The 127283-nt window shown below is 32.6% G+C and overlaps 8 protein-coding genes and 1 pseudogene across 11 annotated transcripts; 7 read left to right on the top strand and 2 right to left on the bottom strand.

Annotated features, from left to right (window-relative positions):
• The first annotated feature begins 2770 nt into the window (after positions 1-2770).
• Positions 2771-7264, top strand: LOC124835212 (uncharacterized). The gene is made up of 3 exons (XM_088091854.1): positions 2771-3106; positions 3733-3792; positions 6679-7264. Exons 1-3 carry the CDS (start codon positions 2861-2863, stop codon positions 6988-6990), a joined length of 618 nt encoding a protein of 205 aa, XP_087947980.1. The 5' UTR covers positions 2771-2860; the 3' UTR covers positions 6991-7264.
• An 8992-nt stretch (positions 7265-16256) lies between these two features.
• LOC148198606 (serine acetyltransferase 1, chloroplastic-like) lies at positions 16257-17805 on the top strand. Its single transcript, XM_088092004.1, has one exon. It carries the CDS (start codon positions 16386-16388, stop codon positions 17565-17567), a length of 1182 nt encoding a protein of 393 aa, XP_087948130.1. The 5' UTR covers positions 16257-16385; the 3' UTR covers positions 17568-17805.
• A 22384-nt stretch (positions 17806-40189) lies between these two features.
• On the top strand, positions 40190-42141 carry LOC148198605 (cytochrome P450 71D11-like). The gene is made up of 2 exons (XM_088116697.1): positions 40190-41092; positions 41302-42141. Exons 1-2 carry the CDS (start codon positions 40190-40192, stop codon positions 41923-41925), a joined length of 1527 nt encoding a protein of 508 aa, XP_087972823.1. The 3' UTR covers positions 41926-42141.
• Positions 42142-43043: 902 nt separating this feature from the next.
• Positions 43044-45315, top strand: LOC148198604 (cytochrome P450 71D9-like). The gene is made up of 2 exons (XM_088114882.1): positions 43044-44035; positions 44560-45315. The coding sequence occupies exons 1-2, from the start codon at positions 43163-43165 to the stop codon at positions 45169-45171; spliced, it is 1485 nt and encodes a 494-aa protein (XP_087971008.1). The 5' UTR covers positions 43044-43162; the 3' UTR covers positions 45172-45315.
• A 4100-nt stretch (positions 45316-49415) lies between these two features.
• Positions 49416-51730, top strand: LOC124835211 (cytochrome P450 71D9-like). The gene is made up of 2 exons (XM_088092011.1): positions 49416-50393; positions 51029-51730. Exons 1-2 carry the CDS (start codon positions 49494-49496, stop codon positions 51656-51658), a joined length of 1530 nt encoding a protein of 509 aa, XP_087948137.1. The 5' UTR covers positions 49416-49493; the 3' UTR covers positions 51659-51730.
• Positions 51731-53307: 1577 nt separating this feature from the next.
• Positions 53308-57821, top strand: LOC124835210 (uncharacterized). 2 transcript variants are annotated; one of them, XM_088115448.1, is made up of 2 exons: positions 53308-53942; positions 54351-55628. In XM_088115448.1, the coding sequence occupies exons 1-2, from the start codon at positions 53429-53431 to the stop codon at positions 54569-54571; spliced, it is 735 nt and encodes a 244-aa protein (XP_087971574.1). In that variant the 5' UTR covers positions 53308-53428; the 3' UTR covers positions 54572-55628. The 2 variants fall into 2 exon arrangements, with proteins under 2 accessions (XP_087971574.1, XP_047166069.1); XM_047310113.2 differs by lacking the exon at positions 54351-55628 and adding an exon at positions 57297-57821 and having other exon boundaries at positions 53320-53942.
• A 9382-nt stretch (positions 57822-67203) lies between these two features.
• LOC124835208 (uncharacterized) lies at positions 67204-69300 on the top strand. 2 transcript variants are annotated; one of them, XM_088115451.1, is made up of 2 exons: positions 67204-67782; positions 68789-69300. In XM_088115451.1, exons 1-2 carry the CDS (start codon positions 67281-67283, stop codon positions 69124-69126), a joined length of 840 nt encoding a protein of 279 aa, XP_087971577.1. In that variant the 5' UTR covers positions 67204-67280; the 3' UTR covers positions 69127-69300. The 2 variants fall into 2 exon arrangements, with proteins under 2 accessions (XP_087971577.1, XP_047166068.2); XM_047310112.2 differs by having other exon boundaries at positions 67218-67782; positions 68786-69300.
• A 15019-nt stretch (positions 69301-84319) lies between these two features.
• Positions 84320-95128, bottom strand: LOC148198603 (ABC transporter C family member 3-like; annotated as a pseudogene). The gene is made up of 9 exons (XR_015786899.1): positions 93325-95128; positions 92929-93015; positions 92174-92824; positions 91835-91999; positions 91012-91624; positions 90582-90887; positions 90433-90496; positions 84686-84925; positions 84320-84515 (listed from the first exon to the last, which is right to left on the bottom strand). The product of XR_015786899.1 is annotated as an ABC transporter C family member 3-like (transcript).
• Positions 95129-97052: 1924 nt separating this feature from the next.
• On the bottom strand, positions 97053-101328 carry LOC124845430 (uncharacterized). The gene is made up of 7 exons (XM_047322530.2): positions 101149-101328; positions 100986-101066; positions 99212-99630; positions 99015-99141; positions 98654-98929; positions 98158-98259; positions 97053-98059 (listed from the first exon to the last, which is right to left on the bottom strand). The coding sequence occupies exons 2-7, from the start codon at positions 101031-101033 to the stop codon at positions 97340-97342; spliced, it is 1692 nt and encodes a 563-aa protein (XP_047178486.2). The 5' UTR covers positions 101034-101066; positions 101149-101328; the 3' UTR covers positions 97053-97339.
• Between the last annotated feature and the right edge of the window lie 25955 nt (positions 101329-127283).

The raw sequence follows: 127283 nt of genomic DNA, 5'->3' as shown, positions 1-127283 counted from the left end.
ATATGTTTTGTACTTGAGATTTGGATATACGCTTAGTTTCCTAATTGGTGTTTAATCTTCGCTTATTTGATTGGGTTGTATGGTACAAAATTGATTGGATTTGTGCATTGCATTCGCTTAGTTTGCAATTTTGAAGACCAGAATACCCTTCGCTTAGTTGGGTAATTTATGTTGGATTTGGGTTAGAGTAATGGGTAATCGTTGTTAATCTGTGATTGGAAGCATGTAATTGAGCTAGTGACCAACCACTTTAAATCTGTGTTGCACTCCATTCTAGTTTTAATTTAGTTCATCTACATTCACAAACTCTTCACCAAACACCCTCACCAAGTGTTCGACCTATTGACTGAACCACATTTGGTCCTTGAGAGGCGACCTAAGAGTCACTTCCTAGTATTATATTGCACTTAGTTGAGCATTAAATTTGATTCAGGTACAGCCTCGATCAGGAAGACAAAGCTTCGATGAAGTCCACTATAATGATAACTTACAAATTGATCGACCTTATACTCAGTACAAGAAGAAACTTAAGCAAAAAAGTGTGACGTATGAGTGATATTCTCGAGTAGATTGTCTGTGTCATGGCTAAGAATGTGAAATCATTTTTAGAATTTCTATGAGAAAATTTGTAAAAAGGGTCTAAAGAAAACTCTGGCTATGAACGAAAAGGTTATTAAACTTTCAATAATATTTTCCTCTAGAAAACTTTCATGCACCATGCAGTTTGCAATTTTGGTGGTCTCAGTATCCACTTATACCATCCTTCATTAGAAGCACAAAGCTTTACCAAAATCAACCTCACAGAAAAAGAGAATTATTTGTTACTAACATTTGGCAAGACAACACTTTGACACAACAAGAATGATCACTAACTTGATCCAAACTTCATACATGAAATATAAGAAGAGGTAGCAAAGCAAAAATTTGCATGACAGTACATGTGAGTACATGAACGAGCTTGAGCTTGGAGAAGTGAGAAGAGATAAGCTTGAAGATAGCCCCTTATTCCATTATATTATTCCATCAAGGACTTTGCAACTCCTGCCATCAATTAAAGACAATGAGCAATACCTTTGAGTAGAGATAACAATATCACACATAAAGAACTTAGAAGAGATCATTTTTAACATTGTAAGTATATAACTCATAGTTAAGTTTTATACATAGTAATTACAAAAGGAAACAAAAATCTCTAATTAAAAAAGAAAGCATAACCAATATTTTTTTATGATATACACATGATTAACTATTGATAAATTGAGAAGTAATTCTTTAATTATGGAATATATAATTGTATGTATTCTATTACAATAATATTAATACAATGACATTAATCTCTTTGGTCTGTTTAAGAATTTTTCTTGTTCATTCAATTTAAAAAAGCATTTTAGGTTATATAATGTGTCATATTAATTGAATTATGTATTTTTTTTTCTTATTTGTATTATTTTGTTCACTTATTTTTACTCTTATCATTATCTTTGTTTTTTTTTACTTGCTTGAATAATGTCCTCCTATTTTCCTTCTTTCCTAATTAGAAATACTTTTTTTCTATCAATTTGAATAATTTCTTATATGTATGTCAAATTTAAAATTGAAATTATATATGTACTTAACTAGTATTGGTTGTGAATATAATACTATAATTAGTATGTGAAATGTAAGGCGTTGAATTGAAATTAAATATGTATTTAATTAATATTGGTCTTAACAAATATAAATATGTAAGTACATGTTATTTATGTGATGAATTGGTTTTCACTAATTTAGGATCAATTTTAAATTATAAGAAGATATTGGAGCTAACTTTAATTTTAAATCGTATATCTGGTAGTCTACATTTTTCTTTCTCGTTAAAAAGCTGTATTTTTTTTACGAGCGTTGGGTAACAAAATTTCAAGGTTAAATAAAAAATATACTTCACAATCCAAATATTCAAAGACATTTATTGAGCTTGATTATCAATAAAATCCCTTAGAAATCCATAAAAGAAAGAAAATCTTAATTACCTAATCCAAGATTCTAAAAAATTCAAAAGTATTTTCAGATTTTCCATATTTATTATTCTTTTTAAGATCTCAAACAAAACCAATGATAATTTTTGGTTAACTTCTCTCCAAATGTTGTGTTGTTCACAATATTTATGTTAGTAGTGTTTAAAACAACATCTTTTACTAAAAACTTAATTAAAATTCTTTTACTTTATAAAAACTCAAAATTTAATTATATCATTCTTTTATTATTATTTTTCATATCAAGGTACATAAACAATGTGATAATGCAACTGAGAAAATCAAACAACAAATACTTGATTAAAAAATATAAAATTCTGAGTATTTAATATAAATTTTTAATAAAAGCTTAAACTAAAATTATCTTAATTTATAAGAAATTTAAATCTTATTTAAGCCTTTGTTTAATGCTAGTAAGTAGATTTTGTACACTAGTTTGTTTTTTTAACTTCTACTCAACATTTAGCATCTATAAAATTCTTTAGTCAAACTCACATTTTAAAATAAGCATTCCAAAATAGAAGTTAAATAAATAAATAGAACTGGTTTGACGAAAATCATGCATTCATATATGTTCCAAATGATTAATAGTGTTTTTCCTTCTTCAATTAAATATTTCTTTCACATTTAAAACTTGGAAATGAAAAATATAATTGGGCCATATTCGTAAAAGGTTGTATTGAAAGCCCATTATTTAATGGGCTTTCGGGCTGTCATCCATAATAAAAACAATCAGAAAAGAAAATAAATTGTGGATAATTCTATGGGATGTGTCCGAATACAACCTTCAACAGAGCTTGACACGAGTTCGTTCATTCAGAGTGAGATAGAATTGTTGAAGAGCTTCAATGGCGGTTTCTTCTCTCTCTGTTACACCTCTTTCTCTCTCCAATTCTTCTCCCTCTCTATCTTACAAGCTAAAGTCTCCATCTTTGTGCCTTTTCTCGGGTAACTCCTTGAGGGTCACATGCCCCAAGCCTCTGCAGTCATCAACTGTGGTTCATGTTGCTCCGGAAGTGTTGGATTCTTCCCCTGATCCCTTGGACCCACCTCCAGAAACCCTTGATGATGACTCTGAACCCACCACTTATCAGGTTTGTGGGTGTGTGGTTTGGTATTTCTTCATTGGGTGATTTATTACTAGGAGTTTTTCAATTGCTTGATTAATTGTGTTTCTAGAATGCACTAATTCAGCTTTTGTTATTTATCTGTAAAGCAATGTTCATTGTGTTTATTGATAATTTAAGATTTGGGGAGATAAGATGAAATGAATAATGAACTTTACGACAACGTTATTGTTTTTGTCTTATGCAATGTCATAACTTGTTTGCTTGGAGATTTAGGAAGTACAATGGCACTGGGTTTAATGTTATTATGGTTTAGCTTGTGTAGTAGTTTTCCTTACACATGTTGAGTAGTGCGGAAGGAAAACGAGGGAGGAAAGTTTGTTTAAATTTAAGAGAAAATGGGTGGGGAAAAATTTGAATATTTGTTTGTTCAAGTTGATTATTGTTCTCCCCTTGATTTCCACTTTCCCTTTAACTGAACAAAGGAAACTACATTGTTATCTGTTTCATTTCTGCTGTAATGTCTTTTCTCCCATTCAAACAACATATCATTAATGTTTTGAGCTCATTAGTGAAGTGGGGGGTGGGCGGTTAGATGTTAGGTGGCATGGTGCAGTTGATATCCTTGTTAATGCAATATTTTGGTGTTTTAGGTTGGTGACTTGGGGACTCCGAGCACTTCGGCAATTAGCATTGGCGCTGATGCAGATGCAGTATGTTGTTCAATTCCTCAATTCCAGTTGCTATTTAATATTTGTTTCATTTCGGGGGTTTTCTTTATCTTGAACATGTAAGGCTCAAATTTCAAGTGAACTATATCCAGTAAAAATCGTTGAAGAATCATAATAAGAAATGATTGGACATTTTAATTTGTGAATAGTGTTTGGTAAATCAGGTAAGAGGTTAAATGAGTTGTATTTGATGGTAGCCAATAAGTCAGGAGTGAATATTTGACTCCTCATAGTCATATGGCATAGTTCCCTGACGATGTGACATGACTCTCAATATTATTGTTGACCAGTTATGCTTGTACTAGACAATTTTTACGTTATAATTTTGGCTGAAATATGTTTCATGAATATATTTGAAAGGTTATTAAAATCACATGATTGCACTTTCCGTAATTTGAATTGCATAATTTGATTCAATTCAGCAACGTAGCAATTTATATCATGTGATGAATCACTTATTGCTTTGAATCGTGTGATAATACATAAATTGGTGGGGTTCTGTATCCCAGGATGAATCATGTCTTAGCATCTTTTGATATTTTTAACTTTGTTGCTTTTTATTTTTTACCAATTCTCATCAGAGAAACTGAAACCTATAAAGATATAAATTATTACATAAAAGTGAAACAAAGGAGTTTTTCTTAATACACTCTTTTTTACTATTACATTCTTCTTCTGATATAGTGGCTTCATAAGGTCATTCACTTGCTCTAAACTCCTATTTGGCTTTCAAGTTCTGTTTTCATCACCTAGAAACAGAGACTTCATACAGCCATTGTCATACTCCATTCAATTTATTTAGCTATATCATTGCCTCTTCTTTTTTCTTTCAAAACATAGTCTTCGTGCAATCACTTACTTTGCCCTAAGGCTAGAAGAAAAGAAAAAATGGTGTTTCCTGAGAGCATATTATGTTCTTTAAATAAATTGCACAAATTATAATTATCATTTTATAGAAAGTGGATTTTGAGTTTAACTTAACTTCACAAAATCAGCTTATTAGATGAGATTTGCACTCCCTTATATATCATGATTTAGTCATAATATTAGTCAATATGAGATTTCCAACACATTCAATATCCACAAACAATGTGGAGTAGTTCATGTAGGATGAACTATGAGTTTGCAGGAACTCATAAAGAATCAACACTGGAGTTTCAATTATGAATTTTTGGCTTGTGTGCTCTAGTACCATTACAATTTACTTGTCCATTGTGATGTATGCAGTTTTTTAACGTTTTAAGTGTCGATGAATCACGTGTACATTCTAAATTGAGAAAAAAGTTACTATTTACGTTTCATAAACCAAGTATCTCTGTATAGTTCATGGTTTGACAGCTATGACGATGAATATATGAATCCATTTCGTATTCCATGATGCTTGATGGCCTATTAGTGCTGTATCCCTCACCCCTAATTTATCAAAATGGGCCTTGCTCTGCATGATATAGAGGCCCCGACAACTTTAGCTCGAAAAAATGGCAATCAAGTTCATAGAGGGCCTGGTAACTATTGGGAAGTTCCATTTTGCCTATCTCAGTGGGTTGTAACTAGTATATATGTTAGACAACTTCCTTTAATGTCTGCTGGTTTTAAGATTTAATCTTACAGTAGTGTCCTTAGACTACAGTCCTAGGAAGTTGTCCAACTGGTGCAAATGTTTCTTTCTTGAAGAATGTGGCTAAACGTGGTCTCTGATATCTTGTTTGTCAAATACTGGATTTTCTCTTCAAATTTGTTTTACTTTGTTTGGTTGGACAGTTGGTTGTTGAATGTAGAGAAAGGTAAAGGCAATATTAGAACCTGTTAGGCACTCCTATATGGATATGGAAAAAGAGGGTTTTACAATGGCTATTAAAAATTTGTATTGGTAGCAGCTAATGTAGAAAGAATTGTGTTAGAGGCTCTGTGGAATATATATACAGAAAGAAGTAAATGAGTGAGGTTGGCAATCATTTGGGGTAATCTTGGGATGGCTGTTGCCAATGTTCAAAAATTGCCTCTCTGATTGGTTGTTTCATTCTTAATTCCTATACTTTGTACCTGTTGTTCTAATATGAGCGCTGTTCCCTGAGTAAATTCTCTATTTGTGTCCACAGTAGATTCAGTTACCATCAAAATCACTCTTATCAACTATCTGTTTTGAACTGTTTTAGTTGTCAAAATGAGGTATTATGATTTCTTATTTCATGATATTGTAATCATGAATTTTTATAATAAAAAAAAAATTAAGCTCTCACTCAGCATGTTGTTCTACTGCATTTTAACATCATGAAACATACTTTGTGATTCTTTACTGTGTACTTTGTGATTCTTTACTGTGATCACTTTGATAACATTTATAGTTGAGTATTATGGAAATAGATGGTCGCTGCATTGGAAACTAATATTCTCGAATCACTGTTCTTGAGGATGTGTTAAGAAATCTTCTAAAGTTTATAAATAGTTTAATTCTGTACTACACATTTCATGTAGTAAAAACCTAAACTTTTTTACTTTTCGAGATAAGTAATGTAGCATAGGCTGCTAATAACAGTTAGATTATTAATATTTGCTATGATATTTTCTTGTTCTTCATGGATGAGAGGGGTTTTATATGGCAATTCTATTATTTTGGGCTTTCAATTAATGTTGAACTAAGCATGCTGTTAGCTTATTTTTCATTAGTTCCTTTGTGAAATTATCTGTAAGTTCTGTTGAAAGGTGCAAAAGCAACTCAATGGTATGAGATTTTGAGTATTAAACCATTGATTTGTTTTTCTTTACTCTAACCAGAAATTAGAATAAACATTTCATCAGATGCCTTTCTTTTTTTATGTACTCATAAAATTAAATCCTCTTATAATATTGTTTTGTTACTATTCTTAGATGGCACCAAAGCAGAAGATTAGAATCAAGCTTAGATCTTACTGGGTGCCCTTGATTGAGGATTCCTGCAAGCAGATATTAGATGCAGCAAGGACTACCAATGCAAAAACGATGGGACCTGTGCCATTGCCAACCAAGAGGCGAGTCTACTGTGTTCTTAAATCCCCTCACGTACACAAGGATGCTCGGTTTCATTTCGAGATCAGAACTCACCAGCGTCTCATTGATATACTGTATCCTACTGCTCAAACAATAGATTCACTTATGCAACTAGATCTTCCTGCTGGTGTTGATGTTGAGGTCAAGCTCTAGAGAGATTTTCTTCTTAGGTTGTTAACTATCTTGAATTTGAGGGAAGGTCAACTTGTTATCAATAGCCAAATACATTAGTCGATATCATGTATTTCGCTGCCTGAACTTTACTTGTGTGGACGATGCAAAATATTCTTTTGTTTGCTTCACCTTCTGTCTTCAACAAGGTTTTCATTTAGTCTATCCCTGAGTTCCTGTTATTGCACAGATATGTGTATATCATATTCAATGTTATGTAATTCTGATATGTCACAATGTTTTATTTTTCCCGTTATGTTATGCTTAAGAATTTCTTTTGATTGATTTCAAAATTGAATAAGATGCCGTCCTTGTAGTTTTAATTAAGGGAAGGAATTGTCGAGGGTGTGTTTGATTCGAGAGACCCTTTTCTTGTTAACTATTTTCACAAATAATTAAGCAAATGTTTTTCTGTTTTCATTTTATTTCATGTTTACTAATAGTTCACAATAAATGGTAAAAAATAACAAAAGGGTGTTAGTGCTTACTTTTCAAATGTTTGAAAATGGAAACAAAGTAAAGTTAAGTGGGAGCTTCTATTTGTTGGGTTTATTTGACTTCCCTTTGTTCCTCTCCTCTTTTACATATTGCCAAACATGTTTAAAACTAGTGAAGATTATTCTATCACATTAAATTGAAGAAATAAGAATTATACACTGAAAATAATGTCAGATATGAAGGTGCAGCTCTATCTGACATTTTTTTTAGTTTATATCCATTGCAGTGTCAGAAGTGTTTTAAAATTTTATGCTGATCGAGAATATGCACTGAAAATATGTCAATTCTGAACATATTTCAACTCAGTAGCATCTGTTTTTTTTGTTCATCGTGGAGGGATTCTTTTGTTCATTGTGGAGTGAACTCGGAGATTGTTGTTATGGAAGTCTTCAAATGAGGAAGTTGGCATATATGTCTCAACCATCTTTATATGTTGAATATGAATCCTTAGTTAATTTATGTGGAATTGGCCCTCGTCCACTTGAAAATCTAGTTGCTAACGAAAGTGCTTTTGGATATTTGTTTACAATACAATATGAAAAGTGCTTTTGTTGATATTTATTATTTTATTTATTTAATTTGCTTTATCTTTTAGTTTCTTACCTTTTTTTTATACATTCTCAAATATTCTTTCGTTGCTTGTGGAGGTGTGAAACCAATGTCAACCATAACAATCATACATCTCTTAGTTTTGTTCTTTTTGTTGAATGGAACAGGGATATTGATTTCAAAAACACTTTGAACACTTCAAGCTTTCGATTTTAAAAGTATTCGTCCTTTTTCGGGATACTCCAATGCTAAGTCAGCCAAGTGCATTAGTTAACAACAAATATGATCATTAATAAACATCATTAATATTTCTCATAAAATGTATTATTTATAGTATTGTTCATTGGCTCTTATGTGCATTAGTCTAGGTCATGTGGCTTAATTACATGTTAATATCGAATTATTATAGTTGATTGTGGATAATACAATTAGTACAATATCATTTTAATCGAACAGATAGAAATTAAATACATGTCAACTTAGTAGACTGACATATATTCTGTTAAAACAATTCTAGTTGAGTATGAGAATAACTTAATCATATGCAATATAATATCATTTTTCAAAAGAACTTCATGACTGATCAAGTCAAACATCCCATTCATAATTTTGTTTTTATTATTTTTACCAACATTCACAAAAATTTAGTTTTTTCTTTTATATCTTTATTATATGTTGTCTTACTACTTCTCTTACAATAGGAGAAATTTATGATATGACCATGTTGCTAAATGTCGTTGAATCTAAATTACTATCTTAATATAGATTGATACATTACAATACTTGCAAGAGGAAAAAAAATAAAAAATAACTAATTTAGCTTGAATTAGTCATGGATTTGATCTAGTTTGACATTGACTTGACTTGATTTATATTGATCTTTGTCATTCATAAAATTTTGACTCAACTTGAATCAGAGTTGATTAAAAATGACTTAAGTATGGTCTAATCTAGTTTGACTTGGTATGATCCAACTTAAGACTAAACTTATATTGAAATAACTTTTTTTTACCTAACCTGACTTGTGTCTAACTTTTTCTAGCCTGACTTTAGTGTTGGTCAATTGGACTTGTTTTTTTGTACAACTTAATATTAAAAAACTTGAATCTAACTTTACTTAACCATACTTAAATCTGACTTCATGCACATTATTTAAACTTATCCAACCAAAATTGAAATGATCTAGACATATTTTAATTTTAAATTTTTAAAATCTAAAATATTATGTATTCTATATTGAATTCAAATCTACTTAATTGAAGTTTACTCAATATTCAAAAATATAAATTTGGATTTGTGGTAAAATTATTTAAATAAACTTAAAATAATATAAATTTAAACAATTTTATTCTGAATTTAAGAATTTATATTTTTTTTATCACCCTTAAAAAAATATAATTAGAAGGATTTGTTTTTTTAAAAAAAAAGACTTTTTTTCTATGCCATTTACTATTAGAAGAAGGTCCGGTAAGGACCATTGCCTACTATGAATGGTCAATCTAGTGTGACATCTAGTAATTATTCTAAGATAAATATTTCTAGTAACAAAAGAATAAGAACTCATAATCTGATTGAACATTGTTCGAATCAGCTGAATGTAGTAATCGTTCTAATGGGTATTGAGCAGATAAGTTCACTCCCCTATTCCATACTTCGTAAAACTGCAATTTAGTTTCTGAATAAATTAAACAGTCACTCTCAAAAACATTTTGAGGAACAATGATGAAGTATGAATCATTTGATTGGTGAATACATTATTACACGTATCCCTATGCTTATCTACGTCATTTCTAGTTCTACGGAACCGCTTCATGAATTAGAAGCAAAAACACCATATTAGGTATTCTTATAGGGAATTTAAGTAGATCAAGTTGATGAAGTGGTATTCAAATCACAGTTATAAGAATTTTGACAAGAGAATGCTTGTCTGGGATCACATCTATGTGACATATTTAGTAAAACATTTTAAGGGTAGCCGGAGATTTATTCCAGAATAGGGAGTGAACCAAATCCTTAAAGTTCGATTGTGTGGCTACCAAATTGCTATGTTCTCTTGAGTGTGCAACTTGCTAGATTAGCATCTTCAATAATTCAGACTGACTTTCATGGCTAGATATGAGATATGGTGATAAAGAAGTCTCAATTTGTCTTATCTATTGCTAGGCCTGTCTCATAAAAGCCCTCTGTCCTTGTGCCTAACCTTACCACTTAAATGGCTAAATTGAATTTGTCCCTTAAAAAAAAGAGATTTATGTCTCCAACCTATTATTGCATATGATGTATGCTCCGTTTTACAACAATTTTATCACAATATTTTCTTTAAATTTGTCTTTAATTTCAATTTTTTATCCATGTTTATTAAAAAGAAGACTTTAAATTTTATTTTATTTTACAAAACTGATTTGTAAGATGAAATTTATATCTAGGTATTATAAACTCGTTTTATTTTTATTTTACTTTTATTTGATGTGAAATCTTTAACACATCTTCACGTAGAAACATATATACCTCTAACATCTTTAATTAATGTGGAATTTTAACACACTCTCTTCATGTCAAGACATATACATATTGAACGTGAGACTATATATTAACGAATGATCAAATAGTAAGTGGAAGAATAAATCTAACAAACATCAAATCATGACTCTTATACCATGTTAAGAAGTGATCTATAAGTCTAATTCAAACCTTACAAAACTGGTTTATGAGATAAGGTTTGCATTTACATACATACTATCAGCTTGTTTTATCTCTAGTCGATATAAGATTTTCAATAATATGAAATTATTAAAGTAAAAAAGTTGAATACTCTCGTAAATTTATTGTTTTAAATTTTTTAGTTAGAGGTAATGTTAATTCTTTATTTACAAGTTAGGTTTTTATTTTATTGATGTTGTTTCTGTCTTATTTAGAGATTTTTCCCAAAAGAACTATCAGATTCAAATTTTGCAATTTATATATTTAGGGTTAAATCCCTTTAGTTGTGCCTATTTATGTAGGTAATTTGAATACTAAATAGTGGTAATTTGAATCAAGTGGGCCCCTGTCGTTAAATTAGGTTAACGGGTAACGGGGTTAAGTTTTTGATGACCTGACACCTTCACAGAGGTTTATACGTGGAATTTCATAACATTAAACATTTTAAAATTATGGTTTGGTGGTTGAATTTCTGAGTTTTGCTATGTGCAGGTTTCTTGGAGGTGGTTCTTGAGGAAGATGATTCGAACAGCGGCGAATTGTTATGGCTGCTGACGGCAGCGATTTGCGAAAAAGTCGCTATTGGAGGTTTGTTGCGTTTTGCGATTCTTGCGAGAGAACAGAATTTGCTCGCGATTTGACCTTGCCTCTCTAGTCTACGGTTAGGCTTCGAAAATGGTAGAGGAGGAGACGTTGATGGCGGCCTGAAGGAGATTCGCCGGGGTGAAGAAGGGGTTGGTCGCAGTGGCCACGGCGTCGCGATGAGATGCCCCGAGAAACACTAAGACGAACTTGGGACAGTTGGGGAGAAGGATCATGATGACCTTGCCCTGTCATGCCCAATCTGTGGAGGCGTGGTCTGGCAAATTTTGGAAGCAGTAGGCGTGGAGGGGAAGGTGTTTGGGGATGTATATATAAGGAAGCTTGGACTTGAAAATGAAGTCCTTCCCCTGTTTTGTTTCAATGGCCATTCCCTGAATTACACCAACCTAGGAAAAACAAGACACAAAATTTGTGTTTGGCTAAGATAAGAGGAACTCGGAGTTTGATTGGTTCTATGTGATCTGAGGTGTTTGTCTATTGTTTTTCTAGAGGGGAATTTTTGTGAAGAGTTGTGACATTTGGCAATGTCCTCTATTGATAATGATCACAGGTCTTCTCCACAAATTTCTTCCTTTGTCTGCTCTATATATCGTCTCAGGCAGGAACATGTTCATTCTTTGGAAGAGAATCACATATCCAGTACCAGGGATTCAGAGCTTGGATCATTCCAAAAACAGGTTACTGATTGTTTTGAGGACCTGTTTAGGGCCGGTGATGATGAATTGCTCTCAATTGATTGGATACAAAAGCTCTTGAATGCTTTTATCTGTTGCCATGAGGAATTCAGGGCTATTATGTTGAACAATAAAGAGCAACTCTCGAATTCCCCTCTAGACCGATCAATATCTGAAAATTCTTTGAGAGGTTGGTAAAGGATGAGTTTTTATGGTGGTGATAGTTTATGTATTTCTTCTCTTTCACCTATCTTATTATAGAAGATAGCTTTACTGGAAAAAAAAATTATTCTGAACCAAACGAACCATTACTTATTTCATAGGTGTCGGAGGACAGGGAAATGTTTACAGGGTTGACTTCCTTTCAGGTGAGGTCTATGAGATGAGAGATGTCCTGTTCTTGTTCAGATTTTAGAAACTCTATTTTTCAAATTTTTTTTAAATGCCACTTATAAAGGTCTCAGAATGTCACGTTTAAAAAACAACTTCCAATCTCAGCAAAAATTTAACTTCGTTAAGCCATTTAACGGCAGGGGTCTAATTGATTCAAATTAACATTATTTAGGACTCAATTGAAGATTTTAGAAAAACGGAAATCAAATTGAAAAAAACCTACATAAATAATAAATATGGACAACTAAAGGGTTTAATCTATATTTAGCCAAAAAGTAAAAAAAAAAAATCATTTTTGGATATAATGTGCAAGCTTTCTCAATTAAAGAAGTACTTTAACATAATATGAAACATAAATTTGGTTAAAACAAAAGCATCTGATTTGGATGTTTTCTTACGAGTAAGAAAAAATTACATCTATAAATACTTTTGCTTGCAAAGATATTCTTACACTGCTCAATTGCAATGTGCTGAAAGCATTGTATTCAGATTCTTTTTATGCTGAAAAATACTACTTAATCTAATTGGAGATTATAAAATTTTGTTCTAAAAAATTATTTTGGTCCTCCACTTCTGTTAAAGTTTCACCAATGATCTTATGTGAAATCACTGTAGAGTGTATTGTGGTTCAGGTTTTATTATCATAATATAACTGTTTGAGATAATGTTTTGTTTCATTCTTGTTAGAAAAGTTGATATGTGCCTGTCCTTTAAAAATTATGCGCTCTTTTTAGTTTTCTTTTGTAGTTGAAATATTTCAAACTTGGCATATTTCAGAAGCATATACCTCTGCAGTGGTCCACTTTAAGCATAAAACAAAAGACAGAGAATCTAAGAAAAATGTTTTGTTTCTTTATTATAGGTAATTCCAAAGCTTTAACAGAAAACACAGGGATGCTCACTGTTTTCGAATATTTTCAGTAATTCTCTGTTACAAATTTCACTCAAAGTATAAATACACACAAATTACTATTGCATTACAAGTTCTGTATTATAAAGATAGAAGAAAATAGTTTCAATTTAAATATATAGGACAGAATAATATAAATCAATTTATTAAACTCAAGAAAGCAAAATACTATAAGTTTTCAAAAGCTATAGAATAAGACATAACTTAAATACACTTGACTATGTTGTGCAATTTAGCAATTTAATTAATTAAAATTAATTGTGTTAAGTTTTTTTATTAATAAAATTTGATTCCATCCTTTACAACTCATAGCTATTGAATAAGAGAGAATCTCATGAGACCAAAATGATTAAATGATAACAATATAACTATTATTTTATTTTTTTATCAACTAAATATTTATTTTTTAAATATTAAATCATTTAGATACTAAATAGTACAATCTTTCTTTCAAAAATGGTATTTTAAAAAAAATTATTTTTTTAAATTATAAATATTTACAAGAGTAATTCAAAAGTCATGATTCAATTGAGCAAATTTTAATCTACCTGATCAAGAATACAAAGTGTTACATTGAATTTAATAAAAAATACATAAATTTAACTTAATTCAACTTAAAGTTATATTATTCAATTGAGTGATGAATGATTGAGATTACTAATTTGTTAAAATAATTTAAAAAAAGAAAAGATTTGAAAAGAGAGGTGGATAAAGTAGAATACTTGTGACGTAATGGATTACATAAGAAAGTCAAAGGATCTTTGAACTTCGACGGCGGCTGTTATTTACAACTCACTTTTCATTCCATTTGTTAATTATTATATTTTTTATTTTATGTGATGCCAAAAGTCATTTTCAATGTTATTTTCAAATGTTTTAGTCACTTATTTAGTTAAAAATATTGAAAGTATCAAAGTTTTTTTACATTTGCTATTCAATTATAAAATCTAAAGTATGTAGAAATTTTTTATTTGTTTTTAAAAAAATTAAATTGTATAGAAATTGATTTTACTTTATAAAATAATAAAATGTTTATTTTCTATTTATTTATATAAGTATTTCTGAAGAAATTTTATTTGAATAGGTGAAGAATTTTTATTATATACCGATTTTAGATAGGCAGCTAGAATAATTTGGCTCTAGTTAAGTGTGCAAAACTTTTATCTCACAATATTTTAAAATTAAAGTATTTTAATTAGAAATAGTTTAAAATGTATTTACATGATATTGTATGCTAATTCAAATTAATATAAAGTAAATATCTCGATCTCTTAAAATATAGTTAATCATTTTTAAAATAGTTATTTTATTACTTATGTTAAAAAAAATTATTAAAAACGAATAGAAATTAAACTCTTTTTGATATATTAGTTCTTTTTTTCTTTTTATTCATCCATTTCAAAATTTAAGACATAAATTAAGAGTTATAATTAAAATCTTCATTTACATATTATACTTAACATATTCCTTTTCAAATTGAAAAAGTGGATAGATATTCAATAATTAAATAAAAACAATGACTAAAAAGCTCAATTATCTTGTTCTATAGTATATGATTACAGTTAACAAATAAAATTAAAAACCACATATTATAATATATATATATATATATATATATATATATATATATATATATATAATATAAAATATATTAATTAAGTTCATAATCAACTAAACTAAAAGTTGAACAGTTAGCACATTAGGATATAACGTTCACTTCATATAGTGAATTATAATAAATTTTACTATAGCTCACATTTTATTAAACTGCACAGTTTATATAAATTTTGAAATGGTTTAGAACTTTTATTTTCTTTATTCTTTATCAACATCTTAATTCATTAAAAATGATTACATAGATATAAATTTAGGTAAAAATGTAATAAGCTTCTCCACAATTTTTTTTGTCTCTTTTCTGTATATAAATGATATTATATTAAATACTTTTAATTATTTAAGATAAAAAATAGTTTAAAAAAGTTAGAAATATTTTTTAAAATAAAACTAAAAAGTGATAATATACGAGAAAAATTAAGAAAAAACTATTTTGAAATAAAAATATTAATTTTGACTATAAAATGTTATTACTAGAATGTGTACAAAACTTGATTGGATTCACAATATCCAAAGAGATATGAATACAGTAGAGTGTCCTATGAAAAAACATTCATGATTTCGATATCGTTATACTATTCGGTGCGAAGCTGCACATCGAACACGTAAACGCAATCCTTCACGAGATGGCATCGAAACAAGGATCATGCATCCACTTTACACTTTTTTTTATTTTATTTTTTTCTTTTTAAATTGCTAAAGTCTCAATTTGCATCATGTTTGTCTCCATGAATAAGGAAATGATAGTAGTTTCTTTTAATCTTTTGATGAATTTTTAAATTTTGGTATTATGTTATTTTATTAAATTTGGTATGAACATAGTATCTCATGGTATGTAGTAATCATATTATTATCAATTTTGACTAAAGAAGTTATATTTGAAGAAAAATAAATTAGAAGCATTTAAAGTATTATTAATATTTTTCTGACTAAAATATTAACATTATTATCAATTTTTATTTGTTATTTACTTTAGAGTTTTCTTAAGACCAGAGTCAAGAGTCAAGAGTCAAGAATCTAAACTTTATATGAAAATTAGATATTAAAATATATTTAAAATTATCTTATAATTTCATCCATGTTTTTCTCTATAAAAGTTAATTACAGTAGAATAGGAAAGAAAGAGAGATTAAATATAAAAAATAAAATAAAACTAGATTAAAAAACAATAGCTGGTAGGAGCACGAAAACAAATATAAAATACAAATTTAAAAATGCAATGGAGTGTAAAAGTATATAACTTTATATTTTTGTGAGATGTGGCCTCCTTAAGACCAGGACCAGCCCTGCCTTTCCCAACACGAATCACAGTCATTCACTCATCAATCTTTCATATTTTCATCAACAAACCCACCACTCAAACAAAGAAGAAAATTTTATTTTCCCTATCTACTATTTTTAATTATTATCTTTTCCTGTAAATTTTCCTATTTTCCATGAATGTTCTGGTTCTAGGGCGCTTTTACACTTCTCCATTATATAAGACTTCCCCTCTCACTCCCTCCCAAATCCAATTCTCACCCATTTTCCTTCATCCCTTAAAGCTTCAACCTTTGCAGGCAATTCACCTCTTCTCTCTCCACATGGCCACTTGCGTGGACGCCCCAACCCCTCTTTCTCGCAAGCCAAACGCCCCCAATCCCGATGACCATTCTTTCAATTACGTCAAATTCTGCCGACCCACTTTATCCGATCGTGTCCCCTGCTTACCCATTTGCAAGAATCGGGAGATGACCTTCTCACGTGTGGAGGACTTGGACACACGTGTGGAGGGTGGTGTTGGTGTTCTTGAGTTCGAGGTTCTTGATCTTTGGTTGAAGATTCAGGAGGAGGCGAGGTCCGATGTGGATCAAGAACCTATTTTGTCTAGTTACTATTTCAGTTCCATTTTGTCTCACAAATCATTAGAGAGTGCCTTGGCCAACCAACTCTCTACCAATTTGAGCAGTTTGAGCCTTCCAAGCAGCACCCTCTTTGATCTTTTCTTGGGTGTTCTGATTGATGATGGTGGAGATGACATCATAGGTGCTGTGAAAGATGATTTAGTTGCTGTTAAAGAGAGAGACCCTGCATGCATTAGTTATGTGCATTGTTTGTTAAATTTCAAAGGGTTTCTTGCATGCCAGGCTCACAGGATTGGTCACAAATTGTGGCTTCAAGGGAGGAAGGTTCTGGCCCTGTTGATTCAGAATAGGGTGTCTGAGGTTTTTGCTGTGGATATTCACCCTGGTGCACAAATTGGACGTGGAATTTTGTTGGATCATGCTACTGGGCTTGTGGTGGGGGAGACTGCAACTATTGGTAATAACGTCTCAATTTTGCATAATGTGACTTTGGGAGGAACTGGTAAGTCAAGTGGCGATAGACACCCTAAGATTGGCGATGGAGTGTTGATAGGTGCAGGGACTTGTATTTTGGGAAATATTAAGATTGGTGATGGGGCTAAGATTGGTGCTGGTTCTGTGGTGTTGAAGGATGTTCCAGCAAGGACTACTGCTGTTGGAAACCCTGCTAGGTTGATTGGAGGGAAGGACAACCCTATTAAATTGGATAAGATGCCTAGTTTTACCATGGATCATACTTCATACATCTCTGAGTGGTCTGATTATGTTATTTAGGGTCGTAATTAATTGTCTGACACGATCTAGAGTTATGCTTAGGTTTAATTGCCATGGCTGAGGGGACTTGGTTGTTGCGCGTGAGAGAATCCAAGTTCTCCAGCTGACAACAGGTGTCCTTTTAATCCTTGTGTTAGGTTCTAAAAATAGTTAAATGTAGGGCTTTGTTGTTGTAAGTTTCCATCATCACCAATCCTCTGTGTAAAATTTATGAATATGGATTTCGCATGTTTTTACATTTCTGTTCTGTCATTGCCTTCTGTTTAGCTTTGGTGAGGATTACATTGATTAGAAATGTCAGATATCAAATTGTTGCAGTGAATACTGATACCAGACAAAAAGCAACACGGAACTTTGTTCTTTGAAAAGTTTTCGAATGGTACCTTAATACCCTGCCCTGCATAATACAATGAGTTTTTTCGGATTTCCCTTTAGTTCAGCAAATGATAACTGATTGTTGAATTATCTATATTTTAAACTAAATTAGGATGACTTTTGCAAGAGTTTATTTGGGTTTCTATCATTATCCAAGCTAGTGTTTCAGAGAACATATGAAACAAAGTGGGTTTATGATATGATGATAAACTATTTTCAGTTTATTCTAACACTGTTTAAGGTAAAAGAGTTCAATCTTGCTTTTTCTTTAGACATGAGAAGAACTTTTAAACAAATTTTTATGGGAAAAACTACTTGTTCAATGAGTACATAATAACTCAGGTTACAGTTTCATAGAATCAATAGTGTTGTTCTGTTTTTCGTTTTGAAAAGTGTAAACGGTATGGTACCTTTGAAATCTCGTTCAAACACAGACCAAGTTGTTTATCTGGACTTGTACCAAGCTGTCTCAATTTCTACTTTTCTTCCTTAACTGTTTCTGTTGGGTTGATAACTATATTAAAGAAGAAACACTAAAGTTCTATGGACTTTGCATACAGAAAACCAATCACTCCTGGAATCAGCAATAAAGAAAGTCCAACTTGGCCGCAATTTTTTTAAGTTATGAGATTCCAATAGCCAACAAAATGAATAATGAAAAGGAGAATAAGATCATAATTGAATTATTAGCAGAAGTTGGATTGCACTTTTAACACTGTAGGTCTTTTACAGTTTAATTATGACCTTTCTTTTTAGTTGTGGTTACATGAATTTAGAAAAGATTCTATGATACTTTGGATTTAGAAAAGTTTAGAGAGTAGTGACTGTGCTTAACAGCTTGATAAACAAGAAACATGTAGTGGCATCTTTAGATTAGTCTATTCTAAAAATAACTCCTAAATTTTGTCCTCTTTTGTTTTCTAAATGAGTATTTCTTTTAGGTGAAGATAGTATTTTTATTTTAACATTTAATTTAGATTTGATCATTTAACTCAATATTCTTTTTCGGTTTCACTTTGGTCTTCTCAATCAAAAACGTCTCAAACACTTTATATTTATTAATGTATTAGCATATTTCAATTACAAGTGTATAAATATTTTCAGAAGTATTAGTATTATATTATACATAGATACTTCAATCTAAGTTATGTATTTGTGTCTGACATATTATGTATGACACTTGATCCATACTTATTGATAAAATATTTAATTTAATTTTGATAATGTTTAATAAATATACTTTTAATTTAGATTTATATATATATATATATATATATATATATATATATATATATATATATATATATATATATACATACATGATATTTGTTCATCATAGACAGAGTGGTATTTAAGATCTGACGTATTCTGAAAGACTAAATATGATTCTTTTAAGACTTTCAGATTATTGAAATCCATTAACATTAAACAGTTTAAGGTTGAAAATATGATACACTAATAAAGACTATTTTCAACTACTTGTTAAACAATAACTTATGGACTACAAAAGCTCTCTTATTTTGGATAATACAATAAATAGTTGTAGAATACAAAGTATCCTACTTACAGTAATAAAGACTTTTCAATGACCCATTGACAATAACATTTAAATCAAGAAAAAGTCTTCAAATATATTTTATTTTAAATAATATAATTTTGCACCATATATTTTAAAATATAAAATTCATAAATATGGTCAAATAAAAAAACTAATACAAGAGTTTCAAGTACTCAATAAGGAAATCATTAAAATGTATTATATCATGTACCATATTTTTTTGGAAAAAGTATTATATAAAATATAAAAGATAAATGACCTTTACTTGCCCTCATACTTGCATCATTATTTATTGATTTATTTATTTAATGTTTTTCTTGTTAAATAGAAAAAAGTGTTTTTGTTTTCTTCTTTTTCTCCATTATGTTCCTTATTCCATTGTTACATCCAATCTTCATTGTGGCCAAGCAGGAAGAGCAAAAAGAAAGGTTTTCCCTTTTCCTTAGAAAGTCCGAGATTTTATTTGTTTCTATCAGTGGGGGATGTGTTCATTCTTTTTTTTATACCATAAGAGAAAATAATAAAATTATAATTATAAAAGTAAACATAAATAACTTTTTACTATAGATAGGGTTTCATTTATATTTTAGGTTTTTATCCTAGATACTTATTTTTGCTTATAAAATAATCAAGTTAAAAAAAGTCAAATAAAAAAGTTAAAATTAAAAACAAAAAGATAGTTAAATGTTAAAATTAGTAAAATCATTATTTAGTTTTTTTTACTTATTAAAGAGTAAAATTAAAAAATATATATGTATATAAAAAGGGTGAATAGCTTTATATGATGATACAAATTTAGTTTAAAAAATAAAAGAACAAATACATTTAAAAGAAAATAATACTTAAAAATTGACAAAATAATTATGTTAATTTTAAAAAATAGTTATTTATCAAAAGGTAAAAAATAATTTACATCAAAAGAATGAATTTCTTCCGATAATAATATAAATAACACACTCTTAATAAAATGGATTTAATAAAATAAGATTTATATTAACTTGTACTTAGAATTTAATGATATCACTTCTTGCAAATATTTAACTAAACTTGTGTTTTCAAAAGTTCTTATAAATAACAAGTATTTTGAAAAGATTTTAAGATTAAAATATGAAAAATAAGTGTTTTAAAATATAATACTATGATTAATAATATAAATGACTGAGAATTATTATTTGAACAAATAAGGAGATGGTAGATGAGTTAACGTAGTGAAGAGAAAGCGTGTATTGAAAAGTCCAAAGTAAAGGCAACCTGCCCTCAGGTAAACGTGTTGAGTCGTACACATTTAGCCATTCATTTCCGTGTGAGAGAATGGGAAAACCAAATCAAAACATGCCTTAGATATTATTGGCTAAGTACAATTTGAAGTCAAAAAATTGCTAATGTGGTGTTCAAAATTGTTAAGGCTGTTGGTCACTATCCACACTTGGTGGATCAGATTAACTTAATGAATCAGAGCCATCTCTTTAAGGCGTTTAAGAAACATAGACTCCTAATAGTATAAAATATGTTGTATTTTAAAGCAGAAAGATGTGTTTAATAGACTTATATGTTGAAAATACTAACATAATTTCAAGCAAACTATCTTTTGAGAATGTGTTTCTCGGCCTCTAGCATTTAAAATAATATTTAATATTTAAAGATAAAGTGTTTCAATCTAGACTCTTTATATTTCTTTCTTTTAAAATTTGTATCATATATTATTTAGTTCGATAAATTTCTATATTTTTTTTCTACTAACATTATATAGAATATTGTGATATAAATTCTCAAAGTGATTAACTTATGGAAGGATCTGGGTTAAGTGAGTATGTTATATGATAGAAATGCAGAAGAATACTAAAAGGAATGCAGAAGAATTTGTAAGGCACAGAGAAAGTAAAAACTGTATATGTATTGATAGGTTGCACCAGAGGCAATGTATCTATACAGGGTGACAACAAAAGTATTTAAAAAGACAGACTTAATTGAATGATACAACTGAATCTATTAACAGCTTGAGTTATACATTTAACACACCTCCTTAATTCAAGCTGTTAGGAAATAACATTCAAATCTTCTTTATAAGAAACTCAAATCTGTGAAACTTGAGTGCTTTTGTGAAAAGATCTGTCACAAAAAGATCTGTCAGCTAAAAATCAGTCTTGCAATAGACCAGTTCAATCCTTCCTTTGTTCATTATGTTCCTCAAAAAATAGTATTTTACCTCAATGTGTTTGCTTTTTCCATGGCTCACAAGATTTTTCACCAAATTTATGGCAGACGTGTTATTCATCATCAGCTACACAGGACTCTCCTTGAGTATTTTTAACTCTTTCAACAAGTCACCCAACCATATTCCTTGGTACACTGCATAGCACCCAACTATGTATTCTACTTCACAACTTGATAAAGCAACAACATATTGTTTCTTAGAGCACCATGTAACAGGTGTTTCGTTTAGAAAATAAATGTTTCCTGACCTGCTTTTCCTTTCAACTTGATCCCCACCATAATCTAAGTCAGCATAGCCCACAAATGTAACATCCCGATTTTTGGGATGTCTCGGTTACGAGGAAAAAAAATTTAAAAATTTAAAATCATAATACCATCGCGGAAATCAACTTATATAATACCGAAATTAATAAAAGCAAGACGAAGTAAAGCAAACCCTATTAATTGTTTCTAAAATTTATAGCACAACAGCTTTAATTAACCCAAGTCGTCTTCCCACTCTCGCCTCTCTATCATGCATCTGGAGCATCTGTAACATCCCCTGCTCCAGTATAACCAAATGTCATACGATCATCGCAAAACACACATACAACCACAACACAAACAAATATGGGTAAGCTATCCATAACACAACCAATGACAATAAAATTTGTACATAGCAAACAAGCATAACTTAATAATAAATCAATCATCTACAACGTTATCCTACTAACATAATCATTTTTACACTCTTACCATCATCATTATCCTCATTAACCTTATTACGATTATACCATCAATGTTATCCTATAACATCGTCTCCAAACACATCGTCACTATGAATCATCATCACATGTACCTCCATCAGAACTAACCTCATATGAATAACACCATGAGCCTCCACAATACCATAACTCCATAGTGAAAAGAATTAGTCACACCCTTGTACCATACCTCAAACCTGTGGCCTCCCCACAGATCCCCTGTAGCCCCTCCTACAGGTCTGCTCGAGTAGTCCTGCCTACCTGGCTAAGGAACATGTTTCACTGTCACAACAAGGCAAACACCATCACCCTCATACATAGAAGGCTCAATACTTGAGCACCCCCTTTTCGCACACAAGGCCAAAGGGAGTCGCTATCTCAACCAGTCGATAGTCTCAAGCTTTACTAAGTACAGTAAGCGGACCTATCCCCCACTCTTATGCTCATCGATCAACCACACGCTCAGGTACAATTCCAACATTCAACCATTCCAACTCTAACGCTCATTCTTTCCAATTATCAGTCAAAGTTTATCATACACGTAAATACAACCACTATTCTCGTTCAAAAATATAATATGCTTAAAGGGTTTCACTCAAACCATAGATAACAAACAATACATAAATATAATTCAATATCAATTTAAAATAATAGATTATTTATTACTTTAGTTAATCATTAAAATCAAATTCCCAATTTAATCGACATAAACACCTCATGAGTTCTACTCCAACAATAGATCAAAATAAATAAATAAATAACAAACCAAAAATAATAAAACATTTCTTGATCTAATTAAAGATTATAATCACGTTATTTTTTTTTTATCAAACTAAAATTAGTAAGTAATTTAATATTATAATTAATGATTATAACCTCATTATTTTCATCTTTAAAACCAATTAATATTTATTTCTTATTTCCAATTCCGTAAACTATTAATTAATTGATTTTAATTCCCTTTATTTTAATTTCAGAGACATAATTTTAACTTATTATTATTTTTAGATCCATGCATTTTCGATTTCCAATTATTATATTATAACTTTTCAATTATTATAAGATTAGAGACAATTAGAGACAAGCTTTATTTTAATTTTTCCTTATCTTATTCTCATTATTGTTTTGTTAATTCAGTCCAACTCAATTCCAAGTCTAATCCAAACCACAGGCCCAACAAGGCCACCACTGTCTGCCAACCCAACCCACATCCAGGGACTCCACGGCCCAACAATTCTAACTCAACACCCCGGCAGCTCCACTTGCGCTACCACCAAAAGCCACCACGCCCCAACGAAACAGACACGAGATTAAACCCCAAAATCGCAAATTCATAGATTTAATTAAACCTAACAGTTTCAAGATCAGAAACGCGCAAACAGAAATGAAATTCCTAATTCAACTCCAACCTCCAAATTTTGATCAAAAACCTGCAGGGAAAATCCAACGAACCATCCCAAAAATCCCAAATTGCAAGACCACAATTAGCAACAGGAAAACCCCAACAGAACCCAATCAAAAATCAGAGAAAGAAGGAGGAGAAAGGAAGCTTGTGCCGCGAATCAAAACGAATGAAAGTAGAACCAGAACTGCAAACGCACCCTTGCGCCATTGCCGCATCTCCGCCGCGCTTTCGTCACGCTCCTCCGCGCCTTTGCCGCGCCTCATCGCCTTTGCCGCGCCTCATCGCCGTTAAAAGAAATAACCCAAAACATAAAAACAAAGAAGGAGGAGATGAAGAACGGTCCTAATCTCCATCGCGCAGTCGCCGCGACCTCGCTGCTCCATCGCTCTGTCGTCACCGCGCCTCCTCCGCGCCAGTAAGCCACGCACCGAAAACCCTCTTCTCCAAGATTGGATGGTCCGCGAGTGAGGCACAGAGACATGAGGAACGAAATTGATGGGGATTGGTTTGCTCCAGTAATAGAATGAAGATCGGTAAGGGAAAAGAAATTAGGGAAGAGTGTTCGTGTGCAACCCTAAAGCTGGGTTGGATGCACGAGAAGGAGAGAAGCTCTCCCTAAGGGACGACAAAATGACCCACCCAGGTCTGTCCAAGAAGAAGAAGAAAAATCCCCAAATCAATTTGGGGAAAAAAAATGAAACTAGGGTTTATCAGAAACAATAAATCTGATTTAGTAAATTAATTAGGGTTTAGAATAAAAAGTCTGATTTTGAAATTTAATTAGGATCCAATTAATTATAATTTGATATTTAATAAAAATAAATCATAATCCTAATCAATTCAATTCTTAATTACAATTAAGAAGAAAACTTTAACTCTTAATAAATTCAAAAGGAATCTTAACCCTAATTTGTTCATCACTTTAATTAAACATCAACCTTGCTACTGATATCTCTTCTTACAATTTTCTCTTTCCAAAAATTGTTTAGGAAGACAAAGAAACATCATGAATTATTCAATAGAACACCAACATCACATTATCTTTCAAAACATTTAAAACTAATAATTGCAAAGATCAATCGTTTAAACAATATAGCTCACCATACTCCCAGATAAAATCAAAGATATTCCAAAATTAATCATACAATAAAACAAGAAATTAAAGATAAGTTTCCCATGCCTTAGTCAATTATGAAGCTGTAAGAGTGAAGATCAATCAACCACATACTATCTTCTAAAAAATATTTTCTCCTCTTCAATATTTGTGTCTCACAGTGTTTTATTTTTTCTTTTTCTCAAATATGTTACGTACCTCTCTTTCTACGTTTTCCTTCTTTTTAAATCTTTATTTTATTTTTCCTTTAAATGAAACTTAAAAAGTGCTTCCTAAAATCTTTCAATCAGCTTTATAACTGCTAAACTCTAAATTTAATTTCTGCACCTTAATATACAAAAGGGAAAAGATATTATTGTCCTTAGACAAAATATAATTAAAATAAGATAAAGGTTTTTCATAAACCTATCTCTCTAATATTTAAACACATGTTCATTCAATCTTAGACACACATCTCTACCAACAAACCAACACATCACATTGAAAATATAGAACATCATAAATTTAACAACCATACAATAACATGCACTAGTACAAAAATCGCGTACAATGTCGAATATTTTGGGCTTTTAATGGCGAATTCGCAAACAACGTCATATCACGAGACGTTAAATTAACGTCGAATTTTGTTAATATACGATGTTAACTTAACGTCGAATTTTGGCAATATTCGACGTTAATCGATTTTTTTGTTTTTTTAAATTAATTCTGATCTTTTTTTACAACTCTACGAGACTTGAAAAGCAAAAAAATCAACAAATTTCAGTGTTTGGTATTTTATAAAGCATGAACTATGAACGTGTAGTGTAGTATCAACATCAAACAATAATAACAAACAAGTTCAATAAAACAACAACAAGAAACAAGTTCAACTAAACAACAACAAACAGGTTCAACAAAAAAAACAACAAACAAGTTCAACAAATAAGTTCTTCAAAACGAAAACTAACCTTCAAAAGGTGTGTTCGTCGGAATAAAGTGTGAGAGAGAAAGCAGAATGCGACTATGAAGGACAAGAGCACAAAAATAATCGGTTAAAACAAACAAAAATCATACATAAAGTAATTAATTAACATGCATTTGTATCAAATGAAAGAAAGATTACATGTGATGCTTGTCAAACTTCATTCGAGACAAGTTTGAGAAGAGAAGAGGGTATCGCGCGCTAAGATAAAGTGAATGAATTTTCAATCTCCCGCTCAAATTTTTATTAAATTCACTAACCTTTTAACGTCGAATTTAAAAGTCATTCGACGTTTTATATCCTTTTACATCGAATTGCAGTTCTAAACAACATTTAATAATTTCATTTACTTACAAAAATGCCACCTCTCATTTTTAACGTTGGTTATTCAGTGGTTGGACGTTGAACGCGTGATGTTATATGCTGTTTTTGTACTAGTGATGGGTTACACTTATATCCACAAAATAAATAAACAACATAGAATTTTATATTTTATTCAAGACTTGCACACCAACTAAGCTACACAACACCTTGTGAACTCATGCAGATTTTAATAAAACATACTCAAATCTTATTTATAAACAACATAAAATTTTATATTTATTCAAGACTTGCACACCAACTAAGCTACACAACACCTTGTGAACTCATGCAAATTTTAATAAAACATACTCAAATCTTATTTATAAACTCTACATTTTCTCGAGTCTTACAAGCTTCAACTCATCCTTCTGCATATACCATATGGAAACAAAATTCCATAATTTGCAGTCCCTTTAATGTATCTTGATATGCGTTTGACAGCAAGCATATGGCTCTTCTTTGGGTTGCCCATGAAATGAATTATCATACCAACACTAAACATCAAGTATGTCTGTTGCTGCATAGAAAACGCAAAGACCCAACGATCTGTTTATAAGTTGTTTCATTCACCCCTTCTTCAGTTTCATCTATCCTTAATTTGACATTCACTTCTAGAGGACTTCTAACATCATTGCATAGAGTCATCTTGTATCTTTCCAGTAATTCTTTCACATACTTCTGCTGATGCATCAATAATCTTGTAGTTGTATGAGTAAATTCCATACCTAGGAAGTAACTAAGCTTTCCAAGATTAGTCATCTCGAACTTAACTTCCATCATCTGTTTAAACTCATCTATCTCCTTCAAAGCTTGAACTCATCAGTTGTATGATCATAAACAAAGAACAAAAGGAAAAAGAGATAGAAACTTACTTGCTCTAAACGAAGAACTGATCGGTTAGATAAAGATTACTCAGTTGTGACCTCATAGGAATTTCTTGATCATCAAACAGATGATCGAGAAGTTAGATTTTTTAGAGAGAAGGTAGAGAACTCTAGAGAAGTGATTTCTATAGAGATGATACGTTTTAAAATAATGAAACTCATTTATAACAAAACTATTTATAAATAAACTATTTAATATTAAAATAACCGATTCTCACTATTTTTAAACTACTACCACTTCTAAAATATTATTTTCTAGAGTTTTACCTCATCAATAAAAAAAAGTAATTTTATCTGAAAATATTCAGATTACATGATCTAGAATTAATTTTTAATAATTTTTAAAAAATTACATTATGGAAAAAGTATTTAAAGATTGCAAAATATCTTTCAAAATGTATATTCTATAATATATATGTATTCAAGATTATATAATTCAAAAAACTCTTTTTTGAAATACGTTAATTCAAAAATGCATAATCTAAAATATATTTTTGAATTCAAAAATATTCTTTTTAATTATTTAATCCAAAATACATTCAAAACATATTCCGGATTACATAACTCAGAATACAGGTTTTAAAATAGATATATTTTTTAGTTCAAATTTGGAAAAAAAGTTTTAAGATCTCAAAATATCTTCTGAATTTTATTCTGTAATCCAAAATACGTAAAAAAAATGGAGATGCATAGATAAATTTTATTATATTTTAATAAAATATAATTTGGAGTGTATGTGTTTTATGAAAGTGGAAGAAGAATAAAAGAAGGGTACAAAAAGAAACAACCAGTAATTAGTTCTACAATTGGGTTCTTTAATTGGGTTCTTTGAGTGATATGGATAACAATGTGATGAAATACGTATAATACAAAAGTTAATTCTTTTATACAATGATACATAAATATGGAGTTATTTTTTCTAAACGGTTAACTTGTTTAATTTAAAAAATTGCAATTGCATAATTTATTGCATGGCTACATGCATCATCTTTCCCCGTGCTTGTTCATAGTCATACTATGATTTTCCTAGTTCTTGATCACTGCAACCAAAAACTAAAATCAATATCACACTAAGTAATTTTTAGACTTTCAAGGCAAGTAAAAGATTAGCTAGGTAATAACGTTTGAAAGAGATTATTACATATCATATATATAATAAAAAAACGCTTTTAAAATTAGTACTTTATTTATAATTTGTTTTTATAAAACAAATAAAAATTAATATTTGGTTGTACTTATAAAACTTGTTTTTTATTTAAAATATTAACTTTTTATGTGACATCACAATTTCTTTTTAGTTAAAAGTGATTATTATATTCTTACCTTTTAAATATATATATATATATATATATATATATATATATATATATATATATATATATTAACTTTAAACATTAACTCAATTAAAAAATCTTGTATTAAAAATAGTTATTATGTCTTTTTCAAACAAATACGTTTATTAAAATAAATGTACATATTGGTTAAAACTTATATATCTATAAATATGTTGAATAAATTCTCTCGTCTACTAAAATAACATATCGAAATATTTATTTCTCATCATAATTACTTATGGAAGCAAACCAAATAAATTAAAATGTCAAAGCTATTTCAAATGTAAATACTCAGGAAGTTCTAATATTAGTCTCATATTGACAATTAATTATTTTCTACTTTTTCTTTACAGAGTAACATATATGTTTGAAATGGTTTTTGTCATTCTTTATGATACGATGAGGTGTCACAATATTTTTTATTTTACTTTCTAACACTACAATTTCTTTAACACTTCTCAGTATAGAATGAGGAAAATGAAACGTTGAAGATAGGGTTGATTATGAACTGTATTCTTTAAAATCTAGTATGGATTCAATTAATATTCAAGAAAATAGAATAGATTTATAATTTAAATATATTTTAACTAAATCAATTCAGTTTGAAAATTTTCAGTTCAATTTATATTTGATTAAATATAGATTAAATTTACTTTGTCAATCAAATTAAATTTAATCTGAGATTGACTTAATAGACATAACATGAGATCAACCCTATTTAGTTTGATATAGTTTCAATCTTATATATCAATCGAATATGAGTTTAATTTTACTTCAAATTGTCTTGATTCCATATGAGTTTAATTAAACTTTAACTTTGAGTAAATTCAACTTAATTTGTCTGATCCAACCTTATCTTTATTGGATTTGACATGACCTAGGTTTAGGGTGACTCGACCTGAGTTTGGACCAATTTTGCTTGACTTAGGCTTAAGTCGACTCAGCTCGACATGTAGACTATGTTCCACCATGTAGTCATGACCAATTCAGTTTGACTTGAGTTTGACTCACTTGCCTCTATTAGGATCTAGGTCGACTTACTTTGACTTGGACACATGTTACTCGACTCGACCATGGCCTGAAATGACTCAATTCAACTTTAGTTTGACCTTAGACTGATTTTATTCAATTTTACCTAAACTCGAGATAGACTTGTCTCAATCTAGGCCAAAATTAACTCATTTAGACCTAAGCTTAAATTAACTCAATTAGACCTAAGCTTAAATTAACTCATCTCAACCTAAGTTGATTCAACTTGAACTTTGACCTGTGTCGATTTAACTCAACATTTGACATAAATGTCTTAAAACTACTTAAATTTAATTGGCTTGTCTCAACTAGATCAAAATACATTATTTAAAGATAACATCTCACATTTTTATAAAATCCAGAATATTTGAATGATAAATATCATGAGTAAACAAAATAGTATTTATATATATGAATTACTAAGTGTGAAATAAATTGTAATATATACTCATGACTTAAATTTAAAATGACTAAAGATATATATAAAGATTAGCTTTAGGAAGACAAATAAATCTTAGTTTTAGCTTCCAAAGGTATAAGGAAAGTTCTAACTTCACCAACAATCTTTTCCAACCTTACAACGTGAAGGTAAAAGAGATGTTAAAATCACTTATAACTATTACATATTTGTTTGTATATCCTTTCGTATAAAATAATGGCAACCACTTATATGCAAGAACATGTATAATAATATGAGTTCTATTTATAACCTTCATATATAGTAACCTCAATAACCTTCATCAACTTTTATAGGATTCCAAATAATGACGATTGATTCACGCATATCAAATTTTCTACACTCAATTCACAGCTATTTTTATTACTTTCTGTCAGACCTCATTAAAAACGCACTCAAAACCCCTCTGAACGGACGCCAGGTATCAAGCAACGAGGATCCGAAAATCAGATAGTGGAATGCAGGTGTCCGCAGATGAGCGGACGTCCATTTTAAACAAAACTGATTTTTTGAAATTTCGCGTCACACTCTCTGCATGCACCTTCTTCTCCAGAACCCTGATCTTTCAAATTCTCCTTCTTCTCTCTAAAAAGCCTCCCTTCTCTCTATCGAAACTCACCATTTCTCTACTCCGATCTCCGTTCAGGCAGCGTAGGAATACTCCCGGCGTCCCAAGCTTCAAATTGAACCGAACAGTTTCGAGTTCTGAAACTGGTAAGTCTCTTTGTCCTTAGCCGTTCCTTCTCTGGTACATGTAAACCAAGTACCGGTTGCATGCTGTTATCTTGTCTGAACCACTTTTGGTTTTTGGCTGTTTGGTTAGTTTAAAGAGTTGTGGAACGTAAGGGTAGAAGGAAATCTAGTCAGGCGAAACGTATTCTGTCTTTAGGACGTTCGTTCAAGCTCAGAGGTAAGGGAAGCTTATCTAATTTAATTGTATGTTCGTTGATCGTTCGTTAATAATGAATGTATGTTGCTGAGTGGTTAAATGTATATAAAGTATGAATGCTGATATGAGTATTTATGTGGAATATGATTTATTAGTATGATATGGATTGTACGAAGTATGCAAATTAATTATAATATGAATTTATAAAGTTATGAAATTATGTATTGAAAAATGAGTTGAAGATAAATGAGTTCTGAATATGAAATTTCCCTATGATAATGTATGTTCGTCATTGAACGGTCCTTGACCGTTCGGTGTTTCTAGTAAACTTGTTTGAAATGGAATTCTTTCATTTGGAAAGAATCCTAATTGAGGACGAGCGTCTTCATGTGGTAATACTATGCTTGAGCGTTCGGCCAAGCGTAGTTGCATCTGAGTATTCGGTGATAAACCTAAATGTTATAAATATATGTATTTGTATATTTTAGTTATTTTAAACACAATTCCAATAGTATCTATTATATTTAATAATCTTTCTATTATAAGTTTAGTAGTGCTCGGTCTCACACCAAGCTCTCGAATTGAGTAGTGCTCGGTCTTAGACCAAGCGCTCGTACTCGTTTCTTGTATAATATATCTTGATGAAAAATAGCGTTCGCCTAACTTTAATAAAATTTTCTTCTCTACCGTGCTCGGTCATTGACTGACATTCAGACTTCTTGATGTAAATTCAAATAAGCTAAATATTCATAAGCGTTCGGTTTCTTCAGGTGAATCCTTCTAAGTATTTTTCTCCGAAAGTCTTGAAATGTATATGTCCATTTGGTTCCGGCCTAGAGCCTTAGTATTTGGCCTAGTTCTTTCTGTGTTCGGTTAGAACTCTCAAGGGTCAGTTCATCTAATTGACTCACTTTGTAAGTGACGGTCGTTCTAGTCATTCTTGCGATATACAGTTGACTTCGGTTTCTTTCGTAATCCGATAGTAACCCTCTCGGTATTTTTCTATTCTGGAACTGGAGACCTCTCTGTCTCGTTCTAAGTGTTCGTCCTCGTTCTGAGTGAGGATTGAACGTTCGATATCTGGTGTCTTTATAAATTTTTGAACAAAGAGGAAATTGAAATGATTGAGAATGAAAGATGGAACTAAGATGATGAAAAATGAAAGATGAAGAAAATATGATATGAATGAAATGTTGTGAAATATGAACGAGCGTTCCGGGGAGGAACGACTCATGAGTGAATATTGGAATTGGTAAAGTATGAATGTGGTATTGCTAAGCTGACGGTTCATCCTGATTTTCCGTGAGTACTCGTCCTCACGTAGAGGAGGGTAGGTCATGTGTGGGAACGGTAGGAGGTCCTAGTCCTTAGGGGTACTTTGGACAGATAGGATTAACCTCGGGTGGCAGCTGATGAGAGTATTCCAGTTACTACATCACCCGGGTGCACGAACGTCGTAGCTACACAGATTTCATACAGTCCGGACAGTCAGTCTAGTAGTAGGCCTTGCTTGAAACGTATGTTGAAATGTATCTTATGCGTTTAAATATGAGAAATGTATGTTTATACTTGAATTAAATTGCATAAGCTTACCCTGTTTTTCCTGTATTGTCTTGTTTTGTACGTCCGTCTTGTCGTTGCAATGATCATCCGTTGTGGATGTGAGCAGAAGGGGTCGAGCTGTTGGAAGATGCGCTGGAAGAAGAAAATTTGGTTGAAGTTGAAGTTAAGGCCGAATCGTAGGACGTTCGGTCAGTAGTCTAGTTTTGTGGTGAGGTGGTCGTTCGATCACCTCCCCTTTTTGATTGTTAGTTGATCATTCGGTATAGGTTTTGTAAACCGTTCGGTTAAACTTCCTTAAACTGTTTTGGTAAATTTTGTAACTCTTTTATGTAAGGCCGTTCGGCCATGAGCGTTCGCTCTACTCTAGTGTAAGACTGAACTGAAATATTATTAAATGTAATTATTCTATTATATAGTTTATTGCTGTATTTTTGGAATGTTACACTTTTTACAAGTAGAATGTTAAATCTAGAAACTTCTATTGTGAAATAATTTTTAATTGTAACAAGTAAAGCTATATTCGAATTATAATAGTAATTTGAATTATAATAATAATATAAAAAACATTTAAATTATAATTAAAAATATTTAAATTATAATTATACTATTAAAAAAAACATATACAATTTTTATAACAAATTTATCTAAGTTAAAATATTAATTGAAAGAACAGGATAAATGAATAAGAGTATGGTTATAGGGAAAAATCTGAACAACTTATTATTGTATCTAATATTAAAAACAAATATGATATTTGGTGTTAAAATAATTACTCCACTTAGCTGACTTCATTAGCTCAAATTAAGAATCGTGACAACTCGAAAATAAGAGTGTTATTCTCAATATTAATATTTAGTTGTATAGGGACACAAATTGTGATTTATCTTTGAATACATCGGAAAAAATCTAAATTAAATTATACTTTCAAAAAATTAGATTAAGATCTCAAAAGAACTAACAACCCCAATTATCACGCAATAACAAATTAAGAGTTTCATTCATAAAAGAAAAAACACAAAGAAAGTGATAAAAAATATATATAAAGGGTATAAAGGTATAAAACTATTCCTAGAACTGGAACGAAATCAACATAGATTACAGAAATACGAAGAAAAAAACACTTATCTCATGCCACAAATTTAGTCTATTGTGAAGATATTTTACTAAATTAGATTCTGATTTTTTTTTTCTCCTTTTCAAATTACAAGTATGCTTTGAGTGATTTTCTTTTATTATCTAAAGCTACTCATATGTAGTTGTACAAGTTATCCCATTGATTTTTTTTTACCAAAAATTAAGTTTTAATTTATGTACAAGCTAGTTTGATATTTTAAAGAAATTTATTTAATTTTTTATCGTAAAAAATGTTTATAGAAATTTTTTTCGAGACAAATGTAAAAGAAGTTTTCTGTCTGCATCTTTTCATATTTTTACTACGTCTACTTTGAGTTCTTAAGCAAAGGGATTTATTGGGTTTGTTCCCAACAGATTTTTCGTGTTCATATAAAAGCCAATAAAATTAAATGATTCCAAGAACCACAAGTTGAACTCATGTTTGTTACTACAAGTTCATGAAAAGGACTCTTCTGTTCAAAGATAATGACTTCATTGAACTAAACGAAACCAATTCCAATTGTACCAAACAGAGGTTAAATCCTTTCTTTGTAGAGTTCAAAAATCCCAATATAGGAGAAACCAAGATGATGACTAGGTAACAACAAACATAGTTAAGAATGCCGACTAAGGTCTATATAAACAGCACCGCTAGAATAAGACCAACATTAGAAATTTGTTTCTTTTCCATGGCTCGGTTTGTCCTTTACTTTTAAGCTATCATCTTCTTTATCTTCTTAACCTTAGGGTGTGTTTGGAAATATATGCAATATGCTAGCTATTATCTCAATATGTTATTTGTCTTTTTCATTATTTCCACAATTTTTTTCTTTTGAATAAAAAATAATTAGGGAATTTAATTCACTTATGAAATTATTGTATTTCTTCATATACTTTTTTTTACTTGTACGTTATAAATCCTAAGATTTTTTTTAAGAGTACTCGGTTACATGTATAAAGATTGACATGAATATTACTAAATAGTTTTAATAGACTTTCAATATACATTCAATTTCCATTCAACTTTGTAGCAAGAGGTTATTCAACATAACATAGATGTGTCTTAATACTTTATACTTTTTATATTCATACTTTTTCCTCTCTCTTTTTTTTACTTCTTGTTCATTCTAACTAAAATCATAAAATTAGTAGCATATTACAAGAAAACTATATATTAGCTTTCAAATGATAGTATATTCGAAAGTGCAATGTTATTAGGTTGATTAAGTCACTCTAATGCAATGCAAAAGAATAGTTTTCTAAAATATACAAAAGCGTAAAGTTATTTTTAAATTTAATTTTATATCATATAAATCATATGAATTGGTTAAGTTGACACTAACTAGAGTCTATTTAACTTGCGCTGAGTCGATCATAATAAAATCTACTTAATGTTAACACTAATATTGTCGACTTTAAATAAATGTTAACTATTTTTAATAAATATTGTCATATTAGTGTTAGATTAGGCAACTCTAACGGTCATGAATATTAAAAATTAATAATGTTAAGATCAATTAGTTTACATTAATTTTATTTATTTATTTTTAATTTATATTTATTTAATTTAGTATTGACTAGACTAATTTTATTTTATTTATTTTAGTATTTATTTAAATTATTGTTAACTATGCCAACTTTAATATAATATATCTTTAATATTTTATAAATCCACGTGTGTTGTGACATAATATGAACTTTAAATTATTTCCAAAGGTTCATATTCAAAGATAACAAATTCTTTTACAATTTTTTTTGGTGCATAGGTTCTATAGAAGGGGCTGAGTTTGTCTTAAACTATTTTCACACAATACAAACTAAGACACTTTAAGGCAAACAAATCAAGCATTAATAGTTAAAACTTTTTTGTTTCAAGAGACATTATTTGTTTACAAAATCTTTTTTGATTTATATTTGATTATCTAGAAATATTTAGATGATTGTAACTTGATTAATTTTTAGAAAAATCGTAAAGAATCAAACTAATTAAAACAATTAACACACTTTTTTTTGGAAAATGCATAAAAACAATTGATGAATTGTATGATACATAGAATTCTCTAATCATTTTACATGTTGAGTTGTCTTATGAGGACATGTTGAATCTACATGTCATGTATTTGTCTAGTTCTTTGTTAACACTTGATAAATAAAAGTTCCTCTACATGTCATGTATTTGTCTAGTTCTTTCTTAACACTTGATAAACAAAAGTTCCTCAACTTGAGTGTCTTCTTCTAAAATACTTAACATGTTAGATGAATAATCACATATATCTTCATTAGTATATAATGTTTGTTATTTTTAAGAAGTGAACTTTAAGTATAACTCAACTTCACAAAATTGACTTGTAAGGTGAGGTTTGCATCCACTTATATACTCTAAATTAGCCTTATCTCTAGTCGATATGAGACTTTCTACACACTCCTTCACGCGGTATATACATCTCGTGTGTGAGACTAGACATTAATGATACGATAACAGTTCAATAGCAGGTGGAATGGTATGCCCAACAAACATAAATCTAGTTAGGATAAGCTCTAACTCTAATATCATGTTAAGAAGTGGACTTTAAGCCTAATTCAATCCAATAAGACAAACTGGTTTGTAAAGCAAGGTTTACACCCACCCACACACACACACACACACACACACACACACACACACACACACACACACACACACACACACACATATATATATATATATATATATATATATATATATATATTCTAAATTGACTTTATATCTAGTTGATACGAGACTTTCAACAATATCATCAAGAGAGTAAAAGTCATCCTTGAAGATGATGTCAACTCTATCTTGTGGGAAACCTTTGGAGCCATCATGGAGCATGAATTGAAGAGTAATGTAGGATATCTAGGTCATTATATTCAACCATGTAGAGTATGTTTGTTTAAAGCTTGTATTAAGGCCTAAGTAGCATATGATTTTCCTTAAGTTAGACATCCAAATCAAGTGGAAAGTGTGTGCCATGTGTCATGCTTCCATTGGAGAGAATTTGTTTTTTAGAAGTGGCCACATGACACTCAAGGAATGGATAGGATTGTGTTTTGTGAGTGGTCACATGTCCTCCCATCATTGGAGAGGATTTATGAACACTTGTCTACTCCTTAGAAGGCCTCATTTTTTTGCCAATGAGAGCAAAGGAGGAAGATCATGATTTTAGGATTAGAAGGAGACACCCTTGGCCTATAAATAGAGGTGCCTCTGCCCTTGTATTTCATCTTGGAATTAAGTAATGTTATGCTGCTAAATTGTAGCATAAACTTCCTTGATCAAGAATAAAACAACCCTAGAGGCCCTTCTAGTCACCTATCTCATGGAGTTTGTCTAACCTTTTATTGAACCATTAAACTACACACCACAAAGTAGTGAGCTATCTCCCTAACCACCACCATTTGCGCAACATATCACATTTTTCCACCCAATTTTCGCAACCATATCCACCATAGGGACCATCTCCTTACATTCTTCTAAGTTTTGAACCAACCTAACTCAAGGAGGTTGTTATTACCACTAGATTGAACATTCTTAAAGTTTAGACTGTTTTTAATTGATTTATATATATATATATATATATATATATATATAAAATTTATTTTACAATGTTACTAAATTAGGAATTAGTTAACATATAATTAAAATTTTCACCTGTGTATACTTTTACAAGTTTAACGAAATTTATTTTTAATTATTTAATACCGAAAAAAATCTTATATTTATAGTATATCAAAATCTTATATTTATAGTAGATCAAAATAAACCATAGTGAAGTTGATTGACCAGTGCATCAATATATCTTGATTGCGAGTTGTATGATAAGCAGTTGTGGGTGATTACTTGTCTTGAAAGAAAGTGTTTTGAGATATGTTGAACCATTGAATTGTTGTTTAGGCTGAGTTACATTTTGTTTTGCTTGAGAACAAGCAAAGTTTCAAGTTTGGGGTTGTGATTACAGTTGATTTCACCGTTATTTAAGAGTAAATTTTGATATCAAATGAACCCTTTTTGACTTAGAAACTTGTTTGTTCTCTTGATTTTGGTTTATTTTGGGAAATAAGAGAGTTAAGGTTACACTTGAAGATTTTATTAATAAATCCCCTTGGTTTTGTAGGAAATTAGGATGAATTGGAAGAGGAGTTAAGTTGTCAAGAAGTTGGAACTCATAAAGGATAGAAAGAGCACCAGAAGAGAAGGTTACAGAAGGTCGCACTCACGCTTGGGCGCCCCTTTCATGACCCTCGGCGCTTGAGCTTCGCAGTCACGCCTGGGTGCCCTTTTTGGGGTGCTGAGCGCCATCTTTCCTGCAACGTTTCACGCCTGAGCGCCCTCCATTGGACGTTGAGCGTCATTCTCTGGCAAGCACGCCTGAGCGCCCTAAGTAGGGGCGTTGAGCGGTGGCAACGTTGGCCCATGGCCTAATTCACCCTATTTAAGGATTAGCTCGACCTAGAGAGGGCATCTCTTGACAGAATTGACACAAATCCAGATTTTGTCCTACTCTATGAAGGCAGAAGTGGGTGCGGAAGCTCTCCTCTTCAGTTTTTAGGGTTTTTTCTATCTTTTTCATTCCATTGTTCATCTTCTCCATGACGATGGGGAACTAAACATTCTTTGTTGTTTGGGGATGATGTAACCTTGTGAACTCTCATGTATTTGAATTGATTCTTATTTATTTATGTTTCTTTCATTAATTGTGAGGGTTATTCTTCTTTGCTCAATGCTTGTTATGTTTAACTCATTCATGGCATGATTATTGGTTTTCGTGATATGGACACATACGGGGAAACCTAGATCTAGATAATTGCTTCCAAAAGCAGTATTGCCTAGACATAGGGATATGAGTTTTGGTTATCTTAAGCTTTTGTGCGTATGTAATGCAGAATTAATTGCTAGGGAGACAAGACATTGTAAACTAGTAATTAAGGATAGACTTTCTTCGCCGAGACATCGGGTTTTTAGTAATTTAGAAAGTGATATTAACATTAATGAAGAAGATGAATTCATATATGCATGAGAGGAAACTTGGTGAAATCTAAACCCAACAACATATTCATCTCATATTTTCAAAATCATCCATTCACCTTTGTGTTTTTCTTTCAATTGGTCAAAATTGCATTCATGTTTATTTCTATAGCATTTGCATTCAAAACCACTGAATTGTTCTTCAAAAGTCTTAATTAGTTGGGTAATCACATAATTGTTTAGTGTCATCAGTCCTTTCGAAAATGATACTTCGTCTTACCATTTTATTATTACTTGATACGATTCGGTACACTTGTCGATATTTTAACACTAACATAAGATATTTTACACAATATGGCAGATACTTCCCAAGTAGGGATGACAACGGGTCGGGTCGGATACAGATAGTGCCTACTCGCAACCCGACCCGACAGAAAAAAAACCTACCCGTTACCCGCACGGATACCCGCTTAAAAAATACCCGCTTAAAAAATACCTGCGGATATCCGTGGATACCCTCGGATACCTGCAAATATTTAAAAAAATTTATTTTTATAAAATATTATAAGAAAACTTAAATAAAATTACAAAAAATATATAAAATATAATATATATTAAATTAAATATAAATTAAAATTTAATTTTAATTATATTTAACCTTATAAAATATAAATTAATGTTAATTTTAATTAAATTTAACTTAATAAAATATAAATTAATTTTTTATTTTATTTTTTACGGGTAACGAATATCCGCGAGTATATATAGTATAATACCCGCACCCGACCCATTTATAAACGGGTATTAAAATATCCGTTACCTACAACCCGCGGATAATAAATATTCACAGTACCAACTATCCGTCGCGAATTTTATTTGCGAATATTCGCGGACACAGATTTTTTTGCTATCCCTGTTTCCAAGAAAACAAATCTATCACGAAACAAAACATACCAAATACATAACACAACAATAAGCATAATCCGTGATGGGATTGAGACTTGCACACAGAAAACTAAGAGATTTGGCCATCGCTTAGAAGATGGGGGCACCAACCAAATAAAAAAAATCCGATTTGGCCATCGCTTAGAAGATGGGGGCACCAACCAAATAAAAAAAATCCGTTGTATGTAAAAATTCATTAAAATTAAAAAAGTTTGATACGGAAAACAATATATTTAACCAATATTAAATCTCGTTTATGTAAATTTTAAGTTGAATTCAATTTCATAAAATCAATTTATTAATATTTATCTTTAGTTATATATTATAAATTAATTTTGTTATACAGAATTTTTAACAGAAATAATTTAATTTTTTTATATCTTCTAAATCTTTTAAAAATAAAATCACAATAGAATTGTAATCTTTAAGATCGATTTGGAATCCAAACATTTATAATATTCTTTTATTCTTCTTTACACTATTAATATGTAACTGTTTAAATAGCTTCAAAATTTGATGAAAGTATAAATGAAATCATATAAAAAATTCCCAATACAGGAGAAACCTAAGATCACTCCAGAACAAAAGGAAAATTTAACATCAATCGATGGTAAAATGCTGAATAATGTGTATATAAACAGACACTAGGACGATCAGATTGACATTAGAAATCTGTATCTCTTCCATGGCTGAACTTGTCCTCTATTTTTCAACTCTTATCTTCTTTCTCTTCTTAGTCTTCATAGTGAGAAAAATAGGAAACACAAAGAAAAAAGTTGAGGACACACCTTGTAACATACCCCATGGACCTAGAAAACTACCTATTATAGGAAATATACATTTTCTGTTATTCTCTCAACCCCATAGAAAATTAAGAGACCTGGCCTTAAAATATGGACCCTTGATGCATCTTCAACTGGGAGAAGTTTCTACTATTGTCATTTCATCCGCTGAGTGTGCTAAGGAAGTGATGAAAACCCATGATATTAACTTTGCCACAAGGCCTAAAGTCCTAGCTATTGATGTAATCTGTTACAACTGCACAGACATAGCTTTTGCTCCTTATGGACATTATTGGAGGCAGTTAAGAAAAATTTGCTTGTTGGAGCTTTTAAGCCTAAAACGTGTTAACTCATACCAGCCAATCAGAGAAGAGGAGCTCTTCAATCTTATCAAATGGATAGATGCACAGAAAGGATCACTGATCAACCTCACTGAAGCTGTTCTTTCATCAATTTATACAATTGCTTCAAGGTCTGCCTTTGGCAAGAAAAGCAAAGACCAAGAAAACTTTATATCAGTGGCTACAAAAATAATCAAAGTTACTGGAGGTTTTGACATTGGAGATTTCTTTCCTTCTGCTGTTTGGCTGCAACATGTCACTGGCATGAGGCACAAGCTTGAGAGGTTGCATCAACAAGCTGATCAGATAATGGAAAACATCATCAATGAGCATAAAGAGGCAAAGTCTAAGGCCAAAGATCACCAAAGTGAAACAACAGATCTTGTGGATGTTCTCATGCAGTATGAGGGTGATAGCAAGCAGGATTTTTCTTTAACAAGGAACAACATCAAGGCAATAATTCTGGTAATGATTATAATCTCTTTCAAATACATTTTATGCTCATAATAATATTGCTCAGACTTTCTAAATGTCGGACACTTTTTCCCTCGATATCTTATTTTTTCCACTTGTAAGAGCTCTTAAGTAGTGAAACATTTGCCTAATAACTCTAGAAGCATGCAGTCTGTTTATTATTTAGTTTTAACCTCTTTGGTTGATAAACTATTTTTAAGGACATTTTTGGTGCTGGCGGTGAGACATCATCAACAACCATAGATTGGGCGATGGCTGAAATGATGAAGAATTCAAGAGTAATGAAAAAAGCACAAGCTGAAGTTAGAGAGGTATTCAAATTGAAAGGAAGGGTTGATGAAAATTGCATCAATGAACTCAAATATTTGAAACTAGTTGTGAAAGAGACCTTGAGATTACACCCTCCAGCTCCTCTTTTGCTTCCAAGAGAATGTGGTCAAACATGTGAGATACATGGCTATAACATACCTGCCAAAAGCAAGGTCATAGTCAATGCTTGGGCAATTGGAAGAGATTCAAACTATTGGACTGAACCAGAGAGGTTTCATCCCGAGAGATTCATTGACAGCAGTATTGACTACAAAGGGAATAATTTTGAGTACATTCCTTTTGGAGCTGGAAGAAGGATATGCCCTGGAATCACATTTGCATCCAGAGTTATGGAACTGGCCCTTGCAATGTTGCTGTATCACTTTGATTGGAGGCTTCCATGTGGAATGATAAGTGAAGAATTGGACATGAGTGAAGACTTTGGAGTCACAGTTAGAAGAAAGCATGATCTGCTCTTGTTTGCTTTTCCTTATCTTCCTTTGCCTGTCTCATGAATTTCACATTAAGAAACAAACCCTTGGTGATGTTGAGATCGTGCACTTTGATGCCATTTTAGAAGTTTTAATCTTTGAGTAACTGAAGATAAAAATCTGTCATTTTTGGTTCAGTAGATGCTTTTAAGATTTTATATTATTTTCATGATCAGTAGTAGTTCCTAGAGTCATGAAGCATTGTATTTTATTATTATGTTACTTAAGTGTGTTTGAATATGTTTAGATTGCATAAAAATAAAAATATCTGCCTGTTTTTTTTTTTCCAACTAGCGATTGATTCAATGAAAAAAAGTTCCATAGAAACAAAAACTCCAAAAACCATAGAGACGGAGTTAGATTCATAGCATATCATAGAAACATAAACTCCGAAAAGATCATAATGAATGAAAAACGTTTCATAAATACATCTTTTCACACTATATCTCAATTACGAGTCCTTTCATAATTAAAAGTTTTGTTCTTAGTGATAGGTACTGACGATTAACAAACACAGTGCCTTGAAACTGAAGAGGTTGATTTAGTTATTGTCTTGTCCTCTATCAACCTTCTAATACTTTTACTTTCTCTTTTATCATAAAACAAACAAATGGATGAGTTAATAGCCACTAGGGTTGAGCTGGTGAAGCTGATCTTCATGAATTTTTGGTTGGAGGCAATATGCTGAGAGATAACATCATGTGTGCAACAGGATCTATTAATGGAAAGTTCAGACATAGATGTCTCATAATACTTCATACTTTTCATATTCATGCTCTTTGTTTTCTTAGTTCTGAGGGACATAGGATGCAATGTGTATCAGTCAGGTAAGGGGTATTGAGTGTAATTAGGAATTCAGTGTAATTTTCTTAATTATTTGTTGTCAAATCCAAGTTTCATAAAATATATGAGAATGATTGCACTAAAATACAATAGTTATCCAAGGTTCTGCAATTTTTTAAGCCATATGATTTTGCTGAGGAGTTTTCAAAAACAAATGTATGTCACTTGATGTACTATTGCAACCACTATTTTGTATATAAAAATATATATCTGTTTCTAGTTGTTGGCTGTGATAACATTCTTGTCTATTTTGAATGGTGTTTCATTAATTAAATACATCAGAAAAATGCACAGTATACTGCAATCAAGAGATTACTAATACCCAATAATGGACGAAGAAGGTTCCACAATCTGTATACGAATTGCAAAAAAACTTCTTTGGTAGAACTAAAAACCTTGATCTGAGTTTTATTTCCACATGGATCTTCAAACCTTCTACTTCATATCCATTCTCATTTTTATGTTTATTGCACACAAAATAATAACAAAGAAATCTGCCTCAACTCCAAATTTGCCACCAGGGCCGTGGAAGCTACCAATCATAGGGAACATACACAACCTCGTTGGCTCACTTCCCCATCGTAGACTGAGAGATTTATCAGCAAAATATGGACCCTTGATGCATCTGAAGCTTGGAGAGGTTTGTACCATTGTGGTTTCATCTGCAGAGTGTGCTAAAGAAGTGTTAAAAACCCATGATCTTATCTTTGCATCAAGGCCTCCAATACTAGCTTCAAAGATAATGTCTTATGATTCTATGGGCATTGCTTTTTCTCCTTATGGTGATTATTGGAGACAGCTAAGGAAGATTTGTGCGTTGGAGTTATTAAGCTCGAAACGTGTCCAATCTTTCCAGCCAATCAGAGAGGAAGAGCTCACTAAATTCATCAAAAGAATTGCTTCAAGAGAAGGGTCACCCATCAATCTCACCAAAGAAATCCTTAAAACAATATCTACAATTGTTGCAAGGACAGCCCTTGGAAGCAAGTATAGGGACCATCAAAAGTTCATATCAGCTGTAAGGAAAGCCACAGAGGTTGCTGGAGGTTTTGACTTGGGAGATTTGTACCCTTCTGCCGGATGGCTTCAGAACATCTCAGGGTTGAAGTCTAAGATTGAACAGTGTCATCAACAAACTGATCAGATAATGCAGAGGATCGTGGATGATCACAGAGAGGCTAAGTTAAGTGTTGCACAAGGCCAGGGTGAACAAGTGGAGGATGATCTTGTAGATGTGCTCATGAAGGATGAGTTTGGCTTAAGTGACAACGGTATCAAGGCGGTGATTTTGGTAAGAGTATTTACATCTCCCATCAATGTTATTTTCATAGTAGACAATGATGAACAATTCTGATCTTTTCCCTATGTGCTTAGTTTTATTAAATTGCTGCTGTGTGCTAGTTAACTTCCAAACTGTGATTAGAAAATTTATCTACACAAACAACAACCAAAACTAAGTTTCTACTTCACACTAACAATTCCAAATAAGAATAGGTCAAGGTTGTATATAGATAAATTTATCTATAATAAGTACTTACAAGAAATAAAAATGATAAAAAAACTGAGAGGCTTCTCCTTGTTAGCAGAAATTAGTTTGCATATCGAAAGCAAAGAGTTTAGTACAATGAAGTTTAAGTTTACACCACTCCAATTTACAGCAAGTCCTAAGCTATCCAGTTGTACTGAACTAATTCATTATAACTTGGGCTAATTTCATTTAATTTTCTTGCTTCTTCTTCCATTGCAAAGAATAATATTATTCCTGCAAGTGTTTCCTATAAAATTCAGATGAATAATATGATGAATTTGAATTAGGATATCTATGGAGGGGGGAGTGAGACATCATCTACTACCATAACATGGGCAATGGCAGAGATAATAAAAGATGCAAGAGTAATGAAGAAGGTACAAGCTGAGGTAAGAGAGGTATTTGGTAAAGAAGGACAGCCTAATGAAAGTGACATGGAGAATCTAAAATATTTGAAATGTGTTGTGAAAGAGACATTGAGACTGCACCCTCCTGGTCCCCTTCTACTTCCAAGAGAGTGTGGAGAAGCTTGTGAGATAAAAGGGTATGAGATACCAACGAAAAGCAAGATCATTATCAATGCTTGGGCCATTGGAAGAGACCCAAATCATTGGACCGAGGCAGAGAGGTTTTATCCAGACAGGTTCATTGAAAGTGGTGTTGACTACAAAGGCAATAATTTTGAGTATATTCCATTTGGAGCTGGAAGAAGAATGTGCCCAGGCCTTACATTTGGCTTGACCACTGTTGAGTTTCCTCTTGCATTGTTAATGTACCATTTTGATTGGAAAGCTCCCAATGGAATTAAGAATGAAGATTTGGATATGACTGAGGCTTTTGGAATATCCGTTGGTAGAAAACATGATTTGCAACTAATTCCTGTCACTTTCCGTCCTTGAAAGAGCTCAGATTAAACAAATTTTATATCAACGGTTTGTCATCTTTTTCTTAGCCTTTCCATTCTACTGAATAAATATGTATATATGTATTTGGACACCAAGACTGGCTTGTTGGAAGATCACTAATGATATTTATAGTTTAAACATGAAATTTGTTTTGGTTTCGAGCAAAACTGTGTCCAATAACTATATATTATACATTCTTCTATCGAGTGACAAAACCTCGTAAACTCAGCACTTTTAAGTCGTATTTGTTTGGGAATAAGCATAATTCAAAGGATGTACATCTGTTGATGTCTTTCTCTAATATAAGACAATGAAAACTTGGTTGAGTTGACAATTTTGAGTTCTAAAAGTTTAGTCTTTAAATAATTATTTGAATCTGGCAGTAATGTTTTTTTATATTTTAAGAAATTGTTTTGGTTAATAATGTTTTAAAGTAAGGTGGTTGCATAACCAACACGTAACTTATTTTCTTAACGTGATAATGTTGAGTTAAGCATTTGAATGAAACTCAAATAGAATTATATTTATTATATTAAAAAAATATTAATTATATTAAAATATATAATAAAATAACTTATTAATATTTTTCTTGGGACAATGCTCGTATGATTAATTTGATCAAATTGTAGCTATTTTACTGTAAATTAATAATATCTTATGATTCAGTCACATATCAATACATTACAAAATAATTATGTGTTTGCATTGGTTTCGGTTAAGGACCAAATCAAAGTTTATGAAACTGCAAGAAACAAATTATAATGAAAACAACGGCTACGGTACAAAGCTACAAACACCCATCTGCCCACGTAATCCCTTACGTTCCTTTTGGAGTGAAATTTTCATAATGTCCACATGTCATGATTTTGTAGAAATTTCATAATTATATGGTTTAAACAATAAATAAAAAATTAATAATATTTTCATTCATTATTATATTTGTATTGTACACTACTGAGTATTATCCAATTTTAAATCAACCTCACCGACCTCTTTCAATATCACAAGCTACTATTTTTTAAGTTAGCGAAATTTGCATCAGTCTAAGTAAATGATTTAGTGGCTCACTTAAGTCAGTATATAGGTGGAATTTCATACACTAATAATTAGCTTAAAAATAGTATATTTATTGAGATAAATAATTTAATCCATTCGTTATCTAATATAACATCCCAAGAATACAGTGTAAAACCACATAATAGAATGATTACATATAATAATATTACAGCTATCATCGCAATGACAAAGACGAACAAACGAGAATACATGACAAGACAGAAAATAGGGTAACCTTATGTAATTTAATTCATGTATAAACATACATTTCACACGATCAAATACGCAAGATATATTTCATCATACGATTCATTCAAAGCCTAATACTAGACTGATTGCCCGGACGGTATGAAATCTATGTAGCTACGACGTTCGTGCACCCGGGTGATGTAGGAACTGGAATACTCTCATCAGCTGCCACCCGAGGTTAGTCCTATCTGTCCAAAGTAACCCTAAGGACTAGGACCTCCTGTCGTTCCCACACATGACCTACCCTCCTCTACGTGAGGACGAGTACTCACAGAACATCAGGATGAACTGCCAGCTTAGTATGACCACATTCATACTTTACCAATTCCAATATTCAACCATGAGTCATTCCTTCCCGGAACGCTCGTCCATAACTCAACACATTTCATCCGTATCATACTCTCTTCATCTTTCATTATCAATCATCTCAATTTCATCTTTTATTATCAATCATCTCAATTTCATCTTTCATTATCAATCATCTCAATTTCATCTTTCATCTTTGTACGAAAATTATTAAGGACAACAGATACTGAACGTTCCATTCTATCTCAGAACGAGAACAAACACTTGGAATGAGACAGAGAGGTCTCCAATTCCAGAATAGATTAAGACTGACAGGGTTACTATCGGTTTAAGAAAGAAACCGAGTACAACTATATATATCACAAGAACGAACGTTACTTACAAAGTGAGCCAATTAGATGAACTGACTCTTGAGAGCCCCAACCGAATGCTGAAAAGACCATGCCAAGTACTAAGACTCTAGGCCTGAACCAATCGATACAGACACTTCAAGACATTCCAATAATAATACTTAGAAAAATTCACATGAAGAAACCGAATGCTGATAAATACTTAGTTTATTTGAATTTACATCAAGAAATCCGAATGTCAGTCAATGACTGAACACGGTAGAGAGAGAACTCTATTGAAGTTGGACAAACGTTATTTTCCTCAAGATAGATTATAACAGAAACGAGTACGAGCGCTTGGTGTAAGACCGAGCGCTACTTAGTATGAGCACTTGGTGTGAGACCCAGCAATATTCAGTACGAGCGCTTGGTTTAAGACCGAGCACTACTCAGTACGGGCGCTTGGTGTAAGACCGAGCACTACTAAACTTTAGAAGGCTTGATAAATATAATAAGATACCATTTGGAGTAGTGTTTAAGAATAAAAGAAAATATACAAATACATATATGTACAATTAAGTTTGTAATGAGTACCAAGAGCCAACTATGCTTGGCCGAACGCTCATGCACAGTATTTCGAAATGAAGACGCTCGTCCTCAACTAGGATTCTTCCCAAATGAAAGAATCCAATTCTAACCAAGTTCACTAGAAAAAAACTGAACGGTCAAGAACCGTTCAATGACAAACGTGTACTTTCATAGGAAATTTCATACTTTGAAATCATTTATCTCAATTAAATTTCTCAACATATATCTTCATAATTTCATATATTCATATCATAGTCAATTTTCATACTTCATACAACCCATATCATAGAAATTTCATATATTTCATACATCAGAACATAACACAATCATATTTCATTTCCAATCATCAAATCAACGAACGTTCATGCAACACAGAAACATACAAATTAAATTAGATAAGCTTCCCTTACCTCTAAGCGTGAACGAACGCCATAGAGATAGAACGTGGTTTGCCTGAATACAATTCCTTCAATCCTCACACTCAACAATTCTACAAACTAAACCAATAATAGACTAAAATGAATTTAGAACGAGACTATGAACTCATGCAACCAGAACTTGGTTTGCATGTGCTAGAGAACGAACGGCTAAAGACCATAAGAACTTACCAGTTCAGAACCCGAAACCGTTCGGTTCAAGCTGAAGCTCTGGACGCCGGAAAAGCTTCTACGGTGCCTGAATGGTGATCGGAGAAGAGAAAAGGTGAGATTTGGTAGAGAGAAGGGAGAGATTTTTAGAGAGAAGAAGGAGAAATGAAAATTTTCAGAGTTTGAGGAAGAAGGTTGCATGCAGAGAGTGTGACGTGAATTTTCAGAAAAATCAATTTTGCTTCACACTTAAGAACGACCGTCCGCTCATCTGCCGACACTTGCCTTCCACTATCTGATTTTCAGATCCTCGTCGCTTGACACCTAACATCCGTTTATTGAGTGTCGAGTCTCCTTCTTGACACGTGAAATCCACTAAAACGACACGTGCGTGTGTTTTAGTAGTTCTGACATCTAACATATCTTATTAACTTAAGTGTCGACAGATGTCTACATAATACGATCCGAAGAAAAAAATCATAAAATTTGGGAAGTAAGTATGATTTTTGTTTTATTATTCTTAATAACCGTACTATTATTATGTTTATCAAAATAGAAAAAATGGTAAGTAAAAAAAGTGAAAATAAAAATGGATTTTAAAATAAGAAAAATGATGCATATGCATATCTTAGATACCTTAATTGATTATAGAGAAATTCATATTATAAGCGTTGTTTTTTAATTTTTTTGTTTATATATTATAATAATAATGATAAATAATAAGAACATAACATTAAATACATTAAATAATAAGTTATTGATATTAAATACAATTAAAATAAAACATTAATGAAAAAAATAATTAATTTAGATTTCATATTCTATTACTATTATTCTATAAAGTAGTTTATTTTAATATATTATTATTTTAAAATATTTTTTATTTATTTATTAGGGCTTAATATTTAACTCTAATTTATACTTCCATATTATTTTATATAAAATGATTTTAAAAAAAATTATTTTACAAATTATTTTTTAAAATTTATAAAAAATATTTTACTACATCAATCACATTATTACAAATTTTTAACTTATTTTTTCTTAAATTCAAACATTTTTACTCTTTTTTTTTATTTATTCGTCTTCTTTTCCACTCTCCATTCTTATCCAAATAAAGGAGGATATCTGTGTCCACAAATTCTCAGATGAAAATTCTCTAATCAGTTACTGAGTTGGTAGTTTGTTTTCATTCGGAACCATGGAAATTGGTGTCGAAAACATTCCCTCACTTGCAATCTTACCTTTGTTCATCTTCTTGTTCACAGTGTTTGCCATATTCTGGAGAACAAAACCTAAGTCTTCAAACTCCAAGTTACCACCAGGACCACCAAAACTAGCCCTTATAGGAAACTTGCACCAGCTTGGAGCAATGCCTCATCATGGCCTGGCAAAACTTTCACACCACTATGGCCCTCTCATGCACATAAAACTTGGTGCACTTTCCACCGTAGTGGTGTCTTCCCCTGAAATGGCCAAGGAAGTGATGAAGACACATGACATCATTTTTTCAAATAGGCCTTATCTTCTTGCAGCAGATGTTATATCATATGGCTCCAAGGGAATCAGTTTTTCCCCTTATGGCAGTTACTGGAGGCAGATGAGAAAGATCTGCACCTTTGAGCTACTAACTCCAAAGCGTGTTGAATCATTCAAAGCAATTAGAGAAGAGGAAGCATCAAAGCTTGTTAAAGAGGTAGGTTTGAGAGAAGGGTCATCTACGAATGTCAGTAAGATGATCAATTCCTTCTCCTATGGATTGACATCAACTGTAGCTTTTGGAGGTAAATCCAAAGATGAAGAAGCTTTCATAGCTGTTATGAAAGATGTCTTAAAAGTTGTTGCTGGTTTCTCCCTGGCTGACTTGTATCCTATTAAAGTGCTTCCAGTTTTGACTGGATTAAGGTCTAGAGTTGAGAAGTTACATCAAGAAGTCGATAGGATCCTGGAGAAAATTGTGAGAGATCACAGGGTCCCTGGTTCTGAAACAAAGGAAACCAATGAAAAAGGAGAGGATCTTGTTGATGTCCTGCTAAAGCTTCAGAAGCAGAACAACCTTGAGCATCCTCTATCCGACAACGTTATCAAAGCAACCATTTTGGTTAGTATTTGCTGTTACAAATCACATAATTTTCCAAAATAGTGTTGGAAGTCCACGTCCACTAGATAGGATCAAATTATAATATACAAGTAGGGTGAAAATCTCACCTTATAAGTCGGTTTTGTGGGATTGAGTTAGATTTAAAGTCCACTTCTAACATGGTATCAGAGTTATGGTTAGAGCTTATCCTAGCGAGATCTATGTGAACATTCTTGTGCAAATCTTACCTTACAAAACAAGTCGGTTTTGTGAGGTTGAGTTAAGCTTAAAGTCCACTTCTAACGTGCTATCAGAGTCATGGTTGGAGCTTATCCTAGCGAGATATATGTTTGCATTAATCGGTTTTATGAGTTGAATTAGGCTTAAAGTCCACTTCTAAAAGATTCAAATATACATCTTCAAAGGGTAAATATCTCCTCCTGTTGACAGAGCATAAGCAAGATTCATAGCATACTTAGATTTTGATTACAGAGAAAGTTTAAGTAAAATCTACCTATGTTGTTATAACACAAACAAAAATTCAATTCATTTTGCCTTATTATCTTTTCCTGTAAGTTTATCTGAATATAATGTACTAGTTCAGTAGCTTTGCAACAAATAGTAGGAAAATATGCTCAATTTAGCGTTTGTTTCAGGATATCTTCAGTGCTGGAAGTGGTACTTCAGCTAAAACCACAGATTGGGCCATGTCAGAACTTGTGAAAAACCCAAGGGTGATGGAGAAAGCACAATCTGAGATAAGAAGGGTGTTTGGTGAAAAGGGGCATGTAGATGAAGCCAACCTCCATGAACTGAAGTACTTGAAGTCAATAATCAAAGAAACACTGCGACTACACCCTCCTGTTCCATTATTACTTCCAAGAGAGTGCAGTGAGAGATGTGAAATCAATGGGTATGAAATACCAGCTAAAAGCAAGGTTATTGTTAATGCTTGGGCTATTGGAAGGGATCCAAACTATTGGAATGATGGTGAGAATTTTTGTCCAGAAAGGTTCCTCGATTGTTCAGTTGATTACAAAGGTGCAGATTTTCAGTTTATTCCATTTGGTGCTGGAAAGAGGATGTGCCCTGGAAGCACTTTTGGCATTGCTAATGTTGAACTGTTGCTAGCAAATTTACTTTTTCATTTTGATTGGAAGATGCCTGATGGGAATACGCCTGAAGAGCTCGACATGACTGAATCATTTGGCTTGTCTGTTAGAAGAAAACATGATTTGTGTTTGATTCCTTACATGTGCCACTCATTTGCTAATTACAACCATTGAGTGAGGAACAACTTGTCTGTTTCGTAGATCAACCCACCTTTTTAAATAAACAAATTATTAGATATTGATAAATTTCTTTTTTTATCAATTATTCCAAATATTAAGTTTGAAATACTTCTAACTGGAGTTTAAATATATTCAATTGAAGAAAAAAAAAATACAACTCGTCATTTACAGTATATTTATGAAGTTTTTAAGTGTATATTTAAATTTTAGTTGAAACATTTAAGTTAATTTTTGTTAGATATTATATCAACTTGTTTGATATATATTTTTTCAATTAATTAAAAATATAATTCATTTAAAAGTTCTAACTAATTTAAAGTTATATTGAATTTTCTTTCGAAGTCCAGTGTAAATTTAACTTAATTTCTTATAGAAATTCAAACCTACTATAAATCAATTCATTGGAATAAATGATAATTTCATCCTTTTCAGGCCTGTGGCAAATATATCTGGGGTTTTATTATTTTAGTTAAACGACTCTTTTTTGTTTATATTATTTATTTTAATTTAATATTTTATTTTTTATATAAACTTACATGTGTTATTCAAAATGATTATCAAATTTAAAGGGATACTATTTAAATAAAGAAATCAATTTTTGACCATACTCCTTGAAGGTTGAAACTCTTGCTGTTAAGCCTTAGTGAATAATTTGAGTATAGTATTTTTTTTTTTCACTTTAAAGAATAACACTTCTAATGAAACAATTGATTCATATGATAAAAATTGTATAACCTAATTTATTTATGTACAAGTTAATTTGTTTAAAGTTCTATCATTTTCCTTAAAAAATTTGTTATTAAGTTACGTAGAAATGAATTTAATTTATGAATGTTTTTACTGATTTCAAGATATACTCATATTTTTCACATGTTTATATTAGATATTTTATTTTAAAGTCAATGTGTTTTCTTGTATAGTGACCCAAACACTCTTCACCAACTTGATCATGGAAGTCTTTGCTAGAGGAGTTTGTCAAGTAACTTTGAATACTCGATGCTCAAAACTCTCATAGTCATGGTCCTAGCATCACAATGACTCAAATATTTTTCATGCAGCTCTTTCATAATTGGTCAAGATTAACGCATTTGGGGAAGGGAGGGACGTTGAATACCCTTTTTTTTTTTTTTTAAATATTATTTATTAATTATAAATCATTTTAATTAATAAAGAAATTAAAAATTAAAAAAGGTAAAGGTGTGTTGGGGTGCACGACTTCTCGTATTAAAGTCGTCAACCCCTTTACAACTTTAATAATTTTGTTATTTTTTAATAAAAAGAAGACGTTGTAATCAATTACAGTTTTTGGAATACACGATTTAAACATTGATTAAATGAACCGTGTGAAGTCGTAAAAAAAAAACACGACTTCTTCGTTAATATTCAACGACTTTCCTTTGATTCAAAATTTGTCCATTTCCATAATATCCTAAGGCAAATTTATCTGATGTACAAAAAGAAATTATAAATTGATTTATAAACTTCATATTTTAATATTAAATTAAATATTTGTTATTACATTTAATCCAAAGTAATAATCATCACAGTTTTATGCATTGGTAAAATGATTTTATTGGCAAACTAAACTTTTTCTGGATATTTTTCATCATTTATGGAGAAAGTAGATTGCATAATACGACTTAAACCTGTTCGTTTACCTTCAAATTTAATACCATTCCTTTTCTTCTAACTCTTTCAAAAAGTTTTCTCTGTCAGACCTACGTTCCATTTCTTCCAAAAAGTTTGCACCTTTCGCACATCGTCATGGCCCCAAACCCGGAATCCGAAACCGGGTCGGGTCTGAGTAAGCGAAACGGAACGAGCATCTCCGAGTTGATTTCCGAGTTGCGCGACTCGTTCCTGACTAGCGACTTTGACCGAGTCGAGAAGGTGTTATTGGCGCGGGAAGAGAGGCTGGAGGCAGAGCTCGACGAGAAGGAGAGAGAAATTGGGTCCCTCAGAGAAAAAATGGCTATTGAGAGGTTGGGGAGGATAAATGCGGAGTTGGAACTGGAGAAGCTGAGGCAGAAGAAGGTGGTGAGGAGTGATAATGGATTTGGTTTGGATTGTGAGATTGTTGTGAAGAGGGAAAAATGCAATGTTGATGGTGGTGGTGAAGTGGAAGGTGGAAAGGTTGGAGCTTTGGGAAAAAAGGAGAAAAGGGTTGCTGCCTTGGAGAGTGAGAAGGAGAGGAATGTTTGTGAGCAGAAGAAGGAAGTGGTTGGAATCAGTGGCTCTTTGTCTTTGAAGACAAACGAAGGTGGTTTAGGTGCTTCAGGTATGAATATTTTTTTTGTGCCTTTTTTTTCTTCCTAATTTGCCTATGTGATTGCTAGCATTGAATACAGTGAAAATTATAGTTGAATACAGTGAAAGGGTTGAATATAGTCAAAATGTTGAATAGTTAGAAATTTATATATGAGATTTATCTTCTTGAATACAATGAATATAGAATATGTGTTTAACATGGTGTTATATTTATAAAAATAGAAACAGAGACTAGATTCAAAATATAAATAAAAAATAATAATAAATTAATTAAAAATAGAAGATAATATATTTAATATTCTTTCTCAGTGTATATAAATGGTATGTACTAAATTTATTACTAATATAATTCATAAAGACTTAATGAAAATATTTGTTTTTACATTCAAGTGATACCAAATTACTAATGATTTGTAAGACGACAAGAAGATGAAATATCAATTCAAAAGATTCTCCATGAGCAACAAACCATTGAGGAGAGATTATTTGGACGGGTCAAACACAATGGTCACTAAAAGGAAGTCAGAAGAGACGATAGTAGAAGAAGCCATGGATGAACAGGAGAGAGAAACCATAAAAATCCAAGATTCTTCAATCAAGGCACTTGAAAAAGGAATAAGAGCAACATCGATGCTATGAATAGCTGCGTGAGAGGAGACGGGACGTGCGACAATGTACAATGAACCTGAAAGAGGAAAACAAGCAACCTCGACGCACTGAATTGTTATTGGACATGCCACCATGCACGATGGAAAATGGAGCAAATCCACAACAAATCCACAACTTCAAAAGGCGTTGAGAACGTGTAGGAGTTCCGATGAAGGCGTCATTGGTTACATGGTGATAGCCTGGCCGAGACGATCAAAACCATGTGATCGTCGGCCGAAACTAAAACTCCTGTAGTGGCAGATGATGGCGTCTCGGGCATCAGTAGATAGTGTTGTTGTCGACAGCGAAGGGTGTAGTGGCAGAGGCAACAAAATGTTTTTCCTCAAAAGAACCTTAGACTCTAGATATCATGTTAAATATAGTGAAAACTTTATGTGAGATTTATCTCCCTTATGTTGAATATAGTGAAAACTATACGTGAGATTTATCTCCCTTGTGTTGAATATACACATAGGATCCTTTATTTATAATAGAAGATGTTGGAAGTCCCACATCGACTAGAGATAAGGTCAATTCATAGTTTATAAGCGGATGCAAACCTCACCCTACAAGCCGGTTTTGTGGGGTTGAGTTAGGCTTAAAGTCCACTTTTAACATGGTATCAGAGTCATGGTTAGAGTTTGGTAATAATTTTAGGGGTTTATTAATAATTTTGTTTGAATTTTATTTTATTAGTTTGAGTTTGGTAACATTTAGTTTGATTTTGATAGAGATAAAATAGGGATAGGTAGTTTTGATTTTCCATTTATTTAGGTGTAGTGTTATTTTATTTTGTTGATATAAGATAGAGATATATTAAGTAATTGTTTTTATTGTGAGACAGTTAATTTAGTTTTTAGTTTTTATTAGGTTTAAACCCTCGGATCGTTCTCATATTAGTTTGGAAAATATTAGTTTGGGAATCCCAAGTGGGTCATCGTTTTTTCAACTGTCTCAATTGGGTTCATATATTTGCAAATTGTCTCAATTTGTTCCAAATATTTGAAAAATTAAGCCATGTCCGTTAAGTTTTCATATACGGCGTTAAAATGAGATGACGTGGTCCACGCTGATGTAAAAATGTTTTATTATGTGGATTTTTTTTTAAATTAAGAGTTTTTGACATGACGAAATTTATTATGAGAATAAGGTTTGCTCCTTCTCCTTCACGCCTACTGTCTAGGCGAGCTTTGTGATGATGACGAATCTTGTTAATGACAAAGAGTGTGGAATCTTTTTAATGGCAAAGAGCTCAGATGTAGAGAGTGTGAACATGGAGAGCTCAGTCCCAACAATAGATGAAGTGATATCGGTAAAAATGATGCAACAAATATGGAGAAGGCAAAGCTGGAGAATAAATTCGGACGAAAAGATGAAGAGATTCAACGAATAGGGATGCTTCTGGATGATGCTAATGAGATTATGAATAAATAGAGGGTTGAGCTTGAGGAGCTGAAGAAGGCTGTTATTGACAAGGAGGAGGAAACATTCGGTGTTCTTGAACCAGATGAAAACGGTAAAGAGGAAGATAAAGATGTTGAGAAGAACCAGGGTACGAAAAGCTCAGATACTAAGATAGCAAAAAATATGATGAGTAAAATTTCAGACAAAATGAAGAAGTCGGCCGAGATTGTTGAGAAATTATCTAAGGTCATAAGCAAGAAGGTCGAGGTTATTGAGAAGATAGGCAAAACAAAGAACAAATCGTCCAAAGCATTAAAAAAGTCAACCAAGGTAAAAAACAAGAGGGTCATAAGGAAAAAGAAGAATCCAAATCTAGTTGAAAGAAGCAAGCTTGATGCGAGGTGATGCACATGGTTAGCCAAATAAAGGATGCAAAATTTAAGTTTGAGGGAGTTTTGTTGGGATATACTTAAATTTTAGGGATTTTTTAATAATTTTGTTTGAATCCTATTTTATTAGATTGAGTTTGGTAATATTTAGTTTGATTTTGATAGAAATAAAATAGGTATAGGTAGTTTTGATTTTACATTTATTTAGCTGCAATATTATTTTATTTTGTTAATATAAGATAGAGATAAATTAAGTAGTTGTTTTTATTGTGAGTAAGTTATATTTTGTTTTTAGTTTTTATTATTTGTCCTTGGCTCAATATCCTATTTGTAACAAAGGTTGTTAAGGTTTAATGAAAATAACTACAGTGAAGTGAACAGTATTACGTGGGTCACGTTTTTGTAACAGTGATTGTGGTTATTAGAATGTTTGATGAGATAAAAGAGGAAAATAGTTTCAATTTGGTTTTTGAAGTAACGGGGGCATTAAATTCTCTTTGTAACTCTTCTATGGCCATTTGCCATCATCCCTTACTTTACCTAGCTTGGTCAATACTCCAGCTATTGACTGGTTTATCTTCAGTTTATATCTTTAGTGAATTCCGGTCCTACTTGGTGGTCATTTTCGTAATCACCTTATTAGTAGTTCATTCCTCTTGTTCATGGTCATCCTTCCATGGATATGGCCATATGAAATGAGTGTGGAAAAACAAAGATTCATTATTATGTCAGAGGATTGTGCATATTTTATCTTTCAGATGTTCTGCTCGTGGTTTGATTACTGAAGTTGTGTAAAATAAGTTGATCTTCAATTACTCATGGATCCAAATGCTGAACTTTCTATAAATTCTGTAAAATAAGGTGTTTTTTTTGTTGATTAATATACTATTGTGTAGAACTAACATATCTCTCTGTTATGCCAGAATTGGGGAAAATTGAGGATGCTATTATTATAGGAAATGATGAAGATGAAGCAACATTGGACAAGAAGGAGACTGGTAGTGACCATCAAAGTTCAGCAGCAGCAGCATTCCAGAAAAAGACAGGATTGACTTCAAGCATTGGGAATCTGAAAAGGAAATTTGTTTCTTCGCCCAAATTGGATGCGAATGTCTTGAAGGGCTTAGATAGTGATGATTCCTCTTCTAGTTCAAGTTCCAGTTCTAGTTCTTCTAGTCCATTTGATATGGATAGTCTACCTCTTCCAAAGAATAAGAAAACTATAACAGATGCAACAAGTTTTAGATTGAATTCATTACAAAGGTAAAGAGGTAGAACATAGATGTAGGGCAATATAGATCACATAATTGAGGGTGGGAAAAGGGAGAAGTGCGTGCTGATGTTAGGGTTTTTCTTGTGGTATATGTGGGAAATGTTTTAGTAGATAAAGTTCTCATTGGAGTAGTTTGTTTAAAGTTATAAAATTGAATGTTTTGCATGGTGTTGAATGGTGGTAATATAGCAGTATACGGAATAACATGTTCCAGATAATGAATAAGAGGGCGAAAAGTGCTTCGAACAAAAGCAGAATGAATCCCCAATTATACCTACACTGGAAAACCTAACACCACAGTTGGTACAAATTTGGAAAAATGAATTCAATAACAAAATTAACAATGCAAACATGATTCAAATATAGAAATGACAATGCAATGCTTAGAGCATGAATTAAAATGTAGAAACTCAAAATCTTGGTTATTAACTTCACAGCACAAACTTCTCCCAAAACCTAGAAAAACTAAGAACTAAAAATTGTAAGGTTTAATCTTTTTCGACATCCCTATTTGTGTACGAATGTCTCAGATAGGTCCTCGTATTTATTTTTATCTCAATTAGGTCCCTATTTTTGTAAAACTGAGTCAATTGGAACCTTGCCGTTAATTTTAATAGACGGCGTTAAATTTATTAAGTCGTGGCACGCTGACGAAGCAAATTTTAATGACGTGGCACGTGGTCCAGTCCAGTCATGCAATTTTTTAGGTTTTTTTTTTTTTTTTTACTTTTTTGCTTTTGGTTTCTCTCATCTGTTCCATTCTTTGCTCTTCAATTTCTGATTCTCCGACTCCCACATACCTTTCGTATCATCAGTTTCAATCAAATGTTTTCCCTCTCATAACCCAACGGTTCAGCTTTCACGTCCCCAGGACCCTGGTGGTGCAGACGCAGCACAGTATCTTTCTTCTCCACCGCTTCCTCCTCCCTCGCGCGCTTCGCTCCAATCACCACACCGAACAGCTTCGGATTCAACTCCGCCGCTTCCTCACCGGAGATCCGCGAGCGATCTCATCTCCGCCGACTGAGTCCTTACTCATACTTAACTTCAACTGATGGTGGCTGGGTGACAGGATTCAATTGGAGCTGATTAGGTTTTCATCTGGGCGAGTGCTTTTTGGTTGTTTTCACTGCAGCTGTGTTTCAGTGCTTTTGTTGTATTTGGAAGGTTAAAGATGATTCAGAAATTTAATAAAGACACGACAAGGAAAGTAACAGACAAGGATTAGGTATTTTATTAGAGTACAAAAACTCCAAAAAAAAAGCAGATGATGAAGGCAATAGGAAAGAATGCAAAGGGCCGCCAAATACCTATACAAGACAATACATAACAGAGAATGACAATCACTTCATGAGAAAAACCCAAATGATAAACCAAAAACTAAATCTTATGTGCAAGCAAACATTGGGGGCACAGAAAACCCCATTTGTATACAGTCAAGTGTCATTTCTTCATATTTGGTTCACCATGGTATTCTACTTTTCCTACTTCTTTTATCACTCTATTCCATTGAACCAACATCTTGTGCCTCCAGAGTGAAGTTCCTTCCAGGAAAACATTTGGTTGAAACTGATGATACGAAAGGTATGTGGGAGTGGGAGAATCAGAAATTGAAGAGCAGAGAATGGAACAGAGCGCTGAGAGAAACCAAAAGCAAAAAAGTAAAAAAAAAAAAAACCTAAAAAATTGCCTGACTGGACTGGACCACGTGCCACGTCATTAAAATTTGCTTCATCAGCGTGCCACGACTTAATAAATTTAACGCCGTCTATTAAAATTAACGGCAAGGTTCCAATTGACTCAGTTTTACAAAAATAGGGACCTAATTGAGATAAAAATAAATACGATGACCTATCTGAGACATTCGTACACAAATAGGGATGTCGAAAAGGATTAAACCAAATTGTAAAAAGTAAACGAATGGTGTGTTCCAGGTTTTTATAAGCTCCTAGGTAAAACAAGTCTTCAGCTCTTCTAATTCCATGCTGCAACAGGTCATTCCTCTTAAGCAAAAGGTTTAATTGCTTCCTTTGTCCCCAGTTTGGTTGAATTGTGTCAAATTCATCCTCATTTTTAAAAAAGTTTCATTGTCATCCTCACGTGGTGTAAAAGTTTCATTGTCGTCCTCACGTGGTGTAAAAGTGTCAATTGAATCCAAACATAGAAAAAATTTGTGTCAAAGTAGTCATTTTTCCTATATCTCTGTGTCTTCCTTTCATATGTCACTTCTGTGGAGCTATGAAAAGCCTTAAATTGGATAAGGTAAAATGAATATCTGTACTTGATTGTATGAAAGGAAGACACAGATATATAGGAAAAATGACTACTTTGACACAAATTTTTTCTATGTTTGGATTCAATTGACACTTTTACACCACGTGAGGACGACAATGAAACTTTTACACCACGTGAGGATGACAATGAAACTTTTTTAAAAATGAGGATGAATTTGACACAATTTAACCAAACTGGGGACAAAGGAAGCAATTAAACCTAAGCAAAACTATCCAGCCAACTTCCAACCTGTTATAGCAGGTCACCTCCTCTGCCACGTAGATTAACAACTTCCAAGGTCACTTATGCCAAGTGTAACAGCCAGTTGTGAGTCATAATTGACTGGTTGAGCTTCCTTTCTTCATTGGCAACCTACTATCACAGGTTCAGTCAACCTTGTGCAAGCTTCTAGCTCTTCAAACTCTCTCAAGTTCACTGCATCACAATTCATAGCACAAAAATTAGTCAAACTGAAAATTTTGAATTACCATTTAAAACCAAAATAATACTATGCTAGACTACAACTGATGACTCCAGATATATTAGACCAAAAATTACTCTAAAAGTACCTTTTTAACACATTTACAAAAACTAAGAGTTTTACAAGAGAATCTGAAAATAAACTAAAGACAAAGAATAAGAACAAAGAAATACTTTAAAGAAGTCCTCTTAACTATTAAAAATATGCTGAAATCAACCCTTAACAGTTGTAAAAGAATGGAATGTTCATTTTAAAACTATTTAATTATCACTATTCATATTATTTCGGATAATAAATTATGGAAAAAATAATCAGAAATGTATAACTTGAAATGACAAAGATAAAGGACAAAATTGAAACTTTAAAAAAATATGGAGGTGACATGGTGGAGAAAGTAGAAGTCACAGACAAAATTTCATATACTTAACTGATATTTTTTCAATTGTTTATCTACTCAGCTTTATACTTGCAATTACCGATATTAATCACGGATTAATATCTTTGAAGTAAGATATTAATTGTAATTAACACTTATTACTATCCATCTTAATCACGTCCCTTAATTACTTAATTACAATTAACATGGTTTTGATGTTAACAACACAAATATAGTCTTGATTTACAATAATTTTTTAGACTGCACAACTCAATTTAAGAATTCTTTTTTGGGTTAAATATGTTTTTAGTCCCTAAACTATTGGCCGTTTCTGGTTTTCGTCCCTCTTTCAAAGTAAGGTACAATTTGGTCCTCATATTTTTTTCGAGGACTAAAACGAACGTTTCGAAAAGAATGAGGACCAAATTGTACCTTACTTTGAAAGAGGGACGAAAACCAGAAACGACCAATAGTTTAGGGACTAAAAACATATTTAACCCTTCTTTTTTTTATGAAAAATTGACTTTTTAATTGTGCAATGCAAAAACCTTTTTTTTCATGCAAAAAATAATTTTTGAATTATAAAATTTGAAAGCTTTTTTTTTTCATACAACAAATTTAAATTATATACTTCAAAAATAAAAATAAAAAACTTTGAATTGAACAATTCAAGAATCAAAATTGATTTGTAAATGGAAACTTAGAAATGATTTTTGAATTACATAATTTAAAAAGTAGAAAATGGCTTTTAAATTGTACAATGTAAAAATGATTATTTTATAAGAGAAAATTTTCATATTTATAGTAATGCAAAAGAAAAATATAGTGTGCAAAGAAATGTACATTTATCTATTTATTAATTAACTCGTTGGTAAAAAGTTACGAAAAATTTAAAAGTTGCACACAACCATTAAAAAAATATTTAACATTTTGAATTCTTTTAAGAAAATAATAAAAATAGCTTAGCAAATAATATTATATTTAAGAATGACCATATAAATCTTTAGAATACCAACATAATGACTGAAGTTGTGTCAGTGTGACAATAGACAAGGAAGCATAGGGAAAATTATGATCTCCCTTGCAAAGTTTCAATCGAGAAGAATGAAAAGTAGATGAATTCTTACTTCTCATAGGAACACAAGTTTATATACAACATGTGTGCTTAATCACAGGAAGGGTCTAAATATCAAATGCTAAATTTTTTATTCTTCCTTAATAGGATCTAATGAAGGTCGGGAAAACACTGGATAAAGAGAAAAGGAAGGAATGATTTGCAAGATTATTTCTATTTCTTTGGTTTTGATTTGCGAATATGCGTTGATTTACAAAGATATCTTGATTTTATCTATCTCGTTATGTTGTTCGGATTTACAGTGAATTACAACGAAATGTCATATGTGTCTTCAACTATTTATAAAATACCACGATAATATTAATGGTATTCGAGTGTTTGAAGCTGAAGAAGATGAAGAAAAATGATATTTGACTCACGCATATTCGGTTCCAAGAATACCTATATTCGGTTCTAAGCTTGTGAACAAAAACAAAGGAACTCATATTTGGTTCCAATGTTCCTCTATTCAATTCCCCATTATATAGGAAACTCGTATTTGATTCCCAAGTCATGTATTCGATTCCAAGATGTGAATCTCATGCATTAGACTTTTGTTTTTGTATGTTTTTTTAATATATTCATTTCTATCCTTTCAACTCGTAGATACTTTGCCTAGTTTTATCATTTTAAGCATTTTACTTGGTTGAGATGACTTTAATGTTAGTGTAATTAGTTACTCAATTAATGTTCTTTTTTTATCTTGTAGAGCAAGCATATGCTTACTCCTATGCTCATCAATTTTGTTTTCTTATTTCATTTTACTAAATTATAAATTTTTAATATTAATTTTAATAATTAATTTTAAGTTTTTTTCTTTATAGACATTTTTTCAATTAAATATATTATTAACAATTATCATTTTATATTACTTTAATAACTAGGGGTCTTTTAGTAATTTTCAATTTCTACTAATTAAACAATTTTTTTTATCTGTTACATCAATCAAATCTTACACTAAGTTTTACAAACTTTACCTTCAAATCCACTCTCACTGACCTCCAAATTCACTCAAATAAACAACAAAAAATTTACCCTCAAATCCATCTACCTACTCTCCCTCAAATCATCTCCTCCAAGTGAACAAAGCCTAAAAGTTTTATAAGAGAGGTGTTGCTATAGAGACATACCCTTTTACAAACGTCCTATAATATCTTAAAAGTCCTAAAAACCTCTCAACTAACCTTAAGGTTAGTAGAAATAGGCCATTGTGTAACTGCTTGTACCTTACCTTGCTTCATGGACACTCTACTACCCGAGACAATTTGACCCAGGTAGTTAACCTCTTGCACTCCAGGAAAAATATTTTGATAACTTAACAAACATTTGATGTTGTTGAAGTAGTTGCACAACTCCTTGTAAATGATCCATATGTATTGCAAGAAGTAGTGCTTTTAAAATGGATTGGAACAGTGAGTCAACTTAGATCACCACATATTCAAATTGAATTGGATTGGAAAAAAAATTGAAATTTTGATAGGGGTCAATTTTGAGCACGACCCACTAAAAACTCAATTCATTCGAATTGAACTCGTGGTGAGTGGGTTGGTTCACAAACCTACCCAATTTTTCTTTTTTTATGCTGCTTTAAGATTATATTTGTAGTTTATATTGATTTTGAATTGTATTGTATTTTTTCGAATTGCTTCAGACTTCAACATCATTTTGGACTAAAATTTATTAGAAAAAAATTGTTATTTTTTGGAATTAAAAAAAAACTTATAATTAAGTGAATCAACCCGATTAATTCACTAACTCTTGATAAACTGGGTCAAATTCAATTATTTTTTGTTGGTCAATAAGTGAGTCTAATTAGATTGACTCAACTTGTGACGGATGGAACCGAATGACCAATTTTAACTCACTACTAAAAAGAACTACAAACAAGAATATCATTGGAAAAAACAAGGACAAATTTCTTTAAGAGTCCTTTGAACACTTCATTCGTTAAACTTTGAAATGTTGTAGGGGTATTTGTAAGGCCAAATGACATAAAAGTCACTCATAATGACCTTGATGTGTTTTGAAGGCGGTTTTTTACCAATACACTAGTTTCATCAATATTTGACGATTACCCGATCTTAAGTCCACCTTTGAGAGGAATTGAGGTCTAAATAGTTCATCTAAGTTCATCAATTATGGGATTAGAAAATTATGTCCTTAACTGTTATAACATTAAGGGCTTGGTAATCAGCACAAAATCTATGTGCTCCATCTTTCTTGTTGACAAGAATGATCTAAGAAGAGAAATGCCTTGTGTTAGGGATGACAATCCCCTCATCTAACATGTTTTGGACCATTGTCTCAATTGTTTTTTACTGTGTTGATACTTGTAAGGTCTGACAATTTGTTTCTTTTGACTATGTTGATACTTGTAAGGTCTGACTTTGACAAGTCTAGTACTAGTCAACAAAGGAATAGAGTGATCTTGTGATTGTGTAGGTGTAACCCATCAAGGATGGAAAAAACACCCTTAGTGTCCAACAAAATAGCCAACTTCAGTTCCATAGTAGTGAACAACTCTAACAAATGATTCTCAAGTATATCTTGATGTTGAATTAGAATCTCCTATTCTCTCCATATCACAATAACTATATATTAGATCCTGCTCACACATAATCCTTCATATGTGGATTGAATGTTTTAATTTTCCCAATTACTATATTTTTTAGTTTTGGTAATCTATTTCTACCTAGTAATTAACTATTATATTTTCTGATTCTTCTATGTGTTTTTCATCATTTTTCCTTTTCCTAATTTTACTTGTAACATGTAACAAAATACACATGATATACTTTATGGATTTTATTTTATCCATATATTCACTGAATGACATGTTTATAATTTCTACTAACTCTTCTATGACAATGTAACACTGCTCAAATAACCTCTCAATATTTGTAACTATATTTTGAGGCTTATCTCCATCATTTCTAAATTATTTCATTTTTTTCTCAATTTTTTCAAATTTTCCGCTTCTGTCTTTTTACCCATTGCATGGATTTCTTCTATCATTCACGTATTAAATGCATCTAGTCTTAATGGACAAATTTTTTCAGTCATTAGCAAAATAATACCAATTTCTTTAAGAAAATGATATACATTGAAACAAAAAGTCCAACCTAAGTTTAAAAGATAAAAAAAAAACTATACATTTTATGTAATATGAAACCATTTTATATAATAAAAAAATGAATATATATCTCTTTAATTTCTATAGTAATTATAAGTTTAGTGCATTTAGAAATTAAGTTTTTGTAACAAGTCTTGTTATGAATAAATTGTGCGTAGGACTTAGTTTATAGAGTCACAAAGTAGCCTTACACAATGTCACTCAAGAAAGTTTTAAATGATTAAAAAATGTTATGTGATTATCCAAATAGATTCATAATTTTTGGAATAGTTTATGTGATAATCGACTGTCATTTATGGTAACTAATTATCACATAGATAAAACAATTTTTAGGAAAGTCTATGTGATAATCGATTATCATCTTCTAGTAATCGATTATCACATTGAGAAAAAGTTATGTAATAATTTATTATCTCTTAAAATAATTAATTATTATTTACAATTGTGGCTTGACTTTTAAGTTTATTGACCTAATTTTCAGAAGAGAGAGTCTATATATTTTGGCTAAGCCTAGTTTCTAAAACAAATTTTCATTCAAAGGTTTAGAGTTGTGATTGCCAAAGAAACTCTCTATGTTTCTTAAAAGAGGCTTTGTAAGACCTAGTGTGGGTAGAGCAATAACTTTTACTGTGTTCTTGAGTGATGTTCTTGCTAGGAAAAATTGTTCATCCTTTGTGTAACTCAAATGAGGTGTTTCATTCCTTGTGTGATTAAAGGAAAGTGTTGTTCATCTCTTATGTCTTCTAGAGAGGTGTTTTATAAACTTAAACTATCTTGTATATGATTTGTGATTGTAAGTTGTGGTTTATTTTAGTGATTGGTTAATCTTTCTTTAAAGAGATTAGTAACTAGACGTATGATCTTTTTAATCTGAATCAGTATAAAATTACTTGTGCAAATGTTTCTTTCCCTATACTCTTTATTTTTATTGTTATTATTTAAAAATAAATCAATTTTAATTGTAAAGTCAGATTTTAAAAAGGGAAAATTTTTTAAAAGCACAATTTTGTTTAAGAAACCAATTCACCCCTTATTGATTTTGTCAAAACATGATTATTCTGTTGTTCGGTTCTAACAAATGACATTATAGTTTGCTTTGATAGTCATTCAAAAGTTTCAAAACTAGTTGCATAAAATCAAACCTTTGTAGAAGGTGTGTCTCTATTAATCGACCTCCTTTCTTTACTAGTGAAAATTATCCTTTCTGGAAAGTCATGATGCAAATCTTTTCAGAGTATGTTGATAGAGGTGTTTAAAATGTAATGTTAAAGAGTCCATTTCTGCCTACTGTAACTATAAATGATATTTGCAGGAATCAAAGCCCTTCTCACAATGGATTGTGGAGGAAATTAAAAGGGCTTTCATCTACTTTAACCCTTGATGAGTTTTACAACATATTTGTATGCAAAAGTGCTTAAGAAATGTGGAAGATTTTACAAGTAACTCATGAAGGCATAGATAAGTTAAACATGTTCGAAAAAAACTCGTTAATCTAAGAATACGAGATGTTCTAAATACAATAAGGCGAAACTATCTATGGCATGTAGAACCATTTCACACATATTGTCAATAAACTCTCTAGGTTAAGTAAAAATTTTGATATTCACAAAATTAATATAAAATTTTTGAAATCTTTGAATAGGTCTAAACAACCAAAGGTCACCATAATAACTTAATAACTTTTGTAAAGAGCATGTTATTACTCATAACTTTTATGCATTTAGAATTCTTCAACAAAATGAAGTCGTAGAAAAAAAAGAATAGATGAACTTACTACAACTTTATTATATAATGTTCCTAAATATTTTTATAATATTGTGATTACTATTTATTATGTTTTGAATAGGATGTTTATTAGATCAATTTTAAAAATTATTTCTAGTGAACTTTTTAAAGGAAGAAAATTCAATATTTCTCCTTTTAGAATATTTGAATGTAAATGTTTTTGTTTTAAAAACAAATTTAAGAAAAATTGATTCTAAAAGGTGATGATTCTAAATGCAATGTGATGATGAAGAATATCTAAGCATTTCATGAGATGTATCTTAACGAGAATACTCTTTTGTCAACCTGAAGAACTTGAAAAAAAGTTAACCATCATTGTAAAGATTTTTATTAGACAACATAAAATACATCTCAAAGTAAGTAACCACTTGCAAATATTTTAAATTTTTTTTGTATAAATGTAGATTTTGTTTCGCGGATAGAGTCGAAAAACATTTCTTCCAAAAAAGTTTGCACCTTTCGCACATCTTCATGGCCCCAAAACCGGAATCCGAAACCAGGTCGGGTCTGAGGAAGCGAAACGGAACAAGCATCTCCGAGTTGATTTCCGTGTTGCGCGACTCGTTCCTGACTAGCGACTTTGACCGAATCGAGAAGGTGTTATTGGCGCGGGAAGAGAGGCTGGAGGCAGAACTCGACGAGAAGGAGAGAGAAATTGGGGCCCTCAGAGAAAAAATGGCTATTGAGAGGTTGGGGAGGATCAATGCGGAGTTGGAACTGGAGAAGCTGAGGCAGAAGAAGGTGGTGAGGAGTGATAATGGGTTTGGTTTGGATTGTGAGATTGTTGTGAAGAGGAAAAAATGCAATGTTGATGGTGGTGGTGACGTGAAAGGTGGAAAAGTTAGAATTTTGGGAAAAAAGGAGAGAAGGGTTGCTGCGTTGGAGAGTGAGAAGGGGAGGAATGTTTGTGAGCAGAAGAAGGAAGTGGTTGGAATCAGTTTGAAGACAAATGAAGGTGGTTTAGGTGCTTCAGGTATGGATATTTTTTTCCTGCTTTTTTTTCTTCCTAATTGGCCTATGTGATTGTGGTTATTTGAATGTTTGTTGAGATAAAAGAGGAATACAGTCTCAATTTGGTTTTAGAAGTAATGGGGCATTAAATTCTCTTTGTAACTCTACTATGGCCATTACTTTACCTAGCTTGGTCAATGCTCCAGCTATTGACTGGTTTATCTTCAGTTTATATCTTTTGTGAATTCAGGTCCTACTTGGTGGTCATTTTTGTAATCACCTTATTAGTAGTTCATTCCTCTTGTTCATGTCATCCTTCTATGGATATGGCCATATGAAATGAGTGTGGAAAAACAAAGATTCATTATTATGTCAAAGAGGATTGTGCATATTTTCTCTTTCAGATGTTCTGCTCATGGTTTGATTACTGAAATTGTGGTTTTACATTTTCTAAGAGCTTTGAGAACTTGATCTCAGAACCTGCAACTGTTGTGGTTTTACTTTTGAGTCTGTTACCTTTATTTCTCTCTTCTCGTAGAGCTGGATTGTTTGTGTCGTATAAACCAAACAATTTCTTATCAAATCAAGTTTGTTGGATTTCCTACCATATTTATATCTAAATTTGACGGAAGTATAGATCATCATCGCAATCACTTAAAACTTGAGAAAACCTTCCCATCAGACGAATCAATGTCACTTGAATTATGACTCCAACTTCAGGTGGGTTTATTTAAAACCCTCTGTTTAAGCCTTTACATCTTAATTTTTAAATTTTAAATGGTAAGGAATACTACCTCTAATATTGAAATACTAGAAATTGAGAACTTGAATAGTTCACTCAAGAATATATTGTGTTAAATAAGTTGATCTTCAATTACTCATGGATCCAAATGCTGAATTTTCTATAAATACTGCCAAATTTTTAATTTTATACTGCGCTTCATTTTCTAAGCTTCTGCATAAGGTGTTTTTTTGTTGATTAATATACTATTGTGTAGAACTAACATATCTCTCTGCTATGCCAGAAGTGGGGAAAATAGAAGATGTTATTATTATAGGAAGTGACGAAGATGAAGCAACATTGGACAAGAAAGAGACTGGTAATGACCATCAAAGTTCAGCAGCAGCATTCCAAAAAAATCTTCTGACAGGATTGACTGCAAGCATTGGGAATCTGAAAAGGAAATTTGTTTCTTCGCCCAAATTGGATGCGAATGTCTTGAAGGGCTTGGATAGTGATGATTCCTCTTCTAGTTCAAGTTCCAGTTCTTCTAGTCCATTTGATATGGATAGTCTACCTCTTCCAAAGAATAAGAAAACTAGTACAGATGCAACAAGTCTTAGATTGAATTCATTACAAAGGTAAAGAGGCAGAACATAGATGTTAGGTAATATAGATCACATAATTGAGGGTGGGAAAAGGGAGAAGTGCCGTGGTGATGTTCGGGTTTTTCTTGTGGTATATGTGAGAAATTTTTTGGTCGATAAAGTTATCATTAGAGTAGTTTGTTTAAAGTTATAAAATTGAATATGTTTTGCATGGTGTGAATAATGGTAATATAGCAGTATACGAAATAACATGTTGCAGAGAATGAATAAGAGGGCGAAAAGTGCTTAGAACAAATGCAGAACGAATCCCAATGGAAAACCTAAGACCACAGTGGGTACAACCACAGTGGTTAGTTCAGTTTGACTTTCGGTCTGTGTGGTTTCGTCATCTCAGTACCAACCTTCCCGCGATCTATGCCTAGAAGTTTGAGAATGATGGACCGAACTTTTTCAAACTTCAACTCCTTGATGTTACATAATTGTTGTTCTAGAACTAAGAGGTGCAGTAACGATGATACATCATCTAGAGTCACTGATATCTCACTCACAAGAAGATGAAAATTGTTCGTCTTGAAGTGTCATCTTTCAACTAATGTCAACAATTATCCTTTATAATTCTTTATCTGTGTAGTCTTATGAAATGTCGAGAGGCATCAAACTGGAATTCAACACAAATTGTTGAATTCTCTCATCGTATAATCCTAATTTATTTAACTTTTTTTTGGGAGATCAACTTGATTTCCTCTTGATCTTACATAATAATATTTAATGCAAATTTTATTCAAACTAAACATTAAGCATTAAAATTAAAGTTTTCATTCACCTAGAATTGTCAAAAGGCATAAACAACAACAACACAATGCGTCACAACAACAACACAATGCGTCAGTAAGGAAAGATCTTGTGGACCTCCTTCAAATCTACCAACTTTCTCATCTATTTGATGAACGGCATTCCTTCAGCATACTCCTCAAGTGAAGGATCTTTTAAATTCATTCATTTTCAAAGTTGATGTTATAGGTCTTCTCTTAACTTCATCTTATGAAGAACTCTTTACCCAATAACTATATACACCTCGTATTCTTGTCATTTCGGTCAAAATATAATTTATTAAATATAGCATAATTAAAAAGTTAAACAACATAATAAATAAACAAAATTATAAACATATCCAAAACTAAACAATATTTAATTAAAATAAAATTATATTAAATAATTTATAAAGCTATCTAAATACTAAACAAAAAATTAAAAACAATTTAAACTCAATAAATTATATCCTTATTAAAAACTATAAAATATAAATTAAATAAATATTAAGTTATATAAACTACAAACCTATCCAAAAACTGCTAAAAAGGTAATTAAAAAAATTTAATTACAACAAACAAATTTAAAGAAAAATCGACAAATTTATTTTAAAACAATTAAACTCAATAAATTATAAACCTATCTAAAACATAAAAAAATATTCATTTAAATAAAATTTAATTATATAAATTACAAAACTATTGAAAAGGCAACAAAATTATTTAAAATAATTTTAATTACAAATTTATTATATTAAATATAAATTAAAAAATTAATTCAAAAAATTATTATTTTATAAATTATTAACCTATCCAAAAATTAATTATATAAATTACAAACATCCAAAAACACAAAAAATATTTACATAACAATTAATTAAAAACATATTAAATAAACTAAAAAGTAAAAAAATGAAAAAAAAAACATTGAAACTTTCAACATATTTGTAAAATCGTTCAAGGTTTTAATAAATTTGAAAAACCGTTCAAAGTTTCAACGAATTTAAAAAATCATTAAAATCGCTAAAGTCTTGAACAAATTTTGAAAATCATTAAAGTCTTTAACGAATTTCGAAATCTGTTGAATGCGGATTTTTAAATCCATTGAAGACTTCAATGATTTTTTAAATTTGTTGAAGTCTTCAACGTTTTCAAATGCAAAATGTTTAAATCTGTTGAGATTGGTATCGTGCAACGAAATGTTTAAAAGCGTGAAAACAGTCAATAACCAAGAGGGGATGGGTGAATTGATTCTTTTAAAAGTTATGAGTTTTAAAATTTGAAAATTAAATATGAGAAGACATTATATGAAGAAGTTATTTTAAGGAACAAAATTTGTTATTTAGAAATGAAAGAAATTACAAATGTTGAACATCCTGTCGAATGCCTTTCATGAAAGTGTTACATGTTTGATATTGATATTTTTGAGAACTTGCTTAAAGAGGTAACTAAAAATAAAAATATTGAAAATCCAAATTTTAATAAAAAGGACTTTCATAAAAGTAAGCAAGCTCTTAAGAATAAGAAAACTCGTAGGGTATGGGTTGAAAAAGGAGTTGTCTGTTATAGAAATTCAAATGTAGTCCACATGTTTTTATTGTATGAAAAAGGGACACACTTCAAACAAATGTAGAATAAAACATTATGGTGTTCCAAATGGGAGATATGCTTGGATTCCTACTACAAAGTAATCTTCCTCTAATCTCAATGGACCCAATTAAGATTTTGGGGACCAAAACTCTATTGTTTTGTTTTGCAGGTTACATTTTCAACATAAAAATAAGGCTCTATGGTATCCTGGTAAATTTTAAAAGCTTTGAAATAATTTATGAATGTTAGATATGTCTTAGAATTGAAATTTGAATCAAATTTGTGTTTTTTTGTAAATCATCGTGTAATAATCGATTATAGGAAAGTCATAATTGATTATCTTTGGTCCAAGAAACATTTTTTGATTCGCAAATAATCGATTATTGTAGGACATAATCGATTATCTCGTGAGTTTTTAAGAATATGGGTTTTCATATAGTCATATTATTAGTGCTTTTCTAGGAAATTTTTTTGAAGCGATAATTGATTATCGTTAGTGATAATCAATTATCAGTCGACGTTATTTCAAAAATTAGTCGTTGTAACGGTTCAAAACGGCTATACACGACTAGTTTTTGAGCTTTCCTCTATAAATATTGACCCATAATTGATTAAAACCCACATTTGCACCCAAACTTTGTCCAAATCAAGATCTACCAAGCTTTTCTCTCTCATTCTCCTTACACTCTTCTCTTTCCAACTCCTTACTCTTCAACTCCATGGTTGATGCAAGACGGAAAATGCCTACCCATAGAAGAACTGAAGGTTCTTCTTCTTTTCTTCCTTGTGCCACTCGACCTGCAACACTTGAAGGATGGTTATCTGATCCAGAGAAGCAAGTCAAATTTTCTCATTTCTAGTAGGACAAGAAAATCATGTCATGCAAATATGTCAGATTGGGATATTACCGATTTTATGGTTTTCAATTTCCCAACCTATTTGAAGATCAAGGTTTGCAACACTTTGTTGAGTAGAAAGACTGCATTTATCCTGATCTTATAAAAGTTTTCTACTACAATCTTCGAACTCGTGATGGCGTAGCAACCACCAAAGTCAAAGGGGTCTATATCACACTTGATGATGATATCTAGACAAATGTGACCATGATGACCATGATGACCATCAGAGATGACGTTGTCAAAGTTCATCTAGGCATTGAAGGTTTCAATCATCTTCTCGCGTTTCAATCTTTTCTTCGAAATCCACAACAGCAACGGGGCGCTGACAACTTTTGGTGGGAGGATTTAACGTGGATGAAAGATTGATCCACTACTTGATAGTATGGGTTCTCTGGCCTTGTGCCACAAATCATGCCTAATGTTTTGAACAAGATCTTCTCATCATCTATGATCTTTTAAATCATATTCACATTGATTGGCCTTCTCTTATCATTGACACCATGTTGAAGGTACAAAAGTATCCAGCCTACCATCTTCCCTATGCCCCCCTTGTATCTCGTATCATTGAATACAAATGAGTAAATGTCAAAGGCGAAAATACTCATGTTATTCAAGCTGTGGGCTCGGAAATTGAAGAAACCACGTTGCGCCAAATGGGATTTGTGGCTCATAGTAATATTTTTCTCCAGAATGAAGCTGATCAATATGATGTAGATGAAGATATTGATGCTCACATGGTAGAACCAGTAAATGAAGTTGATATATCTGCAGTCAGTCCTTAATCCATTCCTTCGTCCTCATCTTTCTCCATTGAAAAGCATCTTGCCAATCTCTGAAGGCAAATGGATGAGATGAGTATGCTTCATCAAACAATGCATGAAGAACTCTTTGATATGCATCAATCTCATTACAACTATATTATTGAGCATTTTGAAGATTTTGATGTTAAGCTAGGAAACATTGAGGATTGTCTCAACTTTCAACCTCCTGATCAACCACCTAGTCCTACTTTTTAAATTTATATGTCTTTGTGTTTGAATGCTTGTTTTCTTGTATTTCCTATTTTATGATGTACCTGACTTTGCTTTTATGAAATCTAAAATTTTATTATCTTTGGTTTGCATCTTTATTTTATTGAGGGGAGCAAAATTTGAGGGGGAGTCTTTCCTTCTTCTGACCTTTTTGTTTATGATCAAAAAGGGAGAGAAACATTATAATAAGTGTGGTTATTGTTTAAAGCTACTAACATCTTTATGCTATTTGTAAGTATAAGACTATCTAGATAAACAAAAATGTTTTTAACAAAGAGAATTTTTTATCATCATAAAAAAGGGGAACATTGTTACCAACGAGGAGCATTGATGCCTTGAAGTTATTTTGATGATGATACACTTGAGGACTTGAAGATTCTATATTGTATGTTAAAAGCATTCATTGTAGAAATCATTGTATAAGAATCGTTTTGCAATTGTAAAAACACTTAGAAGTTTCATAAATTAGTGATTCATTACAACAATAATCGATTATCACAGGAGATAATCGATCATCACAAGCCAAAAAAGAAAAGGATTTGTCGTTGCAATAATCGATTATCACAAGGGATAATTGATTATCACTACAAGTTTAATATTGTCTAAGATTCGGCAATAATATATTATCACTGGAAGTAGGGATCCGTCTTTCTAGTTATTGACCCTTGGCCTATATATACATTATTCCTAAAACTTGAAGAGGAAAACTAAACTACTTGAGAGCACAAATCAGTTCTGAGGAAGTTCTCTAAGTTTAAGTGTGAGTTCCATCAAGTCTTGTTAAAAGGAGAAGCTTGTGCTCAGTGTGTCTAAGGTCTAAGCGGTTCTCTTCAAGTTGATTAAGCTAGTTTCTTTCCATCGTGTGTCGAAGGAAGGTGTTTTTTGTTCTTAATCTTTGCATTATTATGATTGTAATATGAAACTAAATTATAGTGAAAAGGTTAATCACTATTTATAGTGATTAACTTCTAGACGTAGAATTTGTTGATTCGAATCAGGATAAAAATCCTTTGTGTAATTTTCTCTATCCTTATACTTTTTGTTTACAAACTGTTCGATAAAATTACTGAAAGAAAATCATAATTTTTAAAAGAACCAATTCACCCCTCCCCTCTTAATTATTGATTGCTTTCACGCTTTTAAACATTTCGCTGCAAACTATAAGCCATCAAACAAAAGCAAAGAAGCAAAGACTGTGGCAGGCAAAATGAAAAGAAGAAATATAGCGAAGGAATTGAGAATTTTGAAGGAACAAAATGCAAAGAGAGGAGAGGAGTGGGGTACGACGTAGAGGAAGAAGAATAAAAAGAAAAGAGATTAGGATTTTGAAAAGGTAAAAACTTATGGTAAAGGTATTTTTTTTTACTCGAGGGTACTTCTGTCCCTCAAAGAAAATGGGGGGAGAGAGTGATGAAAGTGCAGGGAGAAGCTCTCTTAAAGAATAGGCAAGGAAGCATAGGGAAAAGGATGATCTTCCTTGCAAAGTTTCAACTGAGAAGAATGAAAAATATATGTCCTATGTGCTCAATCACTAGGAAGGGTCTAAAATACCACATGCTCAACTTTCCATTCTTCCTTCCTTAATGAAGTAAGATCCCAATGAAAGTTGTCCTTCTTTAAGAGTTTCATAAGAGATGGTGTTAGAGACACATATCCCTTTATAAACGTCCTATAATATCCATAATCGTGAGCAACTCTAACCAATGGTCCTCAAGTACATCTTGATGATGAATTAAAATCTCCTATTCTCTCCATAACACAATAACTATATATTAGGAGATTTTATTCTCCCAATTACTCTGTTTTTATAATTCGGGTCATCTATTACTACGTAGTTATTAACTACTACATTTTCTGATTCTTTTAAGTTTTTTCTCATTTTCACTTTTCCTAGTTTTACTTGTTACGATGAACTTGTTAAAAACATAACAAAAATACATATGGTTTACTTATATGGACTTTATCTTATCTCCTCTTCACCAAATGACCTGTTTATAACTATACTTAGAGGCTTATCTCCATCATTTCTAAATTATTTCATTTGTTTTCTCAATTTTTTCAAATTTCTCCCTCCTTTCCTTTCTACCTACACTGTGTGTATTCCTTCTGTGTGTATTCCTTCTGTCATTCAAATATTCAATGCATCTAATCCAATTATCCTACAACCTAATGGACAAATTTGCTCAACCAAATTCTTTAAAACAGTTCATAACAATAAAAAATTATTAAAAATTTTGAACTTTTTAAGAATACTAAACATTGGAATAAAAAGTCCAACCTAAGTTTAAAAAATACAAAAAAAAAAGCAAAAAGAAACTATACATTTAATGTAATATGAAACCTTTTTAAACTTCTATGTCATTCTAACATCTATAAACGTAACAAAAATTTAATATATATCTCTTACTTTCTATGTTAAGAAATTATAAATATTGAAATCTTAGGTCAATGTTGATTGGGTCTTAAAGTTCACTTTTAATTTGATCTTATGTCCAATGTTTGTTGGCAAAAGAGAAGACGAAAGATATTTTGATGATGATAAAAGTAAGTCCAAATTCAAACATGCAAAAAAATATTGGAAGACTTGTAGTTTAGTATGTTTAGAAATTAAGTTTTTGTAATAAGTCTTATTATGAATAAATTTTGTGTAGGACTTAGTTTAGAGAGTCAGAAAACAGTCTTGCACAAGATCACACAAGAAAGTTTTAAATGATTCAAAAACGCATTTCGATTATCCAAATAAATTCAATTTGTTTTGGAAAAGTTTGTGTGATAATCGACCATCACTTATGCACATAGAGAAAACAATTTTAAGGAAAGTCTATGTGATAATCGATTATCATCTTTTGGTAATCAATTATCACATTGAAAAAAGTTTTCTAAAAAGTTTTGTGATAATCGATTCACTCTTGAAATAATTTATTATCGGCAACAATTGTGACTTGACTTTTTAGTTTTTTGACCTAATTTTCAAAAGAGAGTCTATATATTTTGGCTAAACCTAGTTTCTAAAACAAATTTTAATTCAAAGGTTTAGAGTTGTGACTCCAAAAGAAACTCTATATGTTTGTGAAAAAAGGTTTTGTAAGACCTAGTGTGGGTAGAGCGATAACTTCCACTGAGTTTGTTCTTCAGTGATATCGTTGTTAACGGGAAAAGTTGTTCATCCTTTGTGTAACTCAAAGGAGGTGTTTCATTCTTAGCTTAATAGATTATTTTGTCCCCAGTTTTGGTGAGTTGTGTCAATTAGATCCCTCCCTTTAAAAAAATGTCAATTGCGTTTTGCCTCAATCAAGTTCCTTCCGTTAAATACTCACAAACAGCTTCTCTACAACGTAACAGACTTTTCTGTTTTTGTTAGTGTTATCTTTTCGTTCTTTTTTCCCTTTTCTTCTTTCAACTATAGTTCATTTTTCCCCATACTAAACTAATCATACATAACACTCATGCCATTTTCTGTTTTCGCTACCTCCCACAACTCACTTCAACAAACCTAGAGAATTTATGACCCAATGTTTGAATTACCGCTTGAACAATATTTTAAATTTCTCTATATTCTGCCTGATGAAAAGAATTATTAAGAGAGTAAAAACTTTCATAAATGATATATTTTTTTTATTCTTAAATTTCGAAAGAAAAAAAACTTAAGAGAGTGTTTCCTAAATTATCACTTAACGAGAATTAAAAAAAAATTACTGCTTAAAGTAACATTAATTTTTCTATTATCAATAGTTTTAATATTTAATTGACTTCTATAAATACTATGATGTAAAAATGAAAGATAAAATTATAATGGTATAACATTTTTATTAACATACTTAAACTTCCCTTTTAACCTAAAGAAAAGAAATATATTTTCCAAAATAAATAAAGAAAAACTCAATTCAAAGTGAAAATGTAAGCCAAGAACTTAATTATAACATATACTTGTTTCCGAAATCCCAACAAGCTAAATTGGCCAAATCCGTCCGTATAATGTTTTTAAAATGAATATATAAGAGGCACAAATATAGAAAACAGAGATAATAACCATAGCTAACATATACCTCTTTCTAACATCCCAATCAACTAATGTACCAAACCAATTTATAGCTCTCTCCCATCGATAAACCTTTTTTCGGTAGATATTTTGTGGGACTGAGAGAAGTACCTTGCTGACGTATCTTTGTTGCTTCTAGATGTCTGGGACGTTTGCTTCTCTTCAATTGTTGTCATTCGCTCCCCTTTCTGTAAGTTGTTCACGCTCCTTCAGCTTGTACCACTCGTCCACTTTCGCCAACAGAGGGGGGAGGTACTTGCGAAGATACTCCGACACTCAAGTCAGGCGTGAGTTATGGAACCTCAGGTCTCAAGAAAGCGATTTTATTATCACTATAGAATATTGTCTAGTGTCAATAGGACGTAAGTGGAACGTCCCTGGCCTTTGGCCCTTGCCATTGTATTTATAATTGTTTCATAAGCCAAAATAAAAACAACCTTACTTGGAAGTCTGGTTAGTTACTCATAAATATCTTAACTGCTTAAAATATCTTTAATCAGATATTTTATCCAATAAATATCTTTAATCATACTATACAAAATGAACCCCAAGTTCGAGTTAACCATTCAGATTTATGGACGAGTTAACTATAGGACTTATGAGTTTGAGGGAGGCTGTATTCGTTGTGTTGGGGAGCGTGCTTCTTGTCATTGCTCATCTATGGACCGAACGACGAGCTTTATTAGTTTTCTTTTTGAACTTTGCCCTAGGCCGAGCGGTAAATGATGGGAGTCCTTTTATAAAGTCGAACGGTTGAGGTCGAGTGGCCGAACACCTGCGAGACCGAATGGCTGAATGTTGGAACGCTTGAGGCCACGGAAGGTCGAACGGTTGAGGCCGAAGGGCCGAGTACCTGTGAGGGCGGGTGACCGAGCAGTTGAGGCCTAAGGACAAATACCTTTGAGGCCGAATGGCCGAATGCTTGAACACTTGAGGCCATGGATGGCCGAGCGATTGAGGCCGAAGGACCGAGTACCTGCCAGGTTCCATAATAGGTAGATTGACTTTATGCTGGCGTGCACTAGGTGTTCTTGGGCGAACGTAACCTAGACTAAGGGATGGTCCCCTAGGTTTGATGTTCTCGGTGTTCTAGCGCGAACATCTACCAGAGAGAGTGTATGCCTTTATTCAATGCGCCTGGGTGTTTTAGGACGAACATCTACCAAAGGGAGTGTATCCCTATACGCAATAAGCTGGGTGTGTTAGGGTGAACATCTACTAGGTTTGGGAGTGTTTCCCCGGTTTTGAGTGCTTCAGGATGAACGACTCTCTAGTGTTCGCCTTTGTATGCAAGCTGTGATTATCTGCACTGTAGAATGAGAAAAAGAGTAGCTAAACAAATCAATGCATTTACAAGGTTAAACAATTAATATCCAAAATAGATTATGCTATAAGGCCGACCGGCCGAGATAGTAAGACTGGTTGGTCTTCGGTTGATTGTCTAGAAACCAAAATTTAAAATTCATACTAGGATGAACTCGTAATTGTTTTAGGCCTTGTGACCTGTAAAATAATATAAAAAATATAGAAGAGGTCGTTCGATCTTTATTGAACGTTTGAAAAATCCATATTAGGATGGATCATAGCCGGTTGGGAGGTACCAGATGAGTTTGTAGATGCTCTGTGTCCTCCAACCTGTAAAGCCAAACTGACCGATCCGGAGAAAACGATACACGCCCATGCTATGTCCTTCTATAGAAAAGAATTTCTCATTCTACTCATCACGGGACGACTCCATTATTCTCATTACTTGATGTTGACGTGATAAAGTATATGTTAACATCATAAACTTAACTGAAGACATTAAGCGAGTATGTAAGGAATCTTTTCTTTGATCCTGCATTTGGATTAAAACCTGCATTATATAATAACATATTATGGAATATAATATATAGTAATTTTCAAATGCCTGAATGCATATATAGTATGGGATATAATATGCTGCCATTTCCAAAGTGCAGTAGCTCCTATGAATTTGTATTAAAAGCATTGTATCTATTGGTGGAATCATTATTAGTGCAATGACGGAGAATCAAAATCTCTCTAGCCATGGACTTCACACTTCCAGGCTCCTGTCCTATCTTATTCAGCTTCTCAAAGGTGTCAGCTTTCTGCGGTGTCAATCTATTGATGGCTTCACCAACAACTTTAGAGATCCAAAAATGTGTGGCAGTCGGAGGAGAAGCACCTGTTGGGGCAGATCGAGGCGACGACAGAAGATATCACGCGGCGGCGCTGGTGGCGGAAATCGCGGCATTGGTTAGGGAAAAACTTCTCTCTGGCGCACCAAAGGGGGAACGAAAGTGTTGAAACTTTCGGTCGACAGACCTTATTGTTGATGTTCTCATTAAGAACCCAAATCTGGTGCAAGAATGTAAGGAATGAAAGGCCCATATCCCTCATTCCTCTTTTAGAACTAAGTCCAGTTATTGCCACAACACCTACAGTCATGGGACCGTTAGAGGAAAGAAGCAAAAGATTCTTTCACCAGTTACGTTACCTTAGTGATTATGTAGTTACATATCCTTCAACCCGTAAAAAGGGAAAATCGGACAAAGGGAAATGATTAGATTTATCATTACATTTTCCTTTATTTTAATTGCATAGGTGTTTTTTCTGCAAGGCATTTGTCAAGTGCATTTATAGCACAATTTTGAATTCAAAAAGGGGATATACGAAAAGAAATTTCTTTCTCTATGGAAAGTTCCTTTCTCTCCACTGATTATTCTTTCTCTTTCTATTATTTCATTTCTCTGCTACCTGCAACATCTTTCATTGGTGTTTTCATTGACCCGACTCTATGGCCGATTCTCCTTTTTCCCATGAGGAGCACACTAAAATCAACATAAAACTTGAACAACTCCTCCTCTCTCATGCCAACCTTTCCAACACCCTTCACGATATTACCAACCGAACCACCATCCTGTAAAACCAACCCCCACTGCCCCACTCTTCCTCTTCCACCACCCGTCCCTTAAAATTTGACCTCCCTACCTTTAATGGCTTTGATGCTCTAGGCTGGATTTTTAAGGTCAACCAATTTTTCAAATATCACCACACCCCACCCGATCAAGGCATCCAGATCGCCTCTTTTTCCTTAGAAGGTCAAGCCTTAGCCTGGTTTCAATGGATGTTTAACAATGGGTTGCTGTCATCTTGGGAGGCATTTCTTCGAGCACTGGAGCTGCGTTTTGCTCCCTCTAAGTTCGATAATCCCATTGCAGCTCTCTGCAAGCTTACCCAGACACAGAATTTGCAAGAATACCTCTTAGAGTTTGAAACCTTGTCCAACCGCATCTCTGACTACCCCCCTAATTTCTACTTAAGTTGCTTCCTCTCGGGGTTGAAACCCCCTCTCCGTCGTGAGGTCACAGCCCTTCAGCCACCAGATCTACTCCATGTTATAGCTTTAGCCAAACTACATGAAGACAAATTTCGTTCATCCATCCCTCCCCTCAACCGTTTTGGTCGTACCCCCACCCCCTACCACCATTATCACCTTCTCCATCTACCCCACCTAAACCATTCCCTCCATCGTAGTTGGGGAGGCCACAACCGCCATGGTTGCCCTTCAGGCGGAATGGATATTTTATGTCGTCAATTTCCCCACATGAAGAAGATGGACAGGATGTGCGATGCTTGGCACTCTCTGATGCAAAATGTTTCTGAAAAAATGCTTCAAGAGATATCTGAAACATAAGTTAAACCAAAGTGGCTTTGAAATGTCGAGACCGAGCGCTCGTCTTGGTTTCTCGTGGCTTTCATAGGGATGCCGCTCGGTTCTACGGTGGGCACCAAAATGTTTCGGTAGATATTTTGTGGGACTGAGAGACGTACCTTGCTGACGTATCTTTGTTGCTTCTAGATGTCCGGGACGCTCGCTTCTCCTCAACTGTTGTTGTTCGCTCATCTTTCTGTAAGTCGTTCGCGCTCCTTCAGCTTGTACCGCTCGTCCACTTTCATGCGAAGATACTCCAACGCTCAAGTCAAGCGTGAGTTATGGAACCTCAGCTCTCAAGAAAGCGATTTTATTATCACTATAGAATATTGTCTAGTGTCAATAGGACGTAAGTAAAATGTCCCTAGCATTTGGCCCTTGCCATTGTATTTATAAGTGTTTCATAAGCCAAAATAAAAACAACCTTACCTGGAAGTCTGGTTAGTTACTCATAAATATCTTAACCGCTTAAAATATCTTTAATCAGATATTTTATCCAATAAATATCTTTAATCATACTATACAAACCTTATCAGGGTTTCAGTTGAATTTTTGTCTAAGTGAAACGAAGGCCTTCTCGTATACCCCATTCTGATAATCTTTGGAGAAAACTATGATAGAAATTCGAGAACCTCTGATTGCTTGTAGAAGCTATGATGAAATTCGAGAACCTCTGATTGCTTAATACCTCTCTTCACTGAATGTGTTGTTCATTTCTTGTGTCTTAAAGAGAGAGGTATTTTCTAAACCTAAATTATCTTGGTTGTGATTTGTGATTGTAAATTGTGGTTTATTTTAGTGATTGGTTAATTTGTCTTTAAATAAATTAGTAATTGAACGTAGGTCTTTTGATTCGAACAACTTTATTTCCATATACTCTTTATATTTATTGTTATTATCTAAAAAGGAATCAATTTTAATTGTAAATTTTAATTTTAAAAGGGAATTTTTTTAAAAGCACAGTTTTAGTTGACCGTTTCTAACAATTGGTATCAAAACTTGTTTTATAGTCATTCAAAAACTTCAAAAATAGTTGCACAAAATCAAACATTTTCTGAAAGCACGTCTATTAATAAGCCTCCTCTTTTTACTAGTGAAAATTATACTTTCTGGAAAGTCAGGATGCAAATCTTTTTAGAGTATGTTGATAGAGGTGTTTGGGATGTAATGTTAAACAGTCCATTTCTGCCTACTGTAATTATTAATGATTTGAAGGAATCAAAGCCCTTTTCATAATCGATTGCGGAGGAAAACAAAAGGGCTTAATATGATGTCATGCCATAAATATAATTTCATCTACTTTAATCCTTGATGAGTTTTACAACATAAAGAAATGTGGGAGATTTTACGAATAACTCATGAAGGCACAAATGATTTAAAAGCGTGCTTAAGAAAACTCATTAGTCTAAGAATATGAGATGTTCTAAATGCAATAAGGTGAAACCATTTATGATGTGGAGAAGCGTTTCATGTCTCTAGGTTAGGTAAAAATTTTGATATTAACAAAATTAATTTAAAAATTTTGAAATCCTTAAAGAAGTCTAAACAACCAAAGATCACCACAATAACGCATTAAATTTTGTGGAGAGCATGACATTACTCATAACTTTTTTGCACATAGAACTCCTAAACAAAATGGAATTATATAAAGGAAGAATAGATCATTAGAAGAATGCTAGAACTTTATTAAATGAATCTACGTTTCTAAATATTTTTGGGGAGTAGTGGTTATTACGTTTTGAATTGGATTCTTATTAGGCCAATTTTGAAAATTACTCCTTATGAACTTTTTAAAGGAAGAAAGTCCAATGTTTCTCACTTAAGAATAATTTGATGTACATGTTTTGTGCCAAACAATCGAAAAGCGAATTAGGAAATTTTGATTTTAAAGCCAATGAGACTATATGTTTTAGTTATTCTTTAATGAGTAAAACATATAGAGTTTTCAATAGAAGAACATTAAATGTTTTTTATAAAATTGTGGACCTTGAGGAAACCCTGCTTAAGTTAAATAAGTCAAATGCAGGTGATAAAAAATATCTAAATGATATATTTGATGAGATGTATCTCAATGAGAATCCTCCTTCTCAACATGAAGAATTTGCAAAAAGTTGACAATCACCAAGAGGATTATCACTAGACAACATTATAGGAGATATCTCAAAGGAAGTAACCACTAGGACAAATTTAACCAATTTTTGTATAAATGTAGCTTTTGTTTCACAGATATAACCAATTTTTGTATAAATGTAGCTTTTGTTTCACAGATAGAGCCAAAAAACATAGAAGAAGCTCTCCAAGATGACAAATGGTGCATAGCAATGCAAGAGGAATTGAACCAATTTGAAAGGAATAAAGTTCGGGAACTAATTCTAATAGAAGAAACACACCAAGTCATAGGAACAAAATGGGTATTTAGAAACAAGTTTAATGAATATAGAAATATAACGAAGAATAGTTAGGCTTGCTGCAAAAGGATATAGCCAGGAAAAACGTGTAGACTATGTTGAAACATATACTCCTTGTGAGGTTAGAGGCTATACGCCTATTTCTTGCTTATGTTTCATAAAATTTAAAGGTTTAATGTCTCAATAGGTCCCTATTTTTGTTCAGAATTTGCAATAGGTCCCTTTATTTTTTGGCGTCTCAATTGGGTCCTTATTTTTGTTAATTTAATGCAAATAAATCCTTTCCGTCAATTTCATCAAACGGCGTTAATGAATGTGTGACGTGGCCTTACACGTGTCAATACTGTCCTTAGGCCACGTCACACATTCATTAACGCCGTTTGATGAAATTGACGGAAAGGATTTATTTGCATCAAATTAACAAAAATAAGGACCCAATTGAGACGCCAAAAAATAAAGAGACCTATTTCAAATTCTGAACAAAAATAGGGACCTATTGAGACATTAAACCAAATTTAAATTATATGTTACGATTGATTTTTTAAATGGCTTTATTAAGGAAAATGTGTATGTAGAACAACCCCTGGATTTGAGGATTATAAACTTCCTAATCACAAATATAAATTAAAGAAAATACATGGATTATTTATAAAGTGAGTCTCATATTAGTCTTACTTTCAAGTAATAGGAAGTGTAACAACTGAAACCTTTACCTATGTCCAGATAGGTAGGGTACACTAGATGAAATGCAACGGTGACCAGACACCATAAAATTTTTATCGTCATGAAGAACATATCTGGTTGGTGGCTAATTTCAATTTAATTTCCAAAACCAGAGTTTGACCTCCTAGTGTATTCTGCAACTAGTTGAGCTAGAGATGAAGATTTTTCCTTAAGAAGTTTCTTAGGCGAATCATATTCTTCTATCAACCCTGCAGGATCAATATGAAGAGAAATCATATTCACATTTATCATGAGAAGAAAAGGAAAAATATTGACAAATCAAGAAGGAAGCTAAATGATGCTGCATTTCACGACAAAAGTGATTATTCCTTGGATAAAGACTAAATTAGCATGAGGAAAGACACAAAGTGATGCACACCTTGATTTAAGAATAGAACCATGTCACTGTCGATGATATAAGTTATCCTATGAGCAATGGTAATGACTGTGCATTCTGAAAAATGTTGCTTAACTGTTTGCTGAATAATATTATCTGTGGCTGTGTCAACAGATGCAGTAGCTTCATCAAGCACCAAGATCTTGCTTTTCTTCAGGAGAACACTGCCTAGGCAGACCAACTGCCTTTGACCCATACTCCAATTTTCTCCATTCTCAGTCACTGCAAAAACTCAGCGATAAGTAACACTTCCTTACTACATTTAGACATATAATTGAAACATGCTAAATCAATATTCAAAGTTTTGAGAAGTCAAATGTTAGGAAACCACAGAACAAGAAATGAATTAAGAGGAAAAGATAGTATAAGAAAGGATCATAGATCCTGTTTCATTGAAATAAAGGCCAAAAACAGAAGGAATAACCTACTGTCCAGAGCTAGGCTCCTTAAGAGACCAAAACGGTACTCTCCACTCTATATTTCATTCAACAACCCTCCCTCCACACACTGTCCTGACAATATAAAGGTAATAACGAAAAGGTAAATCTTCCTAGGATCCTCCCATTCTCTCTCTCTAACTAATTATGTCCACCTCAGCCCCTTTATTTTGTTTTCTCCTGCTATAAACTTGTCCCCACTTCTTTTGCTCTTTTGTTTCTTTGTCCAATATATTGTGTGGCCCAACAGGTATTTGGGTTGTATCAATACCGCCCTCTTGAAAGATAGTCTTGTCCTCAAGACTAAAAGTTGGAAATTGGACCTTCATTGACATTTCCTCCTCCCACGTTGCTTCTTCTGTTGTTTTTCCTAGCCACTGCACCAACCATTGGTCAACCCTTTCTCCCCCCTTGAGTATGCATCTAGTAGCCAACACTTTCTGGGGTAACCATACCTCTGATTGGTCCTCTTCTAGCCCTGTGGGCAGTCCTTCTGCTGATTTATACTCCCCAATGGCCTTCTTGAGCAGCGAAACATGAAACACAGGGTGGATTTTTGAATTGGGTGGTAACTGCAACCGATAAGCTACCTCTCCGATCCTTTCAATGACTTCAAAAGGTCCGTAGTACCTTGCACTAAGCTTAGGACTAATGCGCGAAATAACCGAGTGTTGCCTGTGAGGTTTCAGTTTGAGAAACACCATGTCCCCTATCTCAAAACTTCTCTCTTTTCGATGTTTGTTTGCTTGTGCCTTCATACGATCCTGGGAACGCACCAAGTGTCCCTTCAGCTGACGAATAGCTTCATCTCTATCAACTAATTCCCGCTGAACTGCCTCTACTTTCACCTCTCCTCTTACAACTGGAATAATCCTTGGAGGAGGCCTCCCATAAACTGCCTCAAAGGGTGTAGTTCCTATAGATTCATGGTAAGTGGTGTTCAACCACAATTCTGCCCACGACAGCCAATTAATCCATACCTTCGGTTGATCAGTGATGAAGCAACATAGGTATGTCTCCAGGCATCGATTGGTCACTTCCGTTTGACCATCGGTTTGTGGATGATACGCTGAACTCATCCTTAACTTAGTCCCCTGTAGCCTGAAAAATTCCCTCCAAAAAGCACTTATGAATGTAGGATCTCTGTCACTTACCACTGATTTAGGTACCCCATGTAAGCGAACTACCTCTCTGATAAAAATCTCAGCGATGCTCTTCGCAGTAAAAGGATGTTTTACTGGAATGAAATGGCTATATTTTGTAAGTCTATCAACAACCACCAACACCGTATCAAATCCCTTGGATTTTGGTAAGTTTGTAATAAAATCTAAGCTTATGTCCTCCCACACTTCTTCCGGAATTGGCATGGGTTGTAACAATCCTCCTGGGGCAGCAGTTATATATTTTTGACGTTGACAGGTGTCACATTCTTGAACAAACTTCATGATATCCCCCTTCATCCCTTTCCAATATAAGTTCGTCGTAGCCCGTCTATATGTTCGATAGAAACCAGAATGTCCGGCTTGGGGTGCATGCAACTCTTTTAACAATTCAGGAATCCAAGGTGATAGAGATGAAATGACTAACCTGCCTTTATACTGTAGTACACCTTGTTGATAGCTGAATCCTGTATACTTACCCTCAACTCTTCCCTCTTTCAGTGCTGTAATAATCTCCACCAGCTCCTCATCCTTATGCGCCTCATCAACTATTGCAGGATAATCCATCCAAATTGGCTCTGTCACCAATTTTCTTAAAGCTGCAGCGTCCTTACTCCGCGACAGTGCATCCGCACCTTTGTTCTCACAACCCGGCTTGTAGACTATTTCAAAGTTATACCCCAATAACTTTGCTACCCAATTCTGTTGGCTCCCTGTTGTGATGCGCTGCTGCAATAGTTGTTTGAGGCTTCTCTGATCAGAAAAAACTTTAAATTTTCGCCCTAGTAAATAGGGTCTCCAATGTTGGATGGATAGAACTACAACCATCAATTCTTTCTCATACGCTGATTTGGACAGATTCTTTGGGCTTAGAGCCTTGCTATAGTAGGCGATTGGTTGCCTGTCCTGCATCAGAATGGCCCCAACCCCAGTGCCTGATGCATCACACTCAAGTTCAAATTCCTTCTCAAAGTTGGGCAAACAAAGACATGGAGCAGTTGTTATCAATCTCTTCAACTCATCAAAAGCTTTGTGGGCATTTTCATTCCAACTAAAGTTATCTTTCTTCGTCAATTCGGTTAAGGGGCGCGCCACGTTTCCATAGTTTTTCACAAATTTCCTATAATAACCTGTGAGGCCCAAGAAGCCCCTCACGCCTTTTACATTCTTTGGCACGGGCCAGTCAACCACACTTGTTACCTTCTCAGGATCTACAAAGACTCCTTTCTCTGATATCACATGTCCCAGGTAGTTAACACTACTTCTCCCGAAACTACATTTCTCTTTATTTGCAAATAAAATATTCTCCCTTAACAGCTGTAATACCTTAGTGAAGTTTGTTAGATGCTCTTCTCAATCCTTTCCATATATCAATATGTCATCGAAAAATACCAGGACTCCCTTTCTCAACATCTTCTTAAAAACTTCATTCATTAAAGCTTGAAATGTGGAAGGTGCGTTCATGAGTCCGAAGGGCATTACCAAGTACTCGTAATGTCCCTCATGGGTTCGGAAGGCCGTCTTCTCTATGTCTTGTTCCCTCATCCTGACTTGATGATACCCGGAAGTGAGATCTAGTTTTGAAAAATACTTAGCTCCATGCAATTCGTCCAAGAGCTCTTCAATTACGGGGATTGGGAATTTGTCGGGTACCGTCACTTTGTTCAACGCTCTATAATCTACACACATTCGCCAACGCTTGTTTTTCTTTTTCACCAGAATTACCGGGCTTGAGAACGCACTTTGGCTATGCCGAACATGCCCCATTTCCAGTAAGGAACGAACCTGATTCTCTATCTCATTTTTCTGGTGAAACGGATACCGGTAAGGTCTCATGTTAACTGGTGCACTTCTGGGAAGCAAGTTGATGCAGTGCTCCTTTTGGCGTTTTGGAGGTAGACCTTCTGGGTCCTTGAACACATCTTCATATTGACCCATCGTTTGTTTTAATTTTTCCAACAGAGTTTGATTCGTTTCCTCTTCCTTCTTCGCCTCCCCTTCGATTTCGAACTTGCAAAGGTTAGCACTCAAAGATTCACTTTGCTCTGTCCCTCGCAGTACTTTAATTCCTTGGGTCAAATTAAGCTTCATGATTTGTTTCTTCCAATCTACCCGCATTTCTCCCAACGACTCCAACCATGCCATGCCAAGGATAAGATCAATATCCTCAAGTTCGAATAAAAACGCATCCACTACGAACTCCCCTGTCTCAAGAACAATCTTCAACCCCCGACAAACCCCAGCTGTTTCTGTTTGATGCCCATCTCCCATCAAAATACGCATTCTCCGCGTATTTTGCCACTCCCATTCCATTGCTTTCACTAACCTTCTCGAAATGAAGTTGTGAGACGCTCCGGAATCTATCAAAATGAGAAGAGGTACTCCTTTGATAATCCCTTTTAGTTTCATCGTTCTGGGCGCATCTCGAGTCTCTTTCTCCAGCACGAAGAGACTGATTGCACTACAAACTCCATCGGCTTCCTCCGTTTCGCTCTCGTCGTCACTTTTTTTGGTTCCTTCTTCATCTTCACATTCAATCTGAATCTCATTCTCGGCGACTATGGCCCTTAGTTGTTTAATTGGGCATTGGTGATTTGGCCCATACGGCCCACCACACTTGAAACACAACCCTCTCTTTTTCCTATCCACCAAATCCTGATAAGATAAGTGACGCACGCCCCTTTCACGTGCTCCCTCTGATCCTTTATCATTTGCACCGCTCTTCCAGTTTGGGCCTGACCCATTACTCCAACCCTTAGACCCATACCCTTTTTGACCTACTCGTCCTATTATGTTGGATCCAGTTTTGTGACCCGAATTGTCACCTCCTACCTGTGCTTCGTTCCGCCTGTGCCACCCTCTGCTTCGTCCCGACACCTCCAGGTCAACAGCACGCGCAACGTTCATCAAACGTCCCCTGGTTAGAGGGTTTGCGATATGTAAGCTTCGCACCTTCGCTCGGACCTCCTCCCTGAGCCCATGGGTAAAATATGAAAAATATTGTTCATCGTGGAGCTTAGGAATTTGGGCGATCAGGCATTCAAATCGTCCAATATATTCATCCATGTTCCCTGTTTGGTTCAGCGTCGTCAGTTGATCATATACACTTCCTTCCCCCATTCCTCCGTAACGTTCAAGCAACTCCCTCTTCAAATTCTCCCATGACAACACCTCATAATCGTTTAACAACGAATTGAAAAAATGGATTGTCCCTCCTTCCATGCACAAATGAGCCAGATGTACTTTCACCGTCTCGCTGGTCTCCTGGACCTTAAAGTAAATCTCCGCTCTCGAAATCCACCTAGCCGGATCCTCACCCGTGAATGCTGGTAATTCAATCCTTTTTACTGATTGTTGAAACTCTGCCAAAGCATCCCCTTCTAGGGCTGTAGAACTCGCTCCACCCTTGGTATTTTCCTTAGTCTCTGTATTTTTGTTTCCCACAGAACCTTCACCCTCTTCATATATTCTCTTTTCAAAACTCCTCGTCATCAACTCTATCATTTTTGTTTGATTTTCTGCAGCTTCTTTTCTCATCTCTTCTAGTGCTGAGTAATTTTGAGTTGCTTGCAGACGCAACTCTTCCATGATTGCTTTCATTCGAATAACTTCTTCTTCTACATACCCTACCCTCTCCTCCATTTTTCCTGAAACCACTGGTTCTCCTTATTTTCTGCTGTCTGCTCGTGTGTTAACCATTCACCCTCTAATGAAGTTATCCGGCAGGTCGAACCAGAATTGTTAGGAAACCACAGAACAAGAAATGAATTAAGAGGAAAAGATAGTATAAGAAAGGATCATAGATCCTGTTTCATTGAAATAAAGGCCAAAAACAGAAGGAATAACCTACTGTCCAGAGCTAGGCTCCTTAAGAGACCAAAACGGTACTCTCCACTCTATATTTCATTCAACAACCCTCCCTCCACACACTGTCCTGACAATATAAAGGTAATAACGAAAAGGTAAATCTTCCTAGGATCCTCCCATTCTCTCTCTCTAACTAATTATGTCCACCTCAGCCCCTTTATTTTGTTTTCTTCTGCTATAAACTTGTCCCCACTTCTTTTGCTCTTTTGTTTCTTTGTCCAATATATTGTGTGGCCCAACAGGTATTTGGGTTGTATCATCAAACCTATGGAGTCCAGCTTCCCTTCTTTTTTCCTTACATCATCTCCAAGTTGGCACATATCTAGAGCCTGGAATGATTCTTATTAGAATTTAACATGTATCACCTGCACTAAATAGACAAGTTTCTCATAGTTTCAAACAAAACCAAATTACCTCCCAAATCTGTTCATCTGTGTACTCTTCCAGTGGATCCAGGTTGGTTCTTACAGTCCCTTCAAACATCGTTGGATCTTGAGGAATAATGCTGAGTCTAGACCGCAAATCATGAATTCCAATCAAAGATATGTTAATGTTATCTATTAATATTTTTCCATCCATAGGTTCAATAAGGCGGAGAAGTGTTTGCACAAGAGTTGATTTTCCACTTCCTGTTCTTCCCACAATACCAGTTTTTGATCCAGCAGTAAAAGTGCAAGTAAGACCTCGTAAAACAATAGGCAAATGAGGAGCATATCGAACCTGCATCACAGACATTCTCAATAAGGGTATATTCCATACAAAAACCGGAATTGGCTTTAACCAAGAAAATGTTACCGAAGCCTTCAATTCAGACTATAACAAATGAATAATCTTTGAAATGTACCTGCAAATTCCAGATATGAACCTCTCCAAATGATGGCCAAGAACAATCCGGCTGGTTGTCTTTAATCACAAGACGAGCTTCACTTGGGAGAGATGTGTACTGGAGTATTCTCTCAACAGATATAATCTTTTTCTCCAAGTCACAAAGAAACCAGATTACTCTAGTTTGCACAGTATTTAGATTAAGTCCATATGTCACAGCCAATCCCGCAATGCCTTGGAAAAAAAACAAATTGGAACGAAAGATGAATGAAGTTGTTTTCTTAGTGTCATAAAAGAGTAACATATTCAGTAACTTTATCTACTTTGAAGTACTCACCAGGAGCAGTCATTGAATTTGGGAAAGATACCAAGAATACCAAACAGAAGACAAATATGAGAGTGGATAAAATATCCAATCGGAAATTCAGCCATTCAATTGCAGTAGCACTGTATAGTTTGGGTTGGGAATATCTGTCTATCAACTTCATGTTTATGTCATTAAATCTTGATTCTTGTTCAAAACTTCTTATGGTTGTTGATCCAGAAATTGTTTCAGAAAAATGTTGTATAACCGGAGCTTGGCATGTACCAACCAATCGTGCCAATTCTCTTGCAGATGCAGAATAGTACCGCTACATTCATCGAATCTCTTTGTTAGCATATACACTGGTAATCTTTGCACAATGATATCAATCAGATTCATATTTTTCTTCCCCTCAATTTCTGAGAAATGTAAAAAATACAGTGCATTTCAAATACTAAATCAATAAGAAGGAAAAATTTTCTGACAGCTGGAGTTAATTGTCTTCAAATAATAAAGGTTGGATATTATCCAAAACTACCTGGTACCATATGCTAGCTGCCATGACAGGAATCAATACTATGAACACCTGCCATGCAGCTTGAGACATCACAATAACATTTCCCACTAGTTGTACCAGATTGAGGGTAATTGCCCATAATATGTTTGCAATGTACATATCTAGTGAGCTTTGGTCTATTGAAGCCTGCAACAAATAGAAAAACTATTATTTTGTCAACAATTACATTTAATATGGTAATTTGAAAAAGAAAATCAAAAGAAATCTAACTTTCGAAAACAATGCAATCAGCCATTTACATCAGCTAAAAAAGTCTCTCCATATTAAACGAATGAAGAATATCAACACAGACTGACATACTCTGTTGAGGATTCGACCACTTGGAGTGGAATCAAAAAATGATATTGGTGCTCGAAAAATACACAAATGCATTTTATCGAAGAGTACAGTGGCTGTCTTGTATCCAGCTATCACAGCAAGAAATGATGTGGCAAAGGTGAAAATGGAACTTCCAATTGCCAAAGCGACGTAGACAACCATGAGTTTAAAGCATCCAATATTAGTTTCTGCTGTTGCTGAAACAGGAGTTGCTACAGTCATCCAATAATTGCTTGCAATCTGAAAACCCACAGTGAGTATCTGAGAAAGTAATATGAAGGGCACAAGAGCTCCTCCATAAGCTGTTGTGATGTATTTCCAGTACACTTTAAACCCAACTCTACCCTTTTCTCGTTCTTCTTCTTGAACGAGTTGTCCTTTGGGCTCAACTGTGTCGTTTGGCTTATCATTTTCAACATGTATGTCTTCCACATTTTGCTCAAGTTCAAAATCACTTAACGAATTTGTTTTCTCATCGGTGGTACTTGATGCTTTAAATGTTGGTCTTCTCTCTAAAGACTTAATTGAAGACAAAGCTGCTCTGTGTGCACCTACAAGTTCCATAAAATCTGTGCCTGTCTTTAGAATGTCATTGTATTTTCCTGATTGAGTTATCCTTCCTTCTCTCATGACCTAGATAAAGTTGTAAGCAAGATAAAAATTCTGAGAAAATAGTCAAGTGGTCAAATGCAGATGTTTCAATTCTTGACTATGAAATTTATGATTCAATCACTCACCAATATTAGATCAGCATCAGGTAAGAACTCTACTTGATGTGTTACGTATATCACAGTTTTTGATTTTAAAAGGCCAAGCAAGCATTCCTGAAACAGTGTAGTGTAAATGAAAAATCAAGCCAAATTTATGTTTGACATATGTTGGTGTATCCATGAACTCACATGCTGCTCGACATTGCAGAGATTAGATACAGAAAACTCCACTGCGAATTTTTATACTCACATTTGGAGAACTCTAAACTCAGACTATTTGAAACACGTATCCAAGGAACTGAATAGATGTAAAGTGTTAAAAACGATTGAACGATTGTAACGAGTATTTGGAAGTCTAAAATTACATTACCAAGAAAAATAACTGGATTACACAGAAAATATTAGTTTAGAAAAATATAGAACCTTAAAGAGATGGGATCCTGTATGAGCATCAACGGCACTGAAGGGATCATCAAAAAGATATATATCAGCATCTTGATATAGAGCACGAGCTATTTGCACTCTTTGCTTCTGACCACCACTCAAATTGATTCCTTTCTCCCCAATAATGGTGTGATCACCGAATGGTAGAACCTCAAGGTCTTTTGTCAAGGAACATGCTTCTAGCACCTTCTCATACTTTTCACTGTCCATCTCTTTACCAAATAATATGTTGTCTTCTATCTTTCCACTCTGTATCCATGGCGATTGAGAAACATAAGCCTTTGTTCCACATATTTTCAATGTCCCAGATATCTTTGGTACTTCCCCTATAATACAAGAAAGTAAACTAGACTTGCCTGATCCAACAGTACCACATACAGCTACTCTCATACCATGATAAACATTGAGATTTATGTTTTTCAATGTTGCATTAGGAGAACATAAATCCCATGAGAAGTTTCCATCCACTAATTCAATTGCCTTGTCAGAACTACCCCACGGAAGCTTCTGTACTATTTCAGTCTGCAGCTCGTCTAGTCTAAGAAATGATGCAATCCTATCCAGAGAAACTTTAGTTTGTTCGATCATGGAAATTGTGTCAGGAAGACTGTAGATGGGCATTTGAAGAATTCTGAATGTTGCAAGTGCAGACAAGACCTTCCCTGATTCAAGTGGTATCCCCACAAGAACACAAGCACCAAACGTAACAACTGCAATAAAAGTTGGGGCGTTGTGGAAGAAGAATCGAATAGTTGCTGTGCCAGCAAGAAATTTCTTTAGCCATGTCTCTTCATCACTCTTTCTAATCTGAACAATCTTTGATAAGAACTTCATCTCCCATGCTTGCAGTTTGAGAATCCTCATATTCTTAAGTATCTCAGACGTAGCCTTCATTCTTTTATCTTTGAATTTCATTATCTTGCCTTGGAACTTTTCTTGCAATGATGCCACAGGATGGTTTAGCAACATCACAATTACAGTGGCAGCAAGAGCAGCTAACGAAGCAACACCCACGCTTCTATAGAGAATTAACAGGGCCAAAGCAAGCTGCAAAGCACACATCCATGGATCATGCATGTACCAACAGAATTCGCCAATTCTTTCAGCATCGACAGTCATTAAGTTGATGATTTCCCCAGTACTACGAAGCTCCTTTGATTGACACGAAAGAGTCAAACCTTTTTAGCATAGATCATTTCCACCAACATGGATTGCATTCTAACCCCAACCTGCTGAAACCTAAACATCCAGTGCCTCAGTGAAAGACACTCCACAACCTTTGCAGCAAAACAAAAGTCGCAGCCAAAACATAGCCTTCATTTTTAAACATGTAGTCTCCATTGAGGTATCGAACAAGGATGTCAATAAGAAAGGGTCCAACGTAAGAAGCACAGGCATAGAGGAATGCAAATAAACCTGATAAAAAGATCCCTTGCCATGTCGACAAGAATAATACCTTCACCAGCTTAAGTGTGGTCACATTTTTAACACTACCACACTCTGACTCGAGTTTGCTTCTAAAAGTTGGATAAACCCCATAGGCACTGTCAGCAGTAGCAAGAAGTGGGAGGTCTTCATGGTTTAAAGTCCTGTCATTTCCCAGTGTTATTAATGGAGTGATCCATGAGAAAGAAAGAATACTGAAAAATCCAGCATTTGAATATCGGTTCAAATATTCATTTCCTCTGGTCTTAATAGGATCAGAATTGTTGAATGAAGTAGAGTCACCATCCAAAAGAGGGTCTTCAAGAGGGGCAAGCTTGGCCATATTGCTAACAGAACATCCAATATAACAGAGAAATAAAGCCGTAATAGTGGAACCTACGTCAGAAACAAGGCAATAACAAGACAAGAAGAAGTAAACACAAGCAGCACAAAATTCTGAACAAACACGGGCGTTCTGATGTATTTTCAAGGCCAAATCAGAAAGTGTGGCAAGCTCCTATGAACCATCATGATTAAACAAGTAGAACTCCCTAAGTAAGCATAACAAAAGGTTGAACACACATATAACAAAGCTGCAAACAAGAGTGTTTTTGTAATAGAAAAGACCAGAACTTTGAATTTCAATTCATTCAGTCTTTTCTCTGTGGTCCCGAAACACGAATAACTAGACTAGGTGGAGTGAAGCAGAGGAGAAACTGAGTTGGATGGTACATCACAGAAGAAGAGTAGCAGAGAGGAGTGAGGACAGTGATACATGATGTGAGTGTGCCAATATACACTTTCGGGATATTATTTATGAAAAGCAAGATAAAAACTGATATGATTTTAAGTTCTGCTTATATTTAGTTTTTACTTGTATTATACAACTTTTGTAATATATGTATATACATATATATGTACGTTCATTTTGATATATAATAAAAACATTCTTAGTGTTCTCTTTCATTTTCTCCTCTCTTCTTTTCAGGCTCTTCTCTATTTGTCCTGTACCGATGTTCTCTTTGTTTTCATGGCTATCGGTAAGAATCTAAGAAAAAATGTGCATTCAACCCATGGAAGGGTTAGTGGAATCAATGGATTTTGAAGTGTGAGACATCAAATTCAACCCGTGAATCATAACTTTTAGATTTGATTTTATAAAATCCTTTTACTAAAATATATCAACATCGAATGGAATTTACAACTTTAGTCTCCGATAAAACTTTGAATTATAAAAAAAAAATTGTCTTAAAAGTATTTCTTTATACTGGCAATCAAATAAAAAAGAAAAAAAATATATATATTAAACTGTGAGTTGTAGACTAGTTTAATTTCTGCGGGTTTTGTGTTATATTACTCTTAAAATTGTGATATATACCTTTGCCATGAAAATGTAAAAAAAAAATTGCATTAGAATAAAAATTGAAATAAGGTCTTACCATAATATAACACACTGGGATGACAAATTACTATCCTCGAGTATTGCTTCCGAACATTTTCAAAACAATTAAATATGAAAAAAATTCAGCTTGCTTAATTGACACTGTAATTAAAAGAAAATAACAAATGGAAATTCGTTTATAAGAATTAATAGTTCTAATTAAGAACTAAGAAAAGAAAAATTCACTCGTGATTCAAGATCTAAGCAATTCTTTGTACACAGAATTTACAAAGTCTTTCATATTGTGGATTTTGTATTCAAAAGTCTAGCTATTAATGAGATTCATCTTCCAATAAGCTTCTCAAAAGAACTAATGTTTCAAAAGTTTCTAGTTAAAAAGATTACAAAAATACAAAACTTTTATTTGAACTTCAAATATTCACAGTAGTCCTTTACTATTTCTATTCCATAATGTCATCATATTGAAATCCATAAAAAGTAAAGTAGAATAAGCTTATTAGAACTAAGACAATTCCAATAGTTCATAAATAATTATTTAATTTAAATATACCTTGACATATCAATTCATAAACTTTATAAAAGTAATATATCAATTTAAACGTTAATATTTTATAATATATATTGAAATACATATTACGTCACTATATTTAAAAATTGAAATTAAGTAACTTAAATTTAAAAATGATGACTTTTAATGTAATTTTTAAATATTTGTTTTACTTTTTAACATTCAAAATAAAATTAAAATGATTGGTTTATATTTACAGAAAATTATATAAATATTTTTTATCAACCAAAAATATTTCAGACATTCTTATCAATCATCGCTTTCGATCAAGAATCGTTATTCTCAAATTATGAAAAAAAAAAAGAAAAAATCTGTACGAAAACACAGTAAAGGTAAATAAAAATCAATGGCAGTTAACTTTGTATGGATTACAGATGAAACCTACATAAAAGAGGACTGAAATGACTTCTTAAGATTTCAAAACAACAAAAGTTTGTCTTTATTTGAAGGAAAGATAGTCTAGTTGGGTCAACTAATTTTGCCACATCCTTCACATTTTCATGTCATCCAAAACCCATGAAACTTAAGAAATCTTTCCTAAATTACTACTTTCATTTCCTTCCACTCCAAAATCCACCAATCCAAACATCATGACTGACTCATCTTAGTTTTGACTTTCCTCTAGAGTGTATGGATAGCATGGACTGATCATTGATGGTTTCCATCATCTGTCGAATCAATGCATTGTTTTCCTCTATAAGCTTCTCAGTATTTGAAACTTTGATATGAAGCTCATCTCTTTCTTTTTTTACTTCTTCCAGGTCCCTCCTCAGTTCATCAAACTCTCGTTTTGTAATCAACTCCATTGATGAAGATGAACCATGTCTCTCAGTATTTGAAACTTTGGTCTTAAGCTCATCTCTTTCTTTTCTTATTTCTTCGATCTCCCTCCTCAGTTCATGAACATCTTGTTTTGTAATCAACTCCATTGATGAAGATGAACAATGCCTCTCAGTATTTGAACCTTTGGTCTGAAGCTCACTTTCTTTTCTTACTTCTTCCATCTCCTTCCCCGGTTCATCAACCTCTTGTTTTATAATCAACTCCATTGGTGAAGATGAACGATGATTGCATTGCCCTCCTCTAACTTCTGTAGATTCTACTCCAAGTTCACCAAACTCTTTTGTTATCAACATTGATGAAGATGAACCATGAGGGCATTGCCCTCCTCCAACTGCTGCATATTTTTCTCCAAGCCCATACACCTTTCCTTTCTTCGATCTAGCCACATCAGACCAGACATCCAACTCATTTGGTGGAGGCTTTCCTTGTGCCAGTGCACTTTTGGTCAATTGTTTCATTGTGCGAATAAATGCCTCCTGTCATCATCAATATAAGCATAAAGTTTTAGAACAATTCAAAATAGAATAGAACCCACGTAAAAAGTTACATGATTGTAAATATTACGGTTCATTACATTTAGATTTTTCGATCTGCTGTCCACCCATGTATTGTCCTTGTGTTGGTGCAGGCGACGATACAACTCCAATGGGGTAGGGGCAATTCCGGTCTCTTTAATCTGACGCGGAAAAAAGAATACAAATTCAGAAATTGCTTGATTTTAGAGTCATCTCCACAGTTGCTCATAAAGATTGTTAAAAGTTAAGCATTGTTGCTTAACAAAATTTATCTCTGAAAACAAAGAACCAAACATTGCTCAAGAAAAAAATCATGTTTTTAAACAAGGTGGGATCGATTGTAAGACATCAAAAATTAAGTAAAGCACTTAACTTAGTAACCTTAAACATTGGAATTATTGCGTGTAGTGCTTAAATTTATTCCAGATTATAAGGCTTACACAAATAAGAAAAGCAATTAACTTAAAAGACTATGCATTGTGGATGCAAAATGGTTTTCTTACACGAAGCCCTGATATAAATAATATAATAAATTATATCTAGTAACAACTTTACCATATTAGCTCTGTGCTGAGATGCAGAAATAGAGCCACCAGTGTGAGATGCTGCATAATTAGATGCCCGGTTAGTTTTTGCTTGGGCACTCTTGCTTTTAAAACCTTCAGATTTCCAATGCTCACACAATTTCTCCCAGACTCCATCTTCAATCCAGTTTGGTTTATCCAGTGTGGTTCGAGCCTTAAGTAGCTTACTGGTCATCACTATTGAAGCTCGCATTTGAAAATTCCGTTTTGCCGACCTGTAATCCGGTGGACTAACGGAAAACTTTGTCTATATATATAAGTAAACAAGTTAGCTAAAATAGTGTAAACATGCAAATACAACTTTTTGTAGTCACCAACATTCGAAATCTCACCAAAAACTCTTCAAACATCGAGTCTCTTGTTCTAGCTGGTATCTTTCTCCAAGATGGCCAAGGATCAGTATAATGCCTTGTGATTATATCCCCAATCCCCTTAGCAGCAAGGCGTGAAGGTAAAAATCTGCAAAGATTACATGTTAATGGACAGAAGTTTTTAAAATGTAAATAAGTAACAAAATACAAGAACATACCCTTGCCCATCAATTTGTAGCATTGGCTTGTGATCTTTGCTCTGTGTCTCTAATCCAACATCTGCCTCAACGATATGTCCTGCATATGAATTATCTGAATTTGTTGTTTGTGGAGTACATGGTGTGTGTACCCCGTGTATTGGCTTGTGATCTTTGCTCTGTGTGTCTAATCCAACATCTGCCTCAACGATAATTCCTGCATATGAATTATCTGAATTTGTTGGTTGTGGAGTACATGGTGTTTGTACCCCTTGCATTGGAGATGGAGGTGCCCCATCAAATGTCGAAGCAGATGGATCAGAAGAACTGGATACTGTTGTGTGTGTTTCTAGAAATTGAGAGGCCTTTAGAGGTCTACCACGCTTTTTTGTTGGATGACTGTTAGGAACTTTCCCGTTATTCTGATATTTCTCTGTCATCTACGATTATCACAAAATTAACAATTTAGACTTTGTGGAGAACATGACTATAAAGGGAAGAGATCATTATAAAACAAATAGCCAAACTATACAACTCAAAAAGCATAATATGTAGTTTTTATCATATATTAGGATTAAAGGTATGACTTGAAGATGAGTGAAGCCAAGCCAACATGCACAATAAAAACACATCCTAGACCCCACATTCAGTGCATACACTAAAATCAGATAATTGAGTTACAGGAGTAAATCATAGATATCAATTTTAATAGTATTCAAAGACAATCTAGCAGAAATTGTACGGAGATGCAAGCTATCCATCAACTTAACAAGGGAGCTTGTTCCTAGAAATCATGGAAAAATATATGAGGAAAATTATTTATAGTCTCAAAATTCAACAATAAACAGTACATGGCACGCTCAAAGCAGACATGAAATAGAACAGTAAAGAGCACAGACTTTATGAGTGATGGACTCACTCCAGCATAATGAATAACTATAAAGACCACATCATCAAAAGCAGCCAAAAGGTATATCAATCACCAGATTCATGCACAACAATTATATATATATATAGATGTGTGTGTGTAAGTTTAAGAAAATCTTCCATATAGCAAGATAAAGAAGCAAAGTTCCCTTCAATAACAGTTAAACCCTTAACCCAAACCTTTCCAATTTCAAACCAAATCGTATCCCCTTAAACCCTAAGTTTCAATGTATCAATCCAATAACAGTTATATTCCGTTTTTATACTCAACTTGAACTATCTATCCCCAAACAAAAGTCAAGAGCTTTTTGCTAATTAAGAGTTCATTGGGTTTACAAATAGATCATTACTGTACCAAACAGAATACCAGAGACACGCATTCAAGGCATAACACAAAATTTACCTTCAAATCAATCACTAAAAAAACAGAGGATTAACAGAAACTAGTGTCATTAAAAAAATGAAAAAGAAGAAGTTATTTTAGCCCCTTGGTGTCAGCAATAGTCAAGGTCACTGCATTTTCATGACGATGAATCCGTGCCCAGATTTTAGAAAGCACATGCATTTATTATCTCCTTTCTAAAATATCAGGATAGTTATTTAAAATTAAAAGTAGCTAAATCCAATGTTCTCCTTTTAAAGTTTAAAAATCAGATTGATCCCATGCGGATAACATTGTAAAAAGCATTAAAGATATTCTGGAGAATGACATTTTTGTGTGTATCTAACCTACAAGACTTCTAAAAGGAAGAATCCAAACCTTTTTATGCCTTTTATGCCTCCTTATAGGAAATAAAAAACATTTTTTTTTATGCAAACACAATGGTAATGATAAAATAATATCAATGGAACGAAGAATAAACATTACCTGACGCTTAGTTAACTTTTTGCTTGCATGGTTCTTTCTTTTGGCCATATAAGTGTAAACTTCTCGTTGCCCTTTCTACTTCTGAAATATGAAAAAGAAAAACATAAACTTAATATAGAGAATGGAAGATAAAGAAGTCATGAGAGTATAAAAGGATCTTTACATGTTGGAATGTGAAAATGGGAGAAGGATGTTGCAAAGTACACAGAGTGAGAGAGCTGAAAATTTGAAACGCCAATTTATTGGTTTTTATATAAAATGATGATTTGGGAATTTGATCACACGAAAACCGATGAAAGCGGTGGCTGCACTTCTTCCAAACCAGTCTTCACTCGGTAGCTTTCCGGCGTTCTTAAATGCTATAAACTTCTTTCTTAAATATTGAGAAAGAATTGGTTTATGTATAATGATCCTTTCTTTCTTTTCTGAATTTTGAATGAATGAAGGCCAAATAATGTAGTTATTATTTTTTATGAAAATTAAAAAAAAATTAACCTAATTTATATAATTCAATTTTTATTTACTCGTGTTTAGAAAAGTTGTTTTCAAAAGAATTTTTTGTTTTTAAGAGGAAAATGTATTAGCACCATCTTTCTTGGAAAAATTCCTTAACAATTGTTTATTTGTATTACTTTAGTGAAGCAGTTGTAATTTCACACTCTTCTGTAGCATTTTTTAAGGATAGAATTGATTCCTCTTTTACTCTTTATTTTTCATATAGAAAAACATTTTTAACAAATACTCTGTGATTTTTGGGTTCAATATTTCATTTTAAATAAGTTAAAATAGATAGTACCGAAAGAAACCATAAGGGTTTGCATATGTGAGGTTAACGACAAGGAGGGTATCGTCCCAAAAGCTTCATTATGTTAGCGTCTTTAGTCATCTTATATTGATATTATTTAGTTCAATTGTTTTTCAGTATGGTTTTGTCTATGGCAAAAGTTATCAACCCATGAATAAATAGTGTTTTCCACTAAACTAGAACGAAAGAGAAAATAATAAATTTTGAGTTAATTTTCTGTTTAAGGATGGAATCAATACTATTCTAATAAACTTTTTAAATCGTAGTTTTTGAGAGTGGCTACTTAATTGGTTTTGACTGGTTTATCTGTGAAATCAAATATATTTATTTAATTGTTTAAAATATAATAATATAGAAAAACGTGTTTTTAGAATAGATGATATATTTAAAATGGTAAGATTTAATTATTTTAATATTAAAAATATTAAGTATAAATGAAGTTTTTATAATCGATTTTTATTATTTAAAAATATATTATTTTTCTAAAAAAGAAATTTAGAGCTCTCTCTTACTTTTTTTTTATTTGTTTAAAGATATGAGATTTTGTGATTCTTGAGACGAACTATCTACTTCTGTCATACTAGTTTTTTCAATAGAATAAGTTGATTTTTTTTTTATCTTTTTTCTTGGTTTATACATTTCCTCTATGCATGTAAATCATCTTTGTACGCATGTCGTGTTTAAGTCTTTTATAAGAGTTTCTACTAATCAATGTTTCTAATAGTGTGTCTGGATTGTGTTTATGTTGTTCCTAGGAATAGATAGGGCTCCATGTGCATCTGAATGTGTTTTAAAGATTCTTGAATAATTTAGTTTGTCTCTTACGTGAGGAAGCTAATTTGCACTTGAAATATAAAATTGTATGATTGTACGGTGAATTGACTGGATGATTGAACTGTGCGTTGAGTATAACTTGCTTATTATGTTGTATGATGAACTTTGTGAAGTGACAATTTTTGTTTGAATGTTTGGTTTGTAAACCTATTGGTTTGGATTTGATTTTGTGTTTAAGAAAGTTATAATATGAGTAATTAGTCAAGTGATATGAGTTTTCAAATTTAAAACTATTTTGAACTAATTCAATAAGAAAATAGTACTCGTTTGATAAATTGGCTATGTATAAGTTCTTTTAAAAAGTACCAAATGTAGGTATAATGTCTAGCATAGTATTGAGCGATACTAGGGTGACGTTGAGCGTCCAGGTTTGTGAAAGAAATTTTATTTTCAGGATGTTGAGTGGTAGAAGGGTGTCATTGAGCGTTTCTTTTTGCGAGAAGAATGGCGCTGAGTGCCACCATTTGCAAGAAGTTTGGTGTTTGGCACCACCTCTTAACTTTAGTGTGTATGTTTGAAATTTTCTTCTTCTTTGACCGTATGAAATAGAATGTATGTTAGCCTTTATACAGTAGAGAGGTTACAATAGAGTGTCTCCATTTTTTAAGGTTATATCCTCTCCCATTTATTTATTTTTCAGTTAGGATCCTTTTGAAAGTGGTCCATTTTTAAAACTGTTTTCAAACGTGCGTGCTTATGTCGTGATTCCCACAACAAACTCTTCCAACGTTAAAAGACTTTGTGATGGTTTTGGAGATATACAAAAATTTGGATAATCTAGTTAGTGAGCCTACTCTTTACTTCATATACATCACCATCGTGTTTTAAGAGCAAGAGTTCATAAACTAGAAGCTAAGCAAGCATACAACAATAGTGGGAGGTTGGTCTTTCTACTTCTGCTTTTCTTATAATCTGAATATGCTTAAATGACTTGTTTGTCATATTTAGATTTATTGAATCTTTAGTATAAATCTGTTTCATTTGGTATTAGCATGTTTATCCTCTGCCTTGTCTAGTTCACTCCTCTGCTTATTGTGTTTTTTAATTTTATCAATTGTTTTGAAACTAGGTAGAAAGAACAAAGCTTTCTGTGAACTTTCAGTGATGAAATGTTTTGATGCTAAAACTCTTAGATATTATTTTGGGTTTGCGTTTAGTATACGCTTTGTTAGGGACCCATGTGAAGGTTGAAGATGATCGAAATGCTTTTTGTTTTTGTGTTTCATTTTGGGCATCTTTTAGAAACGTATATTTCAGTTTTTATTTTCTTCTTTACCTGCATACATATGCTGGAGGTTGAATGTACGCTGCTGTTTTGGTTTTTTAGTTAAGACTTGTCATTTCGTTCTACACATATTAATTGTTTTATATATATATATATATATATATATATATATATATATGTATATGTATATATATGTATATGTATATATACATATATATATATATATACATATACATATATATATATACATATATATATATATATGTATGTATGTTATGACAGGCAAAATTTGTTATACACGCAGTTCAATTAAAAGTATAGAAAGATAAGTGAAATTTATACTAATATTTAATGTTAGTATAATAAATTTAAATATTATATGTTTATAATATGATTTTTATATTTTATTTTGATTAAATATAAGACCTTTAGGGAATATTAATGTTTAGTGGATTTTTTAACAATTTGAGAGTAACCACAACAACTTTAGTTAATTAAATTATATTATAAAAATCACTTTATTAAAACATTAATTGTAATTAATTATATATAATGTGATGAGATATACCCACATGATTTTTCTTACATTTGTATGATTAATTAGGATAAAATATTTATTATAATTCTTAATTTTCCCACAGGAATTAGGAAATGTGATATAATTTAATAGTTTTATCATAAGGTTAAATGAGTAAGACTTTAGCCCATAGACAAGTTTTATGTTAATAGACTCATTGATAAAGACATGTTTGTATTGGTAAAACATGATGTAACACTCCAAATTTTGAGATGCCACGGGTTTACAAAAACCTTTTAATACTTAACTCTAATACCATTGTGAGATACAATTTAAATAAAAACTTCCATTTATTATAACTAAATTTCGAAAACTTCCTAAATCAAATGCAACTATAAAGCATTCATTGAATTCCATTACAAAACCTATTAACATTGTACTTAAAATCTCATAATTCTCCTATGTATCTCATTGCTCAACTTCGCTTTAGCTACATTTGTAAAAACATCTACTCTCGTACAAGTACGATCATTGCATGTGGAAACCACAACCACAAACATGCAAAGGAACCACAAACATGCAAAGGAACCACAAACATGCAAAGGGTGAGCTAACAGAAACAGGTCATAAATATACATAAGTATTCAACATCAACTTAGAATAAGATTTCCGAATAGTAAATATCATCATACTCCTATACACATCTTTACATGACAACACATTAAATCATTAACACTCACACTATCAGAATTTCAAGTCACCAGTATATAACCAAAAAATGATTTTGTCAAAGTAAGCAATTCACACCCCGACTCCCTCGATCATTCACCAACCCTACCCCAATTTATTTGAAACCATTCACTATACATTGAATCACCACCGATTACCCATATACAACATAAGATTGATTGTCACCTCCCACCACTCTCTTAAAGAGCTTCACCGGGCTAGTACACTTTACCACACTATTACATATTGACATCTCCCACCACTCTCTAGAAGGCTTCACCGGCAAGTACACCACTTCCCACCACTCTCTTAGAGATTCCTCGGACAATTATATGCTTTCCACCACCCTCTTGGGCTTCACCGAACAAGTATACACCTCCCACCACTATATTCTCAAAGAGCTTCACTGGGCAAGTACCAGTGCTGCTTCCACCACACTTCCAGGAGCTTCACCGGGCATCACAAACATAAACCCAATTCCAAAACAATTAACAATATTATACTTGCACAATCAAGTGACAAACCCTTATGTTATAAACATTCTCGAAACAATGATAACACAATCATCAAACTAATGACAAGTCAATTTTGCATAATGTAAAATTCAAAAGCAAACCAGAAGAAAAAGAAGAAGTAGTCTTGAAGTCGTGAACGTTGATGTCCTGGTACGTTCCTAGTGCCTCCTCCCTTCTTCACCTTTTTCCCTATATATATCACCCCCCCCCCCCCCCGCAAATTACCTTTTTAAATCCTCTCCTATCAATCCTCCTATAATTTTGCATCAATTCCCTTTTTTTTGGAAAGTAGTTACTCGCTCTATGTAACTTCCCCCAGTTCTATTTAATTTCAATCTCTTTAAATCCACGTCATAAAAGAGATTAGTAACTACTCTGGAAAATTTCACAGCTCATGGAAAAATCCTCAATATGCATGTGCTCTTCTCTGCTTTCAATTCTACAATTCCTGACGTAAACCCACAGGTGCGGTAAAAGCCACAACTCACTTGTGAAACTCTCTGTTTTGCCTTCTGTTTTCTCGAGCTAAATCCACAGGTTGTGGAAACTTTCACAGCCCAGTTGTGGAACTCTCTGTTTTGCATCTGCATTTTGGAACAAAATCCACAGGTCGTGGAACAGTCCACAGCTAGGTCGTGGAACTCTCTGGTTTCATCTCTTCATCTTAGACATCAATTCTTCCTAAATTGTGATTTTGGCACTTAAAATCACCAATCTAAAAGGAAAAACACAAAATCCCAATGTATGATCTGAAACAAGGATAATGCATGACTAAATCATTCAATTACTGCAATTATGTATGCAAATGGCCTAAACTAAGATATGAATGTAATTACATTTTATTCACACATCATCAACCGAAATAAGAAAAAGGAAAATATATACTATATACACACCCTTTTTAATAACTAACACTAAATCCATTAAAATAAAATAAATATAGTGAACACTATATTAATTATTTTATTTTATTTTTTAAACTAACTTTCTCTTTCCTCGTTAATTGCCTATCCTTGTTAGCAAAATGATAAAGATGAAGTTTTGATGATGTCCAAATGAAGTCAAGAGATATCAAGATTCAAGAAGATCCTTTGAAGACTTGTATTGCAATAGAAAGCTTTTGTAATAATTGTAATTTTATGTTTAGGACTTAGGTTCTTAGTGGTTTTGATTTCGTGTACTTTCATATTATGTAATTAATGTCCAGAGTCAAAATCGAACTGTTTTAATCGTTTAAAACTAGTAGGCTTAATACCATTATTGGTCCCAATTTTGGTTGGCTATGTTCAAAATGGTTCCAATTTTTTTTTGTTCAATGTAGTCCTAAAGATCGTAATCTGTGTTCAATTTAGTTTTTTTTGCAAACGCCGTTTAAATCGTTAATGACCAAATGTCCAACACTGCAATTAGTGAATGAGATGTCATGCGTTTGATTGACGTGAACTCTTTCAAGCATAGTGAGGTGGATTTATGTAACGTGGCATAGGGTTTCTTTTAGTAAATAACATTTTTTAAATTTTTAATTATTTATTAAATTCGAAATCCTAATTAATATATTAGGATTAAGCCCTAAAATTTAGTTTCGTAAATCAGATTTCCTAAATCCTAGTTATTTTCCTTCTTCTTTTGTTAAGTTATGAATCCTTACCTCAGACTAATCTGACGAACCCTAAATATTGGAATTACTCTTCTCAAATCAAAACTCAGATTAGGGGAGAGAGCTTTTATTGTTCATGGCTTTGTAGTGGTGAGAATCTGGGCTTGTAACTCGCATTGTGGCTTTAGGCCCTTAGTGAAGAACTGGTGACCCTGTTTGTTCGAAGGAGGCAACGACATTGTGAAGGTGCGATCTGGGTAGGGCTCCTTCGTCGCGTAAGGAGACCCTTTTCTTCTTCCTCTTCCCCCTATTTTAGTTCGACGATTTCAGAAAACTCTCATTCTCTCCGTTTTCGTTTGTGGCACAAGGATGGAGGCTCCCTTCCTTTTCTCTTTTTCTGGTTTGTCTTGCAGGAAGGGGAGCAATTGTTCTTTGTTTCATTTTTTTTTGGTTTTGGGGTTTTTTGTTCTTGTTTTCGATTCTAATATTGGGGGTTTCAGTTTCTGTGTGTAGAGCTCGCGATTATGAGTGCATGAAGATGGCGAGGGCAGCGGCAACATCTCCTTTTTGAATTGGGTTTTCTCTGTTCTTCCCCTACAGGTGGTGGCAAAATAGTTAGGGTTTCTGAAATTGCGAATTGGGAATTTAGGTTTTTCGATCTTGAAATTGGGATTTCTGGTTTGGGAATTCCTTTTAGAAGCTTTGCTCTTGTTTCTAAAATTGTGTTTTCAAAGCTTTCACTATGTTCTCCATATCATAAATCCACCTCATGACGCCTTAAGGACTCCATGTCAACCAATACATGACCATTTCACTCTCTAATTGGAGTGTTGGACATTTGGCCGTTAATGATTTAAACGGCGTTTGCAAAAAGGACTAAATTGAACACAAATTATGATCTTTAGGACTACATTGAACAGAAAAAAAATTAAGACCATTTTGAACATAGCCAACCAAAATTAGGACCAATAATGGTATTAAGCCAAACTAGTATTAATCGATTAAACAAAGTAAAAGCTGAAAACTCAAACTTTTCCAATTTAATAGATTAAAATATATTTTAATCTATTAGCCAATCGATTAAAATACCTTTTTATTGATTAAAAGTGACAGTTGGAGTTTTCTAGCCATTAAAACTAGCCGTTGTACTCATTTTAATCGATTAACACTAATATTAATCGATTAAAAGCGTTAAATGGATGGAAACGAAGAATGAAAGAGTATTTGCTTGAGTCTATAAATAGGCTCTTATTTTCCTTCAACATCAACTCTTCCTTTGTGCTCTAGAACTCAGAAATCATTGAGAATTGTGTATTCTTGTTCGGCTTGAGAAACTCTCGTCTGTGGAGCTGGTGAAGTGCTGCTACGGTGACAGAGGAATAGTCGGTTCATCCTTGGTGCGTGTAAGGAGGTGTTTGGAAGAGGAAGTCATCCTTCGTGAAATATTCGGAGGAAGTGTTTCATCCTTTGTGAAGACTCAAAGGAGGTGTAGATTCTTCTCTTGTGGTATCAAGGGAGGTGGTTTCTAAACTTTTACAAATTGTTTCTTTGTGATTGTAATTTGTAATTGTTTTGTGATTAGTGAATTGTTTATCTTGTTTTGAGATAAGCGACTAGACGTAGGATTGGTAAGATCCAAACCAGGATAAAATCATCTGTGCAAATTTCTCTCAACCTTACTCTTGTTATTTATCTTTATTATTTGCATAGTAAGTTTAATTGAGTAGAAATTAAAAGGCACATGTTTGATTAAAACCCCTCTTGGTTTGTTATTCCATGCTAATCATTCCGCTGCAGCCGCTTTGACAATCCTAACATCCCACTTTTCACTTCATAACTGCCACAACCATTCTCGTGGACCCCTTTACTCAATCAATTTGCCAACAAAGTAGACCCCACCATTTACTTAAAAAAAGAACAAAACTATAATTTGCCAAACCTTGGCCCATCAAAGGCTTAAATCCAAGACCAATTAGCAATCATAAACACCATACATAATTTCTTGAAGTTTCATTAATAATTATGCATATAAAAAATTTATAAACTAAATAAAACACTGTTTACTATGCCATAATATTACCCAAAAATCATAAAATAAATAATTAGTAATTATTATTAAGAAAATAATGTTTAGATTTGTTTATTTTCTTCGGGTCTCACACATGACATTTATTTTAGTCTCAAATTATGATAATGAACATGATTTTGAATTTGTAGTTTCTCAATCTGTGAATATTTCTGATATCAAGTGTGGTATTCCCGATTTGAAAGGTGATAATTATAGGGTTTTGAAGGTGAGAGTTCTTCTTCAATTAGGTTGGATGGACATTGACTATGCTATTAGAAAACCAGAACCACCATGTATTATTGAGAGTAGCACTTTAGATGCCATTGATCCTTATGAAAAATGGGAGAGGTCAAATCGTCTCTCCGTAACGTTCATAAAAGCCAACATTTCCACTGGGATCCGGGGTTCAATTAACCAGTATGAGAATGTCAAGGATTTACTCAGGGCTATTGATGAACAATTTATGACATCTGATAAATCTCTTGCCAACACACTTATAATGCAATTTTCATCCTTAAAGCTTACTGGAATTAAGGGAGTACGTGATCATATCATGCGCATAAGGGACATTGTGGCTCAACTAAAAGCTTTGGAAGTTACCATTTTTTATTCTTTCCTAGTACACTATATTTTGTGCACTTTACCTCACCATTATGCCCCTTTAAAGTCTCTTACAACACACATAAGAATAAGTGGTCTATTAATGAGTTATTGACTATGTGTGTTCAAGAAGAAGAAAGGTTATTGATAGAAGAACGGGAGAAGGTGAACTTGACCACTTCTTTTAAGAATAAGAATAACCAAGTTAATAAGAAGAGAAAGATTCCTGCTCAGCTAGTTATTAAAAAGGAGTCCAAATGTTTCTTTTGTAAAAAGAAGGGACACATGAAGAAGGAATGTCAAAAGTTTAAGGATTGGCTTGAAAAGAAAGGTAATTTGTTTGCTTTTGTTTGTTACGAATCTAATTTGACTAACTTTAATCATAACACATGGTGGATTGATTCTGGTTCTACAATTCATGTTTCTAATTCCTTTGCATGGTATGGAAAACCTAAGGAAACCAATGGGAAGTGAGCAATGTATCGATTCAGGAAGCAAGATGAGTTCACATGTAGAAGTCGTTGGGACATGCAATTTAGTTTTAAGCAATGGTTTTGTTTTAAGTTTAGAAAAAAACTTTTTATGTTCCTAATTTTAGAAAGAACTTGATTTCTATTTCATAACTTGCACCTTTGGGTTTTTCCTTTAATTTTATGGATTTTGGTTATACTTTATTGAATAAATCCAAAGTTATTGGCTTTGGGAAATTATGCGACGATCTTTACTCTATTAAATTGAAAAACGACGCTGCTTATAGTTTTATGCATGTTTCCGCTAGGTTAAAAAGACGCTCCTTTAATTTTGTTGATTTTGGGACTTGTGTGGATTGCTTTAAGGGAAAGCAAAGTAACAAGTCCAAAAGAGGTGCTAAAAGGAGTTCAAGTTTACTAGAAATTATTCATACAAATATTTGTTGTATGGATATGGATGTAAGTAGTCCAAAATACTTTATCACCTTTATAGATGGTTACTCCCGATACATGTATTTGTACTTACTTCGTTCTAAGGATGAAGCCTTGGATGCCTTTAAAGTTTTTAAGGTTGAAGTAGAGTTACAATGTGGAAAGAAAATTAAGATTGTGAGATTAGACAGAGGTGGAGAGTACTACAGTAGATACACGGAGAATGGACAAGCATCTGGTCCCTTTGCTAGATTTCTTCAAGAACATGGGATTGTTTCCCAATATACCATGCCTGGCTCTCCATATCAGAATGGTGTGGTAGAAAGAAGAAATCAAACCTTGATGGATATGGTGAGAAGTACAAGGAGTAATTCAAAACTTCCTCAATTCTTGTGGACTGAAGCACGTAAGATGGTTGTGTATATAGTAAATCGGGTCCCAACTAAGGTTGTTTTAAAAACACCTTATGAGTTGTTCAAAGGTTGGAAACCTAGTTTACGACATGTGCGTTTGGGGATGTCTGTCTGAAGTTAGAATTTATAATCCACAAGAGAAGAAACTAAACCCAAGGACTATTAGAGGGTATTTCATTGGATATGCTGAAAAGTCCAAAGGGTATAGATTCTATTGTCCAACTCATAACATTAAGATTGTGAAATCAAGAAATGCAAAGTTTCTTGAAAATGACTTGATTAGTGAGAGTGATTTAAATCAAGATGTTGATATTGAAAAAGATCACCATGAAGCTCAAACCTCTCAATCAAATGATAGATTGGTAGTTATTCACGCTCATCCAGTTCAAAGCGTATTAGACAAACAATAATTGAAGCTCCACAAATTGTTGAGAATGATAATATAGATCAAGTTGTTGACGAGGAGCAACAAGTAAATGTTGAACAACCAGTTGAACAACAAGCTTCTCATCAAAATGTTAAGACAACATTAAGAAGATCTACTAGAATCAAAAGACCAACCGTTTCTAGTGATTATGAAGTGTATTTGCAAGAATCATATTATAACATTGGAGTTGACAATGATCCATGAGTTCTAAGGAATCAAATTTGTGGCATAATGCTATGAAAGATAAGATGGATTCTATGACATCTAATCAAGTCTGGGGTCTTATTGAGTTGCCAAATGGTCTAACACCCATTGGATGTAGATGGGTCTTCAAAACTAAGAAGGACTCTCAAGGTAACATTGAAAGATATAATGTGAGACTTGTTGCCAAAGGATTCACTCAAAGAAGACTTTTTCTCATGTATCTAAGAAGGATTCTTTACGAATAATCATGATATTAGTATCTCATTTTGACTTTGAGTTACATCAAATGGATGTGAAAACATCATTCCTTAATGGCGATCTAGAGGAAAAGGTTTACATGAAACAACCTGAAGGATTTTTCTCTAGAAACAGTGAGCACTTAGTATTTAAGCTTAATGAGTCCAACTATGGATTAAAACGGGTATTTAAAATTTCATGAAGCTATCTCTTCTTTTGGTTTTGAAGAAAACATCATGGATCAATGTATATACTAGAAGGTTAGTGGAAACAAAATTTGTTTTCTTGTTTTATATGTGGATGACATTTTTCTTGTAACCAACGACAAGGGTATGTTATATGAGGTGAAGCAATTTCTCTCAAATAACTTTGATATGAAGGATATGAGTGTAGCATCTTATGTCATAGGCATTAAGATCCATAGAGAAAGATCTCCAGGTATTTTTTGTTTATCTCAAGAGACCTATATCAATAAAGTTCTAGCGAGATTTAACATGAAAGATTGTTCACCAAGTGTAGCTCCCATTGTAAAGGGTGACAAACTTGAATTAAGTCAATGCCCAAAAAATGATCTTGAGCGGGAACAGATGAAAAATATTCCATATGTTTCAGTTGTCGGAAGTCTTAAGTATGCTCAAGTAGACTTGACATTGCATTTGCAGTTAGAGTTTTAAAAAGATATCAGAGTAATCCAAGTGTTGACCATTGGAAAGTTGTAAAGAAAGTAATGAGATATCTTCAGGAAACAAAAGATTTCATGCTCATGTATAGACAAACTGATAATTTGGAAGTGGTAGGCTACTCTGATTCAGACTTTGTTGGTTGTGTTGATACTAGAAAATCTACATCTGGCTATGTTTTCATGCTTACTTGTGGAGCTATATCTTGGAGTAGCAAAAAGCATACCTTGACTGTTACTTCTACTATGGAAGCTGATTTCATTTCTTGTTTTGAGGCTACTTCACATGATGTATGGTTGAATATGGGCTTAGAGTTGTGGACTCAATTACTAGGCCACTGAAGTTGTATTATGATAACTCTGTTGCTGTTTTTATGGCTAAGAATAATAAAAGTGGAAGTCGAAGTAAGCACATCGATATTAAATATCTAGCCATAATAGAACGTGTTAAAGAAAAGAAAGTGATCATTGAGCATGCTAGCACTGAGTTGATGATTGTTGATCCTTTAACTAAAGGCATGCCACCAGAGAATTTTAAGGACCATGTAACGCGAATGGGATTTGGTTCCATGATATGATAATCATTGTAAGTACTTTCATTTGGATAAAACTCTTGTTCAGTTTAATGTTTTCTCAATTATTTGTGCACATAATTGTTACTCTAAGAAAACTCATTTAATTGTGACCTAGAATAGACATATGGTTTATTCGTTAGAGTTAAGAGCTTGTGATGTGAGACTTAATACATCGTATTACATGGGAGATAATACTCATTATTAGAGGAACTATCAACATAATTCATATATTTGGTCTCTTATTACTTTTGATGGTTGGATAAAACGGACCAAGCGAGAGAATTTTAGCCTTTACACAATAGAGTGTCTCCGTTTTTTAAGGTTATATCCTCTCCCATTATTTTTTTTCTAGTTAGGATCCTTTTGAAAGTGATCCATTTTTAAAACCGTTTTCAAACGTGCATGGATGTGTTGTGATTCCCGCAACAAACTCTTCCAATGTTAAAAGACTCTGTGATGGTTTTGGAGATATACAGAAATTTGGACAATCTGGTCACTGAGCCTACTCTTTACTTCATATACATCACCATCTTATTTTAAGAGCAAGGGTTCAAAATCTAGAAGCTAAGCAAGCATACAACAATGACTAGAGGTTGGTCTTTCTGCTTCCGCTTTTCTTATAATCTGAATATGCTTAAATGTGTTTGTTTGACATATTTAGATTTATTGAATCTTTAGTATATCTGTTTCAATGTAATGTAAGTTATGCATGTCTAAGAGTATTATTGTATTTATTCATGTATGATATTGTAATGATGATGGGTAATACATGTGTTGGGTGTAATTTCATGATCATCTTTCGAGATTCTATGGTGGTGTTTATTAGTGTATAGGTTGCTACATGAATTCAGTATTTGGAGGTATCATGTCGCTTTAATAACCACACAATCTCATGTAAAAAGGAGTGGGGTATGTAGTGAAAGGTGTATGAGATCTTAGTCTAGTGTTTTTACCTTGGCCAAAGATGATTTAAAGACTAATCTTGTGTGTGGTAGCTTGAGTGGGCAAACTATTCTACCACCACACATACATAACTCACTAGAGTCTGATATCAATATATGTATCCAGATAATTCAGTCTAGAGTATTTATGTGTGGTGAAATCTTTATGTTTGTGGCTCTTTTTGAACATTAGCTTATTTTTTTAATTATGTCTCTATATTCTCTTTGTTTACTGTGATAACAGTGTGAGTAATGTAGTTGTTGATATAATTCAGGATGTTAGTGATGTAGTATAGGTCTAGGGTGATCTTGATTTGTATAAGCTTCTTTTAAAAAGTTTAATTATATTTTTGATTTGGCAAATTTTTTTTAGTTATATAAAATATTTTGATATGATAAAATAATTGTAATAAAAATATATTTTTGAGTTATCTATTAATAAATATTAATTATGTGATATTATTTAGTAATTGTATGTTATTAATAAATAGGATGTTACGAATTATAAATGATTTTTAAAATCATAAATAATGAAATAAATGTTGAGTTATGAATATGGTTGTTAACTCTTAAAAGAATAGGTAAAAAATATAATGGGGATTTGGGTAGTGATATTGAAGACTATTTTTTTTTCAACTTTAATGCTGTAAAGAATTTCAAATTTAATGTAAAAAAGTAAAAAAAAAAAAAATCAAATCCTCATATTATCAAATTTAATTGATTTTTCTCTCGTGTAATTTCATTAGCTTGATTTTGATTGTGGTTATGAATATAGTTAAGATTAAAATATTCTTAGAATGACTAATTAGGATTTTTTTAATCATTTTGACTAATGTCATAGAAATTAGATTTTTTGTGAATATAAACTAAAAAGATTATTTTTTATCTATATTTATAGTATTTTTTTTATCAACACAATTGTTATTATTGGTTAATAGTTTGCTAATATTTTTCTAATGTTGTTTGAAAAAAAATTATAGTCAACATTAACTAGAATTTATTATTTATCAATATTAATGAATACTTTTTTTGTCAATATTAACCAAAAACAAAGTCAATAAAAATAAAGAAATCGTTCAATATTTGTAAGAATACCCTTTACCAATGTCAATTGACATAATTTTGACTATATCAATAAAAAAACAATATCATTAAATCTTGATAAAAAAATAATAGTTAAAAAGTGTAAATAAACTTTAACCAAAATGTAACAATCAAAATAAACTAAAAATATCGACAATTTAAAATTATTAAAATTTATTTTATATTAATTTTTTTCGATTCAATTTAATTATTCAAATAAAAATATGCTAATGAAATTTTACGATAATTATATATACTAAGCATGACCCTCAACTAAAGAACTTCCACAGACTTAAAAATCTTTTTATGGAGAAAAAACTGAATTCTCATCGCAATTTAATTGATTTCATAAGTTATTTAAAACGTTTCCAATTTTAATCAAATTTTATTTTTTAAAAGCTTATGATTATCTTGAAAAGCTAAATTGTTACCCTATTTTGTAAGTGTTCCGCAAAGTAATGAAATTATTTAAGTGAATTTTGAATTACAAAATACACCTCCCTATGTTCTAGAGAGAAGAGTATTAGTAGAGGAAGGTGTTCGATTAATATGAATACAACATAGGATAAGTGGCTATTACTAATTTTACATCAAAATAATATATTCAAAATTTATATATTTTATTATTATTATTAATATAATAAAATTGAATGTATAATTTAATATAATTATAATTATAAAAACATATATACCTAATAGATTGTTTTTTTTCTTTCAAATTATTGAACCTTTCAATAATTAAATCGTATCTAAATTTTTAATCATCTTTTATTTTATCTTGTAATCTTGTTATAATAAATCATTATAGAAAGAAAAATCTACTAAAGTAAAATGTACTTTTTTCTTCTACCAAACATTATCATGATTTAAATATGATTAATAAATTCTTCAAAATTAGATGATTTATCTACAGTAAAATAATGAAGTTGAGTTTTTAAACTAATTTTCTTTTAAATATGATATCAAAAATTTAATAATAAAATTATTAATTGATAGTATGTGAACAAGTAAAAAAAATCGTGATAAATGTTATATTTGTTTTCCTGTTTTCAAATCCAATAATTGTTTAACTTTTATATCTAAAAAACTATTTTTTTAAATACTCATATTTTAAAATAAAGAATGTAATATTATTACATCTTAACGAACAAGTGAAATTTGTTTGGATGGCCTATAAAATAACCAAACTCCGTCACTGAGAATGTCATATGCTCGAATTGACTTCAACGTTATTAATAAGATAAACTTGATTATTATATTAATAAGCTTTTTAATATGAATTATGATTTTCTTTGTAAAGATGCTATCATTATTGTTTCAATTATGTGAGTCAAAGTCAACATTTCTCCTTAATTTGTGTTTCTAATTCCAAGCATAATTATTGATTTTTCTTCATTCTGACACTCTATTCTGGTTACAGTTTGGTTGAACTGAAATGTTACCTGCAGAACATATTTCGGTGTCAAAGTTTGTAAGAATCCGACGATTCTAATAATAAATATGTATTAAATGTAACCAATCTACCACAATACCATAAACATGTATTTATAAATTTTTGAATGAACTTCAAATTAACACTAACCTAATTATGATAATTATCATATTTAAGTATAATGTAATTTTTTTAGTTTTAATTTTCACTTAAAGTATTTCAGGTTGATAGGACCATCTGGTCTTTAAGCTGATCAGACGATCATACAATACAATTATGAAATCAATAAAAAAAGAAATCTTACTTATTATACCATGAGAGCAAAAGATAATTTGGAAGATATATAAATAAATGATTATATTTAATTTTAAACATTTTTTATTAAAATTAAATGTAATTAAGAGATAGAATTGAGTTGTTTTAATATATATATATATATATATATATATATATATATATAAAGTTGTAAAAAACAAAATAATTTTTTTATTAGTGCGTAACTTCTATTTGGGACTTAGAATTAGAAACATATAAATTCTTAGAAAAATTATCAATTAAGTAAAGAAATATTCAATATCTCTTTATTGATAGACTCTTATTGAAAAGATCTCGTATCTTTGAAACCATAAAAGGTTAATTTTGTTGCTAGTAAAAATACTTCTCTTTATTTCTCTCACATTATACATTATGTCTTTCCATTGCGATTGCATTTATAATCTAATTCACTCCTTTGAAGATACTATATTCTTTTATTTGTATCTCATCGTATTAAACTCACAAAAACGTTTATAGTAAAAAAAACATTCACACAATATCCTATTTTCTTAAAATTTCAATTGTGTTATCCATTCCTAATTTCTATTTGGTGAAGTTTGACATAAATAGAGAAAAATTTGTTGATGAGGATTGTGAACAGTGTCTGGGATTTCAAATATTGTTTCTTCAAAAGGAAAGCTTTCTCCAAATGGAGAATTTTGTTAGAAAATGATTAGTTCAATGTTAAGTAATATATATATATATATATATATATATATATATATATATATATATATATATATATATGGGCTTTGCTAATTTATGTAAGGTCTTTTTTTTAGTTGGTACATTTTAGTCAAGTGTATCAAGTTTTAGGTTAAAAAAAATTTTTATTAAAAAAAAACATACTTTAAATCCAATGATATTTTAATAATTTTAAAATTTAATTTAAAATAAAAAATAAAGGCTAGTTATTTATGACCCATGACTTTATTAGTTGTTTTTTAAAATAAAAAATAAAGTAGAAAGTAGTTATTTATCAACCATGACTTTTGGAATATTTTTAACTATAATATTTTTAGGAATATATAAATAAGACTTTTTATTATAATTTTTTACATATAGCATTCATGTAGTAGGTAATTTAATGTAGTAAAATCTTGTTAAAATGTGAGATTTTAGAAGTGATTAATATATATTATTTTAGAAGTGCACTTTGAGAAAACTTTAACAGGACGTTTGGCTTACAAGTTGTTACAAGCACATGCTTTTAATATCATAACACCAAATACAACATACACTATTTAGTCTTTTCATTTGTTTCCATTTAGATAGTAAAGAGAAAAAAACATGTATCCAATAACAAGCATATAGAAAAACTTATTCATTTATATTTAACTAAGGTTACAAAGAGCTTTTTAAGGGAAAAGACTAAATTACACAAAATAAAAAGCTAGTTCACTGTAAAATAAAATTAAAAGATAAAAATACATATGTCATTTATGCATTATTTATTACGAGATGATTGAGAAGCTAAAACTGAGTCTTTCTTTGGATTGGACAATTTCATGAGTCATGATTGGTTCCACCATAGTTAGGATCATGACAACGACGAGACTTCTTTGCAGCTTCAACTCCTCCTTTTGGCCTTGATCCTTGTTTCAGATGTGAGGGGCTGTGCGGGTCCCACGTCTCCACGTCACTCGCTTCTCGTCGCCGGTGGGAGACCTGCAAAAGATTCTCCGATGCCAAAGTCAGTTGAGAACTAAGGCGTTTTTCTCAGACAGTAATGAATGTGCAGTAAATGCAACCTATCTACCACTCACCTTGGATCTGTATTTATAGTTTTCGCTATGGGCTTGGGATTAGTGAAAAGTTAATCACGGCCCAATTTAGCCAAATAGCTTTTAAACCCTGCTTACCTTGAACCAAGGTGATTAATACGGTGGTCGGCCGTCCTCACCGGTCTTATCTTCGAGGGCGGCCGGTCCTGATGGGTCCGCGGCCTGGACGGCCGGCTTCGGGTGAGTCTTGGGTACGGGTGCACGGGTGTCCGCCCTGCCATACAACCTTTCACAATAGTGAGTAATCATGGGGCACATGGGCGTCCGCCCCTTCAGTACCCGGCCCTTCCTATCAGTAAGTAGAAGGGTAGTTTCCTAAGTCTCATACGGTACTACGGGCGGCCGGTCCGTCTGGCAATCCCATGACGTGGATGTCCTTCCGTACGGCGACCGGTCCCTTCTGGTACAATCCTCTTGGTCGACCTTTTGTTTTAGAAGTTATAGGATTTTCAACATTACACTCATCAACATTTAGAACATCGTGGGATCAATGAGCTTTCTTTTCTCCATCGAGAAGGAAGATATTCTTCTGGAATGCTAAAATAATCATTCTTCAACAACACTCGAATAACATGTCTACATAGTATCCCAAAAAATTCAAATTCTTTACAAGAACAATGAATTGAATTTTTTTCCTTTATCCAAGTTACAGAACGACCTCCATCAAGTTTGGTATGATGTCGCACCGAGTAAGAGTCATTGTTAATCACAGTTGTTGAATATTTGTAGATAACTCAATCTCATGTTGAAGTAACTCAAAGGCATATGGTGTGAGTATGGGTGCAACATGTTCCTCGATTGGAAAACTCATTTTCATTAGAGGATTATGATATTTTTGACGCATTCTCGCCTCTTCTCCAGCTTGATTTCTAATGTTCACAACAACTTCAACCTTAAAAAAAGGAAATATGAAAAAATTATAAGTTGATTATAAAAAGGGAAGAAAAAAAACTTGTAGAACCAAAAAATAATATATTCTTACTTGATTCACAAAGTCCACCAAACTCGTTTTAACATCCAAGAATCTTTTAATATATGAATTTATAGATTCTGAACGTCCGGTTATCGTCATCCCAGTAAAAAATAATTCTTTCAAATAGGCTAAGGCCCAAAATTGACGATGAGAATACAATGCCTCAATGTGTGTGTTATTACTTACATGAAAGCGTCCAACCATTAAATCCCATTGTTGTTCAAAATCACCTGCACATTCTAAATTATATAGCCTATAAAACTCAGTTTTGAAGTCATCATATTTTGTACCCAAAAGGGAAGAAAACCAAGTTGGCAACTTTGTCGCAATATGCCATATGCAAAAAGCATGCTTTGTATTTGGCAATTCCGTTGAAATATCTTCTTTAGGTGCATGGTCTTGATCAGTTAGAATTGTTTGTGGACATTTCCCTTTGGCAATGCGTACAAAGCTCTAAAAATATAACAAACAATAAAAATTATGAAAATACAAAAGTTAATATTTAAGAAACAAAAATAACAACAAATAATTACAACTTACCTTTAAAGCCCATGTGAAGGAAGGTATCTTCTCTTCCCTTAATAGAACACAGCCAAAAAAATAGAATTTCCATGATTATTAACTCCAACCCATAGTCCAAGAGGCATATCATAACGATTAATCCGGTACGTAGTATCAAAGACAACCACATCCCCAAAAAAATTCATATGTCGTTTGGAATCACCAAATACCCAAATAATATGCTCTAACTTGTTACTTTCAACCAATGTAAAATCATATTGGAAAGCATAATCTTTGTCTTTCAAACCTTTGCATAATTTGAGAACATCTGAAGCGTCGTTCTTTTTACCAATGCTACTTTGACATTGAATAAAATTTCTAATATCTTTGTCCAAAAGTGGTAGATGTCCTGGCTCTATCCCTTTCTCCACTTCAGGCGCTCTCATAATGAGACTTACCGAGCAACCAACTTTCGACAATAATATTATACGAGCTTGACCATTAATAGGGATATCACGATAAGCTGGAAGAAATCGAACTTCTTTCTCATCTAGTAACGCATGATTATGAGAGTTTTTGAAACATGTAACCATCCATTTTTCTGTTAAAATCGCTGCAGCGGAATTGTTAGCGTGGAATAACAAACCAAGAGGGTTTTTAATACGAACGTGTGCCTTTTAATTTCTACTCAATTAAACTTACCAAGCAAATAATAAAGACAAATAAAGAGAGTAAGGTTGAGAGAAATTTGCACAGATGATTTTATCCTGGTTCGGATCTTACCAATCCTACGTCCAGTCGCTTATCTCAAACAAGATAAACCTTTTTCACTAACACAAAACAATTACAAATTAGAATCACAAAGAAACACAATTTGTAAAAGTTTAGAAACCACCTCTCTTGATACCACAAGAGATGAACCTACACCTCCTTTGAATCTTCACAAAGGATGACCACCTCCTTCGAATGCTTCACGAAGGATGATTCTCTTCCACGCACTTCCTCGGACACACCAAGGATGAACACCTCCTCCGAATACTTCACGAAGGATGAACCTCCTCTTCCGAACACCTCCTCAGACACACCAAGGATGAACCGGCTATTTCCTCTGTCACCGTAGCAGCACTTCACCAGCTCCACAGACACGAGTTTCACAAGCCGAACAAGAACACACAAGTCTCAATGATTTCTGAGTACTAGAGCACAAGGGAAGAGTTGCTTTTGAAAGAAATAGTGAGCCAATTTATAGACTCAGCCTAATACCCTTCCATTCTTCGAAAACGGGCCATCTAACGCATTTAATCGATTAACATAAGTATTAATCGATTAAAATGAGTACAACGGCTAGTTTTTCAAATCTGAAATCCCCAACGGTCAGCTTTAATCGATTAAAATGTATTTTAATCGTTTAGCTAATAGATTAAAACAAGTTTTAATCTATTAAAACAGAAAAGGTTGAGTTTTCAGCTTTTACTCGTTTTAATCGATTAATACTTGTTTTAATCGATTAAAACAGTGCGATTTTGACTCTGGACATTAATTATATAATATAAAATTACATGGAATCAAAACCACTAAAAATCTAAGTCCTAGACACTAAACTACAATTATTACAAAAGCTTTCCATAGCAATACAAGTCTTCATAACATCATGAATCTTGATTTCTCTTGACTTGATTTGGACATCATCAAAACTTCATCTTCATCATTTTGCTAACATTCTCCCCCTTTTTGATGATGATCAAAAACTCCTTTGATTTAAAGCTTTTAGTAATAATCTGGATAAAACACAACTTATGGAAGAAAAAGTGCATTAGTGAATAAGCACAAATAGCACAAGTAGACAAATAAGCTTTAAACATTTTCTCCCCCTTTTTGATCATAATTAAAAAGTTGTGTTTGATGTTCTCCTCCTAAGATAATACTCCCCCTTAATAAAAGCAAGTATGCATATGAACTAAAAATATTTCAAATTTAAAGATTCATTCAACCATACACAATAGGATATTTAAAGCAAATAATTTTAGGATAAAGAACTTATAAAACATTGTTTAGATCTTCATCTTGAGGATTGTCATCATTCTTCGCTTCATTTGTTGTCTTCTACAATTCTTCAACATTGCCTGCATGTAATTCAATTGACTCAAGAGGTTTTGCCTCAAGGTCTACAATTTCATCAAAGACAACATGCACACATTCTTCTATTTCAAATGTTTTCCGATTGAAAACTATATATGCTTTATATATTAGAAGATACCCAAAAAAATAGTTTCATCGGCCTTGGAATAAAATTTTCTTGAATTTTGTTTTAAAGAAATTTTAAATATTAAGCAATAGGTACCCAACTACTTGTATGGGTCCTTTGGGTTAGATTTAGAAAAAGAGGAATCATTTTACAACCCAAACATATCTACCACTTGGAACACCATAATGCTTAATTTTACATTTATTTGAAGTATGACCATTTTTCATACAATAAAAGCATGATACAAAGTTTGTGTTCCTATAAGTTGTTCCTTTTTCTACCCATGTTCTACGGGTTCTATTATTATGTTTATTTTTAATTTTAGGAACATACTTATTTTTAACAACCTTATTTTCGTTATTTTTACTACATTCTCCTAAGGTTGTGTGTTCTAGTAGTTTCTTAAAATTTTCACAAGAAGCACATTCATCACTACTTGTTAATTTACCCTTTTCAAAAAATAAAACTTTATTTTTCAAATCTTTATTTTCTTCACAAATATTTTCAAAATTTAATTTTAAATTTTTATTTTCTTCAGAAATATTATCAAAGTCTAATTTCAAATTTTTATTTTCTTCAGAAATATTTTCAAAATTTAATTTTAAATTTTTATTTTCTTCAGAAATATTTTCAAAATTTAATTTTAAATTTTTGAAATCCTTTTTCAATTTCTTATGAGCTTTATCTAATTTTTCAGATTCTACTATTAAAGCAGCATAAGTTTCATGCAATTCATCTTCACTAATTTGACTATAATTATCAGAATCGCTAGATGTACTTACTTGGCTTCCAGCGTCGTCGTTCACCACTAAACAGATGTTTGCTTCTTCATCAGATTCGCTCAAATCGGAAATTGTTTCGTTGTCATCGTCCCATGCGATGTAGGCTTTCTTTTTCTTGAAGTTTTTCTTTTCCTTTATTTCTTCATTCTTCTTTTGATTTAGGCAGTCTGCTTTTAAGTGCCCCATTTCTCCGCAACCATAACATTTATAGTGTGAGGAAGATCCTTGATTTTCTTTCTTTTCGAATTTTAATCTTCCTTTGTCTTTTGATTTCATGAACCTGTTGAGCCTTTTTATCATGAGTCTCAAATTTTCTTCATCTTCTGAATCTTCATCTTCCATTTTGCTCTTGCTCCTTTCCACCTCAGATTTCAAGGCTAGACTCTTTTTCTTAGTTTTTGCTTTTGCTTCTTCTTCATCTAGTCTTCCGAGGTCAAGTTCATGTTCCCTCAACTTTCCAAAAAGTGCCGCCATAGTCATGGTGTTGAGATTTTGTGACTCCGAGATTGCAGTCACCTTAGGTTGCCACGACCTGTCTAAAGACTTCAAGATTTTAATGTTTAATTCATCAGTATCAAATGACTTACCTAGTCCAATGAGATGATTGACAATGTTGGTGAAGCGTTTTTGAACGTCGGAAATTGTTTCTCCTTGCTTCATCCGGAACATTTCATACTCTTGAATTAGGGAGTTCTTTCTTGCCCTCTTTACGTCATCCGTTCCTTCATGTGTCACTCTGAGCACGTCCCACATTTCTTGAGCAGTTTTGCAGACAGAAACCCTGTAGAACTCATCAACAGTCAATGCTGATGCAATGATATTCCGAGCTTTTACGTCATTATGAAATCTTTTCTTTTCTTCAATGGTCCATTGACCACGGGGCTTTGGTTCCTGTATATTGTTAGTAGGAACAGAAGAACCAGACGCAATAACATCCCAAATTTCACAATCAATAGATTCAATAAATATTTGCATTCTTACCTTCCAGAATGCATAGTTCTCACCTGTGAATAGTGGGGGTCTATTGATTGATGCACCCTCTGCAAAGGTTTGATGTGATCCTGCCATTTGAATGACTATCAAAGCAAGCTCTGATGCCAATTGTTAAAATCGCTGCAGCGGAATTGTTAGCGTGGAATAACAAACCAAGAGGGTTTTTAATACGAACGTGTGCCTTTTAATTTCTACTCAATTAAACTTACCAAGCAAATAATAAAGACAAATAAAGAGAGTAAGGTTGAGAGAAATTTGCACAGATGATTTTATCCTGGTTCGGATCTTACCAATCCTACGTCCAGTCGCTTATCTCAAACAAGATAAACCTTTTTCACTAACACAAAACAATTACAAATTAGAATCACAAAGAAACACAATTTGTAAAAGTTTAGAAACCACCTCTCTTGATACCACAAGAGATGAACCTACACCTCCTTTGAATCTTCACAAAGGATGACCACCTCCTTCGAATGCTTCACGAAGGATGATTCTCTTCCACGCACTTCCTCGGACACACCAAGGATGAACACCTCCTCCGAATACTTCACGAAGGATGAACCTCCTCTTCCGAACACCTCCTCAGACACACCAAGGATGAACCGGCTATTTCCTCTGTCACCGTAGCAGCACTTCACCAGCTCCACAGACACGAGTTTCACAAGCCGAACAAGAACACACAAGTCTCAATGATTTCTGAGTACTAGAGCACAAGGGAAGAGTTGCTTTTGAAAGAAATAGTGAGCCAATTTATAGACTCAGCCTAATACCCTTCCATTCTTCGAAAACGGGCCATCTAACGCATTTAATCGATTAACATAAGTATTAATCGATTAAAATGAGTACAACGGCTAGTTTTTCAAATCTGAAATCCCCAACGGTCAGCTTTAATCGATTAAAATGTATTTTAATCGTTTAGCTAATAGATTAAAACAAGTTTTAATCTATTAAAACAGAAAAGGTTGAGTTTTCAGCTTTTACTCGTTTTAATCGATTAATACTTGTTTTAATCGATTAAAACAGTGCGATTTTGACTCTGGACATTAATTATATAATATAAAATTACATGGAATCAAAACCACTAAAAATCTAAGTCCTAGACACTAAACTACAATTATTACAAAAGCTTTCCATAGCAATACAAGTCTTCATAACATCATGAATCTTGATTTCTCTTGACTTGATTTGGACATCATCAAAACTTCATCTTCATCATTTTGCTAACATTTTCCTTGAAGCCAAATGTTCTTTTAGATATCAACAATTTTTCACTACAATTACATCTTGAACTTTTTCGTTTCCTTTGTTTTTCTACTTTAGTAATTTTTTTTGGCTTAGCAACACCTGCTCGGTGACAAGTAAACTCTCTTTTATATATATCTTCAATGTTATTCTTGTTCCGTTTGTAACTATGACCACATCTAATTGAAAAACCAAAAGTCTTTTGTTAAACTTTTGGCAAGCGTACCAATAGTAAACTGTAGTATAATGATTTTTTAAGTAAGAGTGTCGAACCCACGAGGAATAGTTTCGATTAAATAGATAAATTGTTATCTCAAACAGTATATATACAAGAATGTTCAATTTGATTCATGATGGATGTTGATAAATAAAACTACGTTGCGTGAAAGTAAAATAATAACAACAAATAACTTAACGAAGGTTAATATGAGAAGTTGGGATTAAATTCATCTATCTCACTCGTATGCAATTTGGATGAATACAAACATATAACAACTGAAATTACCAATATTGATGCAACACACAAAAGTCATTTATATCGATTCCTCGCATATAAAATTCATAAGATCAGTTCCTTGAATATTGATTCCTCACATATCCAACAAACTGTCCAGCATTATATTCAAGTGTTATAAGCAATTGATAAACTGAAATCTATCCCTAGCATCACAGAATATCAAGTATTCTTGCTCAAATCAGGGTTTTAGAAATACTTTCCAGTCAAGTCTAAAATCCACATTCATGAAACTATTGATCAGGTAGAGTCAAGCATTAAGAGTAGAACAAAAATACCAATGTTTAGTAAAAACAGAAATGCTATATATAAATATCACCAGATTACATCCGAGTTCGAATCGATTACATTCAATCCCAAGAGAAGAGATCAGCCACTCATAGTAGCCATTAACATTCTAAGAGGAAGAAGAAGATCCTACAACTAAAGTGGAAGAAAAACTCTTTGGGTACTCCTTTCTCCGTAGCTCTCCGTCTTTTCTTTCTTTCTGCTTTGTATGTATATAAACTGCCCGAATTCTCGCTTAAGCTAAATTATTCTCGGTTAAGCGAGAAGAAACTTCTTGGAGAAGATAATCATTCTCGCTTAAGCTAAAATATTCTCGCTTAAGCGAGAATGACTTTTAAGGTAATGGCTTCCTGGACAAGTCTAGCTTAAGCGAAATCATTCTAACTTGGGCGAAATGTTGCAGGATTTGCTTTTCTCTCTTAGTTTACCTGAAATGTATACAAACTAGGGATCAAATGATTTCCTTTTACTCAACAACTCAGAAACATGTGATTACATTTCATCTTTCTTAGATTGGGGAAAATTGATACAAATGTACTCAATTCAAAACATAAGTGCTAAAATTCCATATGAAAATTAACTACTTTTTTGCACTTATCATCTTTGCAAATAAACAATATAAATTGTAAGCATCGATGTCACTGTTAAACAATTTGTCTTGTAAAGAGTTGAGTCATTGGTATATTCTCCTTCAAGCAAAAGTTCATTCAAGATTTCTTCAATTTCATTATCTTCAGGAACCTTTCCAATTTCATTATCTTCAGACGTTGAATTATCATCTTTGAAAAGCACTCCAGACCAATTACCAATTCCTTCGGATGCCATTATGCTTATGAAAATTTTAAAAAAATCCAACCTAAAATATAGTAAAATAAAAT

Source organism: Vigna umbellata, chromosome 5 (assembly GCF_029865625.1).
Source record: "Vigna umbellata cultivar VRB3 chromosome 5, Vumbellata_1.0, whole genome shotgun sequence".
NCBI lineage: Eukaryota > Viridiplantae > Streptophyta > Magnoliopsida > Fabales > Fabaceae > Vigna > Vigna umbellata.
Note: the sequence above shows the minus strand (reverse complement) of the source record. Positions and strands in the feature narration are given on the sequence as shown.

Excerpts from the sequence above, each read along its gene's own strand:
- LOC124835212 (XM_088091854.1), top strand. The coding sequence starts at position 2,861 with ATGGCGGTTTCTTCTCTCTCTGTTACACCTCTTTCTCTCTCCAATTCT. Across the intron at positions 3,107-3,732 it reads CTGAACCCACCACTTATCAG|GTTGGTGACTTGGGGACTCC; the intron begins GTTTGTGGGTGT and ends TTGGTGTTTTAG. Across the intron at positions 3,793-6,678 it reads TTGGCGCTGATGCAGATGCA|ATGGCACCAAAGCAGAAGAT; the intron begins GTATGTTGTTCA and ends TACTATTCTTAG.
- LOC148198606 (XM_088092004.1), top strand. The coding sequence starts at position 16,386 with ATGAATGTTCTGGTTCTAGGGCGCTTTTACACTTCTCCATTATATAAG.
- LOC148198605 (XM_088116697.1), top strand. The coding sequence starts at position 40,190 with ATGGCTGAACTTGTCCTCTATTTTTCAACTCTTATCTTCTTTCTCTTC. Across the intron at positions 41,093-41,301 it reads ACATCAAGGCAATAATTCTG|GACATTTTTGGTGCTGGCGG; the intron begins GTAATGATTATA and ends ACTATTTTTAAG.
- LOC148198604 (XM_088114882.1), top strand. The coding sequence starts at position 43,163 with ATGGATCTTCAAACCTTCTACTTCATATCCATTCTCATTTTTATGTTT. Across the intron at positions 44,036-44,559 it reads GTATCAAGGCGGTGATTTTG|GATATCTATGGAGGGGGGAG; the intron begins GTAAGAGTATTT and ends AATTTGAATTAG.
- LOC124835211 (XM_088092011.1), top strand. The coding sequence starts at position 49,494 with ATGGAAATTGGTGTCGAAAACATTCCCTCACTTGCAATCTTACCTTTG. Across the intron at positions 50,394-51,028 it reads TTATCAAAGCAACCATTTTG|GATATCTTCAGTGCTGGAAG; the intron begins GTTAGTATTTGC and ends CGTTTGTTTCAG.
- LOC124835210 (XM_047310113.2), top strand. The coding sequence starts at position 53,429 with ATGGCCCCAAACCCGGAATCCGAAACCGGGTCGGGTCTGAGTAAGCGA. Across the intron at positions 53,943-57,296 it reads AGGTGGTTTAGGTGCTTCAG|AATTGGGGAAAATTGAGGAT; the intron begins GTATGAATATTT and ends CTGTTATGCCAG.
- LOC124835208 (XM_047310112.2), top strand. The coding sequence starts at position 67,281 with ATGGCCCCAAAACCGGAATCCGAAACCAGGTCGGGTCTGAGGAAGCGA. Across the intron at positions 67,783-68,785 it reads AGGTGGTTTAGGTGCTTCAG|AAGTGGGGAAAATAGAAGAT; the intron begins GTATGGATATTT and ends CTGCTATGCCAG.
- LOC124845430 (XM_047322530.2), bottom strand. The coding sequence starts at position 101,033 with ATGGCCAAAAGAAAGAACCATGCAAGCAAAAAGTTAACTAAGCGTCAG. Across the intron at positions 99,631-100,985 it reads AAAAGTTAACTAAGCGTCAG|ATGACAGAGAAATATCAGAA; the intron begins GTAATGTTTATT and ends TGATAATCGTAG. Across the intron at positions 98,260-98,653 it reads CTCAGCACAGAGCTAATATG|ATTAAAGAGACCGGAATTGC; the intron begins GTAAAGTTGTTA and ends TTTCCGCGTCAG.